Source organism: Embiotoca jacksoni, unplaced genomic scaffold (assembly GCF_022577435.1).
Source record: "Embiotoca jacksoni isolate LCO1_2020_lvr unplaced genomic scaffold, fEmbJac1.0.p SCAF_18, whole genome shotgun sequence".
NCBI classification, from domain to species: Eukaryota; Metazoa; Chordata; class Actinopteri; family Embiotocidae; genus Embiotoca; species Embiotoca jacksoni.
This window is the reverse complement of record NW_027185318.1, coordinates 1,042,337-1,186,515: the sequence shown is the minus strand read 5'-3', so window position 1 is coordinate 1,186,515 and position 144,179 is coordinate 1,042,337. Positions and strand designations below refer to the sequence as shown.

General features: G+C 41.7%; 4 protein-coding genes across 10 annotated transcripts in view; 1 reads left to right on the top strand and 3 right to left on the bottom strand.

Moving 5' to 3' along the window:
• Window positions 1-51,960: 51,960 nt before the first annotated feature.
• col12a1a (collagen, type XII, alpha 1a) lies at window positions 51,961-105,607 on the bottom strand. Of its 6 annotated transcripts, XM_069151907.1 has the most exons (66): window positions 105,435-105,607; window positions 104,052-104,157; window positions 100,250-100,366; window positions 99,999-100,142; window positions 99,494-99,547; window positions 97,979-98,242; window positions 97,654-97,818; window positions 97,238-97,411; window positions 96,755-97,045; window positions 96,033-96,635; window positions 95,050-95,328; window positions 94,684-94,959; window positions 94,330-94,602; window positions 89,608-89,877; window positions 87,553-87,819; window positions 87,130-87,322; window positions 86,897-87,018; window positions 85,102-85,251; window positions 84,873-84,992; window positions 84,586-84,750; window positions 84,353-84,499; window positions 83,683-83,822; window positions 82,808-82,937; window positions 81,760-81,905; window positions 81,237-81,366; window positions 80,966-81,102; window positions 79,833-79,962; window positions 79,589-79,728; window positions 79,209-79,341; window positions 78,985-79,008; window positions 78,035-78,174; window positions 75,805-75,934; window positions 75,587-75,726; window positions 75,347-75,476; window positions 73,404-73,546; window positions 71,815-71,944; window positions 71,504-71,646; window positions 71,186-71,315; window positions 70,407-70,526; window positions 70,168-70,314; window positions 69,914-70,030; window positions 69,627-69,779; window positions 69,424-69,498; window positions 69,193-69,332; window positions 68,982-69,105; window positions 68,746-68,889; window positions 68,291-68,455; window positions 67,995-68,033; window positions 67,699-67,837; window positions 66,918-67,060; window positions 66,385-66,494; window positions 61,776-61,928; window positions 61,421-61,498; window positions 60,509-60,595; window positions 60,026-60,079; window positions 59,508-59,603; window positions 59,089-59,142; window positions 58,088-58,141; window positions 57,718-57,771; window positions 56,990-57,061; window positions 56,845-56,880; window positions 56,681-56,747; window positions 56,405-56,587; window positions 56,019-56,096; window positions 54,624-54,794; window positions 51,961-52,884 (listed from the first exon to the last, which is right to left on the bottom strand). In XM_069151907.1, exons 2-66 carry the CDS (start codon window positions 104,119-104,121, stop codon window positions 52,736-52,738), a joined length of 9,342 nt encoding a protein of 3,113 aa, XP_069008008.1. In that variant the 5' UTR covers window positions 104,122-104,157; window positions 105,435-105,607; the 3' UTR covers window positions 51,961-52,735. The 6 variants fall into 6 exon arrangements, with proteins under 6 accessions (XP_069008008.1, XP_069008009.1, XP_069008006.1 ...); XM_069151908.1 differs by lacking the exon at window positions 78,985-79,008; XM_069151905.1 differs by lacking the exons at window positions 104,052-104,157; window positions 105,435-105,607 and having other exon boundaries at window positions 100,250-100,681.
• Window positions 105,608-110,120: 4,513 nt separating this feature from the next.
• On the bottom strand, window positions 110,121-115,139 carry LOC138199743 (cell cycle control protein 50A-like). Its single transcript, XM_069151903.1, has 7 exons — window positions 114,681-115,139; window positions 113,574-113,693; window positions 112,628-112,735; window positions 112,449-112,536; window positions 112,159-112,302; window positions 111,861-112,070; window positions 110,121-111,230 (listed from the first exon to the last, which is right to left on the bottom strand). The coding sequence occupies exons 1-7, from the start codon at window positions 114,927-114,929 to the stop codon at window positions 111,037-111,039; spliced, it is 1,113 nt and encodes a 370-aa protein (XP_069008004.1). The 5' UTR covers window positions 114,930-115,139; the 3' UTR covers window positions 110,121-111,036.
• A 1,152-nt stretch (window positions 115,140-116,291) lies between these two features.
• Window positions 116,292-136,871, bottom strand: LOC138199742 (filamin-A-interacting protein 1-like). Its single transcript, XM_069151902.1, has 6 exons — window positions 136,751-136,871; window positions 127,668-127,960; window positions 127,071-127,244; window positions 126,594-126,772; window positions 118,194-121,002; window positions 116,292-117,428 (listed from the first exon to the last, which is right to left on the bottom strand). The coding sequence occupies exons 2-6, from the start codon at window positions 127,953-127,955 to the stop codon at window positions 117,222-117,224; spliced, it is 3,657 nt and encodes a 1,218-aa protein (XP_069008003.1). The 5' UTR covers window positions 127,956-127,960; window positions 136,751-136,871; the 3' UTR covers window positions 116,292-117,221.
• Window positions 136,872-142,940: 6,069 nt separating this feature from the next.
• tfb1m (transcription factor B1, mitochondrial) overlaps window positions 142,941-144,179 on the top strand; it is a 26,473-nt gene continuing 25,234 nt past the window's right edge. Inside the window, exon 1 of one of the 2 annotated variants that reach the window (XM_069151899.1) lies at window positions 142,941-142,987. The gene's annotated coding sequence lies outside the window, so the exon portion shown is untranslated. The remainder of the gene's footprint in view (window positions 142,988-144,179) is intronic. The other variant, XM_069151900.1, reaches the window with a different exon arrangement.

The window sequence follows — 144,179 nt, the reverse complement described above, 5'->3', positions numbered from 1 at the left end:
TCACTGAGCCGGCACCATATAAATACCGGTGGGGAGTCCCGCCCCTCTCCCCTGACGTCATGTCCCACTTCCGGTCTACCTGACTTCCGCCGCTGTTGCAGGTAAGCAGCGCTGCATATTGTTTGTCAGTCTGAGTTGCTTTTGTTAAATGGTCTTTCTGTGGTTTTGTATATGATCTCTCCGTCGTTGGTCTCCTCTGGTTTTCTGATATTCTTGTGTTCCGGTTGGTAACCGTGTTTTGTGTCCGTAGCTGCCGGTAGCAGCGTCATGCTGCGTGCTTCATCCTGTTTCATTGTGCTGTTTGTTTAATGTAGAAAACTCCTTTCAACTTGATCCGTTTGACCTGTGAACTCTGACCAGGGAGGTTTCGGCCTCGTGGTCACTTTGTTGAAGTAAACTGAGGATCTGATCTTCCCACCTGGATGATCAGCTGATGTCAATTGTTTGGTTTGTTTTCTCTTTTGTTCCTGATTTAACAGGTTTATTTCCTTTCAGTTTGTTCTTTGTTCTGATTGGAAGTTTATTTGGCTGATTAAGAAAACACTTTTCTGTCACAGAATATTTTGTTTAATTGAGTTAATATTGCTGTGTATTTTATTTTGTGGTTTATATTAAGTTGCAGACCTGCAGTTCACCCTTTAACAGCAGAGTGTGTGCTGGACGGTCTTCTTGGTGTCTTTTCTTCTTTCTTTCTGTGAAGTGGAGCCTCATTAATTGTGTTTCCTGTCTCTGTAGGAGCTGCAGGGCCTCAGGTGGTGGGTTGGTGCCTCCTGGTGTTGGTGCCTCCCTTCGTGTGCTGTGTGGTTAGGTGCACCCCTGGTTCTCAACCCTCATGTGTGATCGGGGTCCTTCCTCTTGTTGGGATCCTCACCTTTAACGGTCCACCTCTCCACTGGTAAGCTGCAGCCCTGAACTTCTCTTTAAATAACTCTATCTTTTATGAGTAGTTACTGCTTGAATTTATATTTTATTGACCCACTGTGTTGAATATTAATTTTGTCATAATAAAGGCTAATTGTTTGTAATGGAACCACATCTCCTGCTCATCAGTATAACAAACTTTCTGACTTCTGGGGCAAAACTTACCTTTTCTGTTTTTATACTAAGCAAACGTAAAACCTTTAATAATGCTTCCTCTTGCCGTTGTGTCACGTGTAAAGCCTGTGTGTGTTTTAGTGTTGTTGGTTTATGCTTTTGTGGTTGCCGTTAAGGTAATGATGCAACTTGCGTTTTCCCAGTTTGACCTGTGAAACTGAGGCCATAGCTACAACATTGCACAGATTATTTTAGGACTTTGGTTATTGTTGTTAATGTCTAAACTCGGAGGACAAAAAAACCTGTAGTTTGTAACTACGTTGTGTCAGTTGTTCTTAAAGTTTCAAAGCCAAAACAAATGCTCAGGTCAAACTATTCTCTCAACGTTTTCTTATCCCGTCGATCATTGTTGGAGCTTCTCTTAAAAAACGTCACCGCGGTGTCTTGTCTCCTTAAAGAAGAAAAAAGAGCATGCATGCTCAGCTAACCTCTTGAATACTTCATGCTTGAAAAAAAGTTTCCAGTTTCTTTTCTGTGTTGTATCATTGTCCTCCTTGTTTCCTCTAAACTATGTATCATACATGAGGCAGAAAAATCTACTGGATGGAGACAAATGGAGTCAAGGTACTCTGAACCCCTGAAGTTGCTGAGACAGGGAACAAGCGTTGAAATGTAATAGCTTTGACCTAAATAGATTCTGCAGCCGCTCCTTCTGAGCTTCAGGAGCAAACATAATGCAAAAACCATCGAGCAGAGGTGACCAGCAGCAGGCGTTATCTTTCTTCTTCCTTTACATAGTCTGGCATGAAATATCGTTGCTTTAAGCTTAATGTCAAAGCAGGCTGCAGCCTGTGCAGAGAAGGTGGGTGCTGTAAAAGCCGGTCATGCCAAGTTTTAGTTGATCCTCCCTAAACAGATTGTACTCCAGCCTGGAGAAACGTAAAGCCCCGCCCGGTTTGATCCAGGTAACCTCTGGAGTTTCTTGGAGACGGTAGATTACTGCTGCAGAAGAAAAGGGAAAAGAAGGTCGATTTGAGGATGTGAGGGAGAGAGCCCAAAAGATAGTGAAAATTGATTGAGCACTATTTCTCCATAGCAGGAGACTTTCTATTGTCTAGACTTCCTCTGATGTTTGATGTAAGCCTGGACCACCGAGTCCTGGGGGAGCAGGGGGGTGCACATCCATCTGTATCAGAAACCACCGTCTTCCCCGTCTTAGGCCTCTTTCCAGGAGACGCTGCGGAGCCTCCATGGTGAACACCAGAAGCTGCTGGCATTAGGTCATGGAAAGTCTGGGCCCCAAAGCTTGTAATTGCTTAATTGGATAGCCTCACTCCCTCAAATATTTCACTGGGCTTTCTTTCCCTCTCTAGCGAAAAGCATGGATGAGAACATAAACCAGAAAGCTCTGTCGGAGGTGGGTATGCGTACGTGTGCCTGCACGTGCGTCCTCGGGGTGAATGTTGGAACTGAACTGGAGCCTGCTTGTGACTTGTGGTTCTCTGATTTAGAGCCATTTTTCCACTTTAAACCACAGAGCTCGCATACTGGTGCGCTGGTCACGGAGGATACAGCTGGGAGGGGGGGATGCCGGCAAGTGTGTGTTTTTTGTGTGTGGGGAGCGGGGGGGGGGGGGGTGATTTGTGTGTTGTCCTTGGGGAGTCAGACTGTCAGCTTCTCCGCCTACTGACGAGCAGTAAAAGTGAAACATGGGTTTTAATGTGCAAAGAAAGCGATCGGACGACTTTCATTTCAATTGGTCCTCAGTAGCAGAGATTTCACGTGTCGGGGGCAAAATATTCTACAAACATTTCCTAGTGAACCTGTCAAATTATCATTCTGTAGTACTTTTTGATACAATATTCACCATCTATGAAGAGTTAAACGTGGCCCATATTACCGTTAGACATCCAACGCTTGCTTTTCTGGGAAAACCCACGTGAACGTCCTTCTAAGCCAGGTCGTTCTGCCGTTTGAGCAGCGAGTTGCTGTGAATGCCGGCGGCTCCAGAGGGCTGACGTGAGGGCCACCGTGACCCCGCAGAACAGAACAGAAAGATCTTTTCAAGTTTTATTGTCCTGAGATTTCATGATATAAGATTACTTGTTCTGAATGAACGAGGCTTGCCAAGAGGAACGGTTTTCAGATCAGTCTTCTCTGAATGTAGTAATGCCTGAAGAAAGATGAATTCTTTGTATAGAAAGTGTTCATATATGAAGGGTTTTCACTCCTGATGGTTCTCATTTATTTATCGAGATAATAAACAGCCTGTCGTGGTCGTCTCTGCTGGTTCCATCACACTTAGAAGTCCTCGGCTGTCTGAAATCACAACAACACACTCATCCATCTACTGAGCTCAGGATCTGAGCTGTTAAACAGATGCAGACAGATTCAAAGGATTTCCTCTTGTCCTAAATTTCCACCGTCCCTGTCGGTACGCAGAGTTATGACACGCGTCGGTGCTGATGTCATAATTGTGTAAAGATTTCAACAACAGATTGAAAAACCTGCTGCAGACAGAGTGCAGGCCTGACCAAGCATGTATGACTTGATTTCACAGAAAAATATTTTTGTTTGCTTTCACTGTGGTCTTGACTTCACTGCAGCTTCCCTCGATGTTATTGTTTGAGATTTGTATGCGTTTTAACATATTTCACCAGCAAATTACGTTAACTGACCCGTTTCATTAAAAGAGCAGGACTGTGTAACTGTTGGATGAACCTTGATAACTCGAAGAAGTAGAAAAATCACAATTACTCACGAAGTCGTCCAACAGGACGGTGATAATAAGCCTTTGGACTTCAAGTAGGTAATGACACGTTCAATGTCGTCATGCTGCAGATTGTAAAAGTGAGAACTTTGTCTCAGCAGAAAAGCCAAGAAAACATTATTTTTGGTATAAAAGTGTCGCGATGCATTTCCAATGTTTCCACAGTAAAAATGATGTCATTTTCACTGCGGACAAATTAACATCTCTTCTGATTCTGGGAATCAAGGTGACAAAGCTATCGGCATCGACCAAGTCTGCAGACTAAACTCGCCAAATAAAATCTTCGACAAAATAAAAAGCTTGAGGATGATCTTGCATTGATTTTTACAGGGGAATAAAAAGCTAATTTTATTATTTGTGTTCTAGAAGCCAGACTAAACAAAGAATTTAGCGTCAAAGATAAACGGCACACTTGAACATTGTGTAAATTACTTTCCTTCAAGTATGCGTGGAAAACAACAACTCACTTCCTGGAATGTAGGTGGGTGGACAGATAAATGAAGTCAATGTCAATGACAAGATAAAGATAAATGGTTTCATTTTGTTTTCTGCCTTTTGCAATTAAACATTTTAATCAGTGGGTTAGTTTAGTACAGATAAGAGTGTAGATCTAAAACTTGACAATTCCCTCCACTGTTTATGTAGTTATGTAGCAGAGCATAAAGCGGCAGGATGTGATGGCATGACAGAAGTACCTGGTACACATCTCAATACACTAAATTATATTAAATTCCAGACTTGCTCCAAACCAAAAGTTTGTGATTTAATTGATTTTGAACCTTGTTCAGTTCAGAGTTTTCTGATCATCGCTGGCAGGTTTGGTTTTACTGTCAATAGAACAAAATCCTTTACACAACAGGAAATATTGTATGATATCAGGTTTTAAACATCAAATGTTGCATGTTGTTGGGGATAACAATATTTTTAATCCATACACCAGACTTGTTGTGCAAACTCCAAACCTAGATCTGTAAATGGTCCATTAATTTTTCATTTTTCATTTTCCAGACCAGAGAATCCTGAGTGTAGTTTACCATCTGCCCATAATCACAGATGTTAGTTTTTCATTGAGGTTTGTATATATTATAAATCAAATAAACATGAAGTAAGTATATTTGGATTGTCCTTCACCAGTTATGGAGCATCAACATATGAAATATAAACCAAAAGTACTACTACAACTTATTAACTTGACTTAAGTGTTATACACTATAAAGCTCTTGTGAAAATAAGGAATGTGATTTTATAATTTGAGTTTCAATAATTTATTAAGAGATATTAAACTTTTATTTATATTTTCCACTGTCCAGTCGCTTTATTATTAATGTTATAAGTATTTATTATTTTGTTTAGCTCCATACCCTTTGAACTGTGCCAAACTGTTCAGCAATGACACAACGGTCCAACTGTTTCTGGGTTAAATTTACCGAGTAACAGCTGCTGCTTATCTCCAAATGGGGCCCAATGATTCTAATGTGATAATGAGATTAACAGGCTGCCGTTGTCTTATTTTCTTTTCACTGCAAAATGTAGAAGGGAAAAAAAAGTGAAGTCATGCCATCAGTTCATCTCGACGGAGTCTACCCCATTAACAGTCTTTGCTTCTGACACAAGCCGTCTGCCTAAAGAATGACCTCATACTTAATTTAGCACATGGTGAGCAAACCTCTGTGGAAGGTGCTGATAGCAACAGTGTGAACGATAAAATTACCGAAGTATGTTTTCCGAGGCAAAGTGATGAATTGATTCCACTTAATGAAGTCATGTCACCATTTCTTTGTACATGTGCAAAAACGTGTGTTGAAAGCAGTTAATCTGGGGAATTTGAGCCTCTGCCGACGAACAGACAGGACGGGGGTTCGGTCTTTTCCAGCGCCCGCCGGCCTCCATGATTACTTTCCAAGCTTTTCATGCAAATTCAGCTCCCAGGCTTTATTTTCCGCTCATTAAAAACAGGCCCTCAAACTCCGGTGCAGCGCGACAAATCTCTCCGGTCATCACATTTCTCCACTAAAACAATACAACAGAGTGTCGACTCAGCACTTCCTCCCCTTCCCACGTTAGTTGCAGGGGGAGGCCTGCTTCTCGGGCAGGGACGTTTTATTGACTGCTGGAGAGACGGGTGAGAGGTGTGTGTTGCTGCAGGTGGTGATTCATGCACACATACTGAAATATATATCACATCACGTTTTTTGCTCTCGACTGGGGAGATCGAGTTACCTGGTGTTGCCCTCATCAAGACCTCTCCTCCACTTTTGTATTTTCAGTTTCATTTCTCAGTCGTGGTGAACTGAAAACGTGCTGCAGGACTCGGTGGGGGTGTGAGACTGATGTTATGGAGGGACACCAGTGACTTTATGTGTAGACATAATCACCTTCCAGCAGGAAATGGTGTCGCCTGAAAAGGGTCTGATCATTACTTAAAGCCATGACCTCATTTGACTGTGGCCAGTCAGTGTAGAACTACCTCACTGGAATAAAGCTGAAGTCGCCATCATGAGATCATAAAAAGCATTTTATGGGTTATTTGTGGCCTGAAGCAGTGAATGTTGAAATGTTTGAAAAAAAAAAAAGCCCCAGGAATTTGTCCCACAGACACTTCACCCAGTGCCCCATTTCTTCGTGACCATCACTGGGGAGGAAGATCCACTCGGCATCGATGCTCTCCCAGTGGTCCTTGGTCATTGTTAAAGGAATAGTTTGGTAAAGTCTCTTTTTTTTTTTACCAAGAGATAAGAACATTGGTGGAAACCTGAAGCATCACAGTAGTTCAAGCTGGCACAGAAGTTGTTTTATAGTTCCATAAACTGTCCAGTTATGTACCATCTCTCCCTGTAGGAGGTCTTCCTGGAGACTTCTGGGAGTCTCAACCATTGACGTGACCCCAAAACTCAAGATTACATAACTTCCCATTAGAAAAGGGCTCATCATTTTAATTTTTTTTTTTTTTTTTTAACCTTCTTTAAAGTTGCTGCTCCGTACTTTTTGTTACATTCAGAGTTCGCCAAGTTACCTGGCTGCAAGGTCTGAAGTCTTAGAAGAGGAAATGTGTTCAGGATGGCATGGTACTGTCGGAGTCATGAAGGCCACTACAGACAGTCATGAATGAATTACACTAATCTGTATACCTTTTTACCGCAGCAGTTTTCAAACCTTGTTCCTTCTCCCATCCAGACCCACTCTGTGTCCAGTGTGTTGTCGACACTTCCTTGGACAAGATGATCCAATAATTGAACTACTAACATTGTAATTGGTGGGCAACTGAACTATCTGAGCCACAGGCACTCACAAGTAACCGGGCCTTTGTTTTGGAGCTCTGCTGTAGGTCTCGTGCTTCACTGACAATAGTGGACAAAAATTAACTTCGTTTTTTCACATCTGTTTATGATTCAGAAACTGTAGCACTAAGTGCAGACAGGCAGATATGGAGAAATAAAAAGCAGTAAACAGGCTGTCTGGTTTATATATTGTTACACACTTTGTGAATTATTGAATTGTACTGTTTTTTTCTGTTTTTAGTCATGTAATTTAATAATGTGGCTCTGAGGACAAATCACCATCTCTGGTTGGACAATGAAGGTCTGTTCTCTCTATCAGACATCTGGAGTTTCTCATGAAATGCACTGTGTGTTAATATTAGAGTTTTGGAAGCATTTTTATCACTTTTTGTCTGAGTTGTATCTATATTTTTGATTTTGATTGTAGATTTCAGTTTATCAGTATCCAAAAACTGATACGAGTGTCCGGACCTGGAACTGGAGTACAGTACAGCTTCAACAAAGCTCTCGAAGTTCAACAGTCACGTCTGAAGTCAAACCAATTTGTTGTAGATTTGCAAACAGAAAAGAAATCAGCATCAGTGAGTCAGAATGTGTGTTCACCATACTTTCAGCTGTGGAGGATTACTTGTAAGCTGTAACCAGAGGCTGTCTGCAGTCTGTCTGCCATCATTCAGAGATTGTAGCTGCTAAGTCTTTTCTTCTCTCTTCAGGCAGGATGTCAATAAACTCACTGAAACTTCTGGTCAAGTCAGACAGAGGAACTGCTCGGAGGCACTTTATGGAGGCTCTTATGTTCAACACACAGATGTTGAATGTGCTGAGAGCAGAGAGAGAACTGGAGTTGAAGATCAAATTATGCAAAACTATGTATATGGGTTGGAGAATCACAGGCCAGTGCAGAAGTGCAATTTGTCAAGTACTACTTGCAGCATAAACCTCACACTTGACGCGAAGTGCTTCAGGAAACACAAATTCATTCTCTCTTTAGTATTTTAAGGAGCCACTATGTGTGCAGTGGAGCCGGCCAAAAGAACAGCGACTTTGTCTGACTGCTTCCCATCTGTTGGGTTTCACTTACACAGAGAAGCAGAACAGGAAGCCACAGTCACTAACGCAGTGCTCAACAGGGCTCGTTCTGTTATTCTTGTCTTCTTAAACCTTAAAAGGGGTCATGGGTCAAAGTGACTGCCCGGGGAGGCATGAAGTAAAGAGCGTGGTAGCAGTAGCAGCTGAGCCCAGAGAGATGGAGAGGTGAGGAGGGGAGGACCAGAATCATGGTAACGGGATCCAGAGTGGTGAGGGCTGATGTCATGAGGAAAGACAGGCAGGCAGCCAGGCCAGTCGGAGTGTGGACGCATTCATGGAGCAGAAATACAGCACTAACTCAACATTTGATCACGTTTAAATGACTAACAGTCAGTTGTAGGTTTAATCCTGTTTGATAAATGTCTTTCATCCCAACATTTGGATGAAATCTGTAAATAAAAGCATGCAAATGGAGGTGTGGCAGATATCACTAAAATATTCTGCTTTTTAATTTCACCCAAAATGTTAGTGGGGGAGGACGGCTGCTGACATGCGGTGATTTGTGAACAAAGAAAGCACTTCCTGTGTTATCACTTAAGGGAAATTTGTTTCTCACGTTCATACTTCACGTCCACAAATCTGTTACTCGTCTTGTACTTAAAAAGCTCTCCTTATGCATCTTGTTGCACAATCCTACTACAGGGTTAATGTGCATCAAAACCCTCATGAGTACAGTTGTGTGACCAGAAATGTGAAATTTAGAACAGGAGGGCACATGCTGAGTCCTGTGGGAGTGGAGTTGTAGGGGGGGGGGGGGTGAACATTTAGCCAGCAGGTGTCACTGTTCATCTGCAGCACCTTTACTGAGTGGCAGTGGGTAAAAAAAATATCCCGGAAGATAGTATGATAAATATCATGTCTCTGAAACTGGTTCCTTACAGACGGCAGACATCTTTCTGTTCTGCTGCCTGTTTGAAACGTGCAAACAAAATGTTGGTGTTCTTTACATTTTTCTGGTTTAATCAGCATATGTCTGAATATCATCTCTATGTAACTACAGAAAACGGGTGAGAAGAGAAAGGCTGTGTTCCAGTCTGGAGGTGGGTTGGAAGAAGAGGCCGTCCAGCAGGCAGCAGACTCACCCTTCTCACAATCCCAAATTATTTAAAATTTAATGGTATGTGGTGATTGAAAGGACACAGACGCACACAGACTTTGACGCCTCTTCTTGAGCGCAGATGAACATAAATCTAACTAAACATGTCTTTGGAGATGAAAGATGCTCATTCCTCCGACTGAACAGCAAGTTCACTACGGTCTTGTCCTCTAATCAGATGCTTTTCTACTGTTTTTAAAGCTGAAACAGTTCAACTTATTAAAAAATTCAAAGGATGCACACAGACAGATGAATGAGAGCAGCTTCTTTTTTTTTTTAAACATTTTTATTTATTTATTTTGTTTTTACCAATTTATTCCTGTTAAAATCTGAGTGTTCCTGGAAATACCGGGTTGTAAACACTCCCAGCAGCGACTGATTCAGTCTTCCCAACATTTCTGAGGCAGTTATGTCATTAGTTTAGTTTGAATTCAACTTGACTGCATTTTATTAGACACGATAAAACAACGTGTATTCAGGGCTCTTCTACCAACTGCTGCGTACCCCCTTTTAAAACGCCATTGTAAAAATTACAATGAAATGCAACTAAATTCCTGCCTGGTGACATATATAAATACCACACTGGAGATAACAATAGACCATTTAAGGTGTTAATTTTATTACAGCAGAAATTAAACTCTGGAAAAAGAGAAGTATGAAAGAGAATAAGGTTTCCTGGTTTTAACTCTCCTCCACTGTGCACTGCCTGCAAACTGGATGAGGACGGTAATCCAAATGATAGATCATTGAAACACCAGGGAACGCCTCTTTAATAGTTAACTGCTGACACAAAGTTCACACAAATGCTCACAGACTTTTTTTTGTGCATTATGAAACCATTACATCCTAAATGATGATTGCGGCTTAATTCAGAAAGACTGTTGTTCTGGAGCAGACTTGCTTCCAGATGTGATCACCTGGCATTTGGATGAATCATTTCCACCCTTATTTGTACCCCCAGTGAGGAGCATTTTGGACTGTTTATATGCAAAAAGTTCCAGTCGCACATAACCTTTTGATCTGCTGTTGCTGCCATGCAGTGATCCATTGTTGTCCAACAGTATGTCTCAAGTTAAAATGGAAAAATGTGCCTTTTATCATTTTTTTGTCGTAACTATGCGTCCCCCCCCATCAAACATTTTCCTAATCCTCTCGTCTGCGAGGGTTTCTTTCTGTAAATTCATGGCCACTGCTCTCCATGTTGTGAAAATGTGGGTGGACACTCGAGTGTCTCTCATCTTCATCAATACACACCCCAAAACCGCAGGCTGCACAAAGCTTTGTGACTCTGAAGCACATCTGGGGCATCTGGAGGTTGTAGGATACACTCACACATTCATGCACAGACAGCGCTTCAGACCTACAATTACAGATGCTCGCACATGAACATACCACAGGGATGCCTTCCTCTCTACCTCATACATACTTCCATGATTTGCATTAATATTTCTGAAAACATTCCAGTAAAGCCATTAATTTGACAAACTTTGGGATGCAGACCTGTTTAAATCTGCCAGAGGAGAGTGATATCCTTCAAGCCGGATTCCCAACATACCTACAGGCTCACTGTGACTTGAGCTGGGTTAAACCCCTCCCCCAAATAGTCCCGTGATTAGTTAATGAGCTCTAATGGCTCTTAATTGTCCATCTCTTTGAGAACAGGGTACGCCAGAGGCATGTCATCAAGTTTCAAGATAGCATGGCTGAACATGAATGGAAACTGATGGATTAGTTCATGCTTGTATGCAGCTGCAGCAGCCAATCCATTGAGTTTACTTCTGATACTATCAATACAGCGCTCTGATTCTTTTCACTGGTCTTTGGGTGGTAAACAAGATGAAAAAAGTCGAATTAAACAATCCTGAGGCAGAGAAAAGGAGCAAATAGGCGGTTAAAAGGTAATTAAATATTCCAATGTCTGATGTTTTAACATTTTCCAGAAGTGTACTGAGGAAAAAAGGAACCGTTTGTACCGGATGATTTTCCTGAAACATGTCAAACCCAAGTTAAAACGGGTTTTTGTACCATTTCCAAGGTCAGCCTGCTGTTTAGTCACGTGAAACTCTTTGAAGCCACAACGCTCTTCCAATGTCGAGTTATAATAGCAGAAACCAAACACCAGTTCAACAATGTTGTATTTACCAAACTCTGTAATAATGAGCAAAGGGGAACCCCCCCCCCCCCCCCCCCCCCCTCTCTCTCTCTCTATGTTCACTCTTTACTGGCTTCTATATGGGGGACATCAATCCATAGAAGCAACCAAACCAAAGGGGATCTGTGGCCACCCGGCTCTTAGTTGTGGCAGTGGAAGAAGTTTTAATGGAACCCGCATCCACGGAGAAAAGACAAACCCTGAAATTTGCACCATGTATGCCTCTCTGTCTGCCTAGCAATTTTGTTAACTGTTGCAGATGCTTGAAGGGCAGCGGACCAGAATCCATGTTGCCTGCAGTCGGCCGGGTCCAAAATAACACCCTTTATGTTCTGTCAATTTATGGAATCGAGAGAAGTAGTTCCTTTTAGACTGATCTTGGATCCCTTTTTTTTTTTTTTTGCATGTTCATTCATCAGAATTGCGTTTTGGCTCGAGCAGACGTAAGCTGATCCTCAGTATCAAAGAAAGAGAGCCTCTCGCTGGAGTCGGGGGATCCGGGCCATACATGAGGTTTGGCTTGTCGAAAGAGATTTTCCGTTCCTCTGGACACGGCGGGTCCAGCTGCTCCTTCGCCTTCTTCCTATAGGACAGCACCTCCCCACATAAAAGCAGAGCTCATTTTCACAAAATCATGCATCGCCTGGAGTTTCACAGTCACAATCAAATGTTTTATTTGGGGTCACTTTATAATGCCAAGGCGAACCTCAAGGTCTAAATTTAGCTGCTCGCTCTATTTAAAGATAATTAAGTGTTTAATAGAACAATAGATGCTGTGTGCGCCGGTCGTTATCTGTAGTTTAATGATTAAGGGAGGTTTTCACATAATTGCCAAAATTATTAAAGCTTGACTCTCAGAACTGACTTTTAAAATGAGTTAACTGATAAATCAATTGCTTGGATCAATATTATTCTTTACAGCAGCTGTAATCATTAATTTCCTGTTGTGAATGCTTCTCATCACTACATGCATCGCCAGAACCACAAATACTTATCGTGTCACTCCACCGAGCGTTTACAGCATCTTGCAGCTTATTTTACTTCTCGGGTTCACTTCTTTGCTGTTTGAGGTGTCGGTGCTGTGATGGTTCTTTTTTTTCTGTTTTAGAAAGAACGCTTTGATAAACCAATAATGTGCTACTTGCTCTGCGCCTTATCAGTGTAAGCAGCGAAAGTCACATGATGAACCATCTCCAAACGACCCGGACTGACTCGAGGTTTGATCCTCCAACCGTAGAGCAGCAGTGGGAGTCGAACTCCCTCCATTCAGACTCAAGTAGAAATCACTTCGCTGGCAGTTTGTTTGACAGGATTTTAGAAACACAGTCTTGTATCAACATGATGTCCTTTGATGTCAGTAAGATTCATGCTGCTGATTTTAAACAGACTTTTAAACACAATCTAGTGACGCCATCAGCTCTTAAAGTGGGATTAATCAACAACCGTCCGCAGTGCTCCCCTTGTTCATTTAAACATCATCAGTCAGGGCTTAGGGTGCGTCATGTTTAAGATTTATGATTCACTGACTTTCAGCTTTCCATCTCGTTGGCTTCTTTAAATGATAAGATGTCTTGTTCTTGTAACACAATGAAGCTAACGTTGTGACTGGATGGGCGGATACCCGCAGCGCTCCCATTATAGGAAAGTGTTTCTCAAGGTCTTCAGAAATACTGCTGCACATCAAACAGGATTAATAACTTAAGATAAACTAGATATTGTGGTGGTGGTTCATTGTGAACAAGAGTCAAAGGTCTTGTGTTATTCAATTACAATCACCGTTTCTCAACGATAAGATATATAGCTGTCTCTGGCAGGCCTTTTAATGACTGAAGCTTGTTGTCATTTATCAGTGAGGTTTTAATGAATATCGTAATCCATCACAGCTGAGGACAATGGCATGGAGAGACCTCGTTTACTGCAAATAAAACATTATGAAAGCTGATTTGCTATATTGACAAACAAATTCAGCTGATCACTTAAGAACAATAAACAGTATTTATTCTAATTGGTCACATCTGGGAACGCGAGTGGCTAAAAGTCAGCTGCAGGAATAAAAGCAAAACGAGTGGATGAAGCACAATCACTCATCTGATGATACGACTGTCATGTTGTAATCCGAGATATTGAGAGGTTTGATTTCTAATCTCCGAGGCTGAAACACACCAAATGTTTGGAGCTGTTGTCGTCTAACCTGCCACTCAAAGCTCCAACTCATCTTCCATCCATGAGGAACAGGAGAGGTTTCAACAGCAGACCAACTCAATCATGTGATGAGCACTTGTACGTGTGCCATGACATCCTTAATATGTGATTAAATGCAATCTTCATTTTAAGGATGAATGTGTTTTGAATTTCAAATACAACCTCTAACCTTAAGTAAGCAACTTATGAAACTGATTTCCTTCTAAATGACTAATTGATTCCTTCTTTATTCTTGGTAGACGCAGCACAAACCCCAGCGGGAAGAGGCCATTTTGGAGACCAGATGTGAAGCATTTGTACATCTTTTATTGTGTGACACAAACTATTTGGGTTTCAAGGAAAAGAGTCATTTGAGAGTCTTTGTGGGAAGATGATACATTAATTGTCAGCTCAGATTTCTCTGCTGCTTTTCACCCCTAATTTACTTTCAGATATTTACAGCTGTTAAGGGATTTCTGAACAAAGAAATAAGCTTGTTTCTTGTTTTAAAACCCAGATCAGAGAAAATTCAGAACTTGTTTGCACAAAAACCATCATGAGTGAAATTTTAAAGACACGTGTGACTTTATAAAAACTATTTCGGCGTGTTCAGCATTCACTAAATCCAGCATGTCAAAACGCTTCAATCTCCTCTGCAGCCTGCTTTGCCAATTAACACAAAGGATTTAAATACTCTGCCCGACATCACGTCTTCCTCTTTGACATGTAGAGTAAACAACGTGAATCTCCTGTTACGGGAGCAGCAGTGAGTAATCCACTTGGTGTTATTTTTAATCAAATAAAATGCGACGTTCTTTAAACATTTCAAGTCAGATCAGTTGAGGCAGAAAAGACAAATATTGCTTTGAACATTTCCTGGTAACCAGAATGGAAACAACAGATTAGGTTGCAAAAGCTATTTGTAAAAATGACAAAAAATAAGTTTTGGTTAAGTCCTTTTGAAGTTTTTAGTTTGACACGAGCTAGTGATTACTGAGGACCGGAGCCTGCTGAGTTGTTGAATGATATTCGCAGGAGATCCTTCCAGCATCACAAGCTGCAACATAACTTCGAAAAAATAGCGACTCAACAGTTACACCTGGCAGTCAGCGGGTTTTAATATTCCCCAAACAAATTTCTACCCAAGAACCACTTTTGTTTTGCGCACCGTGTGTTTGTTTTGTGTTTCGTAATAAAATGCGGTTTCCTGATCGTGTTACACGATAAGCTCGACACCACATTCCTCACAGGAACCATTTACACTGTGAGCACTCGTGACATCACGGCAAAGAAAACACGACATCTCCACAAACATGCCGTCTCAGGTGTCTACAGTTGATGGTCACCAAAACAAAATACAGCCAGCGGATGTTGGATGGGATTATGTGAGAAACATGGTTCCACTTCAGCCTCGTTGGTGGGCTGTTTGGATCGGGACTCTTCTTATCTACGCTGATGTCAACAGTGCAAAATCACTTGACTGCACATGCGGTCGACCACCTGCCCAGTCGGCACAATCCTGTTGTTTCAGCTGCTTCTATTTCCAGACTATCGGTCACTTCCTGATGTGATCTTTGGTTCTTTGCATGTTTGTCAGTGAAACATAGAAACAACAACAGGCATCTTGCATTAATGCATAACATGTTTATCATAAATCTAGCGGGTTTCACAGCATCTGAGCTTTCCCACATTGCAGCTCTGCTTCTGTCTGACCTCAGCTTGTGAGCCCGTTCCTCCGTTATAAATTCAGAGCAGGTTGTTGTTAATCATAAAGGAGGAAACACAAACTTTGCCATCCTCCAGTGTTTTGCTTCTGCCAAGATATTGTGACCGTCAGTTGTCATTATACTCGGAAAATTTTAAAATGCAGACTTGGCTGAAAAATGCTCAAGAATAGACGTTTTCGTCTGCATCTAATTACACTGACAAGAGGGGAGATTATATTCCATCAATTCTAAACTGCCTTCTGTAGAAAATGAATGATGGTCAGCTCATGAAAATAGGATAATTTTTTGTTCATTATTGGCAGTTTTCACAACACTGGGTCTGTCATTTTATTACTGACAATGCGATATTGTAATTGTGAGTAATTAGTTCCATTTATCGAGCGAACAAACGCTCCAGTAATCGATGTTGCATGTCTCCTTTCCTCTGTTTGCTGCAGCTGTAAGGATGTAGTGTACGCTGTATTTTTAACAGTCCAGATGCAACTGTTTAAAACCCATCTGGACTGAGGTCCACATCATCTTGTCCATTCAGTGAATTCCGTTCAGGAAGTGCAGGTACTCGACCTTTCTGTCTATTGTCGTGCTGAAATAATAACCATGAAGGTCTGCAACACGGGAACAGATGCAGAACCATCCATTTAACGCAACATGGCTTTTTATTGAATTATTGGCCTTTTGAAATATTACTTTTGCTGGATAAATGAAACAAAAGGTACATTTAGTAAGTTGTTGGTTCCTGAAATCACACTGTTGAAAGATTGTACTATATGTGAACTTTGGCAGTATTTTAATTCAGCCCACGGAGACTTTCTAGATAGAACAAACCTTAAAAAACTCCAGATGCGCTCCTCATGCAACTCATGGAATAATCAATTATTCATTCTTTATTGTTCCTGCACTGATCCAGATGTAAGTTCATCCCCGTCCTAAAGTGTTTTTTGTCCTTTTAACAAGATGAATTGAAAAAGCTTTGGTGTCACATTTCCCTCAAAAACAGAAGAGCGATGACACGGACTGTATCTGAAAATAGACGAAGCGTGACACCTATTGGTTTGAACTGGAGCCTTTATCCATGCAAACCCTCGTGGAAAGTCCAAACAAGGAGTCTAAGCTTGTTGCCTTTCACACTTTTGAAATACAGCTATCAGAAACCAAAAACATCACGACTAATCCATAAATGGGCTGAAGTTAGTGTGCCAACAAGACAGATGTCATAATTAAGTACACTAATTAAACTTAGGCCACCAAAATATTGCCTGACCTCCTGTTAACTTCCGGACCACAAACACAGTAGAGCTGCTGTCCGACTCGGCTGTCAAACACACGTCAATAAGCGGCAGCTTAGCAGACATGAAAGCCTTTAAATTTTATGATTGTTTTTTCATTACATGATTTCAAAAACGGCCACTCATTAGACTGACCAGATTTATTGACTAAGACCATATTGGCTCATGCCGGCTTTGTATTTGTAGTCGGTAGTCAACACTTCTGTAATAGTGACTTTGCATTTTAAGGTTCTTCTAATATTATATTAAATATATACATATATATTATCTTTATAAAGGTCTTTATATTGGTTGCGTGTTGTCACCAGGATAGAAAAACTCCTCTGCCGTCATACTTCCTGTTATAATTTTAAAGCTGAAATGTAGTGGCCCTTTAAAGCCAGTGGGTAACCCATTAATCAATCTATAACTATACCAAAGAAAAGCAAACACCAAGTCCAGCCATGAATCTTCATGGCAGAGCGGTCACACTGACTGCACAACGTAGATTTATGGAGTCATTAATACCTGGAAGAACTTCTCAATGGAAGTGTGTGCTGCTGTGCTCTTTTGTTTGAATGCAAGTCCTTGACTGGAGAGGTACAGTAAGTACTTCCATATTATTGTTATCTACAGCAGTTGGTGTCTTTTGAAGGACTGTGTTCAGCCGAAGCCTCATATATTGCATTTGCCGATACCATAGACCTCCATTGTTGTACAAAATCTATTAACATGTCAATCAGTTACATTTTCATTACACTCAATGTATGCAGTTTACTTTAAGTAAACCTGACACTCAACCTCACTGTGCTGTAAAAATTCACTTTAATGCCAAATGTGTATTAATCTGCGGATGAAAACAATCACTCGCAAATACATTAGTTATTAATTATTCCAGTTTGAATAATATTTGCTCAGTTACTTCAAATGTACAATTACTTATTATAGTGAATCCCTTTTGAAATGAGTCAGTATATTTGTGCCCTGTTTTCAAAGCTTTCTGTCTTCAGTGGGAACGAATTGGCTCGTGGCAGCGACAGGGTTGGAAAGTCAGAGAACTGAGACGAATTAGTACGTTGTTGTTTTTGGTCTTTTTGTGAGATTAAGTGACAGTAAGACAAACACAGAATTACGCCAGCCTTATCCTTTGAAGAAGAAAGTTTAATATCCATTCAGTGTAACTTAGCTAATTTCCCACTTAAACTACAAGTAAAGGTTATTTTATAATTCTCCGTGACGGCTAAGAAAACATATCAGTGCAAGGAAGTCTTTATTTTTCCTCAAATCTGCCATTACTTGGTCTGTGATGTGCATCAGATGAGGAAAGCTGTTGGCTGGGCTCTAAAGAAGAACGACACATTATCTTAAAGAAAGATCTGTGTTGCCTGGAAAAAAACAAAAAACGGTACCAAGTGTGCTGCTGAAAGCGTTATACAGCCAGAAGGTTGGAGCCTATCTTAGTGTCATTGCATCACAGTCATCGAGTTATTCCAGACCAGACAGAAAATAAGGGAGTTTTTGATGACATAACAGTGCCATCTAAAATAATTTATGGCAGCTTGTGTTGGACAAATATTATGTGAGAGTCGTTTGGATAGTAATGAACCCTGTCATAGTGAGGAAAAATCGTTTTCATTTCTTGGGCCCTCATGACTTTCTAACATAAGACTTCTCACCTCCAGATCTGTCTGGGCGATAGATCACGAGAGGCGGTCCTGCGCTGCTATAATTACCAGCGTTTCATAGATGAAGCAACAGTCGTTACCAGCTGCTATCATACTTTGTTTGAGTGACAGTACATCTCTGCAGAATTTTCCACTTGACAGAATCTACAAAATCTAGTGAAAGGACCAAACTATGACCTGCCTGTTGCTTTATGCCATTTCCAGGATCCTCTTTGGAGCAATAAATAAAAGTTGACTTGTGCAGCGCATGAGTAGATGGGTGGCAAATCATCCAGTATGTCTACAGTTATGGATTTCTTTTGGTAAACTAAAACACAGATGTGAAATCTGCAGATCTGCATAGTTTAGTTCACTTTTTCATAAAATGATATGAAGCACGTGTTTCACCAAACAAAATGTCACAAATTGGCAGTAAAGTTGAGCTTCATTTAGAATGCAGCTTTAAATTTCATCTCTTTAAACCAGAAAACAACTCGCAGGAGGTTCAAATCATCTTTGCCTGACAGAAGTTTTAACATGCTTTTATTTTTTCCAAACTATTTTACACTGTTTTATTAAAGATTGTATTGTTGCTACTCATTATTATTCAAGGATCACAGGTCTGGAACAAATATCCTGTATTGCATATGGGTTTGATATATTTTTTATATTTCCTTTGTGTTAAAGGACCATTTCTTTCATGCCATTGCTTGACTGCAGCTGACAGTGATGATCTGATGCCAGAGAGACTGTAATGTCCAAAACCTGTCAAGATCAGAGTCCAATGATTTTTTTTTTACATATATGATGTGAATATATTGGTCATGTTGTGTTGTCTTTCTTGTTTGGGCTTTGTCAAAGATATATCTTCCACCTATAGAACCTGGAACTTGTACTGAGCATTACTGCCAACAAGTCAAGTTTCAGTTTACATCCATGTTGGTTCAGATTCAAATGATTTGAAATAATATATTTTCAGGGATATATAAATGAAATAAATTTGGCTTGACTTTGTGAAGCTTTGCTGTTTTTGTACTGCTGTATATCTGTGGTATGAGTGAGTAAAATCAGACAGAAACCAAAAAACACAATGTAGTAGTTGTGACGTTAACGCTTCAAAGGTGGTTGTTGCTGCAAAAAAGCTTAAAATTCGATAAATTCTTATTTCTCTCCTGTAAAGAGATGTTGCCCTCAGTTTGTAGAAATATTTCTGCTTAAATTGCGCTTGCATATTTTTAAGTTTAAGAGAATAAAAGATAAGGTGGAGGACTTGTAATCAACTGTGCGGGCCAAGTTGTTGTACACGAGTTCTTTACACTGTAATCAGCAAACATCACAGTAATCATGTCTCGGTGACTCCCAGCTCCTTCCCTCATGCGTCTCGGCTGCACAGCGGCCTTTGTTGTGGTGGCTCCACATCCTCATGTGGACAAGCCGTTACGCTCACAAAATGATTGACAGCCAGCAATCAGAGAAAGCCAAGGGACGTTTCTGGCAACGGATGCCAAAAATAAAAGCGTCAAGCGCAGCTGAAGGAAAAACAAACGGAAGGTTTCGCTGGAAAGCCCATCGCACGATAAGCATCTGAAAATTAAAAGCAAGGCCAAAAAACAATAATTACATTTCAGGCTTTAATTTGGAGTTCTGTTTATTTTCACGACCATCCACAGAGTGCACCTGCCAGAGAGCGGACATGTTACACCGGCACAGTCCACTTCAAACATGACATCACTGCACGTGTCCTGATCTGCACTCTCAACCAGCGACATGTTCCCTCACAGTAAAACGTCCACTCTTCCAGCTTGCCACCAGACTTTTATCAAACTACTTCGCAGAAATCGCTGACATGCAAAGAAATGAGCAGTAAGACTGGCTGCCTTCACATTCCTCCATCTTGGCGTTGACTGTCTGTGACCTTTCAGTGGTATCTGGGCTCGGCGCCAGGACTTCCAGAGGTTGTGAAACGGTAACACATGTCGGCATTAAGATGGAGGGAATCCCCTCTCTGGAAGCACCTCTACTGCACTTCTCGACCTTTCTCCAAGTGTGCATGCATTACTTCGAACCTCCTGTAGCGGCTGTGAAAGATGTTATCGGGCACACGACTGGAAAACAAATTAAAAGATGGGTTTTATACCGGCCACATCTGCAGAGTAGAGATGAAAACAACTCCCCTCTTTCTTTTGAGGGTGTTGCGTGTCAGACTTACTGCCTAAAATACCACCGGGGTTTTAATTGCAGAATTCCTCTCAGTGGTAGCTGTTAAAGTTTGGTAGGACAAGCTATTGCTGCAAATGAAAACCATTTTAATGTCATTTACTGTTTTGTTTTTTTTCCAGGAACTGACGACAGGTTAAATACAACTTTTCATGAAGTTCTGTGGAATCCGCCTGTTCAAATTAAAATCACTGAAGCTGGGTTACCAACAGCTCCTGGATCTGTGGGCACCCGGAGGCCCCGAGCTGCAACACAAAAGCACAATTAAGGAGACAAAAGGTCAACAACCGTTCTAGCAGCTTTGTGAGGTTGTAATAAGGCCCGGCGGTGCTTTGACCTAAAGGTTAACACCAACATAGCAACATGCTCTCAATGACATGCTAATAGCTGATGCTTAGCTGTCGTTATGGTTACCATCTGATATTTTTAGCATTTGCTAAGTAGGAATGAATTTTGCTTCAATTACTGAATGACCTCCAGGTAAACTACTGGAGTCTGGGACTCAGCACATAATGGGCTCGTGGAAACATTAGTGTGGGACCTCAGTAGGGGCCTTCCTTAACGGCCCGAGGCCCCCGGGAGGGTTAATCCTTATAATGTTTCAGGAAAAGCTCAAAGATTCATTGTTACTCAGTATGTTGTAATTTATTCTTAAAGAAACGCTCAGATGAAATGTGTGTCTAATTTATTCAAATTCCAAAGGACCAAAAAAACATTGAAGTTGTGTTCAGTGGTGAACTTCTTCAAATAAAAAAATGAATCTGGAGTTTACGATCACTGAAAAATATTTCAAGCTGTCTTTGGTATGAAGTAGAAATGTCTTCCACTCCTGCAGTATGTTGACTTATTCGGTGGGCAGCAGATATCAAGTCTCAGAGCAGCAGCCGTCTTTCTCTCTGTTCATTACTGGTTGTTATGTTTGTGTCTGAATCTGTGAGCAGAACAACGTAACATCTCACCGCCTGAATCACCACAAGTATGTTCAACTAATGGAAGAAGTTCTGCTGCGCATTACCTGTTAAATCTGTGAGTAAGGATGAACAGGAAAGCTGACAAATCACTGCTTCATTTCCCATCATGCTCCCTGAACTCCCCATTCAGACACACATGTTCGATACACTCAGACGCACACACGTCTTTAATACACACACAAATAGGGATAGACAGCCAAACAGGAAAAAAAGAAAAGGAGCAGAGAACATCTGCAAGCTTTAACTGTCCACATGAAAATCTGTTGAAAACATTATTCTTCCCTTTTATTTGTTCTTGCAACCAATGACTCTTAACTTCTTTAAAACATGGAAAACTTACAGACGGAGCTGAGTTGTTGACAAAGTGTTTTTTATCTAAACTTACACATTTCCTTTAAGAATGTAGATTTCCCACATTGTCCGCTCAGCAGCATGACAGAAATCTACCGGGGAGTGTTTTTACCCACGGCCTCCTGCGTGTCTGCAGAGCTGCACGGTCCGAGTGATCTCAGCCCGGATGAAAATGTGTGAAAACGGTCAGGGGAGATCGGTATGCTCTCCTCTGGTTAGGATCAGGTTTGACTGTTGGCTGAACGGTGTTGAGGTGCGCGGGGTGTTTTGATAGGAGGGAAGTGACATGATGCCCAAAGCCAGCAGCGGATTATATATCTCACACATCTGTAGAAACTCTTAAAGCGACTCACGCACCGAGCATTTTGGAAAGCCAGAGAGTCCCCAAGCACCAAGGCCGAGCTGAGCCATCTAGTTATGCAGTGCTCCCCCTCATTCTGATTATTATGTCCAATATGATCACCTGAGCATGAATTTTGAAGATTGCCATGGGAGGATCATTTTAAAAATCACGATATAAAAATGGAGTCAGCCTGTTCAAAAGCTACTTCCTGAGATAAAAACAAAGTTACTCGACCAAAAGGTGCTGTATCTGTGAGGTGGAAAAACCAGAGCTTTAAAACACTGAATATTTTCCTTGACAGTGTCGAAAAGGAAGTTACGGCCATTTGCTGGAATTACTTTCCGCTGAGGGAGACGGCAATTGGAAAAAACTGCCAAACAACAAAAAAAAACCAGGCAAAAAATATAATAAAAAGTCCAAATATGACTTGTGATAATGGTGTTTTGTGCATGATAAAAAATGTAAATAAAGCAAGAACAAATATTTCATTTTGATTTTTCTCCTTCAATCTGTTAATGTTTCTAAAATACCTGATCAGTTTATTGTTTGTAGAAGTGAAGTAAATCATATTCTTGAATTTCCTCTTTTTTAAGTTTGTTGAAAGTAGATGGCAAATATAAGCTGTTCATAATTTCTAAAATCTATGTGTCTCGAACCTGAAAAATACGCAAGTAGATGTACGAGCTGCATGGAAAACACTGCACACACAGGCAAGAACAGACTATTCAAAGGAGGAGGCTTCATGCCAGAAAAGCACTGACATTTCTTTGCTTTTGAGCATGGCTGTTTTCATAACACACACACACACACACACACACACACACACACACACACAAAGTTACCTGGGAATGTCATCAAATCTTCTTGTTTACCTTCGACGACTCTGAGGAACTCTTTTCTACCATTCTGGCAGGATACATAAACAGGACGTGCCATGGCAGCAAATCTTTAAAAAATATATTTTCATACTTCATTCAATCTGTTTACAGTGGCATCACAGTTAAAGTTAAGAGATGGACAATAAATTTAGGGGGAATATAAACAACAAAAAGCACCAGAGGCGGTAATAGCGTGTGTTGGTATTATCAGTGACTTACAGAGAGCCTGAACTGTGGCAACAGCTCAAAACAACTATAATTCACCGTCAACGTTCAAGTGATTACTGTTTTTTTGTGATGGTTTGTGAACAAAACACGATAAAAAAGGCCAAGAATTTGTAATCTTTTGCTTTTATTGGTGTGGATAGAGTCCGCAAACCAAAAATGTAAATGGATCAGTCTAAATTGTTGACAGTATCTGGCATTCTTCGTGGCGCCTAAGCATCTTCTTCCTCCCCGGTTACTTTCTGCCTCTGGTTGGTTGAACTTTCTGCTGATTAAGTGCATTCGCCTACTGGTCTCTGATTAGGCTCCAGCTTAATTTCAAATCCAGTTGAGGTGTTTCCAGTGTTTGTTCGAAGCCTCAAACAAATCTCCTGGAAATACAAGCTTTCCCAAAAACCGCAGGACAGAAAAACGGAGGAAAATGTTTCGGCACATGGCTGGCTGGAGATGGGGAGAGGCTCAGACAGTAATATATACTCTGCTTGAGTGACACTGCCAGAAACCACTGAACAACAAAAATATATATTATGTAAGACTACTGAATGAATGTACCTAATGCTGTTCATTTAATAACAGTCTTTATGATATATTTACAGTAACACAGCTTCACCAGCTGATGTGACCGAAGATATAGAAAGTAAAACACTAAAAGCCTTCATCAGAAGGACCGTTACTGTTGTGGTATAATTTATGACAGTGATCTTTTATGGTAAAACAAATGATGTTGATTTTTACCATTTAATCTAAACACTTTTCTGACAGGAGAAATCAAACAAAAATCAAATGTAATGATGACAGGGCAACTTTAATCATTTAATGATGTGGTATTCGCAAACTTCGAGCAACACCCTACATCTGTGACAAAACTGGAAATAAAGGTAAAAATAAAACACTCGCTGCCCTGTTTAAAGACGTGGCTTCAAAATCTGTGTACTTTTATCCGTATGTCAGTTATATAGAAACCAACTCTGTAATTTGGACCTAATAGGGCCTTGAAAAAAAAGATGTTCCCAGCTCTGTATTTGCTTAACATTACATGGGCAGCTGTAGGGTATGATCAGGTTTGAACTGGGGATCGTGGGAACATGGATACTCTATCATTTCTAGCTAAACAATACTTAACTCCTGCATTCATCATTTATTTTGCTGTAAGAATTATCAAGACATGATTTTCAGTGTAAACTGATCTTACTAAATTGCTCAGAACCTTTGCATAACATAATTATGAGGTCATTTTCAAACCACTAACAGGCAAACATTGACGTGTCCATGATTTCCCAATGCAACTTGTCAAAATGTCAACAAAATTAAATAAAATAAGCAAATAAATAAACACACATCTGTTGACATCAGGTCATAACATTTCCCAGATGGTATAGTAGAGCTCTGGGAATTATTCACATTGAATCACACTGAACAAATTTTCTTTTTCCATCTGATCCATTCTCCTAAATCTAAGTAATCTCAGTGAAATAAGACCGTTCTACACGCCTCTATTATCCTCATTGAGATCCACATGGAGCGTAATGATACGGCCAGATGACTGAGTGGGAGTAAGTGAGCGGGATTCTGGTCCGCTGCCCACTGCTCATTCAGACAGATCACAGTGTGTGTGTGTGTGTGTGTGTGTGTGTGTGTGTGTGTGTGTGTGTGTGTGTGTGTGGGGTTGGACATGTATATCTGTTGAACTCGACACATTTCTGCTTATAAAGCAAAATGGATGTGGGAGTTTATTGAACCTTGATCTCCCCTCACCACATCCAACCCCCAGACACTTCACTCTTCTCTGCTCAGACCTGCTGTCAGCTCATGATGAACAGCTCTGGTCAATGTGGTGGTTTGGAGATGAGCACGATGTCCTTGTTGTGCCACAGTGGGAGATATTGTATGTTTGATTTGAGTTCCAGTTGAACAGAGCTGTTAAATGTCCGTAATCATATAGAGAAGTATTTGATTTGAAACACATTTACCAGTGTATGCAAACTATTGTATTTACCTCAGCTGATGAGGTCACAGAATCTCTTGCAGTAATCTATAAAGTCTTTGTTTCTGTTGCCAGCCGAATCTGTAAAACAGCTCCTAATATGGAGTTTCTCAAAGCTTTCACATCTGCTGTTCAAACATCTGTAGTTGGAAAGAACTAAACTCCAGTATTATAATAATGCATTTAAAAAAAAAAAAAGAAAATGCAAAGAGCATCATTTCCAGAAATTACCACTTTCCAGAGAGCATCGCACTCAGCTTAGTGAGACCTTGAATGGTGGATAGAATCAATTATTAAGGGCTAAGAGCTGGACAAATTATTTGTGGTAGTCCTCTCAATGGCCAGGGTTGGTGACCACTGTTACAGATAATGGGACCATTTTTCCTCCATTGTTCCCTCCTTGTTTCATCAACGAGAAACAAGGAGGGAAAGAAAATAGAAAAGAACAAAGGCTTCTCCGTGATCGGTAATTCCGTTAATGAGGAGAGCGAGTATCCCAGAACCAACCTCAACTGCAGTGAAAATCTCATTTACAAAGATGAAAGGTCTGGAAGATGAGGAATGACAGGAACCTTCGAAGGTGTGTCATTTTGTTGGTGAGTTCATCGACCTTTCTCACGGCAGACATTTTGACTCGTCAAAGGGAAGTGCAGGTGTATGAATCATGGCTGCGTTACAAAAGGGAGGTCCATCCCGGCTGACTGGGACATTTTAACACAAACACCATTAATACACGTGTGCATTCATTTCTGTTTCAAGTCTGCCGGGAAAAAGGTCTAAACTGGTCCAAGCAAAAACAAGAGCAATGGATTCTTATAAAAAAGGGAATCTCCAAAATCAAGAACATACTACGGGACGATGAAAATGATTTTATACAAGCTTGCTACACTAAAGGGTAAAAAAGTGAATTTATTTTGTTGAATTAGTGGATTTGCTTGTGGGGTCAAAGTAAATCCACACAAATCTTTCGCATCAAGTTAAACTTTGGTGGACTTTATTATACAAATTCTTGGCGTTGACTGATCCCGGGTGGTTTTGTTTGTGATTTTTGTGTGTTTGTGGGTGAACACAGAAATAGTTCATAGAGGAACTGTCATAGCTCACAGCAATATTACATCCTTTCCTCACTTTTATCTAAACCTCCGGTGACAGTACAAATATGTCTTTGAAGCTGTCGGTACTATAACATATAGCTATGATGTACAACGTAGTATAGAGTGAAGTGCAGTTCTAGTCCAGGTATGATGACATCACTTGTAATTGGCATAATTTAATAAGTACCTACTTTCACATGCTCAAGCAAGATTATTATCCTGTGTGCAATTACTCTTTAAATCTGTAAACGTCTGAATTTAATTATAATAAAAATTAACTAAGTGCTTTCATCACAAATGATCCAAAACAACAGTCTGTGATCACTTAATTGTTCCTTGTGGCACCCCTCCATCTTACCTCCAGCCCTTTCACAAGAACAGACCTGGTATGAATGTTTATATTCCCACACATTGAACATATTTTAGGTCAAGAGAAGATCAATCTTATCAAATACTTTCAAAAACTCACTCCAGAAATCTGCAGTTCATTTACAGATAATGTGGTTGCTTTGTTGATTTGTTCCTTATGTGTATTTGGTTTTCAGCCTGTTTATCATCTGCATCATTTATTGTAAATGCCATCATGACTGGCATAAAACACTCTGGGCCAAACATCGATAAACTTAGATTTTAGCACATGCTCCCCATGAACTGACACCTATCAAACAGTATAACCTCAGATTATTACACAGAAATGACATTAAAAACATCCAGTGTTTCCTGTTTGACTCAGAAATCCCTGCAATCCACTCAAAAACCTAAAATGATTCAGAGACCACATCAATGTTCACTGTGTGTGAGCGAGCTTTAATTTACAGTCGTTGCTGCACTACTTCAAGGGACAACTTTCAAAAACTGCCTAACAAGAAGATGATGATGAAGAGCAATGATGTTCAGATCAACATAATTAGCCTGTGCAAGACTACTGTATTATATAAGGTTTTTAGTTTTTTTGGCCACTCTGTTTTCATCAAGCAGCAGAAAAATAAAACACCCATATATTCTACTGTCAAATTAACAATAGTAGGATATTCCTTATTATCCCATAATGTAGGCTTCACTGTTAAACCAGCAGCGTGACTCTTTTCTCTCCCTGGAATCATTTTAAAAACACTTTTTTTTCAACTCTTATCAGCACTGCGTGAACTCGTCTGGTCATTTATATGTTGTAGTCCACACTCCTGCTGTAGTCTGATTAAATATTGGACTTTGGGTCTGAAAGGCGAGGAGTCGCTTTGAAATGCAATACCACTGAGGGCCACCAGGGGCGGACACGAAAACCTCTGCTTACCATAGACTCCATTTCAAAAAGAGACAGCTTCTCACATAAAGTCATACATTTGTTCCACGTCTCCTTCAAATCAGTGGCATAGCATCCTCTGGTTCTCAGTTTGACCCCCCCGTCCAAATACGGTCACTTCTGGCGCCAAAAAAAAAAAAAAGAGTGCAGCAGCCAAAATGTAAGACTCGGGGCTTAAAACGGCAATTCAGAAACCAATCGGTGACGTCACAGTGGGTTGCCATTCGGTGACCACCCTGTTCGAAAGATTAGCATGCTCATAACCAGGAGCAGCCAGGCCGTAATTCAGACCGTCAGCTGCAGCCAGGGCACATCTCTGCTAATGCAGGAGGATTTATCTCCGCGTTATGGACAAACAGAGGGAAAAAATACCAAGTGCCTCTGCAGCTCAATAATTCATGAGTAATTGTTACAGGCATGATGACTATTGCTAATAGCTACAGCTGTTGTTAACATGGTGTCTGCAGGATGATGTCATTGTTGAAATGAAGCGAACTTCCTATGCCTGCCGTAAGAGGCAAGTTGTGTTCTTAATAATGTCTCGAGCAAATTACGACAAGTTTTGATGAGGAAAAAAGTTAGTTTGATGGGAAAAAAGACAAATAAAAACATTCATGCTTTATTAGGAAAAGAAATGGCACAAAGAGGACAATGAGTGTTTGGTGGTAGTCACCAGCTTTGGACTCAGTATCACATGCTGTTCCACCAGGATGCCTCACTGTGGTACCATTTAATCTTGATTTAATAAAGCAGGATTTAGTGCAGTAGCTGCATTAATGTTCATCTCTTCAACGCGCAGGCTTCCTCCTCTCAAGTCTAAAACACATGTGTTGTGAATTAGCCTGCTGGCAGCGACCGTGATCTGGAGTCTTCCTCCCATGGATGTGGCCCAAGCAGACTTTTACTCATCCCCCACTGACAGATCTTAGTGGAAAGTCTGTGGCCAGTTATGCTGTAAAAACACTCAAAGGCCAAACCTGACCAGAGGTGATCAGAGAGCGAAGCAGGTCAGTAGCAATGGTACCACCGTGACATCAGGACATGATTATTAATGCTGTTACTGTACATCAGTGCCTGCAGGAAAGAGAGCTCTCCAAATCAGCTATGACGCTCTGATTTTACTTGACGCAGACGGCCTCCTGCCACAGTTTAACTCTGCAGATTTCTTTTAGAAACTGCCAGTTATCAATACGAATAACAACAATATTATTTACTTGACTGTGATCATTACTTTTGCCTGATCTTTTTTTAAAGCTCCTCATCAATAAGCTCCTTGTAGCATGTGTTTCCAGTTATTCCTATAGTCTGCTTGCCACTGAGGTGCATGATGGGGTGTCTTTGAAAATTCCCTGATAGCTTTATGACCATGTTGTGAGATGTACAAATGAGTTGGTGAGTGACTGTTGGAGCGATGACTTCAGTTAAAGCACACTCAGATCCCAGATTAAATCCCCTCCAGACACCTGCTCCTGCTGATTCTGCGGTTTTACAGTGCAGCTTCCCAGACTCCATATCATTTTCTCACAGAACTCCAGTAAATTGGGACTATAGCTGGCTAATTGAATGAGACATTTGTAGTTGTAATGTTTATGCCGCACGTAATGAATCCCTGTTAAAATAAGCCTTTTTAGACATTAATTGAGTAAAATTGTGATCACAAAACAGTAAAATGTGTGGGAAACAGTAATGCGCCTTTCATCTGGGCAGGATGGAAAGTATCACAGTAGTTACACACTTTGTTTTTCCAATTTGAATGAAGTGCAGAGACTTATAAAAGACCCTGATTTAGTGCCCTTGAGCAAAGCCCTTAACCCCTAATGTTTCCGTGGAGATACTCAGGTCGGACTGTATCTGTACTAGTGAGCTTAAAGGCCTAACTGAGCATTAACATGTGAATGGTGGCAGTGCTAGAGAAACTAACCTCATTAATAACAGTAAGAATTCAGATGTTTACTGGGCTCTTGCTTCTTTATGGATTTCAGGCTGCGGATGCATTAAAATAAAATGTTATTTATCTTATTAAAAGGGAGGACCACGTATAGCATGAAAACATGCCTGAAATAGGTCACATGTTTGGACAGCAGCAGCTGTGTGACGCAGCGTTCACAATCATGTCAGAATGTTAAAGTTTGTGATCATCCCAGACGTCTCCTTCGCTGCTCCCCTCGATGGCTGTAACACAGAATATCCATCCTGGAAATCAGTGGGAGCAATATGTTCATTTCATTTCTGAATCTTATGGCAAACCGCAAAGCAGAAACTATCTGCGCTTGTCTGCGTTTCTCCTGTTACATGATGGTTGCTTGATGTCGACTTGGACATGTGGCAACGCTTAGAGATCTTTTTCCACTGGTGCGAGAATCTGTCGTGCATTTTCTTTTTCTTTCCATTTTATGGACTTCAAGGCCTCAGGCTTTACCAAACATTATGGAAATATGAACCTGGGTATATTGAATATGAGTTGTTTACAGAGACACAGTAACTGTGGTATAGCTAGACAATCAAGCAGAAAGTGTCCCAGTTTGATCGCCACATAGTTCAGAGATGGATGAACATAGCTTAACAAATCAGAATCTTCCTTTTCTAAAACTTCTAACTTGTTGACTGTAGTTATCTTTTGATTCTGTGCGGAAGATTTATTGAAGTATTTGTATTGTTTCATGGTATTTAGTCCATCAGTATATCAGGACACATGACATATTTCCTTTAAAGTTGTTTTGTTTGTATTCAGGTTAACACCTGGTTAGTTTAAGTTATAAAATATTGTTGCACTCCTGAAACTCTTAAGTTTTACATACTGTACTTATACCACTGGTTTTGATTAAAACAAACAAGGCTCTATTTCGAGCCTCTCTTAAAACGCGTAAAACAATATATATTTTATTCTTTGGAGAAAGTATTAGACGCCTAAAGAAGTTGAATTATTCAGTCTTTCAAAAAGAGCAGAGATATATATATAAAAAGGGAGATTATTGTGATAATCATCATAATTGGTTCAGCAGGATATTTTTTCCTTTGTTCCTTTACCATTAGTAAACTCCCTGCTTAAGAGGCCGCTGCAATTACATACGTGGAAATGAGAAAGAAAAAGTCACATGTTAAACAAAAGTAAGGAAGCGCATCATCAGCAAAAACTAAACTTACTGGTGAGGCCTGAAAGAAACAAAAATAGAAAAGATTCAGCAGGAAATTGTATTTAAAGTAAATCCCTTAATAGACACTCATATACATTAGTTTTGACCTGCAAACGTTGTGATGAAAGGGAATGTTTCGATGTTTAGAGGCAGAACTGGTTAAATAAACTCAGTATCGCTACTGCATGAGGAAATATACATTCAGTTTGTTCAACTAAGACCATCAAATCCAAAAGTAAATACTTGGCTCTGCCAGTTGACCAGTGTTTTATATTCCACTCCAAAGTGTCACTAGTATCTTAACTGGATGTCTGCACCATAAAAAGTCTCATTTTTTAAAAGAAAAAGACAACAAATGTTGGTCACAAATTTAGGGAATTGTTGTAAATCATCTCTTGCTGATAATTTATTTAAAAGGGAAACCTTTTTGTTAATCTATTGATATACAAGCTGCAGTTCTGCTGTAAAGCATGTGCATAATGATTTACTGCTCCAACTATGAATGTGTGTGGAAGGCATCTCAGCTGTGGACATTATGAGTCACGAAGCCCAGACGGCCCTCAGATCCTTCCTCGACAGGTAGTGGGGTCCAGCAGTGGCAGGACCGGCTGCCTGAGAGATCGGCACCATGGAAAGTGTGGTTTTCTGGTTCGTTTAAAAGGACAACACTGCAAGGTCAACAAAGGCACCTTTAGTTTTACTGCAGCTTTGGTTACAGACCACTTAGTAAAGGCTGAGCATCTTTATTCTGGACACTCTTCAGACATACAAATGCTTCTTTCATTACATTACTTTTCTGTCTATTAACCAATATAAGGAAACATGTCAATTCATTACATACAGAAACAACGTGTGAATTAATAACGTTTACAAGAGATGTTTATCTTTGAAAGTTGTGCCTCCGCCTATTTAATGACAAATGTAACTTCTGCACTTCAATTTAAAATGAAGTCGCTGTTAAGAGGGCTGTATTGTTTTCATTTAAATACATCAAGGAAAATGTTTGGTCATGCTTTAGATTATTGTTCAATCAGTCTCTGGATGAGGAAATAAAAGTGGCTGAAGTTAACACCAGACAACACAGGAATAAGCCATTGCGCACATGCTCTCATTTCTCTTTCATGGAAGAATTTCCATCCATAAAATCATGTTCCAGGAAACAAAAGCATTGTTTGGAGTCAATGAATCAGTGGAATATGAAACGTTATAAGGCTGTGCACAAATGGAAAGCTGATCATAGTGGAGCTAAATGGTAATGCACGATGATGACTAATGAAATGCTGTATGCATGTGTTTGCTGTGTCATATAATAGAAGGAATATGTTATATTACTCAGGAATTTTAATGAAGATCAGTTGCAATAAGAAGCACAGCAACAGGTGCTATTAATCCTCTCCCAGTATGAGCTGCATTCATTTTCTTTCTGAGGACAGACACTGCTGTATGTTATGAATCATTATGTTCCCATGAGGCCTTAAAGCCTAATATTAGGTCACTGAAGAAAACCGTCACGTTCACCACATGAAATCATCCTTCAGCAGTAACACCAGCTCTAATTAATCATGTACTTTGGGTTACTACTGTATTTATTTTGTCTTTTCATTTTAAAAATTGAGTTTAGTTTTCTAAAGCTCTGGAGACTGACTGTTGGCCAGGAGTTTGTCGCTGTTAGTTTACTGCTGCACATTAAGCTATTATTTGCACTCCATTTGTCATCGTTTATCCTCTTTCCACCAACACAAACCTGGTTCTGGTTCTGGTTCTGCATTGGTGCTGGTTAGCTGCTGGATTAACTAAGAACTGCTTTGTTTTACTGCAGGCTCGAGAGGCAGGTCATTACTTCACTGTGTATGTTTCTGCTTTCCAAGTGATGCCTACAGGACTGCTGAGACCACTGTTGTTTATCTTTACTACATTTTATGTGCTTGTTTTTTTCTATTTTTATTTTATTTTAGTTGGATTTGGTTGGTCACAATAATCCCGCGCCCCGCCGCTGATGAAAGTAGTTCTTGAGTCGACAGCCATCCCCAGTCTGATATGACCAGTGGTTTGCTTATTAACAAACGAGAGGTCTCGTTGTCTTGTGGGCATCACAAGTCGAACGCTGACTGATCAATGACTACATCAATCACGTACTGTCGTAGATTATTCAAAGATTCAATTTTGCCTTGTTTTTTTTTTAGGAGATGTTAGAAGTGAGTTCTGAGAAATGTTTAAGTCCCTTTAAAGTAGAGAAGAACAAAATACGACAACATCAGGTAGCCACGTCATGTCATTACAAACTGCTCAAACACAGTAACGGATCAGTAAAGTCGGGGAGAGCAGAAAAAAACCTTTAACCTTGGTTTCAGCACAGCAGATACTCCGATAACCTTCAAACACCAGGCTGCATAAATCTCAGTGAAGGTATCAAGGCTACATTCCTCAAATGACTACCGAGGGCAAGAAAAGCTGACTGTCTTCGCCCTTGACTAAAGCCCAAATACACCAATCCGTCCTGTTTTCAGCATTACACGCTCCTTCTTAATGTTGAATTAAACAGTGAGTCAGGATGTGCTATTTACAAGAGGGATAATGAGAAGCATTCCCCGACACTGCAGCTGACTGAAAGCCAGCAGACTACAAACCACACTGAATGTACACATTATGTCATGTGCAGACAGATACAGTAATCGGCCTCCGATGCTCGAACACAGCTCCTGCAGCTTCTGAGCAGATGAAACATTTGGTCATTTAAGTCATTCAAGCATGTAAACCACAAATACAATACGCAGAAATCTTCCATAATAGCGATAACAGGAGGAGGTATTAGATTTTACTGCCTCTGACATTCAGGCCATGTACAGCACTAAAACGATTTCTCGGACGCCAGTGCTGATGAGTGCAAACTCTTTATGCTTGTCACAGATTGTGAGTACAATGAGGTGCTGACATTTTTGCAAAACCTATAATTGCACGGTTGTCATTCTGGTCACTTTAACAGAAAGATCAGATGTCAACTGATCCAGTTAGTACGAGTCTGTTGTGTTCTGTCCAGGTTTTTCTGTTGTTACAGTATCTGTTCAGAGGAGCAGAAAGATCCGGTTTAGTAACGATGACCTCATGGTGATGACCTCAAACTGTACGACAAGGTGAGAGAGTCAGGAGGTCAAAGAATTGAGCTCAGACCACCAACACAGACAGTTCAGTTGAATAACCTCTGTGGCCACCGTAACCATTAAACTCAGGGTACGAGTTACAACTGCTGAGGCTCACATGTTGCTGAGTGGCACTTTTGTGGTTGTGGTTAATGGGCAGACAGCGCTTAGAAAGAGAAAATTGGTCATGCTTCTCATTCTCTGTGTTGGAACCGAAACAAAAAGGATTCCTCTGTCCTATGGGTGCAGGTTCTCTGATTGTTAACTCCTCCTGGAACGGCCTATAATTGCTTTTGGGACAAGTTTCCCACTGTTTAAATATCCCAGCTAAGAAAAAGACTTTCTGAAACGACTCAGTACAAAATAATCTTTATCACCTAGAATGTAAACATTTTTCTGCAAAGATGAAACATGCTTGTGGACCATCTCATACATATGTTGATCTTCTCTATTTCATCCAGACAAGTTCTGTTACTTTTTGCTTTTAATTTTCTTCAAATCATAAAAGAGCTACTTGTAAAAGATTCAAGACAGTGGTGAAAATTTAGGACGCAAAAGCCATACACAAAGGAGACGGCAGCGTATTTGAAAGCTTGTATTGCTGAGGTTGGCTAATCCATGGAGCAAGTTAGGAGATGGTAGCTGGTGTGGAGGAGCAGGAGATGGAAGCAGAGAGGAGAGAGCGGTGACCGAAGCAGGAACAGCGGTTGTTGACTGAGGTGGATGTTTCAGGCAAGAATGAATGATAGAACTGATGCGCAGGCAAACACAGTCTTAGAAGGAGTTCAGGCAAGCACGAGGAAAGTTGGACAAACCGTCGGTACCACGAGTAGACTGAACGATCTGGAAAAGATGGAGTTTAAATAGTCTACTGCAGAGGCTTGTAGAAATGAAGTGATGAGTTGCAGGTGTTCAGGTAGGTTGGCAGGAACTGCATAGCCATGCCCATGAGACACACACACACACACACACACACACACACACACACACACACACACACACACACACACACACACACAGAGAGAGAGAGAGAGACTGGGGAAAAACTAGCCATACGAAGGGAGAACGAAAGGAAAACAGGGACGTAGGATGGATGACAGGCAAAAGCACAAAGTTAAATACTCTGAAGCTGCGTGTAGCTCCACGTTGTTCACGTGTGTCTGTCTGCACATAATGTATAATCCGTTTTTGAGAACGTTTGAAATGAAAACAGCTGTCTGCTACTGGAATAAACGTTTATGAAAGTCACAGCAGTGAACCAAAACATAGTTGCGGGTCAGAAAACCAAATGAATAAGCTGAAAGATGGTAAAACTCTCTGTGGAGTTGAAGGGAACTGCAGAGTCAGCAAATAATTATTTGTGAATTCATCATCAGGGCGACCCTATTATATCTAACATTTCATTCATTGTTCATATCAAAAATGGTTTATATCAGCTTCAAAGATATTTAGAAGTGCATGATAGATCTAAAATATTCATGATAAACTGCCTGTCATAAACTCAGATAACCTCAGTCTTTGTGAATAATGGTTTTATAGGACTAATTACATGACAAGGCCATTTATACAGGTGCTGTCTGTTTTACTGGAGGAACAAAGCATACAAGCACAAAGCTGACTTTTGAAATCTCAGAGTAAGAACAATAATTACTGTCTTCCTTCCTCTTCTAAAAGCATACAGGAGCTCCTGTTCTTCTCAACCTCAATCCCCCGTCTGCGTCATCCCTCAAAAGGAGGTTTAAAGTAATTAGGAAAAAATTCTGGTTGCCTCTTGCTTCTATGTGCAGCCATTGAGTGGTACTGGCTTGGAAGAATGTGATCTTCCACTGATCTTCTGTTCAATGTTGCTCCGGCTCATTTGGGAAGGAGAATACCAAGAGCATTACGGTTTCAAATAAAAAAGAAGTATAATCCTGCTTCCTGGCAGTCACACGCAGTGTGTGTATTATACCCTAGTAGTTTATGGTATCATGCTGTGGTGAGCCTTTTAATTTTCTATGAAAGAAAAAAACAAATGTCCAGAGGTATTGCATTACCAGGAGATGGTTTGCACATAATCGCCCACAGGAAATATCTGTTGCTCTTCCTTTGCATCGTTGCCATGTTCCAGACATTTCAGTACAGCATCCATCATCTACTGTACACGTCAGGCACTACAGTACATCCGATTATTTACAACTGAAGTTATAACAGCATGAAGAGACCAAAGGGAATCCTTTGTTTAAACTTCCAAAAATCTAATTTGGTTTTATTTTTGCTTTTCCTCTAAAAGCTGCATATTTCTTCAACTACCAGTGTCATCTTGAAAGTATTAAGAATCATCCTGCCTTTGGATATTTATGCAGCAAATATCTTTTGCCATTGCCTCTGACAGAATTGTGTAATTTGAACCAAAGTAAGATTTGCCTACAACACAACTAAACCAAGGCTGGAATTAATAACAAGCTCTTTGCTATGTGTGTGTTTTCCATATGAGAGTGATAATTAAAGACACCGAAAGGAGTAAAATGAATGAAGACCAATCTGCCCACAGTTCATTTGGTTCCGTGTTTAACCGAAACCCAAAATGATACAAGCATCCCAGTCTGGTTTGACATCATGTTGTAAGAGAGATGCCAAAGAAATTTGCACTCTTCTGCTATTTCTGGTCCTCCCCCCCAAAAGGTTTTACTGGAATGATTGTGGAAAATGTACCAGATCACCTCTTAATAGTTTCCAGTGATTCATGATTTTCTTCTGATGCAAAATGCGATAGATGGTAATTACAAAGCATCCATAAATGGTCACTTAGGAGATGTGTTAAGAGGGTGGAAAGAAGGGACAGATGCTGTAAAAATGTGAGGAACAAAACTGCGCTTTATGGAGATGAATGCAAATGTAGGCTGAGAAAAATCTGAATTTTAATGAAGCAATAAAAATGTGTTGCCTTTTTAACAATATCCCTAAAAAACTTACACTTCAAAGCAATCAAGCTTCATGGAGGTTTAGAATTAGTTGTTGACGTGTCGATACTCTACAGGCTAAAATGTGAGATGCAAAAGTGTATATAGCACTTTTATATCAACTGACTGATTTTCTGGCCATTTTTACCTTTAATTTTTGTTTTAAAAGACCCAAAAGAAAGAACTCTCTGCTCCCAAACGTTGGAACTTAAACTTTCATAGCAGATGGAAAATGTGAGTGGATGAAGAGCAAACATTGGAAAAAGGTCCGGCTACGGTTTGAACATTTCTAATTGAAGCCGACAGTTCCTGACTACACAGACAAGGATCCCATTTTCTGTACATACTTCACAGCAGACATGGCAGAAGTCCAGGCCATGAATAAATAAATCAATAATAACTTAAAGGTGTAAAAAGTCTGTGGAGCGCCAACGGAGACTTTTCACGGCCACCTCTTTTTAACAGAAAGTAGACATTTGACCCAGAATCCTGTTAAATGAAGTCCTGAGACGAAGGTGAAGAGATGAAAACATCTCTGCTGGCCTGACTGGTTGTTATTTGGCTTAGTGACAGACAGAAAAGACTCAGGGTATTAACACTACCTTCAAAATGTTGTGTCTCTTGGTTTTTCCTGGCTGGGCGGCTTCAGTCTCAGGTAAACTGTTTGTCTGTCATGTTATTCAGAGTGTGTACCGTACCGTCTTCTCAACACTGGTCCACAGTGGAATCATTTAAAGACTGCATTTGCTGCTTTACTTGGACTGTAAAACATAATCAGCTGAATCATCAGCTAGATTAAGAAACACAATTCAGCCTTGTCAAGCAGCTTGTGGAAATAATTTGATTTGATTGAATTGGCTCGACAGTTTAGAACAGCAGATTTTATTATGGATGCACTGAAGTCACCTGATGTTAAAACCTGCATCACTATTTGCACTGGGGAGCTTTCAGCTTTACTTTCCAAACACACTGAAGTTTCCAACCAAAACTGCTGATCAGCAAAACAGCCCAACACTTGTATGTGTCACATGTAAAGCCTTCATTTTTTGTGATGAATGATAACAGACGTGGCACATTAGACCAGTGCAGCCTTACAGACAGGCTAAAGCTAAAGCTACTCCTTTTTTGTTGGATGTTAAGCGAATATATTTAAATTTTAGTCGTAGAGAGGTTGTCTTCATAACTTAATTAAGAGTTCCATTTTAAGGCAGCATATGTCTGATTGGCCGAGTGGGTGCAGGTGAGCAGATTGGGGAACTTGGAGTAGGTGAGGTTGGTGTGGAAGGAAGAAACGGCCCCTATAAAGTATGTACTGCTGCATGCAGCATGTATACAGTTAGGACAGAACAGGAAACTGACAAAAACAAAACCATTTGATTTATTTTAGCATTTTTGTTTTCTCCTTTCTGAGGTGATGTGGTCTGGAATCAAACTTGTGATATTACAGCAACTTTCACTCCGACACTTGCAGATAAGACATCTGGAGAATCTGCAGACATGTTTTGCAATCCAGAAATGACACAGATAGCGATGGTACTTTACTGTGTTTTAGTTCATTTATCACTTCAAGCCATAGCTGAGGCTTTAATGATCCCGGGAGGTTTTGAGGCAGCAAGGCTGGTCAACAGTGCAGAGACGAGAACTCTCCCACTCTCACACCTACACATTCACTGGCTCTGACTCACGAGTCACTTGGAGGCAGCACCGTACCGCCATGAGCAGTGTCTCAGTGGCCGCCATCATAAACTTGGCCTTCGTGGCCCAAACAGTGTGGCTGGCAGCCAGGGGATCTCGTACTTCGGTGGAAGTCCACCTCATGACGCACTAGCAGAAGGACCCTGCCGTAAACTCTCAGCTTTGACTCGCAGACAAACCAATCTTGATATACAGTATCCAAAGAAAGCAGCTGCACAAATCAATAATAATAAACTTGTTCTCACAGAGGTTAAGGTTGTGTGCGCAGTTCACTCCATCCAAGGACCTCATCTCAGCTCATTTCCAACTTACAGTAGACATTTCGTGAATGGTCGCACTCCTCAGGGATCAGTGTGAGTCATAACAGTGGATTTATTGTTTTAGGGTTTTTTTTTACTGTTTAACATCAATCTTTGCTACTAAAATAATTTCTCGGAAAATGATCCTTAATGTTCTCTCAAATTACTGCCAGGTAACTAACGTAACCTATAAATCTTGACATTAGAATAAAATCCTAACATTTGTTCACAATTACCTGCCTATCAAATATTATATTAAGATCCATTTTATTATCAGGATATATTTTAAGGTATTTTAAGAACCTGGATGTTGGTGTTAACGTGTCCTAGTGACCTTTGATAGATCAGCATCTCTTATACAAGCCTCCTTATACAACCTGCAAAAGTTCATTGTAATGTAAGACAGAGAGGAAGTTTTGGTTGGATAAGTGGATGTCATGCTCTTCCCTTCCTTCTCCATTTTATCATCATGTAAAATCTACTTTGTGCAGACCCTGCTAATGGTCTGCTGTAGTCACTGCAGTTACTCATGGAAGAGGCCCAAGGTCGTCTCTCAAAGCTGCGAAATGACAGCTTCAACAGCAGAGGATCATTCTCTCCGACTTTATGACGCCATGGTTTCTTTTTTGGAAAAAGAATAAAGTGCTATGGGAAAGTCAGAACATTTAATCATGATACGTTTTTAATCAGGAAAAGGAAATCACCCAAACCATGCGGTCTGCAGGTGTTTTTTGGTCAAATTATATGGAAGGCTGGTTACCTTGGAGGCATCCCCAGGGTTAGCCTGGAACTACCTTCGTATCACGCGAGAGTCTATCGCCGACTTCCATCATCAGTCTCAGAGCGATTATTATCTAACTGTTTGGAGAAATTGACCAAAGGGGGAGGAAACGCTGTGCACTTCTACCGCACTCTTACCAATTGAATCCAAGTTGTTGTACACATTAAACTCTCGCAGGGTGGACAAAGCAAAGAAACAAAACCAAAGACATCTGCTGAAACCTGTGTGGACCTCATCATTGAAATACTGCAGCTAGCATTGGCTAATGGAGAGCACATGGGGAGAGGTGTGTGTTCATAGATAGGTGCAGTAAATATCTACGTGAATGATGAACAGGAAGGACTGCCATGTGTTGAGCGCTGCAGTGCTGCTCGTCTCCGATGTGACCAGGACCAGAGCTCAAGGCCAAGTTTGTAATGTTCTGGCTGACATTGAAACTCCAACACGCAGCCTCGTTTAACGTAATTGCTGTTTTGAAACTGGCAGCATCTTTAGTTGTACTGCACGACATATACAAAACATTTCATTCAAAGGAACAGTTTGACATTTTTTTGAAATACACTTATTCATTTTCATGCCCAGAAATAGATGAGAAAATTGATGCTTTTGGCTGTGATGTAAATATGAAGCTGTGGTTAGCTGATGGTTCGCTTAGCTTTATAAGGACAGAAAACAATAGCCTGTCTCTACTCAACGCCTACCAGAGCCTCGACTTGAAATAACATGCGTTTTGTTCGTTTAAACCCATGAAGTCATACAAACAAAATTGTCAAACAAGATCCAGAATATTAATGAGCTTCAGAGGTTTTAACTGCCTCCAGTTTGTTGTCTTTACTGTTCCTTCATGTTATGTGTCTTAATACGTGAGAACATTATTCATGTTTTTATGAAACTCTTGAGAATAATGCAAATAAACATAACCTGTACTATTTCTACAACTACATATAACATGCACTTTGCTAAAGACTGGCAGTTGAAGAATTGGACTTGACAGCAGTGGTAACATGCAGCTTCAAGCTTCCTGATTACTTTTTCACATCTCAGGCTTTTTTCTTCTTTTTTTTGGCTCATGAGAACAATACAGCATCAAGTCATAGCTGCAAATGATATTTTACTGCCTTCAAGTAGCAGCTAAAAGGCCTAAAAAACACCACAAAAAAAAGGAAGAGGGTCAGAACCAAGAATCTGCTCGTGCCAAGTTACCGAACCACAGATCACAGCCTCTTGCTTCTACATGAACATTATGATTTCTGTATAAAAATAATTAGTGGTTAAGATTTTTTTCACCAGTTATTAGAAAGGTTGAAAGGACACATGATACATTCTGTAGACTCGTACACCTTCAACCACTAAGTCACCAGGACAAGTTAAATGAGTCAGGATCAGTTTCAGCTGGCAAGTTGTGTAACAGGAGATGAAACTGCAATAAAAACAGCTCAGAAGGCTTGCAGACAAGAAAATAGCCTCCACTGTTGGGAGTCTGTGGTATCCCCTGCCTGTAACTTAAGCCTGAGCAGAGGAAAGTTTGTATGAAGTCAAAATGTATACACAGACCAGTGTAAGCCCCATGAACCTAAACAAATCCCCAACTACAGTACAGTTTGGCCCAAAGCTAAGTAATACAAAGATGTACAGAATAAAAAAAAGATGGACATTGAGAGAACAATGGGAGGGCCTGAGGGGTTTGAAGATGGAAGGAAGGTGGGTTTTATCTTACAGTAAAAGCTTTAGTCTACAACATATCACAGCCACACTGACAGTATGCAGTCAATGTGGAACTGTCCTGTTAAAAGTCACATAATTCAAGACAGAAGCTCGACTATAAAAGAACCTTGAGGGTGTTGAAATAAATCAGTGTAGAACAAAGGTGTCAGCTTGTCTCTCTTCCTTGTCTGTGCAACTCAGTGACAAATCTTTAAAAATGGAATGCAAATAGCGGGTCGATAGTGGGTCAATAGTGGGTCAATAGTGGGTCAATAGCGGGTCAAACCTTATGGATGTGAATGTGTGTCCATGAATGACTGATAGTTCCAGCTTTGGTTTGCTGAAGATAAATGGAAGTAAATCGTGTGTTTATTTGTGACTATTTTCACTTGTGGATTTTTATAATTTTTGTGCTTTATTGATTTTTTTTCCTGCAGAAGGACAGCGTATGAGAGCATGACTCAACATTAAATACAGTGTGTGCTTTTATGGTGATGAAATAATTTATCCCCCAGGTCACTAGTGTATCACAGTGATTTGTTTTAGTTTCGGGACAACAGTTGAGCAACCGAATGCCCTTTATAAGACTTTGGTTACATACTTTCACTGACATTTATTTTCATCTGACTTTCTGTGAACGAATTAAAGCAGAGTAACGTTGACTTAAAGAACATCACTGCTATTGGTAATGTGGTTCCACACTCTGTGAAGTTTTCCAAATGTGGCAGAAACTTCAATGTCATCCTTCTTAATGTATAATATTTAGTTGAGTGGTGCCACTTTTGAGGGTAAAACCAAAACTGCCTGACTGCCAAAACAGTCTCTTAATCACCAGTCAGCTGACATCTATGGTTGAACATGAGGCCCAAATTACAAACTTCAGACATCAAAACGTCCTATTCATGATTCATTCTAAATACAGCATGAACAGTGATTTGACTATTTAATTTAGCAGCAGTGCAAAAAAAGTTTACCAGAAAATTTGATTAACTCAATGGTCAAACTGCCAGTAAAAATGACGGAGCTCTCAGCCTCCATCCATTTAACCAGTGATTGAATTTCCATTAGATTACTATGCAGGGTTTTTCCAAGAATCATGAAAAAATGTCAGCATATGATTTATTAAAAAATCAAGCACCGTGCTTAACGTTGTGAGACAAAGTGAAGAGAAACACCAGGCTGCACTGAAGGCTTTGTTATCATTAGTTGTAAAAAGATAAAATATTTGTCAGTTTTATATTAAACAACAGCAGGATCTTATTTATCAAACTGGTTCTGATTAATCTTTAGTTTCTTATTCCCATAACTAAAATAATCTTAACAGACTTCTCCATCTGTGCTTCTCTAGAACTGGGTTGTCTTTCCAAACTATAAAACCATGTAAAGAAAAGACCCTTATTGTTCAGATGAAGATTTATTGGACCAATAAAGATTAATGATTAATCTCGTTTGAAAAACACCCGGCTCTAATTGCAGTAGTTAGAGTAGATTATGTGGATATTATGCAGTGTTTTTCCTGTTTCTGTTCACCTCATATCCAAATAAGACAAGGAAAGAGCATCATGAATCAGACTTATTTTGTCTGGAGCCAAACAAAACAATATCTGATGAACTGATGGACAAGTAGCATTATGATTACAATACACTAACTGACCTTCTAGCTCCTCCCCCGATTCAGCAACTTGATCTATTCAGTTGTAACTATGTAGGAGCAGTAGAGGATTGTTTATTTCAGAAAATATCATTTATGTGTTTTTCCCCAACTTCTTTTTCACTACTGCAATCACAAAATCGTTTCGATGTTTTTTTTATACACAAAAAATGTAAGCATGGACATAATAGGTTGTGTTTCACCTCTTCAGAACACATGCAGCAGATCTGTTTCACATCAAACTAAACATTGTCAATCTCTTAGATTCAAAACAGGACCAACTGCCATTACACTTTATTTGGTGCAGACGTATGTTTCTTGGGGGGAACAGAGGGAGGCTGGACGAGGTGAGACTTCAGTTCTCATCCGGTTTCTCCGTAACAGCACAGCAGTGAACAGCAGACAGTGATGGTCTGTGAAATCCATCACTGATAGGAGCAGGATTATTAAACCTCCACTATCATCCACTTGGAATGTCCCTCCCACACAGATGAAGACCATCCGTCTTTGCAGCACCTCCAGCATGCCCCCCCCCCCCCCCCTGCCCATTTAAAGTCTGAGGAACAAATTACTCATCTCATTCTGTGGGAGAGTTCAGAAGATGGAACAGACAGGAAACATAATGATTCATGTTATAATTTTAGGTGTTTATGTATGATAATGACGCACAGATAAATTTCTCCCAGAGATATTTTGATATTTTTAAATACAAGTGCATTTTATCCCGGTGACAGCTTTGAAGATTGTCGTGGAAACGGCAAGTTGACGCACCGAGTTGTAATCCGCTGTATGTTTTGTAACCTTAAACTAACATGTTCCACCGAGAGTTTTGACAACGACTTCAGTGTGAAGCTGTAAAGTGCCTCCGAATGACCAGTGAGGGACACATGGAACAGCTGCTGTAGTTTCATTCCTCTGGCTGCTTTCTACTTGTTAACTGCAGCATATGGATGGAGTTAGGACTGTTTTCTCAGTCTATAGGAACAACACAAAGCCTTATTTCAAAAGTGTGGGTTCAGACTGCTGCTTTCAATGAGCCATGTTGTTGAGACAAGTTCAAATGTAATTGTTTTCTTTGCAGAATAATTGAAACCAAAAACAAAATTGTACCCTGTTCCCCCACCGTTAAATTTTCTCAAATGGGAGCTCATCAGCTTGTAAATTTGTTTATCCAAAGGCAATGCCTTTAAAGGAGGTATGAATTGTTCATGTTTCTCAGAAGATACATTATTATGACCTCTTGATGTTTCTTCTAGCAACACAGTCCGGTTTGAGTTTTCCCCTAAAGTGACTTGGCTAATAACAAAACTTAACAACCTGAACTTTGCTGTAAGTTTTGTGATGCCCAAAGGAGAAATCCTTGTTGACCTTTCGCATTGCACCGACCCTCCATCCATCTTTTTTTATGATGTTTATCTGAGGTCTGGGCTGTGATGGCAGCAGGTTACAAAACTTGGACATTTTTCTCCCCAGAAATGTCCCCCAGCTTCTACTAGGCAATCTCATTACTTCCCATGGTCACATGAGATAAGTAATGCAGAGGTTTTTTCTTTTGGAGTGTGCCCTCCACCCGAACCACTCCACCACAACTGGATTATCTTGATGGGGAGAAGCAGTTGGTCTATTCTGGAGTCCTGCCAGATGGCTGACTCTTCAACTCATTCTTTGGGTTCGCGCTGCTACCCATCAGAGTAAACTCATTCCGGCTGGTGCAATCACAATGTCATCTGAGCTCAAGACAGAAGCTGCAAACTGATATTGCGTTGATCCATCTCCACAGGAACTTGTTCTCACTGTTACTGTACAGGGTGCAAACCCATCAAAACATAAAGTGGTGCTTGAAAGTTTGTGAACACTTCAGAATTTTCTATATTGCTGCCTGAATATGATCTAAAACGTCATCAGATTGTCACACAAATGGATGAAGAAAACCCAGTTAAACAAATAACATGAAAATATTTGACTTGGTAATTTATTTATTGAGGAAAATTATCAGTTCGCAGACTCCTGACCCTCTAACTTTCCTCTTTCAGTATTCCTCTTTCAACCCAGAATGTAAATTTCACAAGAAATTGTCACAACTCAACTTCACAAAATGTCTCTAATCTCATCTAATGACATGTTGCCATAATATTTGAAAGCAATATTAAGAGTTTAAGGACTTTATGACTTTTCATCTGGTAAACTTTAGATGTTTATACCCATTGCAGCATCACCAGATTGTCACCAGCGTATATCGACACTTATTGCATTTGCTGTACCTCAATTATGAAAGCTTTAGTGTGACCCTGACCAAAGTAGAGCATGAAAGTTCATTCATGGCCATTGAAAAAAGAAAACAAATGTTAAATTAAGGTCAGCTACAAGAGGCAAAAGGAGGACCTTAACAGAGCAATGTTTGAAAATGGAAATTAACCAAAGTTTACTGCAAAAATGAGAAAATAAAATAGTAATTAAATAAATTCATGGTCACAGTGTGTCTCAGAAAATATCCTCGAGTGAAGTTCAAGGAGGGCTTGCATGATACTGCATGTAAGGGTTGTTTTCCATCCCTTTATAGTAAATGAGCTCATGATGGTAACTCCGAGTATTTGTGGTCATATTAAAACATGGGAATCCTGGATTTAATGTTATTTTTGTAATTACTCTAAAACGCTATAATACCACCTAATGGTGAACATTTAAATAGTTATTCTCTTTTTCAAGCATCTTTTTACAATTATCTCTAAATAAGAATAATGTATTCTTTGCAATGTGTTCATTTCCTCTCAGGAAAAAAGCAGTGAATGACAACATAACCCATGCTCAGATATTTTCCCCTTCTCTCTTTTTTTTTTTTCTATCTTTCCCAGAACAGCAGGCACTTTTCTTCCTCTCACTTCTACTCGCAGACGCCTCTGGGAGCTGAGTCACGGAGACCGTTTCTCCGTTGGGGGTTCACAGCTCCGACAGCTGCTGTGGCCTGGAGGGGAAACTGGTGAGGATTTTCTCAAAGTTGCTCTGTAAGGAAAGAGTGACACAGCACTATGTTGACCCCAGTAAGCATTTTTTCCTCATTCCCCCGTGGGAAGCAAGGCACTGACTGTCCAGGCCGGCCCACACAACCGGGCCCCCCCACATCATCACCCACACAAATGTCTGAAGGAAGTCTGTATGTAACGTCTGCTCAAAATGTCCAACACTATTACAGCTACTTGGCTTTTTATTACCTATTGTTTTGGGGTATTGGCCAGCTATCATTTATTGATTATATTCCATGACTGATTTAAATCAGTGTTTTCCAAACTCGGGGTGGGACCTCCCAAGTGGTCACAGGAAAACTCTGAGGGGTCACCAGATGATTAAAGAGATAAAGGAAAAATCTGGGACAAAAGACATTTTATTTTGTCTCACTGTCCTCCACTTTTTATTTTTTGTTTTCTTTCATCTCCAATCAAATATCGAGCTCCACCACGCCCCCAGATAGAAGACTGAACTACCAACTTAGTCATGTGCATAGACTGTAAAAGAATATGGCTCAGTGTGGGTGGCTCCGACCATCGCTATCTTGGCAGTGCCGTATTCTGGCTAACTCCCAGCTAATCTAAAAATGGGCAAAGAGGTGATACACAGGTGGATCTGGGCTAAATGAAGCTGGTAAGGCAACGTGGAGAAACTTTAAAAAAAATCCTCTGTCCTTTTGGGATTGATCAGTTATAGTGTTCTCATCTCTGGAGGGATGTGGAACACCTACTGACAGATGTTCTTTCATCATTAAGGGCTTGTTTATTGAAACATCACATCCCACAAAGTATGAAGTCATGTATCCTGTTCCATTGAAAAACCAATCACATCAATAAAAATGTCCTGTTCCACACTGCTTCAAAGGAAAGACATACAGCATGGCACAAACTTAAGAAACAACTTTCATCGGTCCTCCATGAAATCAAGCTTTTGTGTATTTACAAGCTCTTACACAAGAGGACACACATGACATCTTCCCAATATTGTCACACTTCATTTTCGACGCATACTAGATCACTTTGACATGCAGCTGCATTTGGATGCCTTATGTCTTCAGTGAGAAATGCTAACTAGAGTGACTGTGTTGCCATGAGACACTCAATTTCTGCATCATTTAGCTTTAATACTGTAAGACCTCGCTGGGCTGGAACCACTGGAAAATTCAGCTGAAATAAGTATAGGCTCTAATAGGAGCAGATGGATCATGTCAAAAGCTGAGATTACTTATTCCAATAAAATATTTCACAGCTGCCTGGGAGCCTTTAAACAGCTTTCAAAAGGGAGGAGATAGCATGGACAGTAAACTGAGTTTATCTGGTTATAGACCAACAGCTCAGATGAACTGTTGATATAAAGGAGGTTGATTTTCACCTTACACTGCCCGCCTCTAACACTCAACATGTTCACAATGATCCCCTCGATGAGTTTCACCCCAGTAGCCCCCCAGTCACAACAACAAAACATCTGAGACCCCCCCACACACACACATCTCTCGATAAATACACCATCACAGCTCACTCTGCAGAAAAGGTCAGATATTTTGCAAGCATCGGTGCAGCCTTTTATGGGATCGGCAGAAGAATCAAAACACTTGTTGGCCTTCAACCAGTGATCTCCACAGCTGTGCTCTCCATGTGTTGCTTCCTGCAACAGAGAGCAGAGCTGTAAACCGGGTGGAGGACTTTCACAGACTTGCGTTGCAAAATAACAAGAATCTTCTGCCATGCTGCATAGCGGCTCTGTGTTAAATTAATATTGTAGACAGAGAAAAATTGCTTTCCACCACTCGCTAAATGCCAATATCTGCATGCAGAGAACCCAATGGTGGCGCTAGAGGAAAAGTCAGGGCACCACCAAAGTCACAAAGATTCATCCTCTGGGCACCACAAATGTCAGTACCAAATTTTATGGCAATCCATCCTGTAGTTGTTGAAATAATTCCCTCTGGAACAAAGTGGTGCATTGACTAACATGCCGACACGATACTTGGCAATACAAGGTCCTTCTGTAAGACGCAGGGCTGACCAATCCATGGCCTCTAACGCTGAACCAACTTCTATACGAAATGGTGGAGAGACCAGGGTCTATCTATTTGGGATTTTAGACAATGTGGGCAGTGTCAAAAGATCCACTGAAGGAGATTAAATGGGATTTTATCTATAAAACACTGCATAGTTTCTTGCTCAGTTTCCCGTCTGGGGGACATTTTGTGACAGCTAACAGGGCAAACGAGGACACGTTTTAAGAGTAATAATTCACAACCAGAGCTCCTTTTTTTTTTTTACAAGGTCAGCTGGAGAACTGTTGGCTCTCCTATTCCCGCATTCAAAGGGGAGGACTGCTGCGCTGTTGCTTTTGGCATTTCAGCCAGTGGAAACCTACTGTCTATGCACTGACTGAATATTTGCCCTTTGAGGAGTCAAACCCCCTTCAAGTTCAAAAGGACTTCATTCCTTCTGCAGGTTTTGGTTGGTAATTCAAGAATTGAAGCTGTTCCGTCCATAATGTGTGGTTGCTTTAGGGTGAAGCAATTTATATACATTAGTGGGGCTCTCTTTGGAGACATTAAAGCGAAGCTGAGATTCTGAGCTGAGATGCAATAAGATGTGACAGTACAGTTTACAGGAAGCTCAGAATTTACTGTAGATTGATACTTGGGAGGTTGAAGTGTCACACAGTCTAAACATTGCTTCAAAGTCTTGTTTTGTACAGCGATAGAATTCAGACGGGAACATTTAGGAATTATATTAAAAAAAAAACATGAAATCAGAACAGACTCTTGGCTTGTAGCAAAAGGCCATTCAATGAATAGCTTGCTTATAATTGGTCTTCAAAAACTCACATTGGTCGACTTCTTTCTTTTTCCCACCGTTAAAAACTTCAGTATGAATGGTATGTAATTCATCTGATGGAACCCATCCAATCAGCTGACCCAAGTGATACCCATGTGACAGCATGTGACCTGTAGTGTTTTTGAGCAAGGTAAAGCTAAGGTTTTAACTATTCAGCTTCGTGTTCCCCAACACGGGGGTCAGGCCCCTCCAAAGGGTCACAAGATAAGTGTGAGAGGTCATGCAATTGAATAAAAAGTAAGAAAATAAATGTTCTAGATGCAAATCTACATTATGTTTCTTTTGGCATTTCTCTTATCTTTGGATTCTTTCACCCCATTGAGCCTTGAACAATAACATAAGAGAAACCATATGAGTCGCTGGCAGAAAAATGTGTCTTTGGTGTAAATGAAACTCAGACATCTGAAACATGACAATGTGTCTCAGCTGCTGTTTTCTAAAGGCTGAAAACTTTCAGAACCATCAATTTAATCTTTAACAATGCTTTCTTTTAACAAAAGTGTTTTTATTTATACATTTATAACTTTAATATTATCGCTTTCAAATAAATACAGAAAATGGAAATTAGCTACCGAAGGTTAAGTACCTTATAATGGTACTTAGGTACTGTTCCTGGGAAGTATATTGATTTATACTCGACCACAGCAACTACCTTATATCCCGCTGTCAATATTTTTTTTATTATTGAATGACTGAATGATTTTGTAGCTAGCTATTTCCTAGTTTCTTTCTCTGCGCCATGCAAAGCCAGCAGCTGTAGCTTCGTATTTCCCATACAGACAAAAGAGTGATATGAAAAGAACGTTTTTCCATATATGTTGAACTGCTCTTTTAATGAGGCTTCCAGAGCCTGACTGTCCACCCTGTAAATGATGATGTCACATTAACGAAGATTGTATTTGTTTTTGCCTTCGCTTGCCAGAAGGATGTTTCATGATTGTGTTTTCTATGTAATGATTAATGTACCATTCAGCAGGTTTTCATTTAAAAAAAAAATGTTCCACATGTTTCTACCTTCCACTACTACTCTCCATTATTTAGCTGTCATCTCACAAATTCTCATGCTAGTGCTTTCATAGCGCTCCTAAAAGTCCACATAAAACTTTTCAATCACTTATGATGAATTTTCCACACCAGACTCATTCATCTCATTTGCTGCCCAGTGTCCATGCATGGTTTCATTCTGTGATGGTGTTAAATGCCCATAAAACGACCTGATTAGAAGCATAAAATTAGTTATAAATTGTTGAACAAAGATAGAAGATAAATGTCCCGCAGTGTTCTTTAAAGTTATACTCGGTTACGAAGGCTCTGCAGTAAATTAGAAACTGGTGAAATGCTGTGTTGAGTTTTGCTTCCTTTGAACCTGAAGTCTTTTCACGTGCCAAAGCCAATATCACAGGTCTGCTGCTATACTGAAAACGTGCAAGAAGTCTTTGGACAGTTTGAGAGCCACTAACCTTCTAGGACAGCAAATTCAGCCAAACACTACCTTACATATTTAATACATTTATTGACCATATGGTCAGAGTTTGGTATTGTTATCTTCTTGCGAAGAGATCGATATCATTCTGTTTGTTCAATATGAAGCTACAGTGAGCCTGCAGTTAGCCTAGCTTAGCATAAGTACTGGAAACCAGGCAAAATGGTGCTGTTGGAAAGTAACAGAGAAAGTAAATACATATTTCCCAAAATGTCAAACAATTTTTTTCAAGTTTGAAGAGCTGCTTTGTCTGCAGTTTTTGTGAGGAGACAACTGGAGGTACAACAGGAGTTGGTTAAAATCAACAATCACAGACACTGAAGCAGCCCACTTGAAACTCTTACCACAAAGTGAACACAGATGCACGGCATCAACAAACTCAAAGAAATCAGCAGACGGAAACCAGACAGGGTTACATGATGGTATCAGGCATCACTGAGGACCGGTTTTTTTTTGTTGAGAGGTTGTAAGGAATCACGGTATGATTGGGTTGTTGTGGTGGGAAAAGAAAAGCAGGAGGGGGAACTAAAGGGCCTCAGTGTTGCCTCGGATAATGTTGAGCTGAATGTTGAGATGTTGTACGAACAGCGTATCACTTCTAACAGGTGTGAACATATTTCCACAACAACACTAGCTGTGAACACTGTAAAGGAAAGCTTTAAAGTGTTCACTGGGACCACAGCTGTGGCTTTTGTTGTGTCCTCCCACAGAACCAAGTCCTCCTAAAAGGACATTTACACAGCGACACTGTTTTCAACATTTGTTGTCATGTAGCTCTGTTCTGTAGGTGAAGTGCTTTTACACTGAAGCCTGTCTCCTTTATGACTAACATGTAGCAGCTGTTCACACACACATACTGAGCCTTTTAACAATTCCTTTTCCCATGAAATATTAACGTCTATAAAAAGGTATTTTCCAGGAGTGAGTCATAATCTGATTGTGCACATTAGGATCTCAGGGTATGAAATTAAAAAGGTTTTCCAGAGAAGGAGTTTTTCCATGTCTGCTCGTTGTGTGTGATCTCGACCTCGATAGCTCATCCCCAGTCGTTATCGCTGGAATTTGTGCAGAACTTCTCCTCAGACATGCTTTCCTTTCATCACAATAAACAGATATGGCGTCAGTGATTCCTTACCTCATGCTGCTCTTATTTCCCCATTCGGCATGCTCGATGGGTGGAAATCTTTGAGTTTTTCCAGTCCTGGTATTGGGCCAATTGCATTGTTTCCTCATGGATGTCTACACATAATCATTTCAACCTGATAGGATAAAAGCCAAGTGGTTGCATGTAAAAGTCTGTGAAGTGGTTCGTATGCTGGAAACTGTTTTCACACTCCCTCTTTTTTTCCTGCTTGTTGCCCCGACACAAAGTGACTTTCTGGACGACTCAAAATATCTTAAGCTGTCAAAATAAATAAAGGTTTAAATTTCAAAGCATATTTCTCAATGCCTTAATGTAGAGATGAACAGGTTTTGTCACTCAAGATCAAATAAACTCTGTTTCATCTTGAGGAATTTTGAGTTTCAACAGCAGCTTTGGATCTGAGCTTGGCACATTTTTACCACCAAAAGCTATTTCTGTAAACACAACGAACTGCACAGATAAAAGCTCAAATCCGCTGTCAAAGACCGAAATGATTGGAAACTTGAGACAAACGCTACATTTTCAGTAGTTTTATTGAAAAATGCCTCTTCTGTTTCAGAAATAAATAAGAAAATAAGGCTGTGTGGAATTCACAAAAATGTGCAGTTACTTAAAACATGAGAAAAGCAATCCTATATCCATAGTCTTGCAACCAAATCCAAACTGCATTGATAGAAAACAACTATATTCTGACCTAGAAATCCTCAGTAAATATACAACACAATCATGCAATTCCACCTTTGGTAACAAAACAAAATAAAAGAATGAATTTGGTTTGTAACAATAAATCAAATTATCATTGGGTTTGCAGGCCTTACAAAACATCACAATAGACACGTCTTTGGGGATAAAATTAATTGTCCTTTTTTTTTTTTTTTTTTTTTACCAATGGAGTGTCTGATACAGCTTTACATACTGAGATTTGACAAAAAAAAAAACAACAACATGGGTCGTGTGAAAGTGTTCAAAAGCATACACACTGTACTTCTTTGGACAAACTTTCTGCTGTTTTTCACATGATTAGTGCATTACACATTGGAGTCGAATAAACACTTGCAGTTATATTACAAGCAGACACTTTAGGGAAACACTTAGCAAGCACACAGGTTTGTAACGTAGGTTTGTAATCATCTTGCTAAACTTTCTCATGTCAAAAAAAAATATATGTTCAATATAGCCAGGGGTATCAAACCCATATAAGCACTAGTTTTTCTGAATATCACTTCGTCCTCACCTAAGTGATCACAGAAGTTATTTCAATAGTACATTTCTGAGAGCTCTTGGTTGTAGCTATGATGCTAGTGTTTCTGTATTGTCTTGCGGTAGTGATCTCTTTCCTCGCTGGTTTCGTGTGTAACCGGGTGATTGTATTGTCTCAAACTCTTCAGCTGGCTCCACAGGTATAGACTCTACCTCAGGTTCAGGCTGGTAGTGGTTGGCTAGAAAAATATTGGGGACGGCCAATCAAAAAAAGGGTTGCCTTGATAACTTTTCACATGCACAATTTAAATTATATTGCACTATGGACTTTCCAAAAAATGCCCTGTGTCAAACTATTGCTTGTTAAAGCACCAAAAAACGTACGTTTCAAATGCTGTGATGACATTAAGAATAAAAACCGATCAAGGTATTGAATAATAAGATGTAGTAAAATAACCAGCTGATACTACAAAAGGCACATGGAAAAGGAGAGCGACATTTAGCACTGATGATTAAAAGTACAAATGAAACATGCTTCAGTCTGGACCATAGCTGTATAAGTCACGTAGGCGTCGTAAACAGAGGTTATGCTGGTGGTAAGTAAGCAGAGGGTTATGAGGCAGAAGCTCAATACAGATGTTAACTTGATTTTTAGTGAAATGTCCTGGTTCATACAATCATTTACAAAGCAAAAAATTAGTTTTATTTACAGACATCACCTCCACATTAACATTGCTTTCAGTTATGAAATCCTCTTTGTTAGTAGTTGTTTTGTGGTGGTATTTGTACATGCTCCTTCCTTCGTAGAAATGCTCAGTCTCTGTTTTCTATTTCCCAACGATTTGTGGTTCAAGATGCAAACAGGCCAGCAGGTTGCCATCACTGTAGCTTGTAGCTGTGAGATGATGTTAGTGCCAGTCCGCTCCTTTCTGTTTGTTTGTTTTTTTTGGCTTGCGTAATGTTTGTTTTTAATGTTCAATAATTATGTCCATGGTTGGTGATTATCCTTACATGCCCCATAGCAAATGGGCAAACATCTCAGAAACAGGACTTCAAAGTGTAAGCGGCACAGATGACTTAGAGCGTTTACTATGCCAAACCTGAAAATAGTTCAAAGAGAATGTGAGTTTTCTCTGTGGAACAAAGCAATAAGCATCTTATTTGATGAAAAGTAAGTCATCACACACCACATGCTTTCAAAATTGGACATCAAATGTATAGAGATATGGAAATGTAGTAGTTCTAATTTGGCTAAACCCTTTACCTCACAGCCGTTGTCATATCTTGGCTTAGCAATGGTGACTCAGCCTAAGTGGCAACCCACCATGAAGTCACCATTTGGTTTGCAAACTACTGTTTTGATGCCTCGAGTCCATCGGCGATTGCCGTCTAGGTTTTTATTTTTTTTAATTTTTATATTTGGACGAGCTGAGGAGGAGTGAGGAGTGATTCTGACTGATAACCAGAGGACACTACGCCCGTCCACTGATATCGAAAAAACCTGACTGCACCCCCAGACGGTTCAATCAAACCAGGCTTGCCCCCCAACATACCTCAGGCCACTTAACATATTCAGGCTTTAAGATAAAACCTTACGACATTATAGAGAGGAACCCAATAATTCACGAGTGACAGCTGATAGGAAAAAACTCCCTTTTAACAGGAAGAAACTGCAGACAGAACCAGGATCAGAGGTGAGTGGACATCGCAACTAGTTGTAATCTTCAACTCTGTGACTTCATGGACCCATAAATCTCCCACTGTTATTTTTTTAAACTGTATTATGTTCAGTGCCAGAACAAAACGCTCCACAGGGAACAAAGGGGGGCTGGTCTTAAAGCAGCACTGTGGAACACCTACATTCATATCTCCATACATTATCAAGTAGTGCAATGAGTTGCAAATGTAATTAGTGTGCATACACTTAGTCTTTTCCCTAATGTATTACCATGCAGGACCTAGATAGTATTGAGCGTACCTGTGTATCCTTGTCCATTGTAAGGAATGCCAACACACTGAGAAGAGTCGCAGTATCCAGCGGGTCCTGGTGGTCCTCTCACCCCCGGAGTACCCTGACGACCTGGAGGGCCACGAGCCCCAGCGGAGCCAGAAGGACCTGGGGATCCCGTTCTTGACTCTCCTGGTGGCCCTGCACATTGGAGAGAAAAAGTGAGTGAGGCCAGTTTGAAGTGAGTCTCTCAAGCTCAGCACAAAAACTCACTGACATCAGCTGTTAACCTTCTGTCAAAAAGCAGGGGGGACACCAAGCTGCAGCACTGTAATTTTGATTTTTCAATGGCTCAATTAAAAAGCTTGACCAAGTTAAAAAAAAAAAAAAAAAAAAAAAAAAAAAAAAAAGAGATGCAGTCTGGGTCTGTGCAGAGTTACCCCGGGCCCCATCTGTCTAGACAGCAACAACTCAGACTGGAATTTTCCCCCGCTCTTTTTCTCTCCCTTAAGTGAGCCCATGTGTTGTCAATGAAGCCACCAAAGAAAGCTCATTGTACAAGAATCCAATTCTCCCACACACACACATACACATATATACACACACACTAAATTGAGTCATCAATGTCGACTTCCTCCCACTGGTCCTTAGTTGTTTCTCACTTCATTCACAGAAACAGACATGTCAGTGTTTGGAGTTGTAGGGTCGAAATCAACAGGAGGTTCCTGTTGTTTTGCAATCACTTCCCCGGGGACAGGAAATATGCTGAAATGCTTCTCAGAAAAAACTATTAGATATCATTTACAACTGAGGAAAGACTGAGAGCTTTTCAAACAAACAGATTAGCCTAATAGCATATTTAAGCAGTTGTTTCTAGAACTGCATCATGGCCCTGAGTAAAGGCAGACTGAAGGCTTCCTAAACTCTAGACACAGAAATTCTCTGCTTAATAATGACTGTAAATACCTTCCATTTACCCTATAACATTTCAAATGTGTTTGGATAAGTTTAATGTACACATGATATAAATCCTTCAGAGAGGAAAGAATTGGGACATGTTTGGGATCCCTCCAAAAAAAATGTGTGCAGTGCAGCTGCAGAAACGAAGTTGCCTGGGACACATGCACTGAAGGTAAATTTCAGCCTCTGGCTGGAATGTGTCAATTTAATTGGACTAATGGGAACACTGTGTGTCCCAGAAAAGTGCACTAAAAAGGTGAAAGAGCTGTCAGTGAAACTGTGTTTTAGTATGAGGATAAAGTTGTAAAATCAAACAGTGGGAGACCTGCAGTCTGTCTGCAGCTGAACAATGTTCCGCAGAAAGCCTTCCTGTGGTTCTTGTGTTCTTTGCCTCATTATGATGGAGGATTTAACTAAAACTGGATATTTCACCCAAGAAAAGGGAGAATAAGAAAACTGCATTACCTGGTGGCCCATTTGGTCCTCTTTGTCCTCTGATACCAGTTCCTTGAGATCCTCTTTCTCCTTTCTCTCCTGCCAAACCTACATTAACCAGACAAAAGACCAGAAATCCCTTTCACACCAATAAAGTGAGTTTTTGGAGAAAAAAAATTCCCACATCTGTAAACGAGTGAAAATGTAAAGGGATTTTATGAATCACATGTAGACTTCACAAGGTAACACATTTATGTTGTTGTCCACTGTAGTCCATGCTGGACCAACACTGCAGTCTACACAGTTGATATCGCCATGATGTGAATTATTTTACCGCTCACAATTTGCTTATTATTTCCTCGCTTGCTGCTGTGTAACACTATCAAACATTTAGGAGATGAAGAGAAATAAAGCACCTCTTTCTCCCTGATTTCCAGGTAAACCTGGGTTTCCAGGGAAACCACTTCGACCAGGTTGTCCAGGCTCTCCACGGGATCCCTGGTTTCCAGGGGGGCCAGGAGGACCGGCTGGCCCTGGACTGTTGCTACGATATCCAGAAGGAATCTGGTTGAGCATCATGTCAATTCTGCTCATCTGACCTGCAAACGAAGATCAAAATCAGATGGATTTGGATCAGATGTGCATCTTGAAAATAACCAGATTCCTTGAGGGTTAAGAAATGTTGTGCTTACTGTTCACAAGCTGCTCACAAACTTGTCTGGCAATGGAGCGCATCATGTTCTGGGATGCAAAGTCTCCCTGGAACACAAAGACATTTTTATGGTGAGAATGCATTTTTCATGGCTGATATATGATAGATGGTGTGTACAAATTTCATGAGAACATCACAACCCACCCTCTCTCCTTTCTCTCCTTTAAGGCCAACAGCTCCCTGTTGACAAGAAGAACAACGTTAGAACAAGCAACATCCACGTCCTCGACGTCCATCCCCAAATAGTGTCATTGGACCAGATCTCTGTGCCTTGTTATTCAGTACATACTGGGTTTCCTGTATCTCCTGGTTTCCCTGGTTTCCCAGTAATTCCGGGTACACCTGGATTTCCAGGGCTTCCCTGAAAAAAAGAGAAATCACAGAAAAAAGTGGTGTTTACTTTGAATTACTGCACAGTAAACCTAATTGCAACACTTAACTCTTGCTCCCTGTTACTGGTTGCATAACAGGCTTCAAGTTTAGGAGCTATGCTTTAACATCTGCAGTGTAGGGGCATGTGGCACAAGCTGCCAAGAACACTAAAAGTAGATGGAAACACACAACAGCAATACAGACAGGATGCAAACACACACACACACACACACACACACACACACACACACACACACACACACACACACACACACACACACACACACACACACACACACACACAGAGAGAGCATCACCATCAGGCACTGGTAATGGCTCTTGGAGCACTCAGGATGGTATAGCCCCATCTGAATTCAATGCTGGCAGGTCGCCTGTTGGCATGATGGCTTGATTAAATAGATTCAGACTTCTCCAAACCGCAAAAAAAGAAAATGAGGTGCATGCACCATTCTCATAACAGTAGAGGAGCCTCGAGACAACAGTCTGCTTTTTATGTGCTGTTCCAGCAGAGTGCAACTGGGGAGCCAGAGGTGTAATTGTTGCAGATATGTCAGGAAATAAAGTACACACCAAAGAATATTTATTTGGCTCATTTCTGCGCAACACAAACACATACACACTCACCATAGGCCCTGATGGGCCTCTGGGCCCAGATGGTCCCTCCTTTCCTGGTGGCCCCTAAGTAGAAGCAACATACAATCACACACGGGTTACAACACACTGGGGACTCTACACATGCAATACATCAGTGTCATAACTTTATATTAGTTTCAGCTTTGAGTGTGTCGTTCTAAATGATGTTGATATGTAGTGGCTCCATTATTCTGGCTGATGCAACTGAGAACATGCAGTGCAACAACAACACTGTACTACTTCTGTGTAGTAAAGAGGGAGATGACGTCTAAAACAAAACATGTGCTCAAGTAAGCTTTGGATCCATTTATAGGCTTTGAACATGCTTTGTATACTATGCAGGCCTGGAGGTAGATCTTACCCGCACTCCGCTCGGTCCAACAGGGCCCAGAGGACCACGTGGCCCAGGAGGACCCTGGGAAAAAAGCAGACGCAGTTAATCAGAAGCTAATGATCAAGAACAGGACATTTATGTAGCTCCCTGATGCCTCTGCCGCCTTCGAATTTACAGAAAGAATCCTGCAGTTTCCCACTTATTTAGCCAAAGATAATATATCATCTTGCTTGTAAAAACTGGAAAATATTCTCTCTTCTTTCTTGACTTATGATGTCTTCTAGAAAAGTGCATATCCAGTTCTGTTATAACAAGCTGTCAATAAGAATCACAGAATGGGACTTTCTCCCATGTCTGAGTTTGCTTATTCAGAGGCCAGAATAACCAGCGGTGATGTTCTCTCCAGTTGAATGGTGGGAGTTGGCTGAATGACCTCAGCCGGATAAGTGAAGGGATGTTCGGCCAAGAGATGGCTATGTAATACCAGCCCACTTAAAATCAGCCTTCCACCAAAACATTCCCACATAATGTAAAATGCGTCTTGCTGAACTTCAAATCTGCTTCTGACAGTGATATCAACAATCTAAAGGACCTCAAAGAACTTTGAAGTGTGGCGGTTATATAATGGTAAATGTGGTTTTATTTGACTTTCATTTTGGTCCACAACGTCCCTAGGATGACTTCTACTGTTAGTGAAAGAGGCTCAAACTTCAGACAGACTAAGTCTTCACCACGTCAAAAGCATCTATGCTGGAGAAGAACATGTTCCATTCCCTATTTCCCCTTCGGTAACATGAGTCCACACTTCATAATAATTTAACTTCATCACTCGTCTTCTACCATTTGTCAATCAACGGGCTGATTTGCGTATGTGGGACTCCCTGAGGATGGCACAGTCAACCTCCCACTCTGAGTGTGGTTTCAATCTGGCCATGTGGACTAAATTCAGGCTCCAGTAGCAACGCTGCTCTCTATGGATAGTCTCCTGTTTCCTGCTCATAAACCACAAATGAGAGAGGAGTGCTTACTTGCAGGCCTGCCAGACCTGGGTCTCCAGGATCTCCCTTTGGTCCCGGGCGACCCTGAAGGTGGTGGAGGAGGAGGAAGAGAGAGAATTGCGGTCAGCTTTAATCTTTTGTTTTATCCTTTTAGTCTGTGATTGTGATTGATTGCATGTTTTGACAAGAACATCTGCAGGTAAGAAAATAATGGAGCACTCTGGCTGGCTGGAAATAGAGGGGAGAGGGAGGGGTTTTGATGTTGGTTATAAATCCTACTCACTGGTGGATATATGCATCGGAGAATATATCAGCTATTGTACAACTTTCACACAAACTGCACTTTAATATCAGCACCAGTTGAAGGACAATATACTGTTAGTGTTTGTCAAATACATTAGAATCGTTTTACCACTGACGGTATTTCTCTATAGTGTAGATGAACTCACAGGTTCTCCAGGTAGAGAAAGTCCGTTGGGGCCTTGTGGACCTGGTGGTCCCATAGCGCCTGGGAGTCCTGACTCACCGCGTGGACCCATTGCACCCTACAGCATCATCCAAACACACAAGATGTTACAAAGCAACACTCATTAGAAAATCATTCCAAAGACAACTCTAATCAGACATTTACCTGCACAGATAGAGACAGTGAACATTAACAGTTTTGGCAAATGGACCTTTAAAGTACTTGACATGGGGCCCCTTTAAATTCAGTTGTGGAGAAATATAATTGAATTCACATGTGTGCAATTTGTTAGCAGAGCAGCAATAGCTTCTGAAATACCACGGCACCGTGAAGCCGACCTTCATTATCTGGCAATTTATTGCAATTCATAAAGTCAGCAAGCTTCATTGGCTGTAAATTATGTCTGATCATTTGTTTAATACTTAACCCACCGTAAAAAAAAAAAAAAAAAAAAAACTAACAGTTTGCAGCATGCTTAAAGTGATGTCAAGGTTAACTCACAGCGACGCCATGTTCTCCTCTATCTCCTCGAGGTCCTTTTGTACCTGGGCTGCCCTGGAAAAGTGAAGAGCCAGAAGCAGAGTGAGTGTAACAACAGGAGCAGATTCCAAAAGCCCTAAAACCCTGAGCTGTAAGAACCCTCGCTGGGGCTTAGCGAGGCTACCAAGCACACATATTCCAGACTTCTCCTCAAGACTTTTTCACTGTTGTTTTTCCGACAGGCATTTATCTTTTGACACTTCTCCCCGAGCCCACATTTCTTTGCATGCCACTGGTCTCATCTTCAACTGCTCTTTCCAGGGGGAAAAGAAAAACACTGCCTCAGCCTAGTTTGGTTTAATCTATAGCAGACAGCAGAGAACAGTATGGCTTTATCATCATCATCTTCTAAACATATATGACTTCTGGGAAAATAATTTGATGAGGTGAAGACACACAGAGGAAGAGGAAATGAAGACATTCAAGAGGGGACGTTGTTTTTACCGAAGGTCCAGGAGGACCCTGGGGGCCGATGCTGTCCTGTGTGCATGTGCAAGAGTGGGGAAGCGATGGACACTTGGCCTCATCTCTCTGAAAAACAAAAAGACATAGATATATAATAATGTACACACACTTTAGAGAAGCATTATTATAGTCCATTTCACATCCACTGATAATTGAGACCACATCTTGACAATCTACAGCACACAACGGGTAAAAATGAAAATCCTTGATTGCCATTTTATGACCTGGCAAACTACGGCTCCAGAGTTTAAGAAGAAGAGACAGTTTAGAAAACCCAGCAAAGTTATGATGGAACGGTGGCTTAACTCAAATGTGACTGGATTTAGACTCGCTGTGGGGCTTTACGACTGAATGCTCAATGACAGCTGCAAGCTGGAAATGAGTTCCTGACATAATGAGTTATATAACACTACAATCATTGACACGATGTATTAATATCTGATGCAAATTACAGATGAATTACTTATAATTGGCTAAATGTGCATGCATCCGGTGTTTACCGTACTGTATCATAATAAATGTGATTTACTGTCTGCTCTGTGATCTGAAGCAGCACTTGTTTTCTTGTAATTGGGAGGTCATGCTGGCAACAGTGCAATTAGGACAATTACACAGGATACAAGGTTCTATTCAGTCCAGCTGAGCAACTTTCCTTTCAAACAGCAGCGCAGTTATCGGCCTTGTATTTCCCTTAATCACCACATACCAGCATACATGCACTCCAGGCTGTAAACCCACTTTATACAATCACAAACTCATTCTGAACAGCTGACAGGGGAACAGGGGCATTTCTCTAGTTTTTGGTAAAGAACATGGAAAATATCCCCTATTCTATATATAAATGAACCTTTGACTTGTTTATCAAATGATTGTACAATGACACGTCCTTACTGTGGCGGGCAGGTCGCAGCATTTGTCTCGGCTGATCCAGCTCAAGCTGCAGACAATATCGAACATCTGGAGCTGGAACTACACAACAGGAGAAGAGAAAAACATCGAAGGGAGTCACAAATCAGCTCCTATTCATCTTGAAAATGCATAACAAACAGACAACAATAGAAGCCTGGGAGAAATAGAACGATGCAGGCTTTCGTCCTTGCAGTACCCTCTGGGAGCAGTTAAAACTGAATTGTGCAGTTACGCACAAGAGGTTTTGGATATTCGCTCTTTGGAAAGCTGTGAGATGCTCTTCCACAGTTGTTTTTCCAAACCTGTTTTAACAAGTTTGAGTTCTTTTTTCACTTACTGTAGCAGACTGCCTCTTTCCAGACTTGACCATCTTGCCAAGCACTTCGTAGCCTTCCACTGTGATGTTGTTGGCCTCCTTGATGGGCTTCTCTGCCACCTCTTGGCAGTCCACGTTGAGCTTGACTTTCTCCGGAGAGATGCTGATGTGGAGCTGCAGGAGGGAGAGGATGGAAACACGGCACTATAAACCTCAAAAATACAAAATTCCCAAACTTGTTGCAACACAATTAGCTGGCAAACAGCAGAGAAGATTAGAGATTTTGAGAAATTAGGTTTGGTGTTCGTGTCTGTTGGAAGAGACATGAATGCCCTTCAAAAGAGAATGAAACGTCTTTTAGAAAGTGTAACCAGATGGCTGCGAACACACTGTTGATTGAAGCTGATGAAGACGCTGATGTTTTTCACATCATTTCTGGAGTTTAGAAATGTTTAGTCTTTTGAGAACCATGTTAATTATAGATTCGGATATTACCCCGGAGTGGTCACTGATTTGGCACGAGAGGGCTGTTTGATGCTTCTACAGATGAATGGACCATAAAAAAAAGAAATATACAACCGTTGGCATTTCCATGCAGCATTAATAGTAGTCGGTGATTATATAACAACACAGAATGACAAAGTGCCAGATTGTGAAGTTTCCTGTCAAGAGAACCCACTCCACATCTTGAAACAATATCATTTGTGGTGTGCCATCAAAAGTCTTACACTTTCCATACTTTGCCTGTCAGACAAGCTTTCTTTATGTCAGGGAAAGCAAACTACCATTTCTTTCTACAAAGCTATACGAACCACAGACGAGGCCATAGTTCTTGGTAACCAATCACAAAATTACAGTTGACTTCCTTGGCAACAGAAAAAACTATCTGGTGGACCGCAGAGAGAGAGAGAGAGAGAGAGAGAGAGGGGTGTCGTTTATCCCAGCCTCCTGGCACGGACATAACACGCCATGATGCTCTTGAGGGCCTACCAAAACATTTTTGGTTGGTATACTGGGATGGCAAATAATCAGCATCTACATATTACCTCACTGACCGAAAAGTAAATACAGTGAAAACACTTTAGTCATTGGAAAATAAGGCTTCAGGAAAATCGGCTTTCTAGTGACCACTGCTCTGCAGCAGAGTGTGTTGACAGACGAACAACTTTCATTCATCAAATGTTAACACGGTTTCACTGTTTCCCTGTATCAACACTCAACACAATCAGAGTACATCTGGTAAGATTTCAGGCTGATACCATCTCCGCTCCAACACACTGGACATATTTCCTTGATTTCTTTCAGATTCCATTTTATTGTTCTTGGCTCTGGCGACCTTTTTTTTTAAACCTTGAACTCTGAGAGACTCACAGCCTTAATTTTATTAATGTACTAATAAGCAGGTGTTAGTCTTTTCTGTAAAAATTCAAAAAAGATTGAGTTAGCTTTGGTTGGGAATAAAATGCCATCAATGCTCAGCGTAGATTCTCCATTACATAGGTGTTTTAATGCAAACAGTGTTGTGACTGGTGCTAAAATCCCCAACTGGGCTGATCATTTACATTTTATCTTTCCAAAGGGAAGGCTCGCATGTCTGATCGAGCTCATGCAAACAGACAAGGCACCATGGATTTCTTTGGTAATGGAAGTTAATAGATCATTTTCTGTATTTTTAGTGTGGATTTTCCATTCAGTAAATCCGGATCAGGGAAAGAAGACACATTTATGTCTCAAAGAAAGTCGTCACAAATGAAGAGTAGAAAGAGTCCAGTCAAAGGACAATTTGTCAAAGTGTCTATTAGGCCAACAAAGAACTGAGAGCCCTTTAGAGACTCCCCCACCCCCCGCCCCCAACCCCCCTGTCTTAATTAGTGTATGCATATATTGGCACGACATTTCCAACCAAATCTCTGAAAGGAAAGTTCAACAGGTTGGACGTAACAATAGCGTGTGTGTATCTGTCAGCATGGCAGCATACTATCACTGAATTTTCAATAGTTACAACAACTCACACCAACTTCTACCAGTGTCCCTCTGCACACAAACATCACTCACTATGACCTATGGAAAATGTCCTCGGTTAACAGGAAGGTTTTCTTGACAGACTCCCACCATTCAAACATGGGAGGGGATTCCCCAGTGGGATGGTGAGTGGTTAGCATCTGCTGAAGTCATGTGAGAACGTTCCCACATGCTAAACTAGTAGTAGCCCACGACCTCTTCCAACTGAGTGACTCTTTATTAACTAGCCTGAAGAAAAAAAAAGACATTTCTAGAAGCAATCTCTGAGCCGATACTGTGGCGCCAACACATGAAGTGAAATATGAGATCTAACAAATTATCAATTAACTCAGAAAATGAAAATAATGGTTTGTCGAAGCTCTAGTTGATTAATCTAAAGCTTCTCATCTGATTGTGCTTTGATTTTCATCACAATCTCAACAATACACCCAACGGCCATGTAAGACAAGACTCATCAGTGGTCACTCTGGTTTCAGAGTTCCCACACACACACACACACACTGAGGTCACTCTGTAATAGCCACAGACAAAGTGTTGGAAAACCACCAACAACATGTAAACACACACCACCACAGCAGTCAGCAGTGGCACTTACTCAGCAGACCAGCAAATAAGCAGCTAGGTAGACCGCTGCAGACTCGCCAAGCTCATGGAACAGCAACTGCTGCACCACAAACTAGCCATCCAGTGCACACTCAGACTCCAGTCTCCTCGATGGCCACAGACTGAGAGGACGCACATTAATACACTAACACGTGCATAGCCACACAAAGATCGGGCTGCTGTCCAACTAGACCAGCAGTGATGTAATTTACATCCAGTTCCGATCAAACATTTTCCACGGTCCAATTCGTTCATGAACTTACCCTACAATTAGTTGTGTAGATGCTAACTGGTCAAACTGAAAAGCCATTTACAGTACTCTCTGATCTCTGAGTCAATATATCCCTCTGTACTCTGTAATGTCAGGAAGTGGGCGAACTTTGATGTCGGATAAGACCCTCGTACATTGAAAAGGCCGTTCCCTTTGATTACCTTAGTAATTAGAAGAAAAGGAACTTGTGCACTAAATATGCAGCGCATTGTCCTCGAGTACAAACTCAAATTGAATTGGTCATGACATGGGAGACACTGGAGGCAGATGTTTGTCCTCCAGCGATAAATTCAGCATCTTAAGTTTTTGCAGGTTTGTATGAAAATATACTGCCCTTCATTGTTCTACTCTCTACATCCCACTGTGGTAAAAATTACAGAGGATCTTTTATTTTCGCTGTTGCGTCATGTTGGACGTGTCCACATTTCATATCGCTTTTTACCTCTCGCTGCAGCCCCGAGAGAGACTGCACAAATGCTGTTTATCTCAGGCATGTGGGCCGAATATAGTGGTTAAACCGCTGAAGAGAAACAAAGAGCTGGAGAAACAATACTACCACTGTAGGTGGATATTTTAAGAGGAGAGGTTTTGACAGATTATTTGAAGAGTAGCTGATGTTCATGAATCTTTCAATAAGCGCCAGCTACGGGAGTTCTAGCTTTATTTCTCGCATGAAAGACAGGCCAGATGGAGGCATGGATCGGTTTCAGAATTAAGAAAATGCTTCTTTAAGACAGTTATAAACATCTGGATTCAGCCTTTTAATTCTTTGTTTGCAAAGCTTGCATTATTCGGCCAGTAATTTGTATTCAACTGAAAAGTCCTACAGCTAACTCATCATGGGGATTACTACTCGTGATGTCATCAGAGTTGTAGTAACAGAAAGAAAAAATCCAATGTGGAGATGCTGTTGTGTGGAAATATATCACTCAGATAATGATCCATTCTGTGAACAAATAAATTGGGATATCTTGGTTGTTTCTAACATTTGGAGACTCTTTTTTTTTTAAAGTGTGTCCCCAACTTTCTGTCGGTGCAACATTAAATCACTGGAGAACTCCTTTCTGATTATTTAACAGAAAGATATGCAGACTTTAGAATCTACTCTTTGACTTACTTTTGGAAACCAACTCAAGCTGTAACCGAATAAAAACTACAGTTTGGAGCAGCCAGGTTTGGAATTTACTTTAACAACTATCAGGATATTCTGCAGTCCCGGTGTGGTCGGACCTCCACGAGTAACTGTAACAGCTTGCACATTATTCTCAGTCACTGAGGCATCAGAATTTCCCTCCAACTTCTCTTTAAACTTATTTATAGTCTTAACAAGCCATTAATCAAACTAACTGTCCATGCAGTAAATAAAACAACGCTTAATGTGAAATCCTAAAAAAAAAAAGGCTGAAAGACCATGTTGACAGCAGGATGATGCTCTGAGACTGATAGAGATCTTTTGACAGGTAACATGATACAGCAACATGGAACTGGCTGTTTGTAAGAACTTCACATTAAAAGGTAATTCAGACAAACTAAATGAGGTTGTTGAAGTCACAGAGAGGCATATGAAAGGATGTAAACACAATTTTTGTGAAAGGAAGTGAAACGAATGAATCAGCCCACAATGAATCACAACAGATCATCAGTCTTTCACATGAAAGCCGAAGTTTTACAACTCTCACTCCTGTATGTAGTGAACACAGGACTCCCCTCTTTAAGAACGGGGAGTGTGTTTACCTTGTGGAAGCTCCCGTGGAAAACCCGCTTCACTTGCTCCTCATTAAACGTGGCTCTCTGGATCTCTCCTCGGGTGTCCTTGTTGTAGAACGTGAGTGTTTTGCTGGAAGCTGAAAAGAGCAGAGCCTTTGATGAGTCCCTGACAGTGTGTTACGATGCAGTGGCACGCAAAGCAGACAGGACTATAGAGAACACATGCTTGGAGGGAGAAGGAAGGGATAAAGTGGAGGCTAGAAGGGATTAAGGCCATTCCTGTAATTATTTGCATGCATGTACCATGTGTGGAAATGCACATTTGGAAAAGAGACTTATTTAGAAAGAAAGCTGTCTTTGAAAGAATAAAAAGGCAAAACTAAAATCAAACTCAAAACGGTGGATTGAAGCCAGTCATATGTGTTTGTGATTATACTTCCACTTCCTTCATCGTATGTCAGACAGAAATCTGTGAAGTTTAGCTCTCTGTAAATATAGTGTATAGCTGTGTGTATGTTTGGTCCCTCCAGCTGAGGGCCGAGACATGAGAGGAGACTTACGGTTGACAGTGATCCCGACCTCGGGGTTGTTGTTTTTGTCGGCGATCTGCCAGATATCAAAAGGTTCAGAAGGTGTATCTGGCAGGAGGCGGATGAGCAGGATGATGGTGTAAGCCGGGGGAAGACCCTCCGGATGGATCTCCCTGTAAGTGTTAAAAATATACATCGCGGTGAGTCATGAGTGAGAACTGGGCCCTCGCTGCACGAGCAGTCAGATAATTCATTTTAAATCTTGAGGATCAAATGTGTCACACAGACTGCAGAACTGGTAAATGATTGCTTTGCCTAAATTGCTCACACATTGAAAGTATTTTCGGTCTCCTCTCATGTGAAGTGTTTCCATTTGTGTGAATTAAGTCAACGGCTGCACCCAATCACACTGTGGTCGCATTATAATAAACATATCAAAAAAGTTTGGATGCTCCAGAAGTTCTGACCACTTAAATGAAGCCCAATAAAGAGACAAAACTCTGGACGTTGGAGGACTCTCCTCCAACCTCTGGTCCAGGGAATCTTTAATTCTACGAACAATTTTTGTTTTGTTTCTGCCAGCACTGCATATTCAAGAAGCTCCAACAACAAACACGGCTGTGGGCTTATTGCCAAAAGGCACAAGGGAAACCATCCAGCCTGCTGAGGCTATTGAACATCATTGTGAATAATGACGGTAGGCTGGGCAGTATTATAGTACACTGGTGTGAAGGCTAATAGCCTGGGAAAGTGCACAAACTGAGACTCACACTCCCTCTCTTTTCACACAAATGCTGTTCAGCATACTTACTTGGTGGGCTGGTTGAGGAAGGAGTCCTTGTGCAGCCTGTAGGCGATGTAGCTGTTGAAGGAGCCCGGCTCCATGGACACGCCGTTCATGCCAGCGAATGTTCGGTCTGTGATGTTGAAAGCCTCCAGCATCCTGAAGCCTAGAAGGGGTGAACAGCGGGAGTCATGTCAAGACCATAGAAAAAGAAACATTGAAAGCTTCTATCTACATTATGGGATAATATCATGTTAGTAATGTCAACAAGCTCTCTGGGGATTAGCTCATGTGTATGGTGTATGGGGACGTTGTATGCTTACCAGGCGTGGTGAATCCATTGATGTAGATCAGAGGACAAGCTGAAACACAACAAGAAGTTACAAGGAGTTGGAAAAACAGATGAGAGTTTAAAGAATGCGATTCATGTCTCTTTATACATTTCCTCTGGCAGTAGATCAGTAGAAATGAACGTCAATGGCTGAGCTTCCTGTTACCTCTGCAGGTGCACTAATCAACCACTATAGAAACTAAAAAGTCAACGGTAATGTTTTCCTCTTGGCATACAGAAATACTAAACTATAAGAGCGGTTTAATAATATATGAGTCTCTGTCTTACTGGAAGTGGCTGTTTCACAGATGAAGGTGATCAGGTTGTCCTGGATTTTGGCGAAAGCGTCATAGTCGTCTACCACAAACACGTGTCTCTCGCTGGGCTTGCTCCCGATTATTCTCAACTCTGACATGTCCACGTCGGCCACGCCAACCACGAACATACTGTAGCCTGTAAGGACACACACACACACACACACACACACACACACACACACACACACACACACACACACACACACACACACACACATAATAAACAAAGACCATTGTTAAGCTTCCAAGTAAAAAACCCACAGGCAGTTCCATCACTAAGAGGATTATTACAACAGTTTATTAAATCAGCCACAAGCTTTGGCTCTGATGAAGGCAATCAAAGTATGTGAACAACCATTTCCACTGTTCCACTGCACATACAATGCAAACACAAACACACAGCGCAGTGATGAAGTCCACACATACCCGAATGCTGCAGTTTCTCTGCGCTCTTCTTGACATCGTCCTGGGAGCGTCCGTCCGTGACCACCACCAGCACCTTCGGGACGGTCCTCCTCATGCCGCTGTCGGAGGTGAATACCTTTTCATAGACGTGCTTCAAAGCAATGCCTGAATGAAAGTGAAGAGAAGAAGATCTGAACAATCCATCCTCTTCAGAGCACTTATTTCTCCAGCATGATTTTCTTTTTCCAGCGGTGTACCTGTCTTGGTGTTGCCACCTCTGTAGCGGACTGTCTGCAGAGCTGACAACGCGATTCCTTTGTCGTGGTAGGTGTTCAGTTTGAACTCAGTCTTGGCATCATCACTGTACTGCACAAATGAAACCTGCTCAAAGAGAACAAAACAGAATCAGAGGGTGACGATACCCAGACTAACAAATGTATGAAGACATGAGGTTTAAAAACAACTGACCTGCATGCCACCCGGGCTGATGATGTCGAAGGCTGCAGTCATGCTTGTAACAAACTGAATGACTTTGTTGAAGCTGTCATCTCCGATACTCCAGGAACCATCGATGAGGAAGACCAGGTCTGCCTTGGCACCTTTACACACTGCAGAACAGGTAAAACAGTGTTGATGGCAACTCTCAGCCGGTCCACAGAAGTTATCTCTTTTGCTAACAGGTTTTAAAGCTCTCCTCACCATCTAGCGCAGGGGGGACGGTCACTGGTGCGGGGGGAGTGGGCGGCTCGGTCGGCACCTCGGTGGGTTTGACCACTGCAATACAAAACAGCAGCATGAAATTGGAAAACAATATGCAAGTGAGAAAAATAAATTGTAGGCTCCGTTTACCAACAGGTTCAACTGTGTGAGACATTAAACTGGCACGGTGGACATTTTCTTACATGTCCTTTCCTTGATGCTGACTCCAGGTCCCTCCAGGTTGGGAGTCTGGGTGTACACGGTGGTGTTGTACAGAGTGTCGGGGGTCAGGCCATCAAAGCAGTAATTACTCTCTGAGCCTCTAACTGTGATCTCCTGAGCTCCGCTCTTAGAGGCTTGAGGAGAAGAAGGGAACAACAGAAGAGCATCCAGATTAAATAGATTCAGTGTGCTAATCTCACAAATTAAAAGTATAGTAATTCAGAAAGGTCATTTGTCATTGTCTCGTGTAACTGAGAATAGAACTTACTGTCAAAAGGATTGACTTTGAGTCTGTAGGATGTGGCTGCTCTGTGAGGGGCCCATCGGATGCAGAAAGAGTCATAGCCAACATTGTAAGTGTTCAGGTCTGTCACATTCAGGTACACTAGAAGAAAGCAAACGAGAGCATGATAAGTACGAGCAGTACAAGTCCACTTCAAAACCTATTTTACTATTCAACACAGGAACCATCCACTCAATTTAGCACACTTGTGCCTGTTAATCAACAAGTAATCAACTTACATGTGGTGCCTTGACCAGGCAGAGGCGCACTGATGCCTGTGTTGTACTGCGCCAGCACCTTCAGGTCATAGGTGGTTCCAGGTTTCAGGTTGTTCAACTGGTGGGTGGTCACATCTCCGACAAACACCTCCTGGGTGTCATCAGAGCCTGAAAAAGAGATCTCAGTATTATATAAGTGCCTGGAAGCAATGCAGTTGTCAGTGCAGTAAAAATAAGAATGTATTTTCTTCCGTTCATACCTTCAGGCTGGTAGATAAGTTTGTATCCGGTCACCCTGGAGGGGGCGGCGTCCCAGGACACCCTGAAGCGGGTGTACCACTCATCAGAAACACGGAGGTTCCTGGGGCCGAGCATACCCACTGCAAACGAGACAAGAGAGCACAGTCAGCAAAGTTCACTACAACGGCATGCAGGAGCTTTGAACTCCAGAGTTTCAGTGAGTGTTGTGATATGTCAGCAGGATAATGACTTTATTATAGTTCATTGCTCGTAATTACTTTTGAATTATGAAGAAATATCTGCGTGATCAGTGGGATGACAAATTCCACCACATTAAAGAGATTACAAGAAAAAACAATAAGACAATAAGCTGCCTCATGGAGCAGGGAAGCATTACAATATGTAATAATGTTTCTTTTGTTTGAAAGGAAAGATTATGCAAGAGACTGGGCAGCACAGCAAGTATGAGATCTGCCTGATCGGAGTACAGGCAGATCATAACTCTGGCAGAGGCTCTTCTTAAAAAGTCAAGAATGCCAATTATTCCATTTTTGCCAGCGTTCTACAATTCAGGAACCTAATCAATGGACTTGTCTGTTTGGATGTTTGCTCTCTGCTGATTGCATGTGTGTGTACAAAAGTTAATAATATCCTGAATATGCCTTTCCAAACGCTTGATTTGAAGCCTTTTCTGAATTAGTTCAAATGATACACACACACACACACACACACACGCACGCACGCACGCACACACACACACACACACACACGTGGTTGCAAAGACGGGGAATGTTTGTACCTGTGGTTCCATCTCCCTCCAGCTCTCCTCCTGGTCCATCACCATAGATGGCAGTCACTTTGATATTATAAGGCGTGTCAGGATCCAGGTTCTGCAGGACCACGTTGTTTCTGTTTCCTGGGACCGTAGTCTACGAGACATGAGACGTATCACGTTAAGAAAAGGATGAATGAAGGAACAAATTAAGGGCATATTTGGGTGAATAAGTTACATTTGCATGAATTCCTCTGATTAATGAGAGCTGGTTCATTCATCCAGGCCTACACAATGAGGACCGTTTATTAAAACTCTCACATGTGGAATTATGGACATGCTTACATATTCCTCGATGGGGTCTCCTGTGGTTTGGGCGTAGGTGATGCGGTATTGCACGACAGGACCTTCTGCATGTTCCCAGCTGACGGAGAGAGTGCTGGTGGTGGGGTCGTACACGCGCATGTTCCTCGGGCCACTTCGGGGCACTGAGCACAGAAACAGGAAAAAGTGTTTGTTTGTGCCGTTCGTTACAAACACAGCTGTATCTCACAGGTGTTGTCTTTGCATGTGATAAGAAATGAGGCTATCAGCAACTACTAATACGTACAGGTGAAGGTTTTTGATGCCTACATTACTTCGTCTCAGGTACTTACATGTCTTTCCAGCTTCGATGAGGGAAGGTCCTTCACCGTCACTGTACAGGGCAACAACTCCAACATTGTAATCGGTGTTTGGGAGCAGCTGCTGCAGCAGAGCCGTGGTGGTGGATCCTGGTATCACAATCTGTGCAGAGACACCAAACACGTCAGGACTCATCATCCTTAAAGAGTTTCAGTGCCTTTATATGTGTAAGATCTAACAAAGAACTTAACTTCTTTTTCCGTTTTAACAAAAAGCCATTGTGGCGTGATGGACAGAAATGATGCAGAGCAACACTTACACAAACAAGGACCTTTCCCCTCTCCGCTGACAGCTGCATGGACTGTACTCTACCTTCAAACCCTCCCTTTTACTCAACAGCCCTTTGCTGTCAGCACTGAGTAGGAGTCAAATATTCCTTTGATGTTCGGAGGTGTGGTGGTGGGAGGGGGGCAGTTGGACAGTGAAGACAGCTGATTACATTCGGGCTACCTCCACTCTCTCTCTCTCTTTGTCTTTGGGTTGCTTAGCTGGACAGAACAAGGCCAGAGCTCCTGGAGGGCTCTGGCCTGGTGATGACCTCTACGAGGGAGTGACGGAGGTGGAGAACATCTGAGCAGCAGCGTTTGGTGGCCGGGTGGTGTGTTGGACAGCTGGGTGTCTGCTCGCCATGTTTTCATCGCACGTGTAAATACAACAATGTCTTCTTATTCATTTATTTCTCTTTTGATTGTATCACTTGCTGTCTTCTCTCCGTGGTCAGCAGCATCAGTGTAAAAATAATATCATTGATCGCTCGTACTACAAATCTCCAGCTCGTGTTAAATTTGCTGGTGTTAGCTGAAAAAGACCACATTGTCACTGACTCACATTCCTGTCTCTGGCCATGGAAAAGGCCTGAACCTGCCATAAATGTGCTAACACATAGGAAAAAAGGCAGAGTGAGCCTCTCCATCAATGCACAGGGATATACTTCACTTTTAAAAGACCTGGTGAAGAAACTGTTCCTAATGCTACAATCTTTCTGGCAGATGTTGAAGCTAATGGTGGGATGTAAAAGTAACACTTTAGAAGTTTTTTTTTATTGATTCCTTAAGCAACCCAGAAATCCTTTACGCGTGAAGATGTGGGCACTGTGATGCCAGATGGTGCATTTTGTGTGGAGAGCAGGAGGTGCAATTAAAGAATTTCTGCTTTAATCAACATGTCTTGGTTTTAAACTTTAGTAGTTTGTTACAGAAAAAAATCCAATTGGCAGTAACTACACACACATGCATGCAAACAAACACATTGCTCTATTGGGTGAACAGACTAATTGCGTGTGACAATTAAGAGAATACCCTGACACATGGTAGGCAGCAAATAAAGATTTGTTTTGTCCGGGCCACATGTGCTCACACAGACAGAACTGGATGTGGTCGTCCTCTTCCTCGGTGAATTCCTCCGTGTTTGTGTTTGTGTGGGTTTAATGTAGGATTCAAGGACGTTAGCAGCGTCTTTACTCGTGTTGTAGTATTTGTTATTGTACACCTACTCTTCATGGGTTTTCTTTGCATACATGTGCTATGCTACACTACTTCCCACACAGTGGATGGAAACTCACCGACTCGGAGGGCCTGGCACCAGTCACAGGAGAGTAGACCACCCGGTACTGCTGCACCGGGCCGGTGGCGGCTTCCCAGCGAACGTTCAAAGTGTTGGTCGTGGGGTTGAAAACCTGGATGTTCCTGACGGGGCTGCGCTCCACTGTCAAAGAAGGTCGTTTGAGACAGAGACATAGATAAGAAAGTAAAAGGTTAGGATGATGGTCATAAAGCACGAAAGGGTACAAAGAGACGAGAAGAGTGATGACAGGGTGACGTGAAGGCCGGCAACATAAGTGGTTTGTAAATGCCGAGAAAATTAGAGGCTAAAACCAACAATTTCACAACACCCAAAATAATGAACCCCAAATGCGTGTATTATATTCCTATTTGTGTTTCAATTGTTCAACTTGACAATAGTTTCATAGGGGTTATTTACAAATGTCTAAATGAAGCCTTTGTGAATCTCCTAACTGCTGCTTCTGTCACTCTCCCTTTGTCTCCGTTTACTAAACACCGTCCTCCCTGGTTTTGTGGAAAGCCAGAGCAGGACGACATGAGAACATTTCAGTAAAATGGGAACAATACTCCCCAGTAACCAATGGAAACAAGTTAAAGACATCATTTAACAATAGTGCTATCAACAGGACACTTCCTGTCAGTGCCCTCAAGGTTAATGAAAAGGATATACAAGGCGTATGTGCAGCCCCGTGTGAAGCTTTCCTTCTAAAAAAACAAACCAAAACAGATGTTTAGAGGCTTTGTGCTGCTCCCCATTATAAACCCCATAAATGCAGGAGGGGAAAACACAGCAAGCGAGCTTCCGTACTTTTAAAGTTTCACAGACCAAAGCTTGTTGCCGAGAAAGCTGCTTTGAATTTTAAGGCTCAATTAACACTGTCTGGGCTCAAACAGTGACAGCAGATACTTCTTTGATTAAATAAGTGGAGAATAAATTGAAGTACTGTCATTTGAAGGGACACGCCAAGGTTATCTAGAGTGGCAGCAATTTCCCAAGCGTTAAAAAGTTTAGTAGCTAGCTGAGCTGTTCGAACTGTTCATACTGTGTACGAGTTTGGTTAGGAAAAGGCCCCTTAAACATGAAGGACCATTGCTTCAGAAGGGAAAATGGGGGTAACAGTAGCACGCATGGAGCATGACCCTTGCCAAGTAAGTTGAGAGCCATAAAAGATATAATGCCCTCCATTCATTTCTAACCACCCTCCTGTTTCTTTTTTTCCCAAAGGGGAGCCAAATACTCAATATAACCCTTCCCCCATTCCCCAGCCCCACCATTACCCTGACCGCTACCCTTCATTCCAACCTATAAATGGACAATATTACGGTAAAGAAAGAGGAGACACCATTATAATGCTGCCAGTTCAGAGGAATTCCTTCCTACGCAATCACCCCACAAAATGCTGACTCATCCCCAGCAGAGTTTGGTGGTTAAACTGTGGGAGAAACTGTAAAATCCATGTTTCTCAACCAAGTTCAAACTAAGCTGACAGAGCTTTTTATTGTTATTTTATCTTATTTTTCACGTTACATTTCACAAGTAAAGTGTGAATTTATCATGTATTAATTCACTTCTTGAGAAACAACTGGCATTTGATCAGGTTGGTTTGGCTTGAAGGTCTTGAAAGGATTTCGGATGATATCATGAAAGGAGTCGGTTATAACTAGCTGCCTTATTGAGGGTTTCTGACATCCAGTGACAGCGAGCCAGCAACGAGGGCCAGTAAGTTCACTCTGGAAAGACATGAATGGATTCCTGACCAAGAAAAAAAATCCCACTGCCGTTATGGAGTGTCTCATTCACAGAAGTACTTTTTTTTTCTGTCCATTTTGGCTTTTCTAAACCCTGTTAGTTATCTTCACAGGACGTCACAATAACGTCCTTGTATAGATCACCATCGTAACGTGTTACCGACACCGGCGACGACATGCATGCAGTGCTTACATGTTTTGCCGTTCTCAGACATGCGCTGTCCCTCTCCAGCAGAATAAACAGGCAGCACAGTAACAGTGTAGACGGTGTCGGACTGCAGGTTCTTCAGCACGGTTTTGTAGGTGCTGCCGGATACCTGCACCTGTACAGAAGTACGACAGGACTTACATCAGGTCGTTGTGACTGGACATTTCATGCAAGTCTCGTTTTGTGGTTTACAGAAACAAGCTGCAGGGCTAATTTCCTGCTCACCATCTCTTCCTCTCCTCCAGCTGCAGGGACGTAGAAGATCCTGTACTGACGCACGTTTCCTTCAGCAGCTTCCCACTGGACGTTCAGGCTGCTGGTCGTGGGGTCGGTCACCTGCAGGTTCCTCACACCACCCAAAGGCTCTGGAGTAACATACAGGTATGATACAGTTATTACTGCACCGACAACAACGGTAAACAACAAGATGGTACACAACTCACTGGTCTTTCCGAAGCCGTTCAGGTCCGGGCTAACTCCTTTGGCGTAAACAGCCACCACACTGATGGAGTACTTGGTGTCAGGGGTCAGCTTGGGAAGCAGGACAGTGTTCTTCTTCCCTCCGACCTGGGTCTAGTCAGGGAAGAATACATGTCAGCTCAATCAGTTACTGATACCGAACCCATGGTGATCATACTGAATGAAGATATGATGGATTTAGCTTCTCGCACAATCGTTTGTTAGTTTCGCTGGTTAAAAGTTAACTTGTCTACTCATCCTCTGAGAGGAGTTTAGAATTTCTTTCATCAAATGACATCAAAATATATCATTGATGCTGGAACTTTGAGAACAACTGTTATGAATAGAGGGAAAAGTTATTCCATCTGTTTTTGATTCATAACTCTCCATTGGTTCCTAAAATCAATAACCTGATGGAAGGAATTATATCTGAAAACTACGAGGCTGTCAACATTTCAGAGGAGGAATGTTTTCAGTGTTTTTAGACATGGTTAGTGGACAGTACACTGGCCAAGGTAAACCTGTATGCTGATGACTGAAACAGGCGGATGTCTTGTTATGACTGATGATACATTTACTATGCTGCTTTTATAGCTTGATCTATGAGGAGTTCATTCTAACAGAGTGTGTTAGCATGTGGATTTTAATGGTGTAATGAATGTGTCTGTTTGTATCTGTCTGATTTAATCCTCCTTGGATTTGGTTTGTCTTTGTGAAGCTCTCTCAGGCTTTCTCGACTAAATGTCAGAATCTTTAATCATTAAAAAAAACAAAAACAGAAGGACAGAAGATTTATTATTTGTGCAAAATGTGTGTGAGGGATTCCCGAAAAACACACATGCTGTCCCAGACGAACTGGTGCAAAACTCTCTGGGCGAGCTATACTTGTTGAAATCTGAAAGTGAACCAAGACAATTTGGCTAATGCTAGAGTGTTAGCTTCCAATTTTCCATCAACCTTTCAGGATCATATCACCCAGTCAATCGGCACAACAAGTTCTAAAGAGGAAAACATTTTACCTGTGTTAAAAGGGAAACTAATGGTCAACAGGTGACCGACATACCACCTGCTGAGCAGTACAAAACATCTGACAACGTAAATTACAAGGAAAGAAAATTCAATTAGAATTGTAGCTGCCTTCTCCGGGATGAAAAATGTTGGATGCCATCTGGGTTCTAAAAATAGGTGAAAACAACCGCTGCAAAAAAACAGGGAACTAATAGCCAGATTAGTGAACGCAGCATCTTTGTGCAGCACTTTAAACATAATCGACTGTATAATATACGACACCCGTGGCACAGTACTCTCTCATTACACACACTGACCTGACTGGGCGAGTGCATTCTATTCGTCATGTACAAACGCACACGCACACGCACACCTCAAAATGTGTCATGGTAAGGTTTCATTTGACTTCTCTGAAGCAACTTTTCACATTTATTAGTGCCAAGTAGTTCACAGGAATTTGGTTGGAACTTTTAAAACAGGCTCACAGGGTTGTTTCACAGGTCGTTGGTGCAAATATCAGTCTGTGATCTTGTGTATGGGAACAGGCACTGTTTAGCTCTCCACTGTCTCGTTTTCAGTTCTCGCTTGTGGAATCAATGAGAAACGTCTGACAGAGCAAAACCAAAAACCAAAAATTCAGATGTCATCCAAAAAAGACTTTTATGCATTTAGTAAGGCGGCCAAAAATGCATGACCAGCGGGGGACAGTCTGCAGCGTCAGGAAATACTGAGAAAAAGTAGGAAGGGTTTTGTCCACATCAATGCTGCCGTATCCAAACAAGAGATTAGGAGATTGGACTTTAAATAAACTAAAATAATGCAACACCGGTGGCAGAGTTGCAGCTACACACATCATGGACACAAAGCTGCTCTGGAGGAAGAAACTAATCCACTGACTGGGTGAGAGGCCAAGAAGCCATGAACCACAGTTTGGCTAAGAAAACTGAAGGCCAATGAAGAAGGAAAAGAGGACTAAGGAGTGTGTAGCTCATATTTTAAAGCCAATCACTGCTGCTTATAACCAATAAATGGAAATGTATCAACATTACCAAGTTAGCCTTTTATAAATAATACAATTTCCCTGTCAGGATCACCAGCTGACTGATTTACAGCCAAGTAGTTATTCAGCACAGCCAACCACCACAGCAGCTTCTTTTTTTAAGAAATAATGACTGTTATTAAGTGTGTTACTGTTGTGTGACTTACTGTCTGAGTCTTGCCTCCAGCTGTGGGGACGTAAGTGATCCTGTAGTTCTGAACTCGGCCCAGAGGCGGAGTCCACCGGGTGTTCAGGCTGGTGGTGGTCTCGTTGAACACTACTAATTCGGTGGGAGGCCCATTAGGTGCTGCAAAGGTTCACATGCACACAAAGGTATCACGATTACAAATAAGTCCATATCTGCTATATGCAGAAAGAGCATTTTTCCAATGGATATCCTTAAAATATCTTTTAAAGACACAGTCCTTGATATTTTGTTCAATTCATGGTAAAAATGTATATTCTTTTATCTTCAAAATATCAGTTAGTTTCTTTCTAGATGATACACTTTCTTTATTTTATAGTAAAACAAAGAAGGTCTGCCATTAATTGGTAACAAGGACTGCAGTTTAAAAGAAGAAAAGACAATCCTCCTCAGGGATTTGGTCTTTTCTGAAGAAGGGATGGAGTCTGTTGAATGGCAATGGATTGATGATGATGATGATGATGATGATGATGATGATGATGATGATGATGATGGATGAACTGATGAATGCCATGAATAGATGGATGGATGGATAGATGGATGGATGAATAAATGATGGTTGATGGCTTCAAAAACAGGGATTCAAATCCTTGTTTTGCCAGGCATGCATGGTTGAAACCCATCTTCAGCCATTTCATTTGACTGAGGGAGAACATAATCATGAACAAGCCTCAGGATGGATGGACGGCATGGACAATGAGCCAAACACAAACGCAGACAGACAAACACATGATAAAACCGGGCTGTCAGCTGCAGCACCGTTGGAGCGGTGATTGGGTTAAGTGCTTTGCTTGACGATGAAACAGTTGTCCAAATGAACAACTGCGTTGATGACTGGTTGAAATGAGAAAACATGCTTTCATCACTTGAAAAAAAAAAAGCATCCTTTTGCTTTACCACAAACATACTCACTTGGTTTAACAAATTTCCCAGACACTATAGAGGCAGAAATAGAAAGGTATAATGGGCATACCCATGACTGAACATTTCAATCAGCATATTTCCACAATGTAAAATCACAGGATTAATCATTGGTCTCATCTTTGGTCAAGATCCAACACAGACACTGACAAGTAATTTAAGGAAACCAAAGTTATTGTTGTGATGTCATCACACAGATGCGGTGTGCATCTTACATGTCCTCTCGACGCCGAGCAGATCCTCGCTCTCGGATTCATCTGGGTAGATGGCGGTGATGGACACATCGTAGGGCGTGTCTGGCTCCAAGTTCTCCAGGACGTGGGTGAGCTCATCGTTGTTCAGAATCGCCTGATGAGGAAAACACAAACGCAACATGTGGGATGCTGCTTGACTAAACCAAAGACAGCGACACAAGATCCATATTGGACAGATTTTGATGGGATTGGTGTAAAAGTCTGTTTTTCAGATGTTCTCACTGCCTCTTCCGGAGGACTTTTCCAAAGCCTCGCCAAGGCACTTACTGTGGGACTCATCAAAGAATACCTGCATGATTTATTCCAAATGTAAACATCTTGGATAGCTGGTTTTCTCTTACGTATTGGAAGTTGGTATCTCCCTTCTTAGCCCAGCCAATGCGATACAGAGCCACGTCAGGGGCTCCGTGCTCCCACGTAGCTCTGAAGCTGGTCTGGGTCACTTCTGAGAAGCGCAGGTTCTTTGGTGCTGGAACAACATCTGTGGAGCAGAGGGAAGGAAGGTGGTTGTGATCTCTCAGTGAGAAGCAGGCAGAGGACATCTGTGACCTACTTTGTCACCATGATAATAATTTTCATTCCTACCCGTGATTCCCTCTCCCAACATCGGCTGTCCAGGTCCTTCATCGTAGATTGGAGTAACAGCTAAAGAATACTCAGTCTGTGAGACCAGGTTGTCCAGTATGCTGGTGGTTAAATGTCCTCCCACTTCCAGCTGCAGAAAAATTCAGACACGCTTGTTAGATATTTTTAAATGAAATCAACAAATTAAAGAAAATTTACTAATTTACAAAAGAACTTCAGGTGTTTTTCTCCTCGGTCAAATTTTGCAAAGAGCTGCAAAACTTTAATTCCGTTCTCAGCCTCCCAACTTTCCAGGAATACTCGCGGGAGCAGTAAAGTGCACCTCATAAAACTGGTAGGAAACTTGACCAAAGGGTATAAAACTGAGGAAACTGGGAACAAACAAGACACAACAAAAAGCAAAAGACTTTGACCGGACACCTGCAATACTTGTTACAACTCAGGTTTTAATGTTTATTAGCTAAATGTTAAGAAATTTAACTTAAGTTTCTCTATAACCTTCAACGATTGCTATATGTTTGTCTGATCATGTGAGTTGTTGGTCTGAATGAGGACTTCATTTTTTCTCCCAGGACCATAAAAACAATTTAAAGGCTTCACCTGCAGGGACTTTGTGCTGTCAGTGTCACGCTGTCACACACAAACCTGTAAACCCTCAGCCCACGATTCACTTGTGTTTCCACTCTAAGAGCTTCGAGCACCACCTCCACCTGATTTACAGTGGAGGAAGTAACAAAACACAGACCAGAGTTTGCCGCTGTAGCCCAAGAACTCCCAAAAGGGAACACGCGACCATAAAGTATGCGTCCAATCCCCACCACCGTAACGACCCTTTAAACCCCGCAAAACCGTGTTCTGATAGTTTCATAATCTTTTCACTGGACTCCAGAACATTCCCTGATGTCCACCCAACCAGCTGCAGTCTCCATTACGTGTTCTCAGCCAATATAATAAAGGATCAGTCAAAAATATCTACTGAATATGAATTCATCACCACCAAACCTGATGACTCTAACAGACAACAGGTAACGCACGAGGAGTCGAGGACCGGTCAAAACGTAGGCTGCTATCATCTTGCTTGCGTGCAGTCGGAAGGAAGGAAAAGTAGGAAAGGAAAAGTAAACACAACTCACTTCTTTGGCTCCTCCATCCTCGGGCTTGTAGGTGAGGATGTACTTGCGAACGGCACCAGGAGCAGCATCCCAGATGAGCCTCATGCTGCTGTGGGTGATCTCACGAACCCTCAGCTCTCCCGCAGGTGGCATCGGCACTGAACAAGGCACCGAAGTTCAGTAGTTGACAGTTAGTGTTAATGTTCATTAATATGAATGAAAAAGTTATATCAGCTTCTTTAAATGTGTTCTGGATTATATTAAATGAGTTTGTGATCATGCGACAACGTACAGGTGACTCCCTGCTGGGTCAGAGGTTCACTGGCTGATTCTCCATGGAGGGCGAAGAGGGAGAGCGTGTAGGCCGTGTTGGGGAGCAACTTCACCAGCTGGACTTCAGTTGTATCTCCTCTCACTCTCATCTGGAAGGAGACCAAAGCACACAAACAGCATGAGGTCAGAGGACAGGCGGATGACGGGGACTCCTCAGTGACATCGATTGAGATGTGTGAAAAAGAACATTTAGAGAAATATTAATATTGAAGCACAGCTGCTGAATCTGGTTTTGACCATGACACCTTATGAACAAATGTATCTGTTCCCTTGGCAGTGAGCTCATGGTTCATCCACCCCTTTGTGGCTAACAACGTTCCTTTGTATTTTCCCTTTTGCCTTGTCTGCTGGATGATGAGACAAACACTGGTGGCTTTGTCAAATGTTATTTCAATGTGTGACGTCTGTATTTCGTCAAAAATTGTGCTGACAGTAGATTGAAGTATCCGGTGCGTTCTCAGTGTTCAAACATCGTAGCTCACCTCCTGCTCGGCGGTGGGCTGTGTGGCGTTGATGGCGCTGTAGAGCAGCATGTAGCCCGTAGCTCCATCCGCCTGCTCCCACCTCACTCGCATGGTGGTGGTCTGCTCATCATAAATGTTTATCATCTTCACGTCACTCAGGGGCACTGGCCAACCAGAAAATCATGTTAATGGCAGCAAACATTGGCACAGTCAAATTTAGGTTTTAACTAATGCTTGCAATTGTGAATGTATTTATTTACATATATGAACACAGCAAATGCTGACATAAATACCTAGTTTAGCTAATAGGGATGCATACTTTCTCTGTATGTTCCTTTGATTGCATTACATTTTTTTCATGTCATTAACACCGCACAAGCTCAACCTTCCCTGCTTTTTTACATGTATTTTTATAGAAAACTTAAATGTTTGCTTTTCTAGAGAGCACCAATGAAACAACAATTAACAACATCTTAAAAGAAACAAATAAAGAAGTCAGTATTGTGCTCAAAGCTGAGTGTAATTGTGTAAATTGCCTCTGAATTTACATTTAATTAGGATTTACTGTTTCTGTCTTTTGGCTGCCATGTATGGTTTTATAAACAATACCTAGATACATGTATATACTACCGTTGAACATTTTAACAATGGAGACCACCCAGGAGTCACTGAGTACGTTAAATCGATGTCATGCAACTGAGCCAGAGAGATTCAGTGATGGTGGCTGACTCAAAGGGAAACTGCTCATAAAAGTAAATGCTAGAAGATCATGAGAGTAAAAGAGCCTGTTTTAATTTAAAGTGTTGCTCTTTGACAATCCCATTTTTCTGGGTTTCCTAGAAGGCGGAAAAAGTCTCTTAGAGTTAGACTCTAAATCATAGAGACTTTCAAGCATGCTTCTCTTGTGTAGATCACTTTGTCCATTTTTAGTCATGTCATAGTAGGGCTGTTTACAGTTAGATTTAAGCAATGTTTACCATGTGTAGATTTTTATTAGTGAATCTCTTTAAATCAAATGAAGCAACCCTAGAAGTACGCCAAAAAACAAAACAAAAAGATAACATACATGTGGTCTCTAATCCTTTTAGGGGCTCGCTGCTCTCCTCTCCCACCACGGAGTAGACGTTGACCAGGTACTCTGTCAGAGGGTTGAGGCTCTGGAGAATCACTGTGGTCTCGGTTCCACCCACAAACACCTAACAGCAGACGGGAGAGTAAAAAGATCCGAGTTAAAGGAGTCATTTTTTGGGGGCAATCTCTTTGGTTCAAAGCTCTCACATCCATGAGTTACACATTTTTGATGAAGTTTGCATGTCTGTAGACACTTTCTGGAAATATTGTGGTTGCATAAGGTGCAATGGTAGAGTGAAAAAGAGAATGTGGCCAATAATCAATTTAGCAGTAAAACAATCAATGCTCCGATCTGTTTACTGGAGAGATTTAATTAAGCTTTCCATTTAAAACCAGAGAGCCATCTGACTTTTTTTTTTTTTTTTTTTTAAACTAAGCATTTGGGTTTAGCATGCCAAATCCATAAACAACAATAAAACCTCATTCATAATGTTCACTATGAAACAAAACAATGGGAGCTGGACACAAACAAACATCTCCCGCATGTAATTAGATTCAGACACCAAGAATGCATCTCTTCCACACATTGTGAAGCCAAGACCCTGCTGGCCACCAGAACGATCAGCCACGAAGTCATTATTTGCTTTCTAATCCTCTAAACCGAGAGTTGAGTGTTTTTGTTTCTTTGCCCCGTGTCAGACTGTAATGTAATTAGACACCAATACAGCGAGAAGCCAACAGAAACATGAAGCTGGAAATATAAGTTTTTTTCCCATCAGTATCTCGTTAGAAACAGCGGGTGAGGACAGCAGTAAGCAGAGAAGCGCTACAATCAGACTGAGGCCATTTTTGGTTTCATGGCTTGTATACCTGTTGTGGGCGTCCTGACGGACTCATGTACTCCACACGGTACTTCTCCACCGGGCCATCAGGAGCGATCCAGGTAGCTCTGAAGGACTTGTGAGTCACCTCGGATGTCACCAGATCGGTGGGTGGATCCGGAGCACCTCCTATTTCAATGCAACCAGAGAAAGATGGAAACTGCTGCATGGGTAATCTCAGGGGATATTATACACCGTCGTGTAAAAGTATGCCTGCTTTGTAATTAACATGCTTCACAGTCTCGCTACAAAAGTTATATATGACGGAAAAAATATTAAAAAAAGATCTGGCAATGGATAAAAACATCCCATTCCCAGTGATAACAAGTCCTAACAGAACCTAGTACACAGAAGAGCACTTATCGAGACTGTAAAACCGCTTCCTCCACAGGAAGTTCCCCTACAGTGTTCAATAGTAGCTCTTTAATTTGATTAAGGAGCAGACCATTTTCTTTTCCAGGGCGGCAGAAAGAATTTTAGGGGAAGGACAAAAAAAATAGATCTTCAATATTTTCCAAGGGCTTGGAGTTCTTAGTGTTTTTATTAATGTTTGTAAAGCAGAAGACTTCCGTCCTTGCAATTAAGTGTGCTGCTTGTTGTTGCTTTCTTAACTTTCATCATTCAGAGATTTGTATTCTCAGATCTAAGACCACACGTACCTGGTCCCTTGACACTGTTACAGAGGTTGTCATTAACTTTGTCCACAATGTCCAACAGGAAGGAGAAATCAGCCACGTTGTACATGTGAATCTCTTCCGGGTCAGAGGCGATGGACCTCAACTCATTCTCATCTGCGTTCTTCACACCTACAATGATCAAGTCGAGGGTCAATAGCGGTTCTGTTTGTTTACGTCATACAATGTGTTTGCGAAAAGACTGGATCTTTGCTCACCGATGGCGTAGAGCTCGATGCCCTGATCACGTAAACCCTGAGAGTTGACGATGACATCGTCCTGGGATTTGCCGTCAGTGATCAAAACACCGATCTTGCGAGCTTTGGGTCGCATCCCGACATTCTCTTTGAAATTGTTCTGAAGGAGGTAGTTCAAAGCGAGACCTGCAATGAAGACATAGATGCATTGACATTTTAGACACAGTGTAAAATTTCCCACCGTGCCCACATAAAAAGAGGTGGCAGTGCCATCACTAGCAAAATGTTAAATAAACAGGTTTAAGTACCTGTCAAGGTGTTTCCTCCTTTGTAGGGCAGGTTAGCCACAGCCTCCAGGAGGGAGTCCCGGGTTCGATGAGCATCCAAATGCCATTCAGTCTTTGGGTCTCCACTGTACTGAGCAAGTCCTGAAGACACCACAAAACCCTTGTTAGACCAACTCAAAGAAACCGTTTTTGTTTTATTAGGAATAACATGCTGACTCGAATTATTGTTGCTCATTCTGGGTAGACCCACCAATTTGGACCCGTTCAGGACCAATGTCGAAGACTCCCACCATACGGGCAATAAAGGCACGAATGGTCTTGAAGTTAAGACGTCCGATACTCCAGGAGCCGTCCACCAGCAGCACGATGTCAGCCTGTGCATTGGTCTTACACATCACATCTGACAGAGCAGAGGTTTACGTGTCAGAGAAGACGGAGGTTCAAGTTTCAAATGAGATGCAATTTAACTATCATGAACAAAAGTGGTATTTGTGTGGGTGTGTTGGTGGGTGGGAGTAAAAAATGATGCAAGAGGTGTTCAAGGAAACTTGAGAAGTGAAGAAGGAAGGAAAGAAAGGTTCATGACATGAAGTTTCATTTTAGGCATTGAACAAAAAGACATCGAAACAACTTCCAGAATGCTTCAGAAACATCTCCACAAGCTAGAAGCAAAGTAGTGTCTCTTTGCTTCTGATGTTTTTCTCAGATAACTTTTATTAGTATCTTCTTGTCTTTGCAGCATGTTGAGGCAGTGTTTCGTTCAGTTGTTCTTTTTGGATCCACAAGATCGTCCCCGGGGCAGATCAGAAGCATATACCCTCACTGGGCCGGTGACAAATCAAAGGCCCCAGCTGGAGAGATTATTGCGCCCTCCAGAGCAGCGAGGAAATATTCACATCCTGCTTTCCAAACACCTGCGTGATGACAAGGGAGGCATCCGATCCTGTGTACCTAAAAGAGGGCTAGCAGATGTGCAGCAGCGATAGGCAGATGTTGCTCTAATTACCACTGTCTGCAACTGAAAACAGGTTACATGAAGCTTGATTTACACAGAAAACCCAAACCAGCAGAGGTACACAAACATGTCTGTGAACATATATCATCTCCAACAGGCGGGTCTTTTACAGGCATAACGACAAAAAAGAGAGAATAAGATACCAGACTTCATAAGCTATTGCCTATCTTTTGCTTAAGATGAAAATGTGAAAAGAGGAAAAGTATATAAAGCTGTAAAAAATTATGTTCTCAAGTAATTCAAGTAGTTCTTAATAAATTAGTGCAACAAATAAGAGAGAATGCGTCTTGAGACTTTTGGGGCACTCAAAACTTTCTTCAGAGGCGTATTGAAAACTGAGCGGTAACGAGTAGAACTACAATGAAGCGTGGGATTCTCTCGCCTCTTGTAGTTTATATGTTGTGGAGTTGCACGTTGTCACTGAATCTACTTTATTAGGACCGAGCTTTGGGCCGAGCGGTTAAGTTGACCTTTCCAGTTCCTTCCAGCAAACACAACATTTTTCCTCTTCTCACACTTACTGCCTGCCACGCTCTGACTCACTGGGTAGTAAAACCTTTTATAACTGCAAACAGATTATACGCGCATGGCTCGTATCTACTCTGGCTGTACTTGGACTGGAAATAAAAAGCGGAAGCCCAAAGTGACACAAAGAAGAAAGCGAGAAAAGGGCAGACAGATGGAAATGCCATTATGTCTGTTATTTCGCGAGACAATTAGCTTTGAGGAAAGGCATTTGCAGAAACTCTTCAGTTTTTATGAGGCATGGGGTTTAGAGTGTATTTTCCTAAGTAGAAATTTACTATGTGATACAGCCTCCAATGTTTGACTGTTGCTGCAGAGAGACTTAACATACTGGAGACACAGTCTTGAAAGCGTTGACAGATATTGTAACAGAATGACGAAAACCATTTGTTCATGTTCTCGTTAGTTTTAGACTCCAACATGTTCTTCTGTTATCCCTTCTTAAGAAATAAACCATGGAAATCATATACATGTGATTTTATGGGAGAATATTTGAAAACCTTACTTGGTATCTCAAAAGTTGGATCAGGTGCATCCATGTAAGTGGTGTTCTCCTCTCCAGCCAATGGTACACTCTCTCCTCCCTCAAACATACCAACCACACTCACTGTGTATTTGGTATCAGCTCTGCAGACCCAAAAAAACCAAATGATTTTCTTTAGGTGATGGACTGCAGGAATTTTCTTCTACATTCATATGACAAAGAGAATAAAATGAGAAATCAGCTTGGAGACACACCTGAGCTCCTCCAGAACCACGGTGTTGTCAAAGGGACCAACAAGAAGTTCTCCCAAGTCAATGTCATCTCCAACAGGGTGGAAGGCGACCTTGTAGCCCTTAACGTCACCTGGAGCATGGTCCCAGGTGACACGGAAACTGGTCTTGCCGGGCTCTGAAGTCTGAAGGTTCCTTGGACCTTTATAAGGTGACACTGGAGACAAGAGAAATGCATCGATTAAAACAAAAATAAGACTGAACTACATGTTAACATTTCAGAAACTAAGTCTTAAAGTGTTACAAAATGAAGCTGAAGAGGAGATATGTGCATTTACTGTAATATTGCTAAAGGATGTGGATGGTTGTCATGGATAATCAAACTTTTCTTAAACTTGGCAACAGGGAAAGCAATATTTGTGGTGTAGCGGACGGCGGCCAACGTACGTGTTGTTCCTTCTCCTTGCCTTGCTTTGCCTTCTCCGGAACGGTAGACTGGCAGGACAGTGATGTCGTAGGTGGTGAGGGGAGTAAGGCGTCTCAGCACCGTGAAGGTGGTGCCACCTGGTACTTTGGCTGCAAGCTGGCGTCCTCCTGACTGGGGTTTGTAAGTAACGCGGTAGTTGAGCACGTTTCCAGGTGCCGCTTGCCACGTCACCTTCATGGTCTTCTCCGTCTCCTCTGAGACAACAATCGTTCTGCCTGCAGCCGAGACTGCGAGAACGGCAAAGAGAAAAGGAACAAAGGTTGAAGAGGAGAAATGATGAATGGATGGTCTGAGGTTGAATGTAGACTTTGGGCCTTGTTCAGATGGGAATTTGTTCCGTTAACCTCCCATGTTTCCAAGATACCTTTGGAAATATAAGCAGCATTGCTTTCCTGCTACTAAGTAAACTAAACATTAACACACTTCACGACCACCCAGTCTTTCATCTAGATATCTGCTTTGTTTCCACATGCGTGTGAATGCAAACCTAACAAAATATTTCAGATTTCCCGACGTATACATTAAACAGGCACACGTTTACAAGATTGATTGTGTTTAGTTGGCGGGTTTTTGGGAGCAAGACTTAGATGTCTTGCAAATTTGAGCAAACCCATAGTTCCCATTTTTCCATCGAGTGTTTCTTATTTTCAGAGCAGGAAGGGCAAGTGTGAATTGTCAGAGGCTTCGAAATGAGCTGAGGAAAATATTCAGCATGGTCAACTTCAGAGGGAGGACTTTTATGAACGGAAAAAAGAAGCGCATCCAAGTTTGCCGTGTGTGGCTCGGCCCAGAAGAGACCTGTGATTTGTGTAAAGCACATGGAGAGTGAGAAACAGATAGAGGGTCGAAAAGCAAAGGAAGGAATGAAGGTTTACGTCTGCAAAGCTGCCTGGTGGTTGTGTTTGGTGTCCGTGCCACCTTTCTTTCTTGCCAGAATCAATAAACACTAACGATGGTTGGAAATATTTTTCCTTGAGCACATTCCATTTCACTAACTGGTGGACATGAGCCCTCCCAACTGGTGCAAGTTTCCGCTCAATGTGCTTTTCTCATCCAAGCTTGAGTGTAGTCTAACAAGGGAGCGGCTGATGTCTATCTGTTCTGCGTCTCCCATGAAAAGCGTGTGCAGGTGTGTTGGACATTACATCACCGCTATACATGCACCACACAAAGCAAGGGCCAACAGCCATGACGTTATTTCAAAGCTCAACAAAATGAACTGAACAGGAGTTACTGACCGATCCATACTTCTATATAAAAAACCCAAAATGGCACTTTCAGCTGTGTCTCTGGATTTTTAAACCTGCGTCACTGCCCCAGATTTCTCAGCAATGACCTCCTAAATTGTATCTGCAGCTTAAGAGACACATGAAACGTTATGGCTTAAGATGCCTTCATGAGAAGGCCGTCCTGAACGGCATTCTTCGGTTTCAAAGTGATCTTACTGACTGTTAAATTTCTCTTTTTTTTAAACAGTGCAGCTATCCGTTTTATAGTCATTGGTGGGAACCTTTTGAGGCCATGTACCACTCTGGATTTGTATCAAACCAAATTTCCAAGCACCACTTCCCTCTGCAGATGCCAATAGTTTTTTTCATGAAATAAAAGTAACTGATTTAACCATAAAATGTTAAAATCTGAATCCAACTGCGTCAAGCTAACATTAGCGTAATGTAATGTCCAACGGTACATGTTACATGTCAGCCGACATGGCTAAGTGCAGGCAAGTTGAATTTCTAAAATATTGAAATAACGATCAGCTAATTTTTACATTATTGTAATGTTAGGCCTTTCAGCAAGCGTCTCGCCGACCAACAGGTCGAGCCTCACATGCTCCCAGTGGTTCACATACCAGACTTTGGGAATTACTGTTCTAGATATTCCCAAGATGAAACATTCAGAAACTTCAAAAGAAAAAAATGGGAAGGAAAAAGAATAACATAAAACTACCCAGGAAAAGAAGGACGGGAGAAGAAGTGTTTGATGGAGGAGTTAAAGCCCCCTCAGTAACTCACCATCTGTGGTTTCCTCTCCAACCAGTGGCTGGCCCTCTCCATGGCCGTAGAGAGCGAACACAGAAACCTGGTAACGTGTCTCTGGGGTGAGACCCTCCAGAACTGTGGCGGTGGTGTCTCCTGCTATTGTCTGCTCGCCAGCCTCCTCAGTGAACAGTGATTTCCACCGGATCCGGTACTGACGGACATTACCCGGAGCCGCAGCCCAGGACACAGCAAAACTTGTGTCAGTGACGTCTTTGGTAACCAAGTCTCTGGGTGAGCCGAGCTCTGTGGAGAAATTCAAAAGAAGAGCATTACACACAGAAGTAGATCAACCGGTGGAAGTAGATGCAGAAATAAAGGTTTACTTTTGTTTGCCTAAACAATTTTCGGAGGATTTTCCTGGTTTTGATTTGCTTCCATGCATAATAACTGAGCTTAGATGATGGTTTTGGTGCTAAATTATAAAAACAAAAATTACAAAAAAAATGCTCTTGGGTGCTCCAACTCAGCGATGGCTTCGTCCAGGTGGTGTTGATTTCTAATGCAGATATATGGAGACTAGAGGAAGTGGACGAGACACAAAATGGCCAAGGCGAACAACCCCGGTGATAAACCACCAACACTCACTCATCTGTCTCCGCTTTAACCCCTCAGGATCTGTTCGAAGCTGATTTGCTCCCCTCATAATAAGAGACTGTTGGAAAAAGTTCTGCAAAACTAATCACAAATCACACATCCTCAGCACCTCTCCTGGCAGCACTTTAATTTTCCATTGAAACGGAGGAAACCCGATCCACAAAAGTGTGTTTGCCACAAATGCAGATGTTGCGTTCTCCCTTTCTCTGCTTCACTCACTTTTCTTGCGAGACCATCATGAAAGTAGAAACACAGAAATGCATTGAAAGGAATTTTGTGGCGGTGTCTCGTGATAAACAGCCAGCACATGCTCAATTAAGAGGGATACCCATGTTGAGATGGACTCTCCGGTCTGGCTGCCATAGAGAGAAGCTTGGATCTACCACAGGAGGATGAGCTCCCACACAACCTCCGGGATGCTGATCCTCATTCAAGCCCCTGAGCTCTTACATGCCAGCAGCTAACGACAGTATAATCACAGGCATAGCAGAGCCATGCAGCTGGGTGGTCCCACTCAAACCTCATTCATCAAACCTCACCAAATGAGCTTTAATAAAAAAAAAAAAAGGCAATTGCAAAGAATGAAAATGCAACACAAATCTACCGCAAATTAAATGCTTGATGATTTGGAAATGTTAAGCACTGTGTCTTTCTGTCACGCTATGAGTCCGTCTCAGAGTCCACCCGTTCCAGATCAACTGGAAACTGATCTGGACAGAAGTAAACGCAGCAGCCGAGCCTGCCAAGCAGAGCGATCTGCACCTTGAGAGCAGCAGAGGCCACTTATCAAGAGTGATGGTCTCAAACACAAAAACTAATAAAGGGATCCAGATTTTGAAGGACCATGAAAACAGTGTGGACCATTTATAAATACCCAGCTCGTTCCATCAGAACAGTTATTTTTGCCAAGCAAAAGGAAGCGGATGAACTTAACTGACTTTTCCGGCTGTGTGTGTGAACCAAGGGCGAAAGGATCACAAGATAATGACATCTGCAGAGAGTGGCTCACTTTTCATCACTACTTGCAGACAAGCGAAAGAGAAGGGGCCACTCCAAGAAGCAAAAAGCCCACATACATGAAACACATGGTCCATAGATCAGCGGAGCATAGCACTGCATTTATAGAGATGCAATAAATATTCATTTGTTATATGTCAGTTTTTGAATTTTATGTTTGGCTACAAAAATGTGTTCACATCTGTATCTACCCCTTCATGTTGCATCAAACCCATCAAAGCGAGGGACTCTCGAATTAAGATCTGGGACATGGGCAGCTCAAAAATTCACATTAAGGCCTCACCCACGTCTCTTGAAAACCACATATGACACGACTGAAGATCACTTTAGAGATTTTTTTTTTCGCAGAGCATGTACTGACAACCTTCACATCTGCAGCCAAACAGGTTTAAAGCTTGCCAGGGAGCAGAAAATTGCATTTGAAACATTAGCAGCCAACCAGAACCGTCCTAATTATTTTACATTGCTTGACTGCCCGAGGCCACCGTATATCTCCATGCACAACCTTGGTATTGGGTATATTTATCTCGGTATAAAAAGGGCACTGAGTTAGAAGACCCAGCTAAGCTCTGACTTGTTCCGTCTTAATTTCTCCATTAAAAAAAAAAAAGAAAAGTGCCATCTCAGCACGGGTACCTGAACTCAGACTTCCCTCACATATTGCTCTTAGTTCACCAAGACATATTACACAAAGATGTGTACCAGCCAAGGTTGTCCTTCCCTCTGCGGCCTGTTACCGCAAAGGACCTTTAGAGTGAGTGAGAAATCCACTGAGACTGAAAGAGCCTGGCACTGCTGAAAAATTGCCAAGGGTATCGGTTTCAGAGGAAATCAAACCAAGATGCTTCAGTTTCACCTGGTGTTGTGCTGTTCTGCAAGTGGAAGCTCGTAAAAAAGAGTCTAAGCCCCTATTTGAGGTGTCATGCAAGTGGTCACGTATTTGAGAAATGGGTCTAATTGCTGCTTGGGGGGTTTGAACATATGACCTCTTAGTTATCTGCTGAGTTATCCACCATGCCACCCTGAGGCATTGTGGTTCACATTTTGAAGAACCCTTTTTTCTTTCCTGCCTCTTTCTCTGTGCCTCTGCCTGTTCCTTGCCCCGCCCTGGAGGAAGACGAGCAGACAGTTCTTGAAACCAGACGGACAGCTCATCCAGCTTTCAAGTTACTCTTAGGTAACATCTTCCACATGCTGAATGAAACTCCCTCTTCTTAAGTAAATAATTTGGCCATATTTGTGTCTAATATACACATTTGGGATGCTCATCTAAGCATTCCCAGTGACACCGTCTTTGTGCTCCTACTGAGTCATTTCAAGATGTTATAATTCTGTCCTGCTCAAGGCTTTTGCATTGGCAACCATTCCCAGTTAGCCACAAGGGAGGCTTTTGTGCGAGCCACTCTCTTCCAGTTCTCGCCTACATGGACTTCACAGAGTGGGTCACTCAAAAAGAGTGGCACCCAGAACAATGAGATCAGTGTTGAGGTATGAAGACGTCATGACAGCTTGATAAAGATGGCTAAACAAAGTGCTTTGTCATGCAGCCTTTTTCCTCTGGGGGTGTGTAGCTGATGACAGCACAGATTTGACCTGTGGAAACCAACTGTGTAATCAAAACCATGGCCTTCGGTCAATGTGGGAACAGCAATAAAAAAAAAAGTGTTTAAAGAGGAATCCATGACGATAAAAATGCTTTTCTTTTTCACATTGTTGCACTCACCAAAATATGAAAATGCATTATTCCCATTGTGAATTCAAAATGGAAAAAGTCGCGACACAAAATGAAGTGTTTGCAAACATGTCCCTCCTAAATTGAGATATGCCCTCCACCGAGGACCTCACTCCTGTTAGGAATGTAAAACACTTTATGCTAAACAGAAAAGCTTTGGTATGTCTGTGGGCTCAAACAGCTTTCAGAGAGGAGTCTCAATGCAGTTTGAGCAAAGCTTGGACTTGATGAAACGCAGGCACCATGCTGTTTTCATCTTGGCACTTAAAAAGATTAATAAAAGACAGTCCCACGTCTTCCTATTATTGCCAAAGTCCCTCTCTGATCTTTAAGAGCTCGTAACTGAAGCTGACCAGGCCTAATTCCTTCTCTGTCCCTTCAGTCCCATTTTGGTCAAAACAACAATGTACTTTATCTGTCCACAAGCATTTCATCATCTTAAACCATGAAAAGGATTTTAATGTACAGCAAAATTCAGAGGCTAATCCTGACCATTCAGTCCAGAAGAGTGGAGCCGGTTTCGCTCCCCACCACAATGTAATGCCAAGTTAGGCAAATTCTTTTAACTTTATACACAGTTTACTGGTTTTGCGACCACAAGTCGAACCGACTAATAGTATGCATAGGACAGATCTCTTTGTTTTCCTTTCCTGTGCTGTTACACTACAGTAACCCATTTTAACGCCATCTGAAATAAACATAAGACCTGCCCAATGTTGCATCTTCTATAACTGCCTACAGCTGCTGATCGCGGACTTTTTTCAGATGAACTAAATTGCCCCCAATCTGCAAAAAATTATCCACAGTGCTGATTCCGTACTATTTTTTTTTTTTTTACAAAATATCTCCCATATGTCCTATAAACCACTGTAAAACAGTAAATCACATGCTCCAGACAGGCCAAGATGTAAAGGCACTACTAGGCAGGCATATGGCTCTCAACGCCTGCTCCAAGTCATTCCATGCGATTTCAAGATTTACAAGCATTCCACACCCGTTTCCATCTCACTGCCTTCATGGGCGGCGAAGCCACCCGAACATACAGTCTGTACCAAAGGAATTCCATCAAATGGCACATTCCCTCCTTTCCTCACCAACCACAACTCATATACTCAACCAACCATGCAAAGTAAAAGCACAACTTCCTTAACTCTGATATTGTCGCCTGTGAGAAATACCAGATGCTTACATTTTTGTTGGGACTTCAAGAGGGGCGGAGGGATAGGAGGGGAGGGGGGCGATGACCTAACATCACCCCATGTTAGGTCATGTTTCACATTTCTGTCACAAACTGGCTTCAGAAATAATTGAAGTGTCAGATTAGGTATTATCGAGGTGACATCCTCGCTTACCTTCTAACGTCATTCCTGTGCCCAGAAGAGGATCACCCAAACCAGAGGAGTAGCGAGCACTAACAAACAGCTCATATTCAGTCGCTGGTTGGAGGTTCTTCAGCACAGCCTGGGTGATATCTCCCTTGACCAACATCTCCTTCCTCTCACCTCCCTCGGCAGGTTTGAAGGCAATGTGGTACTGAACAACATTTCCTGGAGCGGCCTGCCAGGCCAGTTTCATTGTAGATATGGTCTCATCAAAGACACGAAGGTCACGAGGAGAGCCGCGGACTGAAAGCAAACATCAGTGGATGAGAAATCAAATTCATATTCATCAGACAGAAAAGTTGACTTGTAGTTTTCTTGACTCACCTTCCTTGGTGGTGCCGTCCACCTGCATCTCGTCCCCTATACCGCTCACATACTCAGGAGACACAGATACACGGTAGGTGGTGATGGGGAAAAGCTCCTGGAGAACTATGGTCGTCTCTGGTCCAATGGTCTGGGCCTGCAGTATCTCCGCGGTGCCACTCAAAGGGACGTAGGACAGGCGGTACCTGATCACCGAACCAGGAGCAGCTTGCCATGACACCTTAAAACTGTTTGTTGTCTCCTCTGTGACTTGTAGGTTTTGTACCGCTCCTTGCTCTAAAAAGGAAAGAATATTACAGATGTTAAATGTTCTCGTTCTGAAGACGTTAACTGGACAGAGTCTAATCCAACTGAAATCTTTCTTACCTTCGAGAGTGGTCTCTTCACCGGTCAAAGGGAAACTGTCTCCTCTATCGTACTGAGCAAAGACGTTGACTTCATAGGCAGTGAGAGGATAAAGGCCGGGAAGAACAGCTGTGGTGGTATCGGCAGGCACTGCCAGGGAGATGTAGTCTCCAGTGATATCTTCAGCCTTGCGGAAACGCACCAGGTAGGACATGACTTTGGAAGTAGGAGCTCTCCAGGTAGCGCGGAAGCTTCGGGAGGTAATATCGGAGAATACCAAGTCGCTGGCTGGAAGCAGACCTGAAAATCCAAGATTACTTGTTGACAATATCTGTCTTTACAAAATAGTAACTCAAAGCAGACATGTAATATTGTACGGTGAATTTTATGGGACTGTCTAGTACTGCATTTTTATTGGCGTTTTTATTTTGTGACATTGTTTAGCCAACAAGTTTATAGAGATTTTAAATGCTAATCATGGAATGACACAGTCAGTAATTGGTGTGTGTTTTGGGCCAATAGATTTCAGTGTGTGGTGTGAAGGCATCACAGTGAGAGTCACAGTGAGAGCTGGGGTGAAAGTTATAGCCAAGTTTAAATAGTCCTGTTGTTGCAGAAGCTGTGGAGTTAATGATAACAAATAGTGTGATAGAGCTTAGTCAAGAAGCACGTATGTGGTTTTGTGGTGTGTTTTTTGGCAGCCTATGGTCAAGTGAGTTCATTGAATTTTGCCTCTGCTGTGCCTGACAGCAATTTAAAAAGTATTTTATTGCCGCGTTTCGCTTCTTCTCGACTGCGTTCGCTCTTTTCCATCAATAATCTGATCAAAAGAGTCAGATGGCAGTTTCTAAGGAAATAGAGTTTGGGCCAGCATGAAGGTGGTAATCATCCAAAAGGAAAATAAATTGAAAACTGATGCCGAGAAGTTAAGGAAAAATAATGTGGCTGCACTCCAGGTCATAGCTACAAGTTCAGATATTCTATTCCATCCTTCTAAAACTTACTTCTCTTCTTAATGTTAAGCAGCTCCTGTTCAATCCTCAGACAGATGGACTGAGTCAGCTCCTTGGAGATCCTCTGAAAGGCATCAAAGTCCTCCACCTCAAAGACATGAGATTCTGATGGTTGATTAGCGATGGCCTCCAGCTCTGACCTCACTGCGTCCTTCACACCAACGGCAAAGATCTCCACATCAGAATTCCTCAGGTTGGTGGCCGCATCCTTAAAAGAGTCGGATGACTTTCCGTCTGTGATGAGAACCATGACGCGGGGAACGTTCTGTCTCGCTCCACGAGTTTGGATGAAGATCTTCTCCCTGACGTAGGTCATGGCCTTGCCGGTATTAGTGGAACCGCCGCGGTAGGGGAAGGTTCGCACGGCTTTGACAACAGCGCTAATGTCATGGTGGGTGCTCAGGGCAAACTCGGTGTGTGGGTCACGACTGTATTGGACCAAGCTAATCTGGACCTTGCCGACTCCAATGTCAAAGGAGTTGACCAGAACCTCCAAGAAGGCACGGACTTTTGCAAAGTTTTGTAATCCAATACTGTATGAGCCATCAACCAGCAGGACCACATCAGCCTGCACATCCACTCCCAGGGAGCATTCTTGGGAAAGACAAGAAATCGAGGGTTACTCCAAGATCTAACAGGACGATACTGTCCACAGTGGGATGATTGCCAGTGAGTGACAACACAGGATCGGACTACACAATCAATCATCTTACCTGTTGACACCTTGATAGGCTGAGTTTTTTCCATTGCCATGATGGCTTCGCTGGGAGTCAGACCTTTGAGGGCGTACAAGCTGATCTCGTACTCAGTCTCGGGGGAAAGGTCACGGACATTGATCGAGGTCTGTGTGTCTCCTATGTACAGTTCTTGGCGTTTCATGCCATGTAGCATGGGAACAAGTGTGAGCTTGTAGCCTGTGATCTCACCCAGAGACGCGTCCCAGGTCAGCCTCATCGACTTTGATGAGATTTCTGTGACCTGGAGGTTAGAGGCTGGCTCCACCACTGGGGAGGGGGATCACAAGAAACATGAAAATATGTTGTTGGACAATAAATTACTACATTTACATGAACTTTTGGGATTTTTAGATGTAGCGTCCAGATGTTGGGCAGTGGGTCAACAAGTTTCCGTTCCAACATTTCATGTAAAAACTATACAACCACATATGCACATTTAATAAATATCATTTGACTCACTTTCTTCTCCACTGACCAGCGAGCTGAGCTGCTTATCAACACCGGAGCACACTTCTGTGATGATCTTTTTTTGTACATCTTGGATCAAGTCAAAGTTGGGCACGTTGTAAACATGTTCGATGTGAGGTGTGGAGGCCATTTCCCTGAGCTCATCCTCATCTGCTCCTTTGATACCTGAGAGGGAAAATGTACCACAGCAACAATAACTCATATGTTCTGACTGTCTGCTTTACAGATGTGACAGACCGTTGATGCTTTTGGACTATTGCTTATGTTAGAAAAAAACAACAGTATTTGAATATTAAAATGTGGATGTCTCGATGAGCAATCAATGGAAAACCAAATGGTTTCCAAGAACAGGCAGGCTTTCACATGGGAGAGCACAATTCAACAAAACACTGAATAATAAACCATACCTAGGACAAATATTTCCACTCCAATGTTCCTAAGTCGTTTAGCATACTCCTCCACTGGGTCCTGGGATTTTCCATCAGTGATGATCATGGCTACCTTTGGAAAACTTTTCCTGGATCCAGCTGCCTCAGTAAAGATGTTTTGCAGCAGGTAATCTATGGCATCACCTTAAAAATGAAAGGTACACGTATTTTTAAACCATTTGCATACACCATACTTACACATTATATGTATCCCTTTAACAAAAAAACAAAAAAAAAGGGCTAAAGTAATTCATCCAGTAGCCTCCCCTTTAATTCCTGTATCACCTTGTGATATGCATCTTACCAGTCATAGTATTGCCTCCTTTGTATGGCAGTGAGTTGATGGCTTGGAGCAGGTCTCCTCTTCGGGTGTAGCGGGTGAGGGGGAACTCTGTGCGGGTGTCCGTGCTGTACTGAACCACTGCCACCCGGGTCTTGTCCTCGCCAATGTCGAAGGCTCCTGCCAGGGCTCCAATAAAACTCCGGATGTGTTTAAAATTTTCTCTGCCCACGCTCCATGAGCCGTCCACAAGAAAAGCCAAATCTGCTATTGCGCTGACCGAACACTCTGGGGAGAGACAGCGGAGAAATAAGACGGTCAGTTAAGACCAGAACCATTCAAACATTATGTAACACATTGTAATGGCTCCAGATTAGAGATGGTTTGGGTTTTACTAATGCTTAATGATGGGTGTAACTACTCAAAATGTAGAAAACCGCAACCTTTACGCCTTAAATGAAACCAATTCCCCAACCAAAAAAAAGTGCCAATAAAGGTGCAGCAACAACAGCTTGGACTTGGAACAATATTTTACATTGGCCCATTTCTTCTCTCTGTCTAAATAAGATTAAACATTGACAGTTAGTTGGATGGGTGAGAGATGTGCATTCTGATATCAAAGGAGACGTCCGTCAAGCCAAACAGTGGTTTGATGTAGTTCTTCCAGTAGACGGAGGCAAAAATGTGTCTTTATAGACTAAACATTGAGCAGAGGTTCCACCAGAGGGGCTTCAAATCCACAGGGCTTTAAATCATAAATGCAATTTTTTGGAACATTTGAGATGACTCTCTCAAAATAATTGGTTGGCTTATGTGGATGGACTTTAATCCTCGTTCCCCCGGTCTCCATCGACTCTAAATTCTATTCCTCACATCTCATAAAGCCACATTCTCGATTGGACATTTTTTGTTTGTGTAACTGCTCTGACCTAATGTTGAAAAATGATGACTTCAGCGTAGGAGTTCAGTCAAACAATGTGTGTGGTTGTGAAAGACTTTCTGAATGCTGAACTATAAATTGGAGTTTCAGGGAATCTGGAAATGTGGTTACAGTTTCCACTCATCAGGTAGTGGGAAAAATGAGCATGTCTTCCTGTCATTTACCACAGATACGTGGGCAGAGGGAAGGAAAAGTGACGTCTCATTAAGAGCATTACTATGATTTTACTTTTAACAGTTAAAGGGACGGTGCTTGCCTCTAGGTGTACAATGAATACGTCATTGGCTGCCAACCCCGTCCTGTTCGTCTCTGTGACACATAACAGAACCTTTGTCTCCAAGCTTCAAGCTTTCCTTTCCTTTTTTTTTCTTGATTTGCACACTGGTTTCAATTAAAGGAACCGAGGTCAAAACCCTGTCTGATTATCCGCTGACAACTCCAACAGAAGGTCAAATATAAGACTGAGCAAATGATTCCATGGGGAAAAAAATATTATGACAGTCATGAAGAGAATAATATGTATTTAAAAAAAATTTGAAAGCCATGTGGCGAGCTGGGTCTGTTCAGATTTTGGTTGACGCTACAGTAAACATACTCACTGAGTGCATCTGTCTGTGGCCTCCTGACTCTTCCACTGGTGTTACTGGACTGGACTGAAATACATGAAACACTTGGTGAGTTAGCGCCCCTGATTCACTGTGTACTTTTTCACGTCGGAAAAAGGCAAGAAAATGAACACATCGTAAAAGCCGGTCCACTGGATCAAAACCACATGCACACAAGCACACAAACACACAAACACACATCGTTGTGCTGCATTAGGAATAAACAGTGAGTAATTCAAGAGTCAGTAAGCAGATGTGACTTGTGGCTACTTTTTCTGTGACTGCATGGAAACCGTATCATTTCGCTTTTTTCATATCGTTCTTACATGACTCAAATGTCCAAATACAACAGAAGACCGTATCTTTCCATGTGGCATTACTACACATTAACTATTACAGTTGCATTTAAAAACTGTGGGATTATACCATAAAGTGGTCACTAACTTTCACTAAAAATCTTAAAGCATAACTTTTTTCCAAACAAACTGCATATACTTACTGGTCAGTTGTCCAAAGATGGGAATGCTCTCCTCCGCCCCATTATAGGAATTTATCGACACTGAATAATCCAAGTCGGGGGTCAGATCAGTGATTGAGGTCATAGTGGCGTAAGCATCGAGGATTAAGTCTCGGGTCGGTTCATCTGGGAAGAGAGAATCTAGTCGTTATAAGGCTGCTGTCTATCAGCTGAATGCTTGTGTGAGTTGTTTAAGAGCACCAACATACAGTAATTGCTGACTCCATACTGACCTGCATCTGACACAACTTGTATTCTGAAGCCCTCTATCCTTGACGAGGGACTTGTCCATGACATTTCCACTGTGTTTTCATTTAGAATTTTAAATTTCAGGTCTGAGGGTGGTTCCACTGCAAATAAGAGATGACATACTGTTAAATCACAATACAAATGTAGACGTGTATGATTATGGTTATATTTCTGATTATATATCAAAGTAGGGCATTTTTTTGAATCAAGCATTCACATTCATCCCAACGACAAACACTTCATGACTGAAGTGGACTCGTTCGTTGTTGGGGACAGACAGACAGCACTGACGTCCATTTGTGAGGGTGAAAGGTAAAGAACACGTGACAACATTAAAAAAGTGTGAGAAGCCATTTTAGGACAAAATGGCACTTGTTTGAGTTGCCCAACCAAGACGGCCAGCAACTCAAGCACTGGCATACACATCATGTGCACGACTCCACGCAAACTCTACCAAAGTGCAAATATGGAGTGAACCATCCAACACATGCTCAATGCAGTCATTACAACGCATGCCCCGCCCACATACTAATCTGCTTTTACTGGCTGATGGAGTTGAGCTCAGTGTTATAAAAATACAACAGTGACTTCATTCTTAAGTTACTGATTATACAATGGAATCAAGGTTGCCATGTAAGTGTTGAAGTAACTCGACAAAATTGAACACCATATGTTATATATACATTGTATATAAACATATTTCTGAGACGAAAAGTGCTTTGATGTTTATTTGGTTAAGACTCTTTGCACAGGTGAGTGGCACACATCCATTGCAAACCTTTTAAAAAGAATACACAATTCGTCGCCGGAGACTCTTGTGTACTTTTTCATTGGCAGCATAAGAAGACACGAGAGAACGAGACATCTTTAGACAATCAAACGTACTATAACAGAGAAAGTTTATGTACATTAAAATGAGTACAAGAAAACATATAGAGTGTGACAAGACCACAGGCCGTCACATTGGGCTGACTTGATCACAGCATCATGCATCATGTACATGAGAAAGTTGTTTGACTCAACAACTTTGATTGACTGGACAGTAGTTTTCCATGTACAGTTGGGACCACACAGACAGAGATGACAAACATATTTTATAATGATATTCTTTCTTATGTCTTCTAGCTACAGGTGGAGGAAGCAGATGACGTTAGGACAGCGTGTTAACATTCAGGAAGAGTAAGTTCACATGCACAAAAGACATATCACAGTATTTGAACAGTTCAATACCAAAGTGCTGCTAACTAATGTTAATGAAAGTGACAATATTATTCACTTTTTGTAAACACATCTGTTTAATCATTTATTAGTTATTAAAGTACAATCTTGATGTTACATGCGACTCAGAGCGTGTTATTAGATAGTATATTAGGGTTTGATGGCAAAATACTTAAGAGTGACACAATGAATAAATCCAAGACATCAGAGACGATATGATTAAGGAAATTAATTTGTAAGAAAATTCAAGACATTAATGAGGTTAGCACATGTTTTGCTTGCAGTGCTTGGCCAAGCCGTAATTTATCCACAGTGGTACCAGTGGAAAAAAAAAACATGACGGGGATGATGTAAGGTAAGAGAGCATGCATCGGATGGCAAAGCATCAGCAAAGAGCTTTGCCTTGTGGTGCATGCTTACTGTTAATAAGAGTGCCCCGGGAGGCAAGAATATCATTGTAAAATACACTGAGGAGGAAGCCATAGTTTGGGACACACTGAATGCACAGGCAGATGACAAACAGGAGCCCACCAAATACTGAAAAAAACTGGGATTGGAGGATCACCAACCTGGCATATCAATTCAAGGAGCCCCGGTGGACCGTGTTCCCCCTCATTTCTCCACGAGTACTCATCTCCAACACCAAATGGTAAAGGGGTATAGAAGTGTGTGTTGGTGCGTGGGGGTGGATGAGTGGGGGTGGGGGTGAGTGGGGTTTGAGTAGCAAGACGACGGATGTTGGATTGAAAAATTCGAAAAAATAGTTTTTAAGGTGGGTCTTTGACTGCGTGACGCGACTGCCGCTCCCACGTTTGTTCACAGCAAGATGTTGTTTCCATTTGTTACGTGTTTGACCATATGTCCTTCTGGTTTTAAAATACCGTTGAGGAACAAAGGTGGTTTTGTCAGAATAACAATCTCTGGTATGTTATTTGGACCTTGCGGTCGCTCTAGTTATATGGACGTCTGTCCCATCAGCTCCTAATAAAGGACACCGCTGGCTCCCAGGGGCCGGAGTCTGGCTACTGTTGTGTTACCTCAGTCTCCAGCCAGCCAGCCAGCAATCCTGAGCTGAGCTGCTTCCAGGAGGAGAGACCAAGAAAAGGAGGAAAGAACACCGACTCTCCCAAAGAGGCAGGACACATGCCAAAGTAATTCCACAACATGTGCTGACATTAAACATTACTGCATATTAACTTTCCATATGTCTTGCAACTCAGCATTTCTGCGAATTCCCGCAAAGACCAGAAAAAAAGGCTCTTTGTCTTTGTGCTTGTCTGAGGATTAATTTGTTATTCTCGTATTTCATCTTTCCATTCTGTTAGTGGAGATATGTGAGAGTAGACTCCTCTCACCACGCAAGAGAGCTTTCAAGGGGGGAAAATCTGAAGGTTTCCATACCGTATTTCCATATTTGCCTTTTTTCTGGACTGAAGTCTTTGCATATGTAATTATATTGAGTCATTTTCTGTCAAAACTACTTGTCTCGCTACGGATTGTTAATCGTCAATGACATCTCGGTTCGTATGACATCTACAGCAAAAGAATTTAACCTCTGCTAAAATATAAAAGCACAAACTCATTGTTGGAAAGTAAAGAGCATGAAAGCATGGCACTGGAGTTTTTAATCACTTGCATATTCTCTGGAAGGACATATTTATTCGACTTTCTAACTAGAAAATTACACAACTGCTCCAACACTGAATAAATACTTCTGAATGGGTTCTTTCATTTTTACAATTTGCAGTGAATTGATTATAACTACTTTATTTGCTTATTTTAATGTTGAATTTGCTATTACTGCTGTTTCACAAGTACTTCAATGTCTTAAAATACTGTTTTTCTTCCTGCTAAAATCATTCTAGAGAAAAGTACAGAGGTTTACACGATTTCTGCTACATCCTCAACATAATCATAATGAGGTAAAAGAAAATGATCAAGCATTTCAGTGCTTAATAAGCCAGGATTTGGCAGTCTTCCCATTTTTGCTTTGAAAATAGCACAGCCTTGCTATCATAAAACTGAAACAACAACAGGCGTGCTAAAATGTTTATGAGGAAACTTTAGCCACAAAATGACTTTTGCTCTGCTCTTATATGTGCCCTGCAGTTAAGGAATTTAATTAGAAATCGGATATAAAATAAGCTTCAGTATGCTTGGTTTCCTATATTTTCCAAATCTGAATGAGAAAACTGCCCCTGAAATATTGTCTAAACCATCGAAGACCAAATACGAGTAAAAGGGATCTTGATTTTTAACTTTAACGCCTGTAAAGAGTCCTGATAGATAAATCTGACAGAATATACAACAAATGAAGGATAAAATCATGACAGTCATTAAGAAAGCAGTCACATATTCAAATAGCAAACACATGAAATAAGAACAACTTTATTCAGTATAAACAGTTCAGTGTTTCGATGTGATGATTTCCTGATTTTAAAGTAAGAGGCTAATTCCTGTAACCTATAAATAACCAGTGGAGATAAAAGGTGAAGAGAGAAGGAGGAGATAAAGCAGCAGAGTGGGATAGTGTGTGTAAGCCGAGTGAAGCCAGGTGGTTTCATTTACCTTGAGCATCTATGGAGCACAGCAGGGCTGCAAGGATGGCAGCCGTGGCCAGAGACAACCCTATCTTCATGTTTGGACCTAAAAGGTCAGCAGTGCATCAACCGGTCTGAGGACGAAGACAGGAAATGTGTTTCAGCTGCAGATATAACTCAGTGTGTCAGAGTGGGGAGACATGTCAGATTTACTCCTGCTTCTCAACGGATAGATTTAAGAGAGCTGAGGAGGCAGTACGGACAAGTTTGTCTTTAACTATAATTACATAGCAACCTGCACAGTGTAAAGAGCTGCTCCCCTGATACATCTGTTTACTATTAATCTAGATTAATAGACTATCTCTTATTATTCCATCATCGCTTTCCATTATAATGGCAAAAACTGCAAGATCCATTTAGACTCCCTGCGGCTACACAATAAGTGCCACACCTTGCTGCCTGCAGTTGACGCCCATACCCTGAGGCCGATAATTAGCCGAATGACACACTCTAGGAATTTAGTAACGAGGGAATGAAAAAAAAAAAAAAACCTTTAACGCATACTCATCCAGTTTGATTCTCATCTGCATACATTGGAAATGATTTGCTTTTTATTTGCTTTGCTCACCTTGCTGGTTCACTCCAAATCACTACATGCAGTATAGTCTTCCATATGGTTGTCACTCACTTCTGCCCTACAGGGATGCAGTCTGGATGACCATATAAGGTCACCAAAGGCTCATCAGTCATTTAACGGTTATTTTGATTTGTGAAATCAAACTCCTCATCTTTCTCTCTGACTTCTCTGTAATTCTGGTTTAGGGTTCAGTTACTTAAATAGGATGTTTTTTCTGAAATCATTAGTTCCGCCGACATTCATTACCCCGGTGCATTTTACAAAGGGATAAACAGACCACATCCACAGACAAGTCCCGACTCGGCTTCTTCCACCTGAACAGCAGGCTGTGCGCTCCGCCTGGTGCACAAGCAGGAACACTGCAGCTGCAGGGGCCGAAATCCATCGCTTGACCCCTCGGACACAAGAGGCTCATCCCCTCAAAACTACCAGATTAAACATAAACTACAGCAGATATGTCTTTCATATCTTTTTCATTTCCAATTGTTGCATTTTCATTCAGTTCAACGAAGTGATCGAGAGTCTGATCTTGAAATATGAATTCCTTATCTTTGTTCAACAGGATAGCAAAAGCTCTTGACTTCGTTTTAGAAACGTTTGAACTTAAATATGCCTCCTGAAGTAAAATGAATAAAATGCACGACAGCGGAAAAACTGCGTGAAAATTAGGCTACAACAATATTTTCCCAAATTTGGGGAAAAATGAATTAGTGTTTCTTAAAAATGTCAAAATAACTAATTGAGCGCACCAGAATTAAAAGTCTGTCTACTCACCTATTCAAGCCCCTCAAAAAATGACCGGACCAACAGTGAGCCTCCCCCTCTGGAAAGTAACGGAGAAGCTTCAGGAGCTGCGGCCGGACCCCTCTCTCCTCTCTCTGGCTACTGGAAGCTCCGCCAGCAGATGTCCAAGAAGGAAAAGCCTCTTTCCAAGTGGGAAGAATCTTTCCACCATCGGCTACTTAAAAGGGGGGGCAGTTCCCAACTCTCAGTTTACCATCATCTGCGCCTCTTACGAAAGCTCTGCCTTCCTCTTGATAGATGTCCCCCGCTAGGACCGACCTCTGTTTGGAAATTGCATTTTTTTTTTTTTTCCCCCTGCATTCCTTTGGTCTGGCGATTTAATAAGTTTCCAATGCCAATGGGACTTTACAGCAGGGTCCCAGTTGGCCAGAAAATCCTGAGCGGGGAAGTGTTTCATTTGCGCAACAGGCAACCTTATTCAGTTTATTTACTCTTCTGTCAACTGAAATTAAGATTGAAGTTTTCGCTTTGTAAACAAAATGCTCTTGCTATCATAACTTGGCTACTTTTCATGATGCACTCAAGATACTTAAAACAACAATAGCAGGAGTAATCACACGAGCCAGTTTACTTTTCAAGTTTATTTATGATGTGGAGCATCAGTGAAAAATTAGCTTTGTTGGGAATGGCAAAGTATTTCAGCAACAGCAGTCTGTCCTGCTGGTGAGGTCCTGACTGGTAGGTCTATAGTGCCCTCTAGTGGTCAAAACAAGACCTACAGCAGATCCAAGTTAGGTCAGGTTAGGTTAGGTTAGGTTAGGTTAGGTTAGGTTAGGTTAGGTCAGGTTAGGTTAGGTTAGGTTAGGTTAGGTTAGGTTAGGTTAGGTTAGGTTAGGTTAGGTAGTTACTTTATTAATCCCCGAGGGGAAATGTTTTCGCTACAGCAGCATACAGAAGCAACAAGATAATAATAGAATAATAGAAAAGCAATAAAATAGCAGTAAAATAGCAGTAAAAAATATAAAATATAAAATGCACAGTATATACAGGACAGTATATATCTATATATATTATATACAAACAACCAAGAAACACAGTCAACAGTGTTATTGTTATGTGATAGATTTTGCCAGAGGTGAGTTATTGTACAGACTTATTGGCAGGAATGATCTCCTGTATCAGGAATGATCTCCTGTATCAGGAACGATCTCCTGTATCTGGAACGATCTCCTGTATCTGTAATGATCTCCTGTATCTGTAATGATCTCCTGTATCAGGAACGATCTCCTGTATCTGTAATGATCTCCTGTATCAGGGATGATCTCCTGTATCAGGAACCATCTCCTGTATCAGGAATGATCTCCTGTATCTGGAATGATCTCCTGTATCAGGAACCATCTCCTGTATCAGGAACCATCTCCTGTATCTGGAATGATCTCCTGTATCAGGAACCATCTCCTGTATCTGGAATGATCTCCTGTATCAGGAACCATCTCCTGTATCTGGAATGATCTCCTGTATCTGGAATGATCTCCTGTATCAGGAACGATCTCCTGTATCTGTAATGATCTCCTGTATCAGGAATGATCTCCTGTATCTGGAATGATCTCCTGTATCTGGAATGATCTCCTGTATCTGGAATGATCTCCTGTATCAGGAACGATCTCCTGTATCTGTAATGATCTCCTGTATCAGGAATGATCTCCTGTATCTGGAATGATCTCCTGTATCTGGAATGATCTCCTGTATCAGGAATGATCTCCTGTATCTGGAATGATCTCCTGTATCTGGAATGATCTCCTGTATCTGGAATGATCTCCTGTATCAGGAATGATCTCCTGTATCTGGAATGATCTCCTGTATCAGGAATGATCTCCCGTATCAGGAATGATCTCCTGTATCTGGAATGATCTCCTGTATCTGGAATGATCTCCTGTATCTGGAATGATCTCCTGTATCAGGAATGATCTCCTGTATCTGGAATGATCTCCTGTATCTGGAATGATCTCCTGTATCTGGAATGATCTCCTGTATCTGGAATGATCTCCTGTATCAGGAATGATCTCCTGTATCTGGAATGATCTCCTGTATCAGGAATGATCTCCTGTATCTGTCCTTGTGACAGCAGCTGGAGGAGTCTTTAGGAGAACGTCCTCCTCTGTCCCTGCAGCAGGTGGAGAGGGTGGTCAGGATTATCCAATATGGATAATAGTTTCCTCAGCGTCCTCCTCTCCACCTCCTTTTCCAGACTGTCCAGTTTGTAGCCGATGATGGAGCCATCAGTTCAAAACGGACTGCTCCTCATAGAAGAAAGTTCTTGATCTGCTTCTTAAATATGAACTTATTATGGAGCTCGGAAAAAGTAACACAGACAAATATGTGTTTATTTTTGTATTTGCAGCTCATGATTTGTACAATCAATAAATGCTGATAATATAGTAGTATAGCATGAAGCATGTTGATATTACCGACGTTGAAATCTGCACAACAGAGAGTTGATGAATTACATGCAGCGTCTGCATGTCAGCGTCGTCGGACAATAAGTTCACGAAGGCTTCTTGGGCATCGCGGCACTAAACAGCTCGTACACGACATATCCACTCCCTGTGAAGAGATAATTACCGGGACTTCAAACAATCCTTCATGATACATCGTGAAATTACAGTCATTTTCCTTTCAAAGGCAGTTTCAGTAATAACATTGGGGTCGTGTCACGGAGTATGAAATGGGTTTTATACCAAAAAAAGAAAAGAAAAAGAAGTGAGCGTGACTCATCACATCTGAAACGAATGCTGACGTCCCGAACACAGTGAGAGTCATTGTGTGCAGAGCAGCGCGTCCTTGGAGCCGCCCTTCAGATCAACGTTATCCTCCTGTTTACAGGGACAAGAACGGAGGAGACTTATCATTTCAACCGCTTTTAAATACACATTAAAAATGAATGCGACCATGTTTTATATGATCAACTCTTTCCCCGGTAACCATAGCAATTAAATCCTGGCATACAGTAAACTGTGCGATGAAGCAGGGCCATCTGTCAACTACAGCTAAAGTAGTTTCTATTTTATGCAAGATCAGCAAAGCCTGCCACACTGTCATGTTGTGGATTTTTTTTAATTAGCAGCTTGAAAGCATCATTAGTGAAACTCCAGCAGCAGATAGACACTTACTGTATCTGTCGGGCTACACAGAAGATAACATTAGATTCTTTCTCCAGAACCTGGGAATCAAATAAGACACTTTCATAATTATTATTATCAGCACAGAAAGATCTCAGTTTTCAAACACAGAAGCTTTCAAATCACAAGTTCAACACATAATTCATGTTAAAGTAGGACAAAAGGTACTGAAAGTTGAGACGTGAGTCTCTAAAAAGCTTCAAAACTATGATAAAGCCTGTATTCAGATGAGAAGAAAGAAAACTGAACCTTTTAAATCACATTAACAGACGCTGTGTTTGTCTTGAAAGAGATCAACAGTACCTGGAAGAGTTTCTGCTTCTGCACACCGTCCGCCGGGAGAGCTGCCAGACTCCCTGCTTGGAAAACCACTTCGATGAGCACCTGGTTGTTATAATGTAAGTATGACCAACTTATATCAACAATGATGATGTTTAAAGTATGAAAATAGTTCCTCATTACTGAGCGTTTGATACAGTGACGATGGTGACATCTGCTGGCCGAACATCGGTATTGCAGTGAGACATTGAGGCAAATCAGGTCAAAGTCACTGCTGTCATCTCTGACATTTTGTTTGGTAAAGGTTCAATTATAAATCTGTCAGAACATATATGACCACATATAGATGAAGATTCTCTTCACTTATACATTTCTGAAATTAGACAGACGGACACCAGATGGATGAATAGATAGATTGATGAAAAGACCTTCTCGATCTTCCTCTGTTCAGTCCTATTATATATAATATATATTTATATATATATATAATTTATATAATATATATATATATATATATATATATATATATAATAACGCTTTTCCTGAAGGTGGATTATTCTGCCTCGTGCACAACATCACTAACTTCACCCTGATTGGCTTTAAAGCATCTGTTGCTCGAGCCAGCAGGTCGCGCGCTCCTGTCAATCACAGCAGCTAAACGAGTTATAAACCGACAATAACAACATCATGCACCGAAAATAACAGAAAACACACAACTTTGTTTTTCATACTATTGTTTCGCTCTCCAGAAGTTAATTGAACTTCGTCACGTCCAGCTGGGGACCTTTAATCGGAAACAGGAAATAAATTCGATCGTGATAATATTATCAAACATTTAACGTCACAACTGGTTTTGAGATCAATACAAGATTCAATTTCTCTCTTTCCATAATTTGTTTGTACATTTTGACAAACTTTATATTATAACAGCACAAGGACGGACACTTGGCAGCCGGATTTCCCACAATCCTTTTGTGCAAATTGCTTCCCGAGCCTGCTGCTCGATTGGATGATCAGCCGGGAAGCCCTGCCTGTGATTGGTTGTGACGGTTGTGGGCGGGTTTAAGATTAGGCGAGGACCTGTTGATTGACAGAAAACCAGCCAATCACAGCAGCGCACTTCCAGCTGGATGATCCAGTCGAAATCATTTTAATTATTGGCGAGTTATTCAAATGAATGAAAAGGGACGAAATACCCACCAAAAAAAAACAGAGATGGGGATTTGGTTGTGTAATAAAATGACAAATTACACCAAAACATTGACCAAGTTCTTTAATTGGACCCTATAAACCTTGTAAAAACACAAGTTTAAAATTTAAACAATTCTCAATATTCATAAATCAGGAATGAAGTATAACAGAAGATGAAGCGAAACAAAATGGAGAACTGACAAATGTGACACTTTTAAAGTGCATATCGTTTGGTCAACATTGGAGAATGAAAGAGTCGGGCCAAACAGAATTTAGTCACGGTTGTGCTCTACTCAGCCAGAGACACTGGATATAGTGGTATAGTATAATGTCCAGTCCTTAATAAGCATTATATCATAATTAAAGAAGACTGAAGAAGTTTCAAGTGTGAGAAATGAAGTCACGGAGGGCAGATAACCACTTTTAGTATTACATGTCTGGAATATTTGATAACTTTTCAGGATTAAATACTTCTTATTAAACATCAATGCTTACCATAAGTAGGGGCACACAATCAGTGATTATCTCACTCTATATTCAAGGTAATCTCCAAAAACATGGAGGTATGTCAATGAAATATTATGGTACATTCATCAGCAGGACATGTATTACAGTACATAGCATGGACAAAAACTTGCATTAAAAATACATACATCTTTCAATAATCAAGCCATTCGCAAAGCACCGCTAAAATAAAAACACAGGTACTTTGATAATGTATAGATAAATAAATGATTTAAAAAAAATCTGAAGACGAGAAGTTACATTCTCAGCAGCCAGCTCGAAGCTCCGCATAGAGACACACAGATATGGCTTACACGCCCGACACAAAAGTTCTGATGATACCTTAGACACTACTGCTCTTACGCAATCACACAACAAACATGTACAGTGTATTCGAGGTCACATCAACAAGCAGTTCAGAACGGACCCGACGGGGTCGTCCACGCATGCAGAGACGGGAGAACGCCACGCAAAGTCGCTTAGTTGGGGATATCGGGGCTGTTGTTACGGGTGTCGTATTTATGGTGGATGATGAGCAAAACCACTCCCAGGAAGAAGCAGATGGAGCCAACTGTGATGTAGGCGATGCCCAGGAAGGGGTTCTTCCCTCCCATCCAGGAGATGGTGCTCAGGATCATTCGCTTGCGACCGTCGAAGCTGAGTACGGGATAATCTGATTACATGTAGTTAAAGAAGAACGATTAAAGAGGGTCAACGTGTGAACAGCTGTTCTGAAGGCTTGAATCTGACATTTTGGTTTGTTGGAGCCAGAAGTGACCATATTTAGACGAGAGGGTGGAGCTCTGACTGAAAACTGGAGGACACCATATATACGCCCATCTATACCTGCCACCTGACTGCACCCCAGGCATGTCAATCATATCTGTCTTTGGAGACTAATATCTAATTGACTTTGGAAGTGTTTTCAGAAGGACCACCACAACACTGATTAGAAGAAGTACGTTTTAAAAATCTTACCGCTTTTTGACCAACACCAGCCCCTAGTGGCCCCCAGTGGTACTGCACCTCCAGGTACGTTCCCAATTAGCTTCACTTTTCTGACCCAGCGCCACGTCTACATATGAATCGTTAATACACCCTCTATGTGCTGCGATGTAACAAAGTATAAAGGACATTTCTGGGTATCAATATGCAGAGCTTTACTTCTTTAAGTATACCCGTGTATACTTGCTGTTTTTAAGAATAAAATATGTGCACACCTCGTTGAATCACAAGCTTCTCCGTATGCTGGCAACACCAAGACTTTATACACCTGATTTTGCGGCTGGTATGTAAAGGATACTGTAGGTGACGTCCAAGACGTATCTGCCACTGGACAGAGTTGGATTGGAGCCAGACTTCTTAGAAATGATGCGATAGAGCTTCCTGAAGGTCGGCAGCGCAGCCGTGCGCATCCACACGATGAAGTCCTCGTTGATGAAGCCGTTGTTGTCAGAATTCAACGGGTCCAGCTCGTACACAGGCCTCCTCCAGTTCACCGGCTTTGTTGTGCCTCAATAAGATCAAGACAAAACCAAGCTAGTTACTCGACTGACGTGATTACAAGTCAGCATTTTGCTAAAAAATTTTAAAAAAATCACCTTGGAAAGCGATGGTGAGGTTGCTGTTTGCACCCGGATTCCTGAACTTCACATTCTTGTCAGTCCACCACGCAATGCCCTGTTTCACCAGAGGAACTGGATTTCTGGTGCCGTTGGAATCAATGTGAAACAGCTCCAGAGTGTCTGACAGAAAAGATTGCAGCAAATGAGCCAAAGTTCGACCAAGTGATGTGCAGAGCTTTTACTCCGAGTTTCAACCGTCACGAGATTTAAATTAGTTTAGTTCAACAGCAGAGGAGAAAAATGTGAATCTGTTCTGCGTGGCTCACCGTTGAAAAGGCTGTTTGCTATGGCGCCGCATGGAGCGATGGGCAGTCCCTCACTCTTACGGTACGGCTCACATTCTTTACTGGGTTCCTGCAGAAGGAAAAGTGTTAGACGGAGAGAAGAAACACTGATTGGATTCTTTGCAGCATGAAGAAGATGGAGAACAATTCCAAGCTCATACCTTCAAGGCAGACAGGTCACCGTTCAACTGGCTGTCATCTCTGGACTTCACGTAGCGCCGGTGGTTCTGGTAGAAGTTGGATAAGCCGTAGTACATGTAGACATTGTTCTGTAAAGGATAAAGTGCATTAGTAAAGGCAAGGAAGTACTTTAACCTGTTGAATTCTTGACCTCTTAACAGCACTATGAAGCAGGGTTTTTGTTTTTTGGTTTTTTTTAAATGAGTGTGTCTCCATTATGTTTCTTGTGAGAGTGCACGAGGACAAACTATTCCTCTGATCAACAAGTGGTGGTTTTGTGCCAAAGAAGCGCTGCAATGCGCCAGCAAGGAATGGAAATTAGAAGACTTTGATATAAACAAAGCAGAATTCAAACTTCAGAAAGATGAGCCGTGCAAGGAAGCAAGTAGGAGTGCAGAAAAACTAACTGATACCGCAAGATTTTATCAATACACGAATGACAGGATTCAATATTTTAGTATAGGAATAAATCAGTTTGTCAAGTGTATGTAACATTTGTGTTTTGGTCTGTTCGATCATCCCATTTTCACAGTTGTTAAAACTCAATGAAACACAAAACGTGTTCGGTGACACTGAATGTAAATAACTTAATTTTATTTACAGGAAATCTGTATTGAGTTATACAAGATTATTTTATCCAGGAACTGATGAGATATAAATGCCAACAGCTAAAAGCTCTTTCTAAATAATCGATAAGTTCCTTCAGAGAGTTACTGGACTGCATATTTCAAAAGTAGAACAATCAATAGTAAGATAGGGTCTAAACAAACCTTAAGTGGACTAAAAGTAGAGCTTAATGGACTATTGTGTGTCAGGCTATTTGTTTCTCCTTTCATTGCACAGGCAGCTCTCTGAGTGTTGGAGCTGAATGCTTGTATTATTCATAGGGTCCACATTACTGGGAGCTGGTGCCGGACATGAGCTCACCTCAAACGGCTGCTCCAACGTGAAGTCCATCGAGCAGACGCACGGTGTCGTGTTGTTCCAGCTGACGTTCTTGGCACAGCTGTAGCACGGACTGTCGGTTTTCACGCCGGTGTAGTCGATCTGAAAACAGAGAGGTTGTTAGTTCAAAAGTAGCAGAACTGAACACCTTCAATAAAGGAAGTGCTATTCTGTTCCTGTTCCACATTCATGTCAATTAAGTAGCCTGATTATTCAGTCCAAACCAAATAAACTGAACCAGGAACTTCCCTTTACATTACATTGTGGTCAGGTTTTTATCATTTATGTCATCCGGTAAGTTGTGCTTCTTTCAACACCTTGTGGTTGAAATGCACCGTGTAGAAGAGCCTGGACGGACCGGGCCGCCTCTTTAAAGCTGGTTGACACAGCTGGACGTGTAACTGTAACTGTTAATGTTACTATAACTATTACTGTTAATGTAACTGTTAGTGTTAATGTAACTGTTAGTGTTACTGTTAATGTTTCTGCAACTATTACTGTTAATGTTACTGTAACTAACTGTTACTGTTAATGTAACTGTTAGTGTTACTGTGAGTGTTAATGTTACTGTAACTATTACTGTTAATGTAACTGTTATTGTTAATGTCACTGTAACTATTACTGTTAATGTAACTGTTAGTGTAACTATTACTGTTAATGTAACCAACTGTTACTGTTAATGTAACTAACTGTTACTGTAACCAACTGTTACTGTTAATGTAACTAACTGTTACTGTAACTAAATGTTACTGCAACTGTTAATGTAACTAACTGTCAATGTAACTGTTAGTGTTACTGTAACTGTTAATGTTACTGCAATTATTACTGTTAATATAACTAACTGTTACTGTAACTAACTGTTACTGTTACTATAACTCACTGTTACTGTAACTAACTGTTACTGTTACTGTAACTGTTAATGTAACTGTAACTAACTGTAACTGTTAATGTAACTGTAACTATTACTGTTAATATAACTAACTGTTACTGTTAATATAACTAACTGTTACTGTTAATGTAACTGTAACTAACTGTAACTGTTAATGTAACTGTTAATGTAACTGTAACTGTTAATGTAACTGTAACTACCTCGAACTCTTTGATGTTGTTTGAAGTCACAAACAGGCCGATGCCGATGGGGATGAAGATGAGACCTATAACGAAGAAGGCGGGCAGGACGGTGCCCGCCGTCAGGATGGGCTGCCAGGCCGGCAGCCTCTGCTGCTTGAACGCGGTGTTGTCCGGCTTCTTGCTCTTCACCGCTCCGGCGCCGCCGTGACTCGAAGCGCCCGAGTGGTGCGCGTCCTCTTCCTTAGCGTTGTAGCTGGACGCCATCATGGCTGCAATCCGCTTCGAGCCCAATAATCCACTTTGGTTGACAGTCGATCAGTTCCTTGTAAATCCGACACGGCGACAAAGTGACAAAACGTTAAAGGCGAAACGTGAAACTGTCAACGAAGTGAAATTCAGTCTTAAACTAATCCAAACGCGCTGCAGTGTTGATTTTGTCGTTAATATCGTCCGAGAGGAAGAAGCCGGAAGCTGCTGAGCCAATAGAATGATGAAACGTAGCTGTTACGTCACAGCTGACAATGAAGACGCCCTCTTTTGTCACGTTCTCCCTCGCGCACAAACATCTGAACATCTGGAACGTTTCAGGTAAGAAACCATAAATATGAGATATTACATATTTATTTATATACAAAAAACCTGCTTTTTGCCTTCAGCGGAGAGTTCAAACAATAGAACATTTATTGATTCAACAGTTTTATAGTTTCATGTAAATCTTTATCTGCCCAACGTTAAACTTTATAGTTAAAAAGCGCTAATGTGTGCCGTTTTGTATATTTTATGTATTTGTAAGTTGCTGTTGTTGAATACAAATTTTTAATAAAAAGATCTGTAAACATCGCACGGTTTTAAAACGGACCCAAAGTAAAGGAGGAAAAAAGGCGGGAAGTTTTAGATTTATTTTAGTTTACAATGAATACTTAATGGATGGATGCATTTTAATGCCACTAGCATACAAATTATGCCTCTACAGGTATCTGAAAGTGTAAGTCCAGCCATAATGTTCTAATTCTCAGATTAAAAAAGTATGACAATTATTCTAAAAATGTAAGTGATATTCATTCAGGATAACGGAGCCTGATTACAGTGTTAGAGCTTTGCATCGCTACCATGACACAAATATCTGTTCTGTTTCTTTTTATGTTATAATGATGTATTTTGATTTTATAAAATAAATTAAAAAATCTATAGACAGAAGTTTCTTGACATGTCATCAGGCCATCTTGTTATAATGTGAAGCGGCTCCTGTAAAGTTAAGAACAGAACAAACTCAGTCAGGCATCGTTTCATGGTGGCAGCAGTCTGCTTCCATCTCATCCAAGGAAGTTCAAATGAGACTGGATTCTAGTTTTGGTTTTTAACTTTGGACAAATTGTGAAACCAAAGTATTTCAGTGGGATAAATAAAAACACCCATTCGAGTTTCCTTCAGTATCAATATAATGACACAATTATTTCAATTATTACTGCTGTTTTAAATATCGAATAATTTGCTTTATTTCTACTTTGGCCCATTCCTGCCTCGTCCAGAGCAGCATCAGTGTCCTGCTCTGAATATTCAAAGATAACTGAGTTTCCTGTATATATTTTGTTTATCATTTCCCGCCATAAAAAAGCATGTCACACTGCCCTCTGATATCACATTTATTTAAAATGATTTTCAATACAAATCCTTTACACAAAAATAAACCTAATTTACACAACAAAAGGATGTTTGACCTATAATGTGTCCTTATAAAATATTATCAACAAACTCTTTATATGCGAGACAACAACTCAAAGCCAGAAGCCGTTAGTAGCAGCACAGTCTGATGTAATATTTAAACCAAATGCACATCAAAATACACACTGTAAAAACAATGGATATGTTTCCATCTAAATTGCAGAAATGCATGAGACAGATAAGTAGAAAAGACTGTACAACAAGTATAAAATAATGGCTTGTTTAATTACAAAAAAGAGAAATGCCTCTTTGCCTTGTATTTTCTGAGTTGTTGTTTTTTTATAAAGGGTATTTCTGAAGCACCATTTAAAAGGTGTTGAAACCTGCAGTGCAAAACTTTTATCTCCCCTTTCTGCCAGTCAGAGTAATTACAAATATTCAGTCGACGTGTGTTTGCATCGTAGGTTCTGCTGTAGCCGACTTCATCACTACTGTTGCAGCTATAAAACGGTGGATAAATGGTGTATGAATGAAATAAAAGGCGTCACAACCCTCGCAAAATGACACAATTCACTATAAAAAATGTAATCCGCTTGGTCTGATGACATTTGGAAAGTCTAGAAGAGCCGCAGGATTGAAGTATTTTAGCCCCAATGAAGTTCATATAGGGATAAACCGGAAGTTATCTGGTGACTGAGCTCGGCCGAAGTTGCACGGCCGGTTTGGATTCAGGCGGTGAGCCTGAATGTCACACCAGACGAAGGATGTGAAAACGTGATATTCAGAGAAACACAGAGATTTCTCTGACTGGTAGATTTGATCAGCCGTGAGTAAATTACAGGCTTGAATGTAACGGCTGTTCATTTGTATAGAAAAGTACCGCACTGTAGCTGTCAATCAGGCTTTTCCTCCATTTTGTAAAGTATTGCTATTCACAGTGGATTTCTTAACTTCTATCTTCACAGACTGACTCTCAGCTCGTGACTCCATCTTCACTCCACCCGACATCCCCAGAGATCCCAGCACAGCCTTTCCTGTCTTCAGGCTCTTGGACATTGGGATGCGGGTCAGTCCTGAACGAGGCGGCTGGGCATCGTGCCCAGGCTGTTTGACCACAGGGAGAAAGAGAGGACAGCAGAATGAAGACAGCGGAGCACCAGAGAGAGAAAAGAGGTGAACCCCATTACAGGGGAAAAAAAAAAAAAAAAGAATTTCTAAACAATATAAATGATCATAGGAACTGTGTGAATGAAAAATGTAAATATTTATCCGTTCTTCCACTTCAACCTCAGTGTGTGAGGGCTCGTCCAGGCCAGTTTCAGTGCGCTGTCACTGATGCGAGGCTGTTTTGTGTCAGCCGGAGGGCACTGAGCCCTGCATGGCTGTTTGTGAATGTAAACACTGTGTAACAACTATAAATTACAGCATGAGTGTAGCAGGGTGGCAAAATGCCACATCATTAGCTCTGCTGTTCTGAGGCCGGCCCATACGGCCGCTTCTATCACGCTATCCATGTGAACCACAAAGAGCCTGTTACAAGGTCCACTGAAACACCAACACAGCGCTGCTTCCTCTTCCATCTCCAGCCGGGTGAACTGGAGCTGAAAGGGAACTTATTTTACCACATAAAAACATTTAATGTGTAATCTCAAACCACATTTGCTTTCGTCCTGTAATCATATTTTAAAAAGTTAAGAGAAATTAAAAATTCAACACAGTGAGGAAAAGACTCGATGGAACTTAAATAAATAGTCGTACATTTGGGGAAAATAAGCTATAAACCATCACAAATGAATTTATAGTTTTGTTGAGCCATGCATTTTAAAGCCAGAGAGCCTAATAAAACTAATTGCAGGTGAATGAACTTACCGTGCTCTGTGAAGGTCTGGAGGTGGGGGATGTAACGGGGGATATTGTAATGGTGCTCATCACTTTGCTCTGTGTGCTCCTGGTAGTTGTGGTGGTGATTTGACGGGGTGAACGCAGAACAGTGCCCGTCGATAAGGTCATTTCTTTGCTTTCCGTTACAGCGGCCGCCGGCCTGACGACCATCTTCGGGGTGATGCTGTTACCCAGATGAATATGGATCTTGTTATCTTCTGTGGTGGTGATGATGCTCGTGTTGTTATGGCCCTTTCGTACAGGCATTGGCACCATCTGCTTCTCAGGGGTAACCTTGAACACGGCTCGGCCCATGGTCATCTCCTGGGGCTCTGGAGAGGCCGATGCTTCAGGCACTACGGCCGTGCTCACCGTCATAATAGACATGGGGGACAGCGGCCGTCCTGAGGGGGTGGAGGAGGCTTTGATGCTCGCTGGAGACTTGGCTCTCGATATAGTGGTGATGGTGACTGGAGACTTGGCCCTCTCGGGGCCCTGGGGTCCCGCAGAGGACTTTCTTCGATTGGTCGGAGCAGAGTAGGTGGGAATGATTGTGATTCTGGATTTAGGTTGAGATGGGTTCGGGCTGAGAGGTGCTGAGCTCGAGAAAACGTCCTCAGCCGTCGGGCTGCTGATTTCAAGAGTGGTCATGTTGTTTTGGTGATCTGGTGTGACTCGAATGTGTAAAGGCTGCCTTTGCTTCTGGGTCACAGTCATCTCTGAAGGCAAATGATCTCCACTGATGTGCAGAGGCTTTTCTAGGTTGGTCTCTTGAGGGGTGTTGTCCTTTTTCCTCATCCAGGGAATCCAGGATTTCTTGATACCAAAGTCGCTGCTCGACGAAGTGCAACGTTCAACAGCACTGCTTTTCTCTGTGGGCTTCTTCAGGCATTTCTGTCTCAGGTTGTTCATAATGTGATTCTCTTCTTGAACAGACTTCCTGATGAACACTGCCGTGGTGTCCTCCTCTGCTGGACCACAGGACAATGCCTCTGTCTGTACTCCAGTTGATGTCACAGCAACATCCACGATTCTCCTTCCATTCAAACTGGGCCGCAGCGCTCGACTATGACGCTTCGCTACCTCCAGTTCTTTGGTGAGATGGAAAACTTCAGTGCCCATGTTCTTGGCTTTCTCCTCCTCTTCCATGAACCTCTGCTGTAGGAGAGAGTAGTCCACCTGGAGCTGAGAAAGCTGGTCTTCTTTGTGCATCAGTTCATGGATCTTCTCCTTCAGGGCCGCCACATCAGCTTGTAGTTCCCTGGTTTTGGTCTCCTCTCTCCTGCATCGTTGTCCGAGGTCCTCTTCCCGGCTTTCCTCCTCTCCTTTCTCAATTGCTTTGTTTCGTGCTATCTGATTCCTCATTTCCTCCACCTGCTGGGAAAGAACGTTGGCTTTGTCCTGTTCAGTCATGAACCTTTTCTCCAACATATCATACTGATCCTCTGTCTTGATCAGATCTCCCTCGACCACTTCAAGTTGTTTGAGGCGGTTTTTCAGACGCTCAATTTCAAACGTGAGTTCCTTGACTTTGTTGTCGTCTCTTCTCATGGGGTCAGACGTTCTTCCCAGTTCACCAAAGACCAAATTCTTCCCAGATGGCTTCTCTGCTAGCTCAAACCCATCTAACCTCTTTTTCATTTGGCTGACCTTAAAGTTAAGATCCTCAGTTTTATCAATTTCAGAAGCCAGCTTAGTACTAAGGTCCCCTTTTTCAATGGTTAAAGTCTCAACTTTGGCTTCCATCTCTGATTTAAATTTCAGGAGCTTTTTGCTTTCTTCTATCAGTTTCTCAGTCACCTCCATAACCTTACCCTGTTCAACTTTTACCATCTTGCTCAAGTCGTCCTTTTTCTTCTCGTCTGACTTCACGGTTTCTATCAGGGTCTTTCGCTCCTCCATCAAAGCAACCGTCAGTGACTTCAGCTTACTCAGGTCATCCTTGAGGCTGAGCTCAGACTTTTCCAACCGGAGCTCGGAGGACTCAAGCTCTTTCATGCGGATCTTGAGAGCTACGACTTCATCTGAAAGCTCTTTGGTTAGGCCCTTCTCCCTTTCTAGAGCCGTGTGTAACTGTGCACACTCAGCTTTGCTAACGCCGAATGCACCCTCAAGTTTTTCTAACTCCATCATTCTCTTTTGGAGCTTCTCCACTTCCAGTCGGAGGTCTTTACTTCTGCTGTCCTCTTCTTGTAACCTCTTCCTCAACTCCTTACACTGATTCTCTGTCTTGGTAATCTCCTCGTCCTTTCCTTCCATCTCCAGCACCCGCTTACGCAAGTTCTCCAGCTCGGCAATCAAGTTGGAGTTACCGCACTCTCCTTTGCTGATTTTCTCCCTGAGCTCCTGCAGTTCCTCCTCTGATTTCCTCAAGGCCTTGTTGCTTTCCTCCAGCTCCTCCACTTTGTGCGTAAGCCCCAACAGTTTGGCATTAAGTTGACGATTGTGGAGCTCATGACTGGCCAGCTTGGCATTCATTTCCTCGTGTTGTTGGGTGAGCTTGCCAGATTTCTCCTTCAGCTCAGCCTCCAGGTTCAGCACCCTGTGGCCATCCTCCTGAGCGCGCTCTCTAGCCTCGCTCAGAGCCTGCTCCCGCTGCTGCAGCTGCTGGCTGAGCTCTCGGACCCGCTGGCTCTGTTGGTCCATTTGCTCCATGTGCTGCTGGCGCTCATTGACCAACATCAGGGCAAAGGACTTAAGTTTGACGAGCTCTTCTCGCACCTTGGCCAGACGTTTGGAGTGTTCGTTCTCCTTTCTTACCTGGTAGGCTTTCTCGTTCTCAAGCAACCTCTTCAACCTGCATGTGTGAGGGGGAACAAACAAAGCGAGGGCATTATTTTGCTGTTAGTTGGCTTTGCATTTTAAGTGTCCATGTTTGTATTTTTGTCATGAAAATGTAAGTAAATGAACTAATGGAGGCAGTCGTTACACCCGAGTAACCTTTCTACTAGTCCTAAATCTTGTCAGAATATCTTATTTATTTATTTAGTGCACGTTAAAGTTTTGTTTATGAATATAACAAACAACAGAACCCCACTATTTTTTTTCAATAAATAATCAAATAATATATTTTAAACAACACTTCAAGTCATGTCAAACTTTCTTGGAACAACATGGATAAAACAACTGATTTTCAAACACAGTATATTTTCCCATACAAAACAGATTATACATGCTGACGATCAAGAAGAAAAGCGGTCAAAAAACACTGCAACTCCCAAACGCTGGCTATTTTTGATCCCTGCTGGGATTGAGACGAAGAACACAAACTGCTAGTGAAAGTTTTACTAACACCCCCTCACCAAGTGGTCGTCTTTTCTCTCAGCTTCTTTCTATGCTGCTCATGCCCATTCTCATCTCCGGCTCCAACAAAATGCATGCAAGGCAGAGTGAATGCAGTTTCATCTTCTCCTTGCACACTGCCAGGGACACTCTCATGCAAAATTGAGCCTGCCAGTTTTTGCATTGCAAAGTAAAACCAAATTAAGATAGGCACCAACACAACAATGAAGATGGTGCATCATAAACAACCTCTGAAGGTTCCAGATGAGCCTCATTCATCGAGTCACAAGACCTCAGAAACAAACCCAAATCAAAACTTACCTACTACGGTTGCTCTACAAGCAGCACACAGACTTTGTTTGCTATCATGCAAAATCCACTGAGAAAGCAGAAGAAGTATCAGCGGCCTCGTTTCCTACAGATCTTCCACCGTCACCTTCCAGGCATGTTATCAGGACGATGGAAGGTGCATAAATACAGTGAAGCACTACCGAACCTCTAGTGAGTGATGTCACGTCATCCATATAAGGCAGTAGTGTGTGTATGTGCTGCTCTGCTCTGCTCTGGACACTGGGAAGGGGGTGGGACCTTTGCCACGGTGGGAGTGTTTTGCAAAACTCCACTCAGTTTGAATCTTTCCATAAAACTTGACAACTATAGACGTGTAGAGGTTCATCATCAGAAAGTCTACAAAGGTGCTATAAAGAAGGAATAAATACAAACAATTTGTCAGATGAACTCAGGTTTGGTGCAAATTAAATGATATCTCCATTTTCCAAAGTGCACAGGATATTGCCTCTGCAGACCGGATGCCATAATCTCACTGGTACCAGAGACAGGAGAGAACGTCTGCTGTAGTTCCACTTGAGGGGAAACTGGACTTGAATGGGGTTCTCTGCAAAGTCTGTATATGATGAGGAAACCAGATATGAGTGAGTTGGATTTCTCCCTTGAGGTGAAGAGGATCTGGGAGGATAGAGCCATGACAATACCTTTATGAAACGTGATGTCCAGACCGTTGCTCAGGACTGTATAGATACAGTTAACCGCTCAACAAACCACAGTTCAACAACCCCTCATCCTACACAAGTTAATGCAGTTTTAAACTCAAAATTTAGATTTTCCAGTTTGAATATAAACACCTCAATTGATTCATATTATTAACAGCTTTAAGTAGCACACCTGGCTACTGTACAAAGCAACCAGCCAGATCCCAGAGGGCAGCTCATAAAATTAATACTTAAAAAGTCAGATGTCATTGACACCCTAGAAATTGGCGCTCTAAATTTACTTTCATGCAAAGGTCAAAGTTATGATGCCATTGCCATTTGGTACTGATGGTCAAGTCATGTAAGAACTGCAGTTTACTGTTACTAAGGAAGGAATAACTCTGGACAAATTGGCTGTGTACACTATATCATGTCAGAAGCAACCAAATACACATATGTGACTGTCAATGTAGAAAAAGCAAAGAACATGTTCAAAAGAGCAAATACGTGTTAACATTTTATCTTTAAGTGTTCAAACTCATGGCAGGTGGTTTGTTTTTTAGTAATGGCCCAAACTTCTTTCAATTCAGATGTGGGTGCATAAAAATATAAAAGCATTGCCTAAGCGGATACACAGGTGCGATCCATAAGCCAACATCCACAAGAGAACATTTTTGTTCATTATGGAACAACATTTCATCCCGTGTTTCTTGAGGAATTTGCTCAGAGGCGCTGCAGCCCCTCGGTGTCAAGAGGTTGAGGATTGAAGCAGACAAGAACTGCCAAAAAGCTGTTAGAGCACCGTGTTGTACAGTAATGACCTGTCTTGACAGAAATAAGCACTCAGTGAGTCACAGGGATGATGTACAGTGTGTGCATATGTACTGACTGAGTGTTAAAAGAAATAAGTCAGAGGCAAAGTGGACGTTGGAGTATTTGCGGGCGACCACAGCAGGTTTACATCGTACTGTACTTGATGTTGAAAGACTGTTGAATATTTGATCTGCGGCAGGTCAGCGTTTTCTTTTGCCTGCGTGACTGAACGCTCTTTAAAGTCTCTTCGGGAGCAGGAGCTGTTTCTTCCGTCAGTCCGCACACATTCCTCCATGCCACTTAAAAATGTTAACTTCTTGACGTGTAAATTGTTGTGTTGCCTGAAAGGGTGTTAATGGCTGATAGCAGTCAGAAACAGCCTCCTCTGTGCCCAACCTCTGGATTCCTCCAGATGTTTGGCACAAGACCTTTGACTTTTCTCTCTTCACTCTCACCCAGATGTCTGGAGGGGGTCACATCAGTACGGATGAGATGATGAGAGGCTTCTCACCAGAGAGATCGAATGTCAGAGTGAGTGCTACCAGACATGGAAGACAGATACTACCGATGCCTTGTTTTGTGTAGGTGTTAGACTCATGCCATGTTTTTCCACAGTATGATAACCTCTTATAGGCCCGAAGCTTAAACATCAACCCAAAATTCAGAAACAGCTCCACACCTGTACGGCCAAAATGAAAAACAGATAAGAGCACTTGTCACTACCTCCACGCCAGAGTGAGATCTGAAAAACAAAAACTGACATTTTTACTGACTAATAATGAATTTAAATCAGAACAATTCTCAATTGCAACTGTACCAAATTTTATCCAACAGAAATCAGAAAACACAACAATATTTCCATATTAATCTCGGCCGTGCTCGGCGGCCTCTTCACTGAATGTGCCAAAGAGGCGTCACGTTACATTTTGACAGCAGATATATTTTTGGGAAAAGGTTAACTTTTATGTGAACATGTCTGTATTGGTGTCGAGTCCATCCACAGCTTAGATCCTTTTTTTTTCCCTGCCAATTTATGTTTCTGCGTTTTGTCTCCTTTCATGGAACAGAAGAGTCTGACAGGTGCTGACAGACTAAGACCGAGCCGAGCTCATCCTTTTACACAAGACCTCTTTGAGGTGACAGAGGCCGACCTGTACACGAGCCAAAGAACCTGTTGGAAACTACCTGGCATAAGAAGGAGGTCAACTCTTCCATGCATGCAAACCAAGGATCAAGTAGAAGTAAAGTAGTCGGTTCAGATGTAATTTGCACCATATGCTTCCACTGAAGCTCAGCCTTGGTGTATCCAATCATTAGAGGCTTTGATAGTAATTAGCCGCTCTAGCAGCCTGGATATAAGGAAGGCAGCGTCAGTCAGTCACAGCAATTTTGTTCAAAATGAAATACATCAGATGGATTGGCATGTAATTCCTCTGACGGTTCCTCTCACTGCCTGCATGAAGTTGACATTTTGGATGGTCGGCCATGAAATCTAGATATTCATGTCCTTCTCAGGACAAAGTATAATAATTCAGTGATCCCTGACAATTCTAAAGTCGACTCTAAATACCTAAAATGATATTCCCATCAGCCTTATCTTGTGTTTAGTGCAAAACAGCAAATATGAGCAAACCTGCAGCGAGACACTTAGTCGTGTTTCTGTTCAACACGTCCTGAAGGCCCACCTGTACTATTACAACATCATTTTCTCAAGATGGAAACATGCACAAATTTGCCTGCTCATCAAAAGGAAAACTTGACTTTCATCCTGTGATTTTGTCTCTGGTTTATCTCTGTCGTCTTGCATGCGTACATTTAGCTTCAGGTTAGATGTGGATTTGGAGCCGAGTTGGTAGAATGTCACTCAAAATTCTCCAGAGAACAAAGTATGCGTTCAACATCACAAATATCAAATAGTGTATTTTGCACACATTTCACTGAATATTTCCTAAACTAATTAGATAGAATTTGAAAGACATCCAACTTTAAACATTTTATTTATTCCAGTGTGCCTTCCTGGTGAAAGCAGCCTGAGGGTTAGCTGTAACACAAAGCTATGATCTAATGCTCTTTCCTCCAACCATCTTTTCTGCGAGTGCATCACCTGTGATGGGAGCTCAGCTGACATGATTTAGCTGCTACAGTCTGTCTCCTGCATCCTGCAGTAAAGCTGAAGTAAGCGAGGTAGCGTGCGCTGGGTCACAACTACAAATGAACTGTTGGACAGTTCATGAAATATAGCAGAGCGGTCTCCAGTCGGTTCTACAGATGGCTCTGTGCTCTTTCTATGTGAACAGTACAGAATTACAAATGCAAACAAAAAATGCAAATTGCAAAATCCCAAATTAACTTCCATTAATACCAACAATGTGCATAACATCCACATCTCTCAGGGTCGTTGTGTGAATGAACAGTAATTTGTTTTGGGCATCGCAACAAAATTCATTCTCCAACGAGCAACAGCCAATTGAACACTTTCATCTGTGAGTGCTTTTAATTAGTAGGGCTTCCTTTCTCATACGTATTCAGTGCACATCCACACTCGCACAAGCAAGCGCATTCGATTGCTGTGAGGCCCTCTACACACACGTGATACACCCCCCCCTCCCTCCACACACACACACACACACACACACACACACACACACACACACACACACACACACACACACACACACACACACACACACACACACACACATACACACACATACATGACCTCCCTCGTTCCAATAGCCTGACCCCTTCCTCACCTTCCTGTGCCTCTCCCTGTCATGCTGCCATATGTGAGGTTATCACGCCTCCTTCACTTCTCTCGTGCTTCAGTGGGTTGATGAGGTCATTTTTCAAACACTATTCAATATCAATACGTTCCTTTTCTGGATTTTCTCCCTGGATCCTCTCACCTCCATCATTTCATTTGTTCCACACAGGTTTAATGAACCACATTGCTGCTGTAATTCATGTTTTCACTTTCTGCTCTTTCACCAGCATGTTTCACCAACTAATTCCACATGTATGAAATATATATTGTTTCTCTTGAAACAGTAAATAACTTTATAGATTTATAGGTATAATATTTATCTTCCTTGACATATATTTACAATCCATGATTATAATGTATGTCACCATTACAAAAACACTGTTGTATTCCTGAATTTATTGTCTATTGATCTATATATCGCAAATACTTTTTGCAAATATTATGTTATTTCAAATGATCTGATAGTTAAAAAATCTGAAGTTGAAAGTGTTTGGCTGCATTGACTTGGCTCTGTTGTGTTAAAGCTGCTCTCCTCCTCACCTTTCTCTCTCCTGCTCCAGGAGGTTGGTGAAGTCGTCGCTCTTGTTCATGTAGTCGACGTGTTTGCGTTTCTCGGTGTCCAGCTCGTGGACGGTGCGACGGTGACTCTTTTCCGCGAGCAGCAACTGACCCAGCATCCGCCGGTACGTCTCCTTGTGCTTCTCCTGCAGGCGCTCCAGCTGAGACACACCGGGACAAACACCAAGGACCCATACAAAAATGGAGTTTCATTTTGCTGCGCTGTAACCTGCCAAGTATTTTGTAGCAATAACCTCCTGCAAGGTGTCGACAGAAACATGACTTTTATTAATGTTTGTCTTGTGAATTTTCTTGGCTTTAGGGTTTAGATGTTTCGAGCCCAGTAAACCTGTTAATAAGAAAAACCTAATCTTCATCATCCCGTGTGACTTTAGAGGCACGTTTTGAAAACCTGCTGGCAACACAAAACATCTCTGTGACTGACAGTTGCCGACTGACCTCCACCATGGGCTTCCGGTAGACACTGCGGTTGTGCGGCTTGGTGCCGGCGATGACGCCGTCCCTCCGCAGGGCTCGGAGAGCCGAGGCAGGTACTGCAGAGCCATACTGGGACTCGAGGGCCGATGGGGGAGTCTGTTTGGACTCCAGCATGCAGATAAGATGTTCTCGGGCCTGAAGACACACAGACATACACAGATGATACAGCATGTCATGGCTTGAGGAGGAGGAGTGACAGGTGTGAGAAATGATGCGGTAAAAATGGCCTCGGTCACATTGTGAACGTGGTATTTTTCTCAGATATATCTGGATCCAGCGAATCCCATTTTAGTGTATTTAAATTGCTCTTTCGTTGGATTGTTGGATCATCACTCTGCATTCCTGACTTCTCTCAACGCAGTCACTCGGTGAACACAAGGCACATCTTCTTAAACTGCCACTTTCAACCACAAGATAGAGCTGTTGTGCAAAAACTGCAATGTAACTCCAAACAAAGACAGTATAGACACTTTGGCTTCAGGTATGTTTTCTTCTCTCATTCATTGCTCTTACTTCTTGCAGCAGGTCAAAGGTCAGATACAAAATGAACCCACCCACCTGAACCTCTCCCTCCATGATCCCCATCAGTTTCAGCAGATCCTCTTTGGACAGATCCATGATGTCCCCCGTTTTGTCTCCAGCTTCGGTGGAATCCAGCAGCAGCTTCTCTTTGTTGGAGATCACCTCCACCTCTAACGTGTCCTCACCTTCCTTGTGCTGAACTTTGGCCTTCAGGCTCTTCACAGGCAGACCCACTTCCTGTTCTTGGCTGATGTCATGGTCCCCCTGTGGAACCCCAAGCATCCCATTGGCCGGGCTCTCCACCCCACTGCCTTTGGACCTCATCTTACCTGGACCAGGGACAGAAGACAAATATTTTTTGGAAATGGTATGTATCATGTGTCTTTTTCTTTTTTTTCAGGCATAGTTTGTGTTGTGATTTTTCCCTTGCATGCCTCTCCCATGTGGTTTTAACCACAGGTTTTAACTGAAGTTGGTCGTCTGTAGTGTAAAACTTCAGATTGTATTTTTGCATGGACACAATTTATGTGAATTTTATGACTTTAGCCTTGATAAGCTTTCCTTAACTCCCTTTTTACTGTCTTCCTGATCCACTTTTTCTACAACGACGTGCACACAAACACACACATACTGTGCACATTACAGCTGGATAACATTGTCCTATGTCAACATTCCCAATCTGGAATAAACATCCAAGTGTTTGTGCATTGTGTGTGGGAGCGTGAGCACTCCTGATATTCCCATTCACAACGGTTTGGTATCTTGTGCTGAGTGTCGACGGTCTGGAAACATATTTGTGACACTCGTGGGTGTTCGATCTTTACCTGCTGCTTCTAAAAGTCTGAGTTCAACACATTATGCAGATCCCGAAAATAAATCCATTGACAACAGGCATAAAGATTAATTTATAACAACACCCATCGTGTTGAGGTGAAGCATGCTTCTGTTGGAAGCCTGATTATTTAAACACATTGAGGAGTTAGTACATGTGTGGTTCACTGCAGTACAGTTCACTCTATCAGTGACACCCAACGTTTCCTGTCCCACGTACCCCTCATCATCTCTTATGTTCCAAAGGTTTGTTTGAAATGGTTTTCCAGTGGCCATCATTTAACAATATTACATCACTGAGATGAATCACATTCATATTACAGTCACGTGCAAAGCTGGACATTCACCATTTATACATTATCTTAAGCTAATTTGAACTGTTTATAAAAAAAAATTAAGAAAAAAATTATAATTCTTTCAACTGCTTATAAATTGCTTTTGCAACCAATTTAAAGAGTTTAACCAAAACCTTTAGCTTGTAGAAATGTGTGTTACTTTTAGTCAACTTATTTCAGCCATTAACGCCTACTTTCAGCAACTTTGTTCATTCTTTGTCTTTTGACTATTTCAATTGCTTCTAAATAACTTTAGACTAATTAAACTAGTTTAAACAACCAGCTTCAGCTGCTCAGTCATTACTTTATGCTTGCTACTAAAAACCCTTTTATTTTAGTTTAACTATATAAACCACTTAGTCATTACTTTTGGAAACTGCTGACTTGTGACTGCTAGTTAACTATTTTAACTGCTTACTTTTAGCAGCCAGTTTAACGTCACTTTTAGCTCTTCTAAATGTATATTCAGCCATTTAGGTTAGCTAAAAGTGATATTCATTCTATTTTTTTCATGATTTTTGAATGTCAGCATTATAACCGTGTAATCCTATTTGTTTGTTGGTTTTGTTTCTTAATACAAATGTTGTAGATACATTTTTAAATTAGCTAAGTAAACATCCCTGGTTTGGAATCACTGCAATAAAAGCCTGACTATCCTGTCACCTTTAGGATATATGTTCCTCTCATCTTTAAAAACAGCCTTGAGACACTGAGCAAGTTCTCTTTGTGATCAAATTCAGATATGACATCAACAGCTCTTTTTAATTATAAACAGAAAAACTCCCCTTATTCCCAAAATCCCCTCTGCAGGGCCCTGTGATGTCATAGCACCCTGACCTCTGAATCATGTGTTGAGACATCCTAAATAAGCTTGGCAAACAGTCATGAATTCGTTTTGAAGCACATGCAGGAACGCATGCAATAGTTTTTAACTGTGCATACATGAATATTCAAAATAAATAACCATTTCAATCAGTCTAACAAACGAGATTAAAACTAGAGAAGTGAAGAGGACTTGGACTATGTACAATTTTGAGAGATTTGAAAGCCAGTCTGTCAAAGCTGTTGGTTCACATCTAGAAAAATGTTTATCTTCCGCTGTAAGAGTAGTCAGGAAAGTTGCAGTCAATTCTAATGATGCTTGAAAACAATCTCTTTGAGTCCCACCTGCTTCCAGGAAAAAGACCCATTCACAGGAGTGGGAAGGGTGCAAGATAACAGTGACTGCATCTCTCAGTTCAAACAGAAAAGAAGAAAATATCTGACAAACCAACACATTAAGTACATTCCTCATCTTCGTTCTGGGAGTTCAGTGAGTGCACATGGGCTCCAAGGAGATCTGGTTCTGAACTGGAGATTAATTTCAGTGCCTTCTTACTTGAACTATTAGTTTTAGCAGTGGAGTCACTTCCATTGAGTCCGAGGTTGTAGTACAGCAGCTTACAGCGTTCATGTCACCATTCGAGCAGTGCCAGGGAGTTTAAAGGATGGCCAGACGTGGGGGGCATTAAAACGGCCACCACTGGGGCCCGGGAGTGATGAAACATAGAAACATGTGCAATAGCCTACTGTAAATTACTCGGGCAGAGTTCCTAAATACCAGCGACAAAATGGTCGACACCGAGTTAGGAGCGTTTATTTTTATTTCCTGGGCCGCTGCCATGTCCACCAGTGAAGCTACTGTAACAGCTCATCTCATTTTGCAGTGTCACTCGAGTTCAACAGAGCAAGCAGGAGAATGTGTTTGGAGTCATAACTCTGACTGGAAAAAGCTACAACTCATAGTGATTATCGCACAATAACAATTCATGTAAAGAAAATAGAAAGTTAAACATATTAAAGGTCAGAAAACTGTCAAAGTGTGAAGTAGTCCGAACTTGATCTAAATCTCTGTGCCCCATTCAATTCACCTGTTTATGACAACACCCCTACATTATATTTTGCTCTGAATAAACACTTACTAATAATAATAATAATAAACAATGAGCTGAAAGATGCTAAAACACTGCACAGGGTTTGGTAATTCTCTGTAGTTTTGTCATACTGAGGAATTTCTTTCTCTTTGCATGTCGTCATTTGATCAGTTATTACTACGAAAGAGTTTCAATAAAAGTCCAACGTTCCCAAGTTTTGCTGTTTTCTTGACACTGTAGGAAAAAGGAATACGTAATATAATCATGGCAATTTCATGGGATCTGCTAATGATGTATAGGGCTACAAGGCTTAGTTATTATTGTCCATTATTTTTATATATTTATCGTCAAAGCTGATCAGTCTTTGTCATCAACATGACGTCTTTGTAGTTTGATCCACCTTGACAGGTCGCTGCAGTCTTGATTGTAGTGAACTCTCTAGTGAAACAAATGGGAATTCCTGAGCCACGTGGCCGGCATTCCAGTCTGGTATTCCCAGTTGTCTTTATGGAAAATATAGGAGAGCTGGCAGACAATCAGCCTTTAATCTGTGGTCGACATAAACCCGCCACAATGCCCACACGCATTCATGGCATCTAAAGCATCAGCACAAATGATTGCCTGGCATCTGACTCCTCTCTAAAATGAGAGAAGGGCCTGACACCTGGCAAGACCCAAGTCAAGGTCTAAGCCGAAATTTAAAATGGGACCCAAAATCTATCTCAACGTTTGGGCAAGTCCAGTTGTCCCAGATACGAGTATTTATAGGCCCCACCAAAGCACATGCCTTCATTCTGAAGAGGAAAGAGGGGCTATAAAACCCATGTTCACTATATGATCTTTATCGTTGGTATGAATTTACATTTGCTCCAAGCATAAAATGTAATAAACAGCACACTGTAACATGCCAGATGGGTTTATGATGCTCTCAATGACAGGCACACAGCTTCAGAGGTGAACAAGTTAACTGACGCGTCAATCAACGGAAGATTAAGCAGCAACTTTTATATCACACCTGTGACTGTTAAAGTGCAAATGTCTCAGTTACAGAGCTGTAAAGCAATATGAAGATTAAAACTGGTAGTATATTCCCGTCTGATAGCCATAGTGCAGGCCCTTCTAACTGACACCTGTATTATCTGATGAAATACAAGGCTATCATCCTGGTGAACACTGTGCTCGGTGGAGGTAGAGAAAATGTGAGGAAGGGGAGCAGTCGGGAGAAAAAAGTCTAACTTGCAGCCAAATTCATTTGCCAGAGATGAGGGATGAGAACAGCAGCTGCAAATACTGTAACAACCTGCTATAGGAAAAATGATTTGTTTGATTCACTGGTTTTGATCTGTTCACACCACAAACCCAATGTGACCAAACAAGGAGTGGGAAATGGTCTTTGCATGTGAGCGTTTGGCAACTTGTTCCGCCAGAGGACACTGATAAAATGCGGTGCGCCTGAGAAGCTCTTCCGTCCTGACAAGAAAAACACACCAGCCCGCCAAGATATGGCTGCAGATGAGATTCGAAGCTACAAGTCAATCCATCCAATATTGAAGGTTTTGTGAGCATGCAAAGGTACAAAGTAATAGTCTGTTCCAGGATTTTGATGGGTAGTGCCTGCAGCCTCGATGACCTGTGACCTCTGAAGTCAAACTTTACATAACAGTCATGCTTTTGGAAAATCAAAAGACAGCAGAAAAGGCTGACAGTGCAGATAGAAACACTCAGACTCAGACATGTATACATTCCTTTATGAATCTGTTGTTGGTAGAAATATGAAAATGAGCTGGAAAAAAAGACCGTGTGGACAAAAGTAAAGCATTTACAGCGTGTCTTCCCCATAGTGATGGTTTCTATTAATACCTCAAAGCTACAATAACTCTAACCAACGTTGACATGACATACTGGAGCAAAATGTCAGCATCGGTGGTGGGTTTCATCTTGTAGTATTCTCCTGATGTCACATTAACTTGATCCTCTCAGGAACCGACTGTTAAGGTTTCACTGATGAGCAAACTAAGAGGAATGTAGGAACTCTGCACGCAGGCCGATTATTTGTTATTGGACCCAACACACGTTATCTTCACCTCAACAACAACTCAGGCAGTTCCTGAATCAGTCACTTATAAAATATGACATTTTTATGGCAGTTGTGCTGTTAAATATTCACTCAAGTCTTTGATAAAAAAAAAAAAATGATATCATCCAGGTATAAATCCAGAGGAGCAATGAAAAACCTTTACAATACGAAGCGTGCTCTAATAATACATAATGCATATTGTGATCAGGCACACATCCTGAATACTGTGAAACACGACTCACCTCCATCTCATGATTAGTTTAACATACATTAAGGGAAACATGAACACATCAGCTATTCTTAAGAGCTGAATGTGTTCATTTGTGCTGTCAAATTCTGGAGCATAGCAGCAGCACTTTATTCAATCTAGTTGGAGCATCTGAGAACCAAAATCAACCGATCACCGAGTGGAATAACTGGATATCATCTTTACAGGAACGAGATCAAGGAAGAGATCCGGTTCAGGCTGTTCTATGAATAGAAACAGCAGAACAACATATGGATGATGCAGGTTCAGAGTCACAGAGACATTTGTCTGAAATATTTTCTCTAAATGAATTACAGCTGCATTACGCTGATTTCATTTTCTGTTTTTCTGAGTTGTCCTGTTTTCTCACAGAAGAGGAACTAATCTGTTTTTCTGACTAAACAGTTTCTGAGGTCAGTTGATAGTTGAACACATTAATTTGTTTGTACAGACTTTATATTTCCGTCGCTCTCTGTTTTGCTCTCATATTCATACAATACAATACATTTAAGTGCATCAACAGTTCACAGATCGATAGAAGCATTGTCACTTTATTTCCTTTGAACTGTGAGATAACTGAAAAGGTTGCTTGTCGTTGACATGACACACCCACAGATTACTCTCTGTAATGATCTCTATAAATACCGTCTATGGTCACTCCACAGGTCTTCTTAGTCCTTGATAGAGATTATTGTTCTGGCCTTGTAGCCCACATAGATCGACTGTATGGTTCAGTTTCACTGCTCACATTAACCCATGTTGAGATTTGTTTAAAAGAAGCTCTATGAAAGCCAACTCTGAACTGCCTAACAACGACCAAACAGCAGACAAAGGAAGTACTAGCTGGTAAAGAAAGCCAAAGACCCGGAGGGTGGTGGAGACCAAAACAGAGGTAACAGGGGGTCACAATTCCCTTAAAAGCGTTTTAAGACTGAATAATCTGTGATGATCAATGACTTTGTGCACTTGTGTTGACCTTTTCTGTCCCCTGGAGGCTTGAAAATTCCATTTTAAAGTAAACGGTCGGTCTTGTAGTAAACATACGGTTTCACTCTGGTGTGCTTGGAATGATAATTTAATACGTGGGCTGACCGCGTTTCTTCCAAATCTCCAAACCACCAATTCAAATGTTGTAAGTCAGCATTTGTATTGTTTTGTGTCGTCACTTGTTTACCTTTTTCCACAGAGGAAAAAAAAAATAAAAGACTGAAATGTATTGTTGCAGGTGGGACAAAAATAAAATGGCAGGTAGCAAAGAACTGAAATTAGAGTGTAATATTTAGTCTCCAGCACCAAGTGACAGTCGACCCAGAGACCAGTCATTCTTATCTGAGCGCTGGCAGTAAATATCGGCCTGTTTCCTCCAAATCAGTCACATCAGTGGACAGATGAGGTCTTTGGGTGGCTGTCATCCCCACAGAGCTGGTCACTGACGGAGGCATGATTAGGTCACCTTCCCTCAACAAACATGAAGGGCTGAAGCTTATGGGATGGAGACGGAGGCTGGAAATATGGCAACAACTTTTCCCCCTTTTGTGAAATATGAAATGCCTCTTACGTCACAGTTTCCCCCGCTGCGAACAATGCTGTGGTGCAACGCATGATGAATGTGCTGACAGAAGCGCACACATGAAAAACATTAAACCAGGATGAACCTGGAACATTTTCAGCAGCCTGGATGTTCCTCCTGTAACTTAAAGAATGACCTCACCACTTCCAATGTTATTAAATGTCGAGGGCCAATTAACCCGTCTACTGTTTATAGCCAGTCTGCTCCGCCATTTTGCACACAACATATCAAATGATGTTGAGAAGATCTTGGGTTGCTATGGAGATAGGACTTATTTTTAAAAGAAGGGGACATGAGTTATAAGTGCCACTGTTCTGTGGAACATCCAAATGTGTCTAAACTGCATTTTTGGAATTCAAGACCAGAGGCCCTTATACGACCGGAGCTGTGCATGTGTCGGTGGCAGCTGTTGTTGAGGCCCTCCAGACCTTCAAGGAAGACTCCGACTACTGGCGGCGACGAGCTTCACCTTCTGCTGTTTCTGTTCATGTGCACGAATTAGCCCCAATTCAAACACAAACACACACATGCAGCACGCGTGCATAAAGCAGTAGGAAAGGAATGGGTTAATGAGTCGATCATGTGCAGGAGGACTTGGAGGAACAAATAAATACAGTGTGATAAGTCCGGATCGTTCATGACTGTGTGCTATGGTGGTCAGTGAGCATTGAAGCTTAAAGGAGCAACAAAGAGGAAGCTCTGTTTTCTCACAGCCTCATGACGGATATCTAACACGATGCTCATCTCACAGCTCAACTATGTCTGCTTCTGCAAGTGCAACAACCTAAGTGACAGAGATATAGTAATGTCATGAGGTAAGCCAATGACACATTTAGTGCAGCTCAAATCAATGCGGCTTTGGGAAGCGGCCAAGCTGTCAGTTTAAAGAGTCCACATAATTGATTTACAGTAAGACGGACTCATTTACGAGCTGATATCTGCCCAGTCAACATTCACTAATCTGGCTTTTTTTCGAGTGTCCATTTGGCTGATTGAACTTCACAGACCAGAGAGGCTGCTCTTAGGTAAAGCTGGAACAAGTACAAAAATGTTAATGAGCAGTATCTCTGCTCTGGTTCTCTTTGTCTTGACTCAGTGGTGATACCACTGAGTGCAGGGGGATGAAGGGGGGGGTGGGGGTGGGGGTGGGGGGGGGCACAGGGCCCCTGGACACTTGGAAACAGCAGCATAAGCCACACCTGCACTAGCTTGCCTTTTCTTTTCAGCTTCTGAAAGGTGATGTACGCTTTGACAGCCAGCGACTAGCAGGAGCCATGTGTCTCCTCCGAAACAGGGATGACTTCATGCGGATGAAATGGAATTCATTTTGTTGGCGTCATTACAACCATAAATATTCAAGATGAAAGATGTCATCCTTCTGTAGCTCGTCATGGCTTAATGTGAAGCAGTGGTGAGGGTGGGGGTGGGGTCGGGTGGGGGTATAGTTGGAGCTCCGTGGTGCTGCAGAAGTGTTGAAGTTGGCGGCTGTAGAAGTTGTGTAGATATAATATGAGAGTATGTCATTCCTAAACGTGACCTGACCATCTCCTACATTTATAATCTGTCTGAGCTCCGTCCTGTCGGCCGGTGGAGCTCTGGGCTTCTTCTCCTCCCACGTGCAAAGCATCAAATTCTTTGCACTAAATGGTCTTATTCATACAGGAATATAACACGTGATTCATCTGGAAATGTTTGATTCATGACTTTCTCTTTTCTGTGTGCTTCTGCCACAATGCCAAAGTTGTATTGCCGTTAACGGCACTAAGAGTAGTCCCTTGTCTCTTCATGGAGTAATTCATGCAAAATGTAGAAATACGTATATTTGGAGTGAATAAAAAGTGAGCTGAATTAATGAACATGCTTTGGGGAATAGTTGTTCCGTTCATACGGTTCCAACCGCAGCTCACATGAAGCAGAGAGCTGTTTCCTTCCCAACGCTGCTCTTTATTGGCTTTATAAAGTTGATGACAGCTGAGCAGCAGCGCCTGCACCTCAGCCGGTTCATGGACTTCAGTCTGGAAGCAGAACAGCTGATAAGCTCCGCTCTGCTACAACCACATGGTTGTCTTTGACTCGTGGTTTCCCACTCAAAGAGAGAGAAAACAGGTTGTTTTCATTTTGAGAAACCTAAAAGAAGTTGACTTACCTGCTGCTGTGATGTCACCAGGTTGGAGCAGTTCGTGGCCACAGCAGGTAATCCTGGAAAAAGGCTCCAAACAAGAGAAGTGTCCACTTAAATCCTCCGGCTGGTCCACTGGTGGTGTCTGTTACTGAGTGGTGCCAAGATCCATCTCAAGCTCCGCTCGCTCGCTCTCACCCTTCCTCTCCCTCCCTTTCTCTCTCTCTCTCCCTCTCTCTCTCTCCCTCTCCCTCTCTCCCCTCTCCCTCTCTCTCTCTCCCTCTCTCTCTCTCCCCTCTCTCTCTCCCTCCCTTTCTCTCTCTCTCTCTCTCCCTCTCTCTCTCCCCTCTCTCTCTCTCTCTCTCTCTCTCTCTCTCTCTCTCTCTCTCCCTCTCTCTCTCTCCCTCTCCCTCTCTCTCTCCCCTCTCTCTCCCTTCCTCCCTCTCTCTCTCCCCTCTCTCTCTCTCTCTCTCCCTCCCTCTCTCCCTTCCTCCCTCTCTCTCTCCCTCTCTCTCTCCCCTCTCTCTCTCTCTCCCTCCTCTCTCCCTTCCTCCCTCTCTCTCTCCCTCTCTCTCTCCCCTCTCTCTCTCTCTCCCTTCCTCCCTCTCTCTCTCCCTCTCTCTCTCCCCTCTCTCTCTCTCTCCCTCTCCCTCCCTCCCTTTCTCCCTCTCTCTCTCCCTCTCTCTCTCCCGTCTCTCTCTCTCGCTCTCCCTCTCTCTCTCTATCTCCCCTCTCTCTCTCTCCCTCTCTCTCTCCCCTCTCTCCCTCTCCCCCTCCCTCTCTCCCTCTCTCTCTCTCCCTCTCCCCCCTCCCTCTCTCCCTCCCTCTCTCTCTCTCTCTCTCCCTCCCTCTCTCCCTTCCTCTCTCTCTCTCTCCCTCTCCCTCTCTCTCTCCCCTCTCTCTCTCTCCCCCCCCTCCCTCTCTCTCTCTCTCTCTCTCCCTCTCTCCCTCTCTCTCTCCTCTCAGGTCTTCAGGTCAAAAAGGGAAAGGTTGAGGACAATAACAGAGCCCTTCTCCTCTCCTCTCTTCTCCTCTCCTCTCCTCTCCTCTCCTCTCCTCTCCTCTCCTCTCCTCTCCTCTCCTCTCCTCTCCCTCCCTCCCTCTCTCCTCTCCTCTCCCTCCCTCCCTTCCTCCCTCCCGCTCTCTCTCCTCTCCTCTCCTCTCCTCTCCTCTCCTCTCCTCTCCTCTCCTCTCCTCTCCTCTCCTCTCCCTCCCTCCCTCTCTCCTCTCCTCTCCTCTCCTCTCCTCTCCTCTCCTCTCCTCTCCTCTCCTCTCCTCTCCTCTCCTCTCCTCTCCTCTCCTCTCCTCTCCTCTCCTCTCCCTCCCTCCCTCTTTTACTCCCACAGTTCTGTCCCATATTGCCAGCTAACACACAACTCTCATTTTCTCTCCCTTCAAGAAGCCAGTTGATGAGTGTGAAAGTAAAAGTGTGTGTGTGTGTGGGGGGGGGGGGCCTCTTGTCTTCCCGCTCATCGGTTGAAAGAGGCCGTTGCCTGGTGAGGAAGGCCGAGGTGTGCTGTGATGTCCCTTTGTCACCGGGCCAGATCTGGTCCCTCAGCGACGTCCACCATTGTCCCTCTGCACTCTTTGGACCAGAGTCACAGAGGCTAAAAGTGTAACTCTATATTTAACTCATCCACTCTTGCCAGCACGGTGCTGTTAGCAGCTGAGGCTAGCTGAATGCTCGATGTCTCGGCTGGCCGGTGAGAGCTCACTCTCCCCGCTGACCCTCGGTGACAGCTGAACCGTGCTATGCCATTCTCCCATGCTGGGAAAGTCCAGCGACAGCAACCACCCGAGCTTCTAGCAGCGGTCCAAAGAACCGCCACATGCTGACTTGAGAGGACTGCGGCCAAAGTCTGCAGAACTCTGGCAGCTCCACTGTTTTTTTGGCCCCGCTTCCAGAAAACAATCTAATTCAGGGCAGCAAGCTAAATGTGAGGTACAGTAATTGTGCTCTGCATCAATGGGAATAGTTAACTGTGCTGCCAGGGCACGGTGGAGTTGGGGTGTGCACGTCGGTGGTGGGAAGTAAACACACCTAAATTTGGTTCACCTATTTATTGGAGTCAACCCACTTTTTCAAAAGTTAAATGTCCTTTTCGAGAAAAACATATTGAAAGTGTCCCGTGAAGTTTCAACCATTGGCTCTTTAGAGGTGTCGTAACTTTTGAACAATCTCAGTCTAAAGCCACTTTTTATCATTTCACAATCAGATAATTAGTCCTGCATCACTGATTATACTCTACGCTTTCAATATGGCGCTGACTCTGACATCAGATGTAATACCATCTAATTTTGAATTGATTTAAAGAGGACACGATTGTCTCCTGAATTCTACATACATGTAAATGTTTGCGGTGCCGTATTTAATGCTGACAGTAGTTAGAAGCGTGAGGAATCCTTGGAGTGCACAGCTGGCTGCCTTTTTCCTGTCTGGTCACCAGAGAGAAACGCCTGGTTAACATACGGACTCTCTTATCTCGAGGTGGAAACCGAAGCAAACAAAAGACACAGCAGCTAACCAACAGATAAACTCCCTGAGGAACTATTTCAGACGGACATCAACACATTCACTCCCTCTTTTTCACTTGTTGTGTTGCAATGCAGATCTGAATCACAAGTGTAGTTCACACGAAGCCATCACCCAATGGTTTTGTGGGTGTGGAGCTGATGTAATGTTTTGTTCTATAAAATAAAAACACACTTCAGCGGCATAAATACACACTGGACACACGCACACGCTGTTTTTGGTTCTTACCTTCCACTACTGTCATTGTTTCACTGGTGTTTCCTGGTGACTTCTGTCAGCTCACCTCTGAGGTCACCACCACTGAAACTACCTCGGATTCATTTGTTTTACTTTTTTATTGTCATTTGCGACACTCAAAGCAAAAGAAATATGAAAAAGACCAAAAACAAAGCACATTTGTTTGACAGGCGACTTCCCGCCGCACATGAAGTCATCCTGCTACATGTGGAATCAGAGAGGAAGATCTCTCCAAGCTGAGGTCAGGAGAAGGGTATTTTGATTGAATGCCATAATTCCCACACCCAAAATGAAGTCATGTGGTGGGATCCAGTGAGGAAGAGGTTTGTTGTGATTTCACTCTGTATATATAATGCCCAGAGGACGCTGGTCCTGTCTCGGTCCTCTGAGGCTGCGGTTGTCATGAATCATTGTACAAATGTGGACTGGTTGAAGTAGCAAACGATCCCACACTTATACGATGTGATCCGAAATGAATCGCTCTCATTTGATTGATACAAGATGCTGTGAGAAGTCAGATCTGTCATGCAGTTGTGAGCCGGCTTTAGTGTAAACCTATGTTCAAGGTTTTATCAAAGGAAACGTAAACATAATGATGTCAGGCAATACAGTTCATCATGTTATGAACCAGACGTGATAATGTAACCTTAATATTTCACGCAGGTCCATGAATGCTGAAGTCATGACTGAGGTCCCATCCAACGCTCAGGTCTGTCGTCAAAACACTCCCGTAACATTAGCAACTGTCTGCTCACTTCCAGCTCCTCTGGTCAGACGTCATCGCTTTCACTTTTGGGCTCGCTGACAGATGCTAATGAGCTGTCCAAGCAGAGAGAGATTAGAATAGGCCGAGACAACAGGGAACGACGTGTTCCTGGCCCGAAGCCACGAGGGGACTGAAGAAGTTTGAAGAAAAAACATGAAGGCCAAAGAAAAATGATCAAGAGGACATCATGGATCTATAAACGTTAGTGACATGACATACAGGTGCAATCAGAGGGATTCAGCTCCACTAAGTCTGTGAAGGTTTACACAATAAACGTTTTCTGATGACCTACAATGTAAATAAGTTAAATTTGAGCTGAATGGCAAAACCAGATTGATAATGAAATGTGTTGCATGATGTCGCTGAGTTAAACCATCTTTAGAATAAAACTTTGACATCATTCTTCTATCATTACCTCATTGTTTTATTTTAAAATCACTTAACAGTATGTAAGGGCTACAAATTTAATCTTTTGGGATCTTGATAATGACTTCAGCTGTTACACAGTAAATCCTGCTTATGCAGGCGTTCAAGCTGAGTAACAAACATGGTTCAGTTAATGTAAGAAAATATTTTATACCAAAAAATGCAACGGTTTAAAAAACATGTTTCCAAGAAACACAACTACAGCTCAATACGCAAGTTTAATACTTGTGTACAGCAGCAAATCTGCCTGGGAATTGAAGAAGGAGACACATATTTCAGTTGGGAACTTCAGAAAAAAACACCTTTAATCCTGCCAAAGACCTGCAGGATGATGTGATCCAGCAGAACAAAAGCATCAGGCAGTACGATGAAGTTATTCAACCTCAGTTAGGTTATTTGTCAACAAAACCTCGCGACGTATGATTGACTTCGTCGTCTTACGACTGCAGAGTCACAAAACACAGCTCACTGGGAAAAAAAAGTTCTCCTCTATATTTCTCGATAAGAAACTATAAAGTGAGAATGACCAAACGGTTCCACCGAACACTGAACAAATCTCAGACTACCACAGAAACACCACAAAACACGTATCACAGCATCACAATCGGCACCGCAGGAATTTCACTGTTGAACGACCACAACTTCTTTTATGTGGATGTTTTTTTCTTGGAAGATTGACAGAAAAGTATCTTTAATTGTCGGTTTAGATTTTCCACTTCCGAACACGGCAATGCTGTCCTGTCCAAAAACGGTAAATGCACATAGCTGTGCATTTATAAAAAGAATCAAAATGACATCATACAGTAGTTTAACTCAAACTATTCATCAGAAGATTTCCTGAGCTCAAAAGATTGTTTTAACTATTTACCTTTAGTTACTCAAAGTTTATTCTGGTATTAGAAGATCACAAGATAATTTCCTAAAATAACTTCATCATATAATAATACAGAATTATCACTCTTACAGTAAGGTGGCGTTTGTATTTGATTAAAAGAAAATGAAGTGAAAATGTAGTATTTAGTAGAATTCAGTGTAGTAAACACTGCATTCATAATAGTTTACATCTGGTTTCACTCTCAGCCATTTAACCCTGTTGAACTTGTTACAGCATCCATAACACATCAAGCTAAACACAGGAAAATAATCCTGACTCAACTCTGAATTATCATCATAACAGAAGTTATTGCTGCACAAACGGATATCTCCTCTCTTGTGGTTTTTGTGTTTATTGATGTGAGTCTGTGAGTCTAAATGTGCTCGGAAATTATATACTCGTAGGTATTTCAGTCTTGGTTTTCTCTTCTGATGTTCCAGTTCTCGTGATGACTTACCCTTCTCAGAAATGTTAATTACTTATGTTTCATTTCCTGTGTTTTCTGATCACACAGCTACGGAGGTCCACGGAGGAAGAGACTCTGCTCAGATTGTAATATAGTTTTGTTCCAAAATAAAGTTGGAATCTAATACACATAAATGGGGGGAAATTTGTGAAACATGTTAATATTTGATGATCATGATCTATTCTGAAGTAGTTTCCGTAGCAGCAGACCCAACAGGACTCACATCAGACCATCACCAGTGTTTTTCTTTCTGCCCTGAAGCTCTCTCTCAAGGTCGGACACAGCAGGACACAGAAGGGTCTTTCCACCTCAGGCTCTGATGCCCACGACCCAGCGTGAGCCTTGAGCAGAGAAGGGAGACCACGAGGCTGCGGGGTTCATCCCAAACACCAGCTGTGCATCATCCAGTGTGACAAAACATAGAGACGATGAATACATGTAATGCGGTGGAGTATCGGAGGCATACAGGCTGCTTATCAGCTCAGACCGAGAGGTTTTAACTAGTTAAACTCTAATAATGACAGCAGACTGGAACCAGAGATGCTCAATGATCACCCTCCCTCTTGCTGCTCTTTTAAAACTGGATTTCTGGATGTGTTATTTCATAACAGCTGTATTTTGTATATTCTTTTGGTTTATATCCAGCCATTCTGTCAGGTTTAATTAGAAGAAGAAGAAGTGTAAATGATTACACTGTGAGTTTCTTATTTCTTATACTCCATTAATGCTTTAAGGAGTTTTGCTTTAAATACTATAGTAATGTCATTGAAATGCCGCCCTCTCCTGGTGGTGAAGCAGCATTACATCAACAGGAAGCGCCATGTCAAGGACAAAGCGAAGCCACGCCTACTTCAGTTTGATTGGTTAAATTTGGCGTTCTCGTAAGCTCATTGGATAACCAGGGTTCAATACGGTGACGAACAAGGAAATGAAAGGAAGGAAGTCGGGCACCGGTGAGAAACGTGGGTAAACTCTTGTGTGTTTTCAGCTTTGTGACCTCGTTGCATTCTGTTCGTTGTTTGCTGTCTGTTTTCTGTCCGTTTTTAGAGATGATGTGAAACGTCCTGTTTTAATTCAGAGCTTCCGTCCGCAGCGTTCACACCGAGAGGCTAACATTAGCTGCAGATGCTAACCGCCGTGTTGGTGGTGGTTCATCAGAAACTTCATGTTTCCGGTCCGAAGCTGCTCTGAACAATTAACGCAGCTGTAAAATGTTCCTAATGTGCAGCAGCGCTGGAACAAACAGCTGGACCACAACTTAAATCACATTCATTAACTTTAACGTGTTCAAAATGTGGAGGAGAAATAGTTGATTTTATGTCTTCATGGTGTTTTAGTTTTTTATGATGACGCCACAGGGTGGTGCACGAGATCATATAATAACACACGAGATCATTTAATAACACACGAGATCATTTATTAACACACGAGATCATATATTAACACACGAGATCATATAATAACACACGAGATCATTTAATAACACACGAGATCATTTAATAACACACGAGATCATTTAATAACACACGAGATCATATAATAACACACGAGATCATTTAATAACACACGAGATCATATATTAACACACGAGATCATATATTAACACACGAGATCATTTAATAACACACGAGATCATTTAATAACACACGAGATCATTTAATAACACACGAGATCATTTAATAACACACGAGATCATATATTAACACACGAGATCATATATTAACACACGAGATCATTTAATAACACACGAGATCATTTATTAACACACGAGATCATATAATAACACACGAGATCATTTAATAACACACGAGATCATTTAATAACACACGAGATCATTTAATAACACACGAGATCATATAATAACACGAGATCATTTAATAACACACGAGATCATATATTAACACACGAGATCATATATTAACACACGAGATCATTTAATAACACACGAGATCATTTAATAACACACGAGATCATTTAATAACACACGAGATCATTTAATAACACACGAGATCATATATTAACACACGAGATCATATATTAACACACGAGATCATATAATAACACACGAGATCATATATTAACACACGAGATCATTTAATAACACACGAGATCATATAATAACACACGAGATCATATAATAACACACGAGATCAT

What these genes read in the sequence shown, in the direction of transcription:
- col12a1a (XM_069151905.1), bottom strand. Translation starts at nt 100,478, where the DNA reads ATGCTTGATTCAAAAAAATGCCCTACTTTGATATATAATCAGAAATAT. An exon ending in TGGGAAATTTGTTAAACCAA is followed by an intron (nt 78,175 to 78,984) that starts GTGAGTATGTTT and finishes GAACCTTTGCAG; the next exon opens with CACCTAATGGGCCTCCCACC. An exon ending in TTGTGAGCAGCTTGTGAACA is followed by an intron (nt 56,588 to 56,680) that starts GTAAGCACAACA and finishes CTTCGTTTGCAG; the next exon opens with GTCAGATGAGCAGAATTGAC.
- LOC138199743 (XM_069151903.1), bottom strand. Translation starts at nt 114,929, where the DNA reads ATGATGGCGTCCAGCTACAACGCTAAGGAAGAGGACGCGCACCACTCG. An exon ending in ACAACATCAAAGAGTTCGAG is followed by an intron (nt 113,694 to 114,680) that starts GTAGTTACAGTT and finishes CTCTGTTTTCAG; the next exon opens with ATCGACTACACCGGCGTGAA. An exon ending in CGTCTTGGACGTCACCTACA is followed by an intron (nt 111,231 to 111,860) that starts GTATCCTTTACA and finishes ACATGTAATCAG; the next exon opens with ATTATCCCGTACTCAGCTTC.
- LOC138199742 (XM_069151902.1), bottom strand. Translation starts at nt 127,955, where the DNA reads ATGAGGTCCAAAGGCAGTGGGGTGGAGAGCCCGGCCAATGGGATGCTT. An exon ending in TCATGGAGGGAGAGGTTCAG is followed by an intron (nt 127,245 to 127,667) that starts GTGGGTGGGTTC and finishes GTGTGTCTTCAG; the next exon opens with GCCCGAGAACATCTTATCTG. An exon ending in CTGGAGCAGGAGAGAGAAAG is followed by an intron (nt 121,003 to 126,593) that starts GTGAGGAGGAGA and finishes TCACACATGCAG; the next exon opens with GTTGAAGAGGTTGCTTGAGA.